This window comes from Sphaeramia orbicularis, chromosome 15, assembly GCF_902148855.1.
Source record: "Sphaeramia orbicularis chromosome 15, fSphaOr1.1, whole genome shotgun sequence".
Classification (NCBI taxonomy): domain Eukaryota; kingdom Metazoa; phylum Chordata; class Actinopteri; order Kurtiformes; family Apogonidae; genus Sphaeramia; species Sphaeramia orbicularis.
The window spans coordinates 14,925,610-15,069,788 of NC_043971.1; the positions used below are offsets into that span (position 1 = coordinate 14,925,610).

Consider the following 144,179-nt stretch of genomic DNA (forward strand, 5'->3'; position numbering starts at 1 on the left):
TATTCAGTGTGGAAGCTGTGAGGAGAGAATAGGAATGTGTGATTATACTGTATAGAGCTGGTGAGGGGAGTGTGTCAAAGCGTGCATGCCACACAATGTGCCTGGAGAGATTGATGTTTTTGTCATCCACCTGCTTCAAAGCTGTAAAAAAAAAAAGCCGGCTGATGCAAATAGAGAAACCTAGCCCAGGCAGGCTCACAAACAAAAGAAGGGGGAACCTCACTTGCTCCTCTTTTTGCACACACATCTGTTTTGGAGGAATATCTGAGGTTTCTTGTTGTGACGCACACTGCACGGGCTCAAATGAACACTGAATCTGAGTCTGGGTAAGTGTTGAATGGACTTTTTTGTTCTCTTTAGGGGAAAGGGAACAATTTAAAGCTGTTTTTTTTTTCTCTCTCTCCTTTCTCTCTTTTTTTTTTTTTTTTTTGCTGCATCGGTGAGAGAAAGAAGCAAGCAAGCAAGCAAGCAGCAGAAGCTTCCCTCCCTCTTTCTGTCTCTCTCGTTCATTTCACGGAGGGAAAATCTGCAGCACGGCTCGGCTTTAATGGCATTCCAGTTGCAAAAAAGGGCGTCAAAATGTAGCATCAGAGGATAGCAGAGGGGCATATAGGCGGTGAGCTCTCTGTTGTCTCCTCTCTTTCTCTGTCTGACCGTTCTCTGTCTCTCTCTCTCTGTCTCTCTCTCTCTCTCTCTCTCTCTCTCTGCCTTCTGCTGCCTCCAGCGCCGGTTCTCCGTCTGGGAGAGGAATGATCTATGGTGCTTTGTTTATCACTGGCCATGGTCACTTCTCTGGAATGCAATTGGCTGGAACTACACCGTGTGGGTCCTGCACCCTGCGTCTCCCTCTCTCTCTCTCTCTCTCTCTCTCTCCCTCTCTCTCTCTCTTTGAAGCAAGACATGAGCAGGGGTGCCTTGTCCGACGTGCCTTTTTATCTCTCTCTCTCTCTCTTTTTTTTTCCTTTTTTTTTTTTTTGTAGTCGTGGTATTTTGCATGTATCTGAATGATAATGGGACATATTGTTCCCTGGACCGGTGATTGATTGAACAGCTTGACAGCAAAACATGTTGGGGAATAATGTAGATTATCTTGTGTTTTGTTGTTTTGTGTTTCTTTTTTTTTTTTTTTTTTTTTTTGAGCACCATTTTGAATATGCGCTGAGTGTTTATTTTGTCATTTATTTGTTGCTGAATGTGAATAATGCATTGCGTCAGTTCTCACCTCTAGCACGTGTTGTACAGTCGACTCGGCAAGGGGTTTGGTGTTTTTATTGTGCTTTTTTAAATGGTTTCTTGGTGATTGTGCATTCAGTTTTAACGGCTTAAGGGGGAGAAAAAAAAATCAAGAATATAAGCTCATTTGTGCTCGACTTAACATCTTTCTTTCCATTCTCATTTGTCCTTTTTCTTTCTTTTTTCTGTATTTCTGTTTTGCTTTATTCATATTTTCATGTCCTTTCCTTCTTATACATTCTTTGTTTCCTTCTTTCTTATGTACTGTATTTTCCATTTCCATTATTTTTTCTTAGTCTACTATTATAATCATGCGTTATTTCTTTCTTGACTGGTACTTTCTTTCTTTTCTGTCATCAGTCTTTGTTTGCTTTGCATTTCTACTTTATCAATGTATTCCCTCCTTTTTAAAGCAGCTTTTAAAGCTTTTTAAAACATGCATTTTTCAGAGTGAGTGGAAACCATAAGGCTGCAGCACAGACACTGATGTGACAACATTAGAAATGCGTATTCCCCCTTTATTGACATGTATCACCACTGGTAAACAGACTGAGTGAGGCAGCCGCTGACTATCACTTTCCAAGTATGTCCAGGTGTGTGTGTGTTCTCAGATGAGTGGGTGTGTAGTTGTGTGGAGACTTAGCTGTGGATTACAGGCCTCACAGATAGGCTTGTGTCCAGACCGCTGTCTGACATGAGTTGATGGGATTACAGGAGCTGCCCCACTACCACCACCACCACCACACACACACACACACACACACACACACATACACACACACACACACACACACACACACACACACACACACACACACCACCACTACCAGCCCACACCACTCCTTGGGTTGTGGAGACACAAGGTGGAACTGTAGGTCAGTCTATTTGTGTGTATGTGTTTAGCCACAGTTCACTGAAGGATGACAATGGGTAATTTTATATAATTTCAACTGCAAACAACTGCAGCCTTGTTAGCAAAATTTTACTGGTTATATTTGTGCAGAAAAGCAATGAAGATTAACAGCACTTTCAAGTTGATGTTATTTACTACTTTGGGTTTTTTTTTGCAGCTACTGAAGCAGAATTTAGACACAAAGCACATGTCTGTCCTTAATTCTTCACTTTGCTGTCAGAGGCGGCTCTGCAGGTTACAGAAACCGGTGTGCAGACCTGAGATACAGCTGAATAATCAGCGACATGCCAACGAGAAAATGAATCAGCAGCATTTTCTTTGTAATTAAATGATGTCCGTTCAAGCAAAGATGGCAAATTATAGTGAACACGTCCTTCTTTTGTGTGTCTTTATTTTGTTAAATAGGTTCTGGACAAAAGTGGACATTTAAATTACGGTGGATGCGTGTGATTTTGTCAGGCCCAGCCGTTGTCATTATCTGTAACAGTCGTCAATAGGCCTGGTTATTCAGAAATGTTCAATACCAGTATCAATAGTGCCACTCTGGCGTCATAAACAATATTTTTCTTTCACAATTTGCCTTTTAACAAAAATAAAATTAGTGCAAATTAGGATACAAGACCTCATTTTAATTTTTATCCACACTACATCATAAAAATAAGCTAAATTACCTCAACTTGACTGCCTGTTAACATCACATTATCATCATAAAACACATGAAATTCAAAAAACAACATTCAATCATCAGGCAGTGAAATTTAGTATCAAACGACACTATATAGTATAAAATGACAGTAAACACATGTTGATGTTTGAAAATCTCAAAGCAAGTGTGATTGGTGCCATAAAATTATTGAATTCTGATTATACACCAATAACTGAGCTATAACAGATGAAAACCTTGGTGTTGAATTTTAGTGCAACTCCTACACAAAACTTCACTGAAATGCCTCTAAGCTGACTGTCAAAGCAAATAAAGAGAGTCCAGTATAATATTTCTTGTAAATTTAGCGCTAGTTCTCACAGTGGAAATAGTGAAAACCTAAATATTCTTTTGTTGTTTCAGTGCAAACATGTTGTTACTCATGGTAGGCAGGGCATTGTTTGAGACCACACTGTGCTGAATATAGGCAGAGATGAGACTGCAAGAGACTCAAAGTAGAATTTTTACATTTTTTATTTATCTATTTGATCATATGATAGTCCAGTATCATCCAATAATTTAAAAAATGCTGAATATGCAATGTTCGACCAGGCTGATAATTGGTCAAATCTAATGAGATCAAGTCACTTTCCTCTTTTCATCACAAGGAAGCAAATACAAATCAACAGATTCATATTAAAGGCTGTAAAAATACATTAAAATAATTATCTTAAGCAGTCTGTCTTTATCTGATGCCGCATTAAGGCTGTACAGATCTTCGTCTATTTGTCTGAGGCTGATGAATAATACAGGTGGGAGTCGAGTTTAAGTGTATGTTCATCCTCTGTGATTACTTTTAACCCCTAATTTATTTTATCTCTAAACACCACAGAAATCTTCCCTTTCACCACGCTCATTACTTTTGGCGAATCCCCGATAACCTTATCTATTGATACAACACAGATAATTTCATAATCCGGGCCTGCTCGCGCTCGTCTCCGCCGAACGCCAAAGGATGCAGATGCAAAGCAAGTCCACTCGAGCTGATTAGTGTGTGAAGTGTGCTTGTTAGGCATACTGTGAAGTGTGCTTGTTATATATCCAGCCCTCACACTTGATCACCGCTGGCGCATTCGACTGATGGCTGAGACGATGCTGGGATCATGATGTGTCCAGTGACTAATGGAAATGTAGAAATTCTCCTGTTTCATTTCTCACGCTGATGAGATTGCTTCCTTTTTTATTACTATTTTTGATCATATTATATTATGAGACAAAGGCAATTTTGACACAGATCACACCTAAAACACACACACATCCTTTCCCTTATGCTGTTGGTGTGTTCTATAACTTGTAGGCCTTATTTCTGTACAGCAACCATGATTTGTTCCATGAGTGCTTTTAATTAATGATATTTATTAGCATTTAAAGACAACAGATGTAAATGTTCCTTTTGGTCTTATGATATATGCGATAAATTTGTCTTTGAATACAATCATTTCACAAAGTAACTTTAGCACTGACTTTAGCTAGCATGGTAACAATGGATAAACAGATGAAATTCTGGTGATTTCAGTCCAATATGGGTTTCTACTGCGACACAATGATGTAGCTAATAAACATTTAGCATTTCTGTCTTATAAGGTGTTTATATATTTATGACGATACATATTAGAGGAAAGATATCAGCCCAATATGGTGGAAAATTCTGCGTGATGTTGCAATGAAATTTTGTCTACTCGGATTGTGATTTGTTTCACATATGTGCAAAAATTCTACTTCCTGTTACGTGGATTTCTATGTAATTCACTGCAGTTTTTAGAAATTAATGAAAATCAATTACATTATATTTTCTTTCTAATGCATTGGTTGCTTTCTGTAGTAAAATTAGCCAACATTAGCTCATGAGGTAATGTTAGCAAAGAGTCACCAAGATGCTAACAGCTAGCGCTATAAACAAAATGATTTGAGGAAACAAAAAGCCAAATAAATTCCTGTTACCTGGATTTTTATTGAATTCACTGCACTATTTAGAATTTACAGAAAATTTTATGTAATTAATTTTCATTAGATTAGTGCCAACATTAGCTCATGAGGTAATGTTAGCAAAGAGTCACCAACATATTGACAACTAGTGTTATAAACAAAGTGATTAGAGGAAACAGAAAAAGCCAAATAAATTCCTGTTACCTGGATTTTTATTTAATTTACTGCAGTTTTTAGAATTTAATGAAAATGAATTACATTCTATTTTCTTACTAATGCACTGGTTGTTTCCTGTAGTAAAATTAGCCAACATTAGCTCACGAGGTAACATTAGCAAAGAGTCACCAAGATGCTAACAGCTAGCACTATGAACAAAGTGATTAGAGGAAACACAAAAAGCCAAATAAATTCCTGTTACCTGGATTTCTATTTAATTCAGTGCAGTTTTTAGAATTTAATGAAAATTAATTACGTTATATTTTCTTTCTAATGCATTGGTTGCTTTCTGTAGTAAAACTGGCCAACATCAGCTCTTGAGGTTACATAAGCAAAGAGAAGAGCTAGCGCTATAAACACAGTGATTAGTGGAAACAAAAAACTGTGGTTCTTTTTTGCAAGCCAAATAAATCCACAATAGTGGAGATTTGGTTCTGTTTCAGCAAGGGCTGAGCAATTTATGTAATTAATCCAATTGTAAAATTGTGGAGACACTTCTTGCTCAACAAAATTCTAAATACAACCTGTTTGCTTTGTGAAACATGTGAAGTGTGAATATATTTCTCTTATATATGGCATTTAGTTGTAATAAAGTCAGGCTCTCATTTCCACAGAGGACAGATCCTGAAAACATCCTGAGAACGTTACGATCAATGGAGGAGTTTGTCCAGTGGGGATAAGTGTATTTTGGACTCAAGTTCTGCTTTCAGTTCATGCAGAATGCCAGAAAACAAACTATGAAAATAGTAAGTCCAACTCTAGACGATGCATATGATAGAACAATATATTAATTTTCAGTTATCCTCGATATACATTGGTTTTTGAGACTAGCCAACTTTAGCTTCATTCAGATAGAGGGGAAAAAATGACTGAACAAAGTTGAAGTTTTTGCAAAATCCAAACAAAATGGAGTCTTTCAAGAAAACATTTGAGATGATCTATTTACATAATAATAAAGTTTGCTCATTTTTGTGTTTCAACGACACCTCAACACTCATTAAAACACAAAAATATATGTTAATTTACAAAAAAATTATGTGAATCTTCTATTATATCAATCCATATACCGCTAAGCAATAGCTATTAAATAAAAACAAACAAACAAGCAAACAAAAACAAAACACACATTTCGCAATACCAGTGACAGGAAGTAAGATTTTCACACATGAACATCAGAGATTCTGTAGAAGGAGATACAATACACTTAGTCCTGTTTCAGATGTGAACATAAAATGTAATTTGATAAACATACATAATTAAATTTGGTAATTATACAGAGATATATATTTATAAAATTTTTTCAGTGGAAAAGTTGTCTAGCAGCTAAAGTTAGCATCCAACTGTATGAACGACAGGTTTGCAAAGTCTTGAATTGCATTTGACATTTGCAGGTCTAGATGCAAAGGAGAATATCATTAAAAAAAAAACCAAAAAAACAAAACCCAACATGATTCTGATAATAGCTAATAATAATAGCAGTCACTGGTAGTGTTTTTTTTATTGGCACTGGTGCAGACACTTATGCTTCATATCATTGTTTTTGGAAATTCATGTTCTCAGGTCATGTTCTCTAAAGGAATGTACTATGAAGAAATAAAATAATGCAGTGTTTGTGTTATTTAAGTGGGAGATCACTGAGCCACAAAAAGGCATTAAATGAAGTTGTAAAATAATACTCCAAAAGTCTTTGAATATATTCGAAATCGCAGGAAAACCATTACATTATTTGCTTTTATTCTCTGGAGAATGACCCTCACCTACCATTATTTTGGCACGACTCCCCTGTTAGTCAGTGAAAATAAAATCTGCTGAAATTAAATTAAAAACAACCATTAATGTGCAGTGACTTGACTATCTGTTATCTCAAAAACGATTATTATTAGATTCCATATATCCTGTGAAAAATCTGTTATCTCATGTCTTTTTATTCTCTTCCTCACAAGGTTTTCGGTCTTTTTTTTATTCGCTTTTTATCACCCTCTTTTGTACTTGGCAAAGCTTAAATGGTGCCAACTGAATATGTTATTCCATATGCTGTATTATTGGACATGCTCCTCCATAATGCATGCTTTTCAACAAGAATCCCTCAGTAATTGTGCCACTGAATCTAATACGGGTTTGAAAATACAATGTGAATAATTCGGGGGGAGTGGAGGAGGGTGGATGAAATAGCCTGCTGTGATTCTCCATCTGGCCTGTGCAGTATTGGAATGGACCATCCTCCTTTTGCCATGCCGGCCCAGAATAAGCTTCACTTTAAAGGATCAATTCTTTTATTATTGAAGTCGGTCTCGGTAGTGCAGGCTAATACATTCTGCATTGATCTCTCCCAAAACCTTTATTGCCATTCCTTCCAGTGAGGCTCGCATTTAAAAAGATATGTTCGCCAGAATAAAGATTTTACAAAGTGACTGGAGGACAAATAAGCCTATAAACTGAGGTATTCACATTTTAGTGGGAAGGAAAAGACAGGAGAGAATAAGGCGTCGGAGTTGCCAGCAGGCGTTTTGAATATCATTACCAGCTTTGCGGGGAGAAATTGAAATCATAAGCATAAGGAAAGTACCTGGTAATTAAAACTGTCTTGCTGTGCAGACGCTTTGATACCTGCTCAAAAAAGTATATGCAAGTGTGTGTCTGACTGAATATAGATATTGTGGTGGCACAAATTTTGGTTAAATACAGCAAAGGAAGTGCAGGTTTTTCCCTCCAGTAAACCTGAGTGTGCCATGCAGGAGGGTGTCTGCTACTTGTGTCTTTTTGCATTGCCTGTGGAGTGAAAGCAGACGTGGATTGCTGTGGGTTGTGGCTCTACAGTATCTCTTATTACTATGCACATCCGTCTGACTGGATGTGTTTGTGTAGTACGGTGTCTAGTTGATGTTTGCCATGAGTGTTTAGACTGAGGAGGAGTAATATGTGCTCAGATTCATTAATCATGTCACTGCGTTTTACAATCAAACGCCCCAGCAACTGTTTTGATCTGATTCATAAAGGAAAAAAATGTTGTGTTTTAACTGAACGTCTTAAGAAAAACCTGAGCCGTTCGCGGCCTGTGGAGCGTCCACAAACACTTTGATGTGGCTGTATCAAAATCAAACCCTGAAGCATGCATGCCAGACCCTTATTGAACAAATTTGCGCCAGTGAAGCCAGCAGTTGAGGACATTAATGATCTGGACCCACTGGGGTCTGGAGCTCGGCGCCCACAGGCTAGTCGCTCGATCCCCAATCAATAGCTTTTTATTAAAATTGTTTGCGAGGCAACACAAATCCATATTGTTTTGCCTCGGACAGGGGCACCCATGTGAAATATGTCGGACATATTTATATATTTTTTTCCAGATGAATGCAGAAAATAATGGCTGATATGCATGAGAAAAAAACACAGGGGCAGAGGTTTGGCATTATTGGAATATCCATTTCAACATTGATTTTCATAAGAGATGCATTTGTGATTATCTTATTTTCTCTTCCCTCAACAGGGTTGAATTACATCTCATATTATCCCAGTATTAAGGCAAAATTAATAACACAAGTAATTATAATATTTATGTCTAATGATATGCTGCGAGGGCCCTATCGATTCAGTCGAGATGCATCTAGGGGAAATGGCTTGGAGCTTTGCCTGATGACAGTTGCTGCCAGTGTGCTGTGCAGTGTGTGTGTGTGTGTGTGTGTGTGTGTGTGTGTGTGTGTGTGTGTGGAGTGGTAGTGGCTGCAGGGAAAATAAGATCAGCAGGAGAACACAATCAGTCCAGCGTCATTTCATACTTAAAATCCGATCTGTGGTCAGTGGTTTAGCTTCGTCTTCCTTATCTGTTTTCGCTGGTTCTCCTCCTCTGGTGCCACTTAGTCCAGGCGCCAAGTGTGTTTGAAGTTTAGGTTTATTTAACAAACACATCCCTCACCGTTGCACGTGCATATTCCTTTATTCCTTTAGTTTTTCTGTTCTCTTTGTGAATCGCATGACGAACAAGACAGCACTGCTATGGATTTTTCTTTTTCTTTTTTTTTTTTCTTTTCCTTTTTTGGTAAATCGCAGGTACCCGCCTCAGTCAGGTGGTGTGTTCTACAGCCGGGTATTAACCATTCTATCTTTTTCTGCAGAATCTTTATTGATATCTTTAAATCATTTTGCTGACGTAGGTGTTTCACTCTGTTTATTTAAATCACATGCATGGTACTGTATGAATCCACTTGTGAATTGGCAAGTCTTTTGCATATAAATTCATTTTAAGTGACTATACACTCATAACACTCGATGACTCTGTGATGCTATATGGGGGTGGATGTATTTAGTGCATGATGACACTTTTTTGGACTAAACTGTGACTTCTTTGGTAACATTTTTGAACAGTCAGGCCCATGTAGTCAAAAATGTTATCATGACTTTTTTTTTTTTTTTTTATGTATCAGATAATATCCATAATAGTCAGCATACATGCCAAATTAGTATTATTTTCAAGTTTATTTTTGGTTCAAAGTTAACAAAGCATTTATTTGTGCTTTAAAATGGTTATTTCTGGGCATGTCAAACAAATAAAGCATTCAAAATCTAGAGGTATAATATTCAAGACAATTACGACAAAAATCAATTTCAACTTCGACATATACATATGTAAAATAAATTTAAATAACACAGATTTTTGATAAATGAGTTTGTTTCTCAGATTTGCTCTTTTTTTCTTATCTTATGAGTTTTGAGTTCACTTTAGATTCACATTAAGTCATTTTATGTCTCGTTACTGATATTTTTTGTGACAGATGATGCATGTGCTCGGAGTAAATATAGTCAAAACCACACATTGAATGATTAACCCTTAAGGAGCTTCTCAAACACACCTATACAGCATAAATAGTTCACTTTTTTATCACTCGTTATCTCTGTTTGTGCTTTGTGCTGCTGAGTATTGCAGCTCACAGCTCTTATGTACACCTCTATGCTTGGCTTCCTGCTCACTGGTGTGAAAAAAAAAAAAAAAAAAAGTCCAAACCCACGTCACTACAATCTGAAGCGAGTCGTCTAAGTAAGACTGTAATTGGATAGGAAATATTTAAAGATATGTGGCCTTTCATGTAAAAGAAGATAAACATGGTCTTGAACATGATGGAATTGATTCAAATGAAAATATGAGAGAAATTCAGTTTTTTTTTTTTTTAAAACTTGTTTATGCACTGTCATTGTACCTTCCCTTTGTTTCGTCAGCGTTGGAAAGTGCACTTACTCACAAAAGTGCACGTAAGCACAGTTTTAGCAGCTTGAGATTTCCTTTTATGATGCTTTTTTTCCTTTTGTCTTCACTACATTTGAGAGGGAAATATACTTTTGAATGCACTCCATTTATATTACACCCTACTTAATTTACAGTAAAGCAATGATAATAAGACTGACTAATTATTTACCATTTTTCAAGCACTTTACTTGATGATTTACTATTTCTCGCTCTATGTGACACTTATCTAATATGACTGAGTCTTGTAATGTTAACTGTAAAAACCCTGCTATTTAAAGACATCATTTTGGCATTGTCTCCAGATTTTTTTTTTATATTTTTTGACAAAACAATTCATTAATCGGTGTGAAAATCAACAGATAAACTGACAATGATTACAGCAGCAGCTCCGCTATTCAGATTAAAGTGTACATTATAATCATGAACACTAATAAACATTAAAACTATGCAACGGATGTCAAAAATATTCCGATCTCCACCAAGTAATTCATTGCTAACATGTTTTTTCATCAGTAAAATTAACAAGTGAAGGTGACATCTGAAGAAGTTGGGTTTACTTTAGATGTTTTATGTATATTTTCTTGGTATGGTGTATATATATACTAGTACTTTTTTAGTAAACGCAGAGAAAGATTTGTCAGTTTTTATAGTGCACTCTTGTTACTTTCACTTAAATAAATAAAGGATATGAGTTATTATTCCTTAGATGCTTCCTGGTTGGGTCAGTTTGGAAAAAAATATTTTAATTAAGAAAAAAAATATTTAAGAAATACGGCTGAGGTTTGTAAAAGTCCATTAATTTCCGCTTCCTGTGATATTCACCTTGTCTTCATCACTGACCGGATGCCTTTGAGGTGAGAGGACAGGGAGGTGCAGTTCCAAACACCCACCAAAAGAGGGCAACATGATGTCAGAATTGTACCCCCCTCCACCACCGACACCACTGCTTTCGTCTCCCTTCCATAGGCCAGAGTAGAGGGAAGTGGATGTTGGGGTGGGTAGAAGAAGTGGAGGGGTTGGGTGGTGGTGGTGGTGGTGGTGATGATGGGGGGGTTGTAGGTGCTGGGTTAAACGTGTAAGTAACAATAATTTACATTTACGCCTGGAACGGCTTCCCCCACGCTGTCACTCTGCAGTTCAAAGCTCTCTTCCACTCTCCTGGCAACAAAGCGAGCCGTCTTGTCATGCAGGCTCCAGATAGTGCGGCGGAGTGGATGAAGTTCTTCACAGTCAAGGTGTCATTATGGAAGACCTTGCCTCGGCGCTGCGGCCTGCTTCAAAAAAACAAAAGGGTGGATGTGGTGGTGGTGGTGGTAGTGGCAGCGGTGATGGTGGTAGTGGTGGTGGGGGTGGGGGAATTAAATATGCCACTCTCCCTTCGCCTAGCTCTTTTGGAAAAGACCCCAAATGTGCTCTGGCCCTCAGCCAAGGACACTGAAATGCGGCTCGCCCTCCTGATGCAGATTTTTTGTACTTTGATTTGTCACATTTTAACCTTTTTCCCGTCTGTTTCCCCTTTGAAGTGGCCATTGCTTTACCGAAAAAGCCACAAAAGACCAAGAGGACCAACTGACACCTTTTGCCATGCCATGCCGTGTTTTTTTTGGGTTTTTTTTTTTTTTTTTGGGGGGGGGCCCATTTGTTCTACGATGTGACAGCATTGATGATAGGATGACAGATGTCTTACCAGCCCACCCCCTCGGTGCCAACAACCACCCACCGCCTCCTCCTACTCCTACGCACAAACAGTTTGCCCCCGTTCGGCCGTGGAGCACAGCTGCAGTGCTCCGGTATTGCGGCGCTCCCTTTAACCCTGCCCCCCTGGAAGCCTCCCCTCCTCTTCTTCCTCCCTCCCTCCTCCTCTCTCTGGAGGAGAGACTGATAGGCCTCTTTGGCACAGGACTACCTCTTTGTTCCCTGCCAGGTCGAACTGCAGGAAGGAAGCCACAGAGGCAGGGTCAGCTGTAATTCACCTTTTTGGCCAGTAGAGGATGCCCTGTATGGGCAGCAGGGCCACTGGGGCCTTGAAGGAGATGTAGTGTGATGCAGCGCTCACATTAGTCCCACTGCTTATATCCAATACTAGCATTTGTTACCACTTATTAATAGTCACAAGGTCTAATTACATGCATTATAATTGGTTTCACATGCAGTAATAATGTGGCAGTAATGCATAATAGTGTAGCACTGCCTGTAAAACAATTCAATTATGTCGGACATGCCGTACAATTAGACTTCGGCGGGAAATGACTTGCATATTTGCATTGGGGTGATGTGTGCATAAGTAATTTTACGTCTCTGTGCAAAGCAGATGTTTAGCGTCCACCGCCGATCATTGTGTGACTGTATAGCTTCACACACACTCACACACAATTTAGTAAAAAAAGTGATTGGTGCAGCCTGTTTGTATGATGATGTATGCTGCTGGGATATGCTGAGGTGGAGATGGTGTCTACCGATTACCATACTGCAAAGATAATACCTAATGTGACTTAATTAACACCTTATTACACTGGGTTTTTTAGGATCAGGTTTGTAACTCGTCCTAAAACCATACATTTTATAAAAACTACAAACTAATGTTGGAGAAAATCCTAAATCTTCAGTACTTAAAGGAGTTCTTGTCCGAAGACATGACCAGTCGAGCTGCTATGATGAATCGTAGATGGAAAAACAGATAAGTCTATGATAAAACTGGGTAATTATTTATCATTTTTCACACATCATGTTAAACTTTACTCCTTCCAGCTGTTCCTTTCATTCATTTCAGTCAAATCTATGGTGTAAATGATGCTATGTCTCTGTGGTTTTTGTGCCAATAATTGCGTCATAGAAGAGTTTCATGCCTCTTTAAGACATAACACTTTACACACAGGAAATAAAGAAATAAATGCTTGGTGCAGCCTTTTTGTAGATGCCTGATCTTACATGTAGGTGGAGGTGATGTCTACTGGTTAGAATTGCCTTGTTAAAAATGGAATAAGTAATGTTAGCATTTTATCTATTATTAAATGAGAACTTAATGTACCTTACAGGAAAATATGAACTGGACAATGAACTGGACAATAACACTGAAAGTCCTGAAAATATCCATCCAAACTAACACTGTGCAATAAATTTAGTCTTTTTTTTTATTATTGTAATTTTAAGATGAACTTATGGTTGAATTTTCTGAACTGACACTAACAATTTAATAGGAAACAACATTCAGATTTAACCCCTTTGTAATCACTACTATCTCGATACAGTGGGTGTAACTTACAGTAAGTAAAAAAAAAAAAAGTTGCATTCATGCACTAAACATTGAAAAAGCATTTCCTGCACATTTCACATGATATTAGAGTTGCATGTAATAGAGTTTCAACTGTTAAGTGCAAAAGTGGAAGGAGTCTGGTCAAGGTTTTATTCAATCTGCACATAAAATTAAATAAAATAATAAACATCAATTAAAAGTAAACCATAGTGCAAGGTTTGAGGTAAGTCATATGTAAAATAATACACAAAATTTTGAGATACTTAAGAAGTGTCAAAGAAATATTCACATACACCCCGTGTACATTTATGGATATAGATGTCAAAAAACATGCAAAAGTTGTTACATAGCCTGATTTTAAGGAAATAATAGATGTGAACAAGCTGTGCTGTCAATAAAGATGTGTTTTTTTGTTGATTTTTTTTCATCTGATAGCAGGAGGTTTAAGCAGTAAAAGTTGTAGGTTATTCCCAAAACACCACAATGGTATTCCCAACTTTTAATAATGAATATAAGGCTATTCAGTTACAGTGTTGGTTTTTTTTGTAGGATTTTGAGATAATGTGATTAAAATAGACTAGGATTACTCAGAAGAATACAGTAATAGTTAAAAGTTTTTGAATAATTTAATCTTATAGTTTGGGAGAGCCCCTAGTCGCTATTAAAACCAATAGCATGGGCTCTGTCTATTAACTGGTGAAGTAAAAGTACTGTTACCTTGCAAAAACAAGAACCTGTGCAAAAGTAAACGTATTCCTCTACGTAACTACTTAAGCTAGAGGCAAGTAATGTAATTGTAAAAAGTCTAACATCTGCAGCAACTCAAAGAAAACAACATGGTGATGAAATTTCACATCAGTCTGACTTAAAATAGCTGAGAAAATTGATTTTAAATGTAACACGGAGTGACAGACAAACCATAATGATGTGTGAATGCATCTCAAAGAAAACCAGTCTTTTTCTCACATATTTGTCATTTGATATGAGATTATTTCAGATAGTCCCCCCCTGAAGTAGAAGTAAAAAGAAGAAATGTTTTGTGCTTCCATCATCTGGGGAGCCACTCGTCACTGTCAAAACCTATGGCATGGGTTGGGTGTGGTTACTGGTGAAGTGATAGTACTGCTACTTTGGAGATGTAGTAGAGTAGAAGTAAAAGTATTTATCTAAGTAACGACTTGAAGCGAGACATATGATAAATGTTTTTTTTTTTTTTTTGTTAAAGCTACAGAACATACTCATTATACTACAAATTTCAGATCAGACCTAAAATAGATGAGAAATTGAATTTAAAATGTAAAAAAACCCCACTTCCTTCTCATGTTTTTTATTTGATATGGAATTATTTCCGTCATTCCTCCACTAGTAAAGGCAAAGATGTAAACATGCCACTGTATTTATATGAAGATGTGCACGGTTAGGTGGAAAAGTCATGTGATTATTGTGGACAATGCACAAATTAGAGTTCATTTTATACAGTACGTCCCTGTGTTCAGTGTCACTGAATGCAAAATATCACCATCTTTAAATTGCAGCCTTTTGTCATTATATAATTGCACAGGCTGACAGTATTTGCAATTGATTTATTTGGGCAGCTCCATTTTTTTTTTTTATGCGAAATGATAAAATGCAAAACTAGAGTGACAAATACATCTAAAGGTTCAAAAAAATACTTATGCAAGAGTGACTTATGCAAAAGTGACTTAAATTCATGTGATGGTGTAAATGTAGGGCCTCAGAGTGCAGATCTGGACCGTTTAATGTGTATTTATCGCTGTGATTCGTTGCTATTTCAATGTGTTCCTTGTGGTGGGAAAAAAAACAACAAATAAATAAATAAAAGAAGGGCCTTACTTGCAACATCTACGCTGATATGCCAGGTCTCATCCTGACATCGCTGACCCCTTCCAGTGTTGCGAACGCACCACGCTGTTTCTGCAATGCTGTCCTCCATCTGCACTATCTGCGCGTAATATCCCTAATCCCACGCAAACTACACAGGCAACAGCAGGTGCGTTTAGGCTCCCTGTATGTAAAACAAACTCTTTCTTATCGTACAAACCCTGGAAACAAACAAAGTAATTAGAAATATCTCCTACTCCTTTTTTGTTCTTTGTGATATTTTATCTGGGCTAATGCCGTACGGATATTCTGCTTGAGTCGTCATTTAGCTTCGACGTACACTCTGTGTGTGTATGTGTGTATGTGTGTGTGTGTGTGTGTGTGCATACTATTATTATTGCGTTTTTTTCTTTCTTGCCAGGTTTTTGTAGAACATTTAGCTAATTGATTATCACATGCCTCGGCCTTATCAGCAAACCGTTATTTTGTAAATGAATATTCAAGAGAGATTTTTCCTCTCTTTGCCTTTGTAGTACATTATTTGTGGACAAAATATGCAAACATAGAGAAAGGCAGCTTGCTTTTCTGCCTCACTGCCTAATTACATTTTGCGCTCGCACCTATACAGAGCCACGGCATGTATTTATAGCAGAGGAGAATGAATTCACACACTCCCCCGGCTGCAATCGTATGCCAGGCATCTGCTTATGAAGTGGCTCTTTCTCTGGGATGGTTCGACACCCCCCCCCCCCCGCTTACCGCCACCACCATCACCACTACCACCCCTCCCATCACACACCACACACCTCAACAACAGGAAAAGAGAGATGGGGAAAAAAAGAGAGAGAAAGAAGGAGAAAAAGGAGGCTTAATCGCTCCTGTATGTTTCACGCCCCCCCCACTCCACCCCCCCAACTCAAAATCCACCATCCACCGCCTGGCTCATCTTCTGTGTGATCAATTTGACTTGTTTATGTTTATGCGCCGCCGTTCTTGTCGCCCGTCGCCATCTTTGTGAGGAGCCTTGTCTGGGGAGAGGAAATGGATGGCAGCGACAGCAGAAGAAGAAGAAGAAGAAGAAGAAGAAGAAGAAGAAGAGAGAGAGAGAGAGAGAGGAAGGAGGGATGGAGTGACAGGTGGAGAAGGTGGGGATCAGAGAGAAAGTGAGGGATGGATGAGGCGCACAGGCAGAGGGAAAGGACAGGCAGAGGAGGGGGTCGTTTATCTGCGACATCCCTTGTCATCATATATGTAGATGCCTTTTGAAGTTTGCAGTGTGTTCCCGCGCCCGGTAATGTAGCGTGCATCCAGGATTGACTGAAAAACCCCGAGCACCTCACTGCGCCCAGTTAGGCTACGGCGGCTAATCGTGCTTGGCAGAACATACTCTGCTTTAATTTTAGCCATAATGACGATGAGAGGGGCGAAATGATACTTTAAAGAGCAGAGGAGAGAGGAGGCAAAAGAGGAAAAAAAAAAAAAAAGAAGAAGAAGAAGAAGAAGAAGAGGGGAATGAAAAGAGGGAAAAAAGGACAGAGAGAAAAGAGAGAGTGAGAGAAGCTGTGAAGGTGATTAGTTGTACTGGCGGATCTTGGCGGTGGAGGAGGTTGGAACACTAATCCTTGCTTTGGTTGGAGACATTTTCGCGCAGTAGGTCCCTTCTTTCCGCCCCCTCTCAATTTTAAGCCCCGTGTCAAGCTCAAGCCCTTCTTTTCCAGCGCTCACTTGCTCTCATTTCCTCTGCCTTCTGGCAAGCCCTGCTATTTATAAGAAAAATCATTTTTCTTTTCTCTCCCTCTCCCTCTCTCCCTTCTTTCTCCTTTAATTCTTTCCTGGCGTGTTTGATTTTCTGCCCTGCTTAGAGAAGGTGCCCAGATGAGTGGCAGCCAGCCAGGGCTCGTCTCCTCTCCTCTCCCTCTCCTCTTCCTCCCCTCTCCCTCCTCATCCTCATCCTCATCCTCACATGTGGCTTTTAAAGGGCTGCCGTAAACACGCGGACACGTACACTCGCATTTACATCGAAAAACACTAGCAGGCTGCCGTTGTATATTGATGACTAGCTCATGTTAGAAGCCGTTTTGCATAACCAGTGTAGCGATGTGAATTGGCCCTCTGCCCAGACAATAAGCCATAGATTTTACAGTATGACATCATTTATCCAGCACATTATTTGATTGTTTTGGCTGGTTTCTAATTTGATGGATCTCGCTGTTGTCTCTTAAAATCATCAGCATCACTTCTTCTGCTTAATCTGCTCAGCTGGAAAGGAGGGAAATATATGTATTTAGCACACCGCTAGTGCTACCAGAAGCTTTGCAGCTACTACAACTGCTTCAAATTCCCATATTGAGCCACGTTAATCAGGACAAAATAGCGTATATTGTAGCTTTGGCCTGCCTTGCTGCATATAAAGAAAACTGCACTTTTCACATTTACATTCATGCCAAATACTCCCAGGCCTGTCAATGCTCGGGGCCAGATATCATCCAAACTGCCATTGATTTGTTTGTCCTTTGGCTCTTTTCCATGTTTTGGGAAATGAATCATAGCTTTTTTTTTTGTTGTTCTTCTTCTTGGCATCATCTATTTAATCCATACACTCCTCGTTTTCCATAAATAACAGGGCAGAACTCGGCTTGGACCGGCTTGTAATGCTGAGTGCTTTTGTTCTCAAAAGGATGACAGCAGCGCTCGAGGTGCTTCACACACACAGACGAAAACACATCCTTAACGGCAGCTTTTAGAGGTAGATTAAATATAGAGAGGACCAAAAAGATACACTTTCACGTCTGCGAGTCTTCAAATTTCCCAGTGTAGCCTGTACTTGAATACTTGAATCGTGGAACTAACTCGTCAACTGTTGAATAAAAAGGTTCACGTTACACAGGATGTCTTATTGTATCCGTAACCTTTCTGCTCCTCTCCATTTCCTTTCCTCCGTCTTTCCTCTGGAACAGTGGGTAAAATTAATTTCCCTGACCTTTGCATGGCCTGCACTGCATGGGGTCAAATTCCAACATTCATTACACTTCCATTTTATTTCGCTATAAAATATGTGCAACTGGATAATGAGAGCTTGGGGAATCTAAGTATAGATTTTTATTTCATGATCCTAGGGAAAAAAATATAATTAAAAGAGAATAAACAGCCACCTGGTCAGATGGGGGATTGAAACAGGAACTTTAAAAAATGACTGAAGTGGCTGGGTTTTCTAATGAGATGAAAGATGCAACATATGGAGTTCATGTGATGGTGGAGGTTGCCTTTAAATGATGTGTATGTTTTATGCATATGTGCTTGCGTGTAAATGCAGATGCACACATGTACAGTATACAATACAAATCTCATTACCTGCAGGCTCCCGGGCTGTTTCACCAGCAGGACTTTAGTGTTTTTCTCTTTAATCTTTCTTAAATTTGGAGTTAGCTGCTATAGATCAACTGCGAAGCTAAATTGTTCCTTTTATTTTTCAGCGGAGGGGGTTGGGGCCTCGTCTGCATTTTCTAGAGCTTGGTTGGCTTATACAGTAATGCACACTAAGGCAATTGTGCCAGGTGTGTGCCATGGACTTAAACACTGTGTAAGCACGATAATTGTGCCACTTAGCAAGCCCAAGCTGTGTGGGTTTACCTCCAAATAACCTTCCCCAGCCTTGGAACCTGTGGCCAACAGCTGCCACGTACCAGTGTCAGGACTCTGAGCTCTGTATTTAATGTACTGGAGGTGGGGAGAATCAGATCTTAATGTTTAAGCCTCAAGATAAAAGAAGGCAGACCGGGCCTTTGGATGACCCTCTGCAGCGCATTGCTTTGCAGCAGAGCTACTCTTTCAACCTCAATGCACGTAATGGGTATAATATATCGGAATAACAAAGGAGGAACTATGATGTCGGTGTGTTTCTGCTCTTTCAGAAGCAACTACGTTTCTTGACAGTTATGAGCTTGTGTTGCTGCTTGGACATGGGGCGTCAATTATGCGAACTAACCATCCTGATTTGGTGTCAGCCTTTTGTAGTTAATACAAGTAAGTACTTTAAATGGTACGCGTCTTTATTACAAGTTTCAACATATTAAAAAAAAGAGTACGTTAGCTTACATTACACATTTCAGACTTTAAAACTGAACAATACTATTGCACAACTGGCACTTTTAATCTGTATTTTATTACATTTAATTACATTTTGCACTTTTTTTTTTTTTTACCTTTTGCACTGCCTATATTTCACTATGTACATATTTTACATTTTACCATCAATATTCTATATTTTCATTCTGTTATATTTAGACTGGAGTGAGCAAATGCAACGACATTTCATTATGTATATGCTTGTATATCTGAGTGACAATAAAGTCCGTCTAAGTCTAAGATTACACTGGTCTACTAGTAAAATGCTTCCATAATAAAAGTAGTTAAACTTTACCAAGTTTGAGTCACTAATGTAGAAAAATTAAGTCAAAAGTGGTAGTTGGTTGTAGTTTCTAAGATACAGTCTTGGACCAAAATGTGAAATTCTGAGAATTAATGAGAATATGGGTTTTATTCAAAAGGAATGTTTGTCTCAGAGCTGTAAGATCTACCTCAAAACAGTGTCTGCACATGAAAATACATTCACTTTTCAGGTTCTTTCTAGTGGAACATTTATAAATGCATTGTATAAATGTTCATAAACCAACATATATGTGTGTACTAGCACACCATCATATATACTGAAAACATGAGCCAACCAGCACTTTTGTAATTTGTTTTCTGATTCATCTTTATAAAGTATATAATATTTAGCGCATTTAATGTCTGAAGCAGGTATTTTCTAAGAAATTGTAGAGCAGTGTTATATGGCACACTTAGACAGAAATAGATTAATTTACCTGGTGTGTTGAGTTGTGTCTCCTTATATTACAGTTTCTGGTCAAAGAAATCAAACCGGATGGTTAAGAGAAATGTATTACCTCTCTGGGATCCATGCAGTTTTTATCAGTCACATTTAAGAAAATTGTAATGTTATGGTTTATCATTGTGATGTCAGTTGCAGAAAATTGCATTAAAACTAAAATTATGACAACAGTAAATGTAATGTAATGTGTATCAATATTGCCTGTAGCAAGTAGCATGAAATGGAAAGAGTTAATCCAAGTATGTCAAATTTACAGCATACAACTGTATACATCAATAAACAAATAAAAGAATAAGATTTCACAACATTTTTGTTAATTTGGCTCATTTTGCGACCATTTTAACAATATGTGCACTCCTTATTGGTCCAGACTCTTAAGTTTGGGAGAGTGTTTTAAGCAATCTGAGTCTGTCATAGCTGTCAAAAGGTGAGTGTCACCTGTGATGTAAATTCAATAATATTTTCTATCTAAAATAATTAGTGGCTTTTCCATTTGACATCAGTGCAAAACTTTACCAAGATTTACTAAATATAGAAAAAACAGAAGTGCGTAATGTCAGTTTTTCCATTAAATCACAAATGCGATGATTTGTTAAATCATTATCATGAGATGACACGAGAAGTCATTCCATAAACATGGTGATAAACATAAATATCATGTTGATTTACAGATATATTCATTATTATTATTATTATTATATATTACCCCTCTATCCCGTATTGAAAAAAAAAAATCATTTGGTTTCCTGGTGTGTCCACACATACTGCGCCATGTTTCTTTTAAAAACTCTTCTTCGCTTGTTGCAACGTCTGTCAACATCTGTTTTTTTTTTTTTCATTCATGTGACTCCAGTTGTGGAAAAAGGTCTTTCCATTGCAGTTTTGTGTGATATACCAATTGCGCTATGCCCAAAAACCACCTCTTGCCAGCACAAAAACTTTTCACCAAAAAACAAGAGTTTTGACGAAATTGTTGTTTTTCCATTAGGCAAATTTTTATGTGCGAGTTATATTTGCACAATTTGAGGGTCAATGGAAAAGCGACTATTGATAATTGTCAAGCTATTAGTACTACAATGAGGTCACAGTGAGCTACAACCGATTAGATTTCACAAGTAAACTTCCCACCCCCAGAAAAACCCCATGAATTTCACATGTGCACATGGGTGACATGTGGTTTTAAAATAAATTCCCACGTGAAACACGTGATGGCATATTTAGATTGAGTTCACACATGAAACCATGAAAACGTCCCCAAATCACATGAATTTCAAATATGCAAAAACATGCGGAAAACATGCAAGGGCTACATCACATAGCAGCTGCTACCAGTATGGTATGTCTGAAGTAAACCAGAAGATGGTCTTGTCAGTTTTCAGGGGTATTTAGTGACGTCTAGAGTGAAGTGAAAATCTGGTTCCAACTGAAACCTTCCCCACCCTCATCTATGGTGGCGCTAAAAACATGCCCCTTATTAGAAACAGAGATTGATGATTGAGATTGATTAAGAGGATATTAATGCAAAAACAGTAGATGAAGTAATATCCTTTGATACTGGAGAATGAACAAAGAAGAGAAAGTCTGTTCTGAGGTAGGCTACTAAAAAACAGCAAAAAACATGGCAATGCAACACTGTGGCTGTCACGGAGGTAGATAAAAAAGAGTAAATCTACAGTAACAAAAACACAATAATGCTAATTTCCAAATGATTGTACACAAATGGATGCTTCTATGAAACTGGTCCCTAAAAACAGGACATGGGGGCTAAGAATTCAAACCAGATGTAGACTAATGTTATGAAGCAAGTTTGGAAGCACTTTGGGTCTATTTTAAAAAGGAAAAAAAAGGATAAAATAATAATGAAATAATAAAAATAATAATAATAAAAAAAAAAAATAAAAGAGAAACTTTTTTTCTGATTTTTATATTATTTTTGTACAAAAATCTGTAAGTAACATGGTAAAAAGGACATGAAAATTATGAGCTACTATTATTTCAAATATCTTATTATTCTCTCACAGGTACATTTTGGGAATCGAACTAATTATCCAAGGCAGAGTGTTTCACAAAAATGACCGCTGTTGCCAAATCACTTGCGATTTATATGTGTTTAAATGGGCAGGTTCTGCATGTAACACGAGTGGACACGATGGGTTACACGTGAAACCTGGAATGAGACTATCAATTCATGAAAAACCCAAATGTCTGGATTAGAAAAACCACTAGGATTGTCAGATTTCACACAGTGTCTTTATGTATAGCACTATATAAGACCATTTCAAGTCATGTTTTCCAGATCAAATGCACTGACTAGGTAGCTTTTCCTGTCCCAATTTTGGTCCTATTTTTGGTCCCAATATTTTAATACAAATTCATTAATTTTGGGAGGGCTCTGAGCAAGAGTATAATTTTCTCACATTTATCTGAGGTCATCATTAGGTACATCCTGGGGGGAATTATGTATAAATTTCTCTTTTATTACTGGGTCTAAAAAGCTGTCAAAATACCAAAAACCAAAATAAACCCAGTTTCATAGAAGTACACATATGGAAACATACTTATAAAAGTTACTATATTTCTTCGATGAGAACTTGCTACACATCCCACTGAATCTTCCACGCTGGGCTTTTAACATGTGCTTATTTGATGTATTTTCTATGCTAGTCTTTTCATGAGAATGTATCTATTGTGGAAATTATCCACGGGGGTCCTTATAATCGACGCTGAAACAAACTGGAAGAATTCTTGAAGTGTCAAACTGTGATGAACCCATTAAACATTCTCTATATAGACCTAGCGCATTTACAACTGCGATAATTAAGCCATTGTTAAAATTTCACTCATAAAAATGGATATCAAAATTGTATTAATTAAAACATGCATTTCTTCTAATGAAGTCATCTTGGTCTTTGAGTTACGTCTGCATAAATAATGTCTTAATCTAGACAGTATGTAGGCCATTAATTTGACTTAATTGTAATTGACTAAGGATCCGGTGTGTTGTGTATATTGTATGACAACATGCAGTAATTAAGGAATGTAGACGACCAGTTTTGTGAATTACTGGAGCTGTCATGTGTTAATTATGGAAGCTCTGATAATATACAGTACACCTTACTTACTTTAATGCAAAAGAACGCACACACACATTACTAAAGTGTTAAAAGACCAGAACTAGAATCCCTTCAAATTAGTCAAAATGTCAGTCACGCCATTCGGTAATGGACTCCATAGGTGTCGGATACTGGCTGATTGATATCCTCTTCTTCACCTTCCCTGTCCAGAAACTGCAAACTGTCCCTTTCCTCAAGTAACTTTACACATAAAGAAGAGCAAATCTCTCTTAATCCTCTCACCTTTGTACACCTGGTAATGGCGCAAAGTGAATAATGTGCACTGAGAAGAAGTCATCCGATCCAGGAATTTCTTTTTTTTCCCTTTTTTTTTCTGGAGTGACCACTGGGTTCTTTAAGTCACTGTCTGGCAGTGTCCTTGCCAGCCGCCGAACTCCATCAAACTGGCCCGACAGCTGAGGCCGGAAGAGCACCGGACGATAAATGGAGTGAAACTCTTAGAGGTGTGTGTCAAAGGAGGTGAAAGAAGACCAGAGAACCGGAGAAGGAGGAGGAGGAGAGTCCGTCTTCATCTTTTAATGGCAGCGAGTGTGTGAGGACAGGACATGGAAGGAAGGATGGAGGGAGAAAGAAGGAGCGTTTAGTTCTGATAGATATTGATAGAGATTGTAATGAATGTGGTGAGGGCATGGCACCCTAAAGCGCTGCGGTGGTAATGCAGGGTGACAGTGTATTTGTACTAATAACCCTTAAAAGTGGTGATAAAATACTCCACTCCCCTACTGGAGCCCCTGATGGATGTGCTGGGAGTAATTAAACTCCATTAGGCTGCGGGTCCACTTACCATGCGTATATATGTGTGCACGAGTGTGTGTTTGAACGTCTTAAAACACCACTCCCCTCAGGGATCAGGCTATTCCAGGTAGAAGGGCAAAGTGTGTAGCCATTGTGTTCTGTGTGTATGCGAAAGCTCTGTGTTTGTGTGCACCAAAAGCATATGTAGCTTCAGAAAAGGCTGCACAATGACACACACAGTACATCATTTGGATCTCTGACGCTAAGTATACACCGGCTCTACACTTGAGTGAATTCCCAAAGGTTGGGAGTGCACAGTAGGTGCAGTGTCAGTGTCATTGTCATCCAACATGTTGCTGTGTTTTGCTGTTGACAGGAAAGCGCACTCCGCTGCCGCTGCTTTTTTTTTTTTTTTTTTTTTTTTTACCACAGGAGATGTTTTGACTCAACATTGAGCCAGGGGAGAAGCCTGCGGCAAGACCACCGTATGAGCCTCACTGGGAATAGCAGCGGTCCTGCATCCACCGTCATGTTTTCAGTTGGCACACAAACACAAACACAACCACAAATGCGTGTTAACAGATGTACATCCCGATGCTCGCGCAGTAAAGACATGCACATACACAAATTGTGACTCGGTGGTAAAATGGTTGGTAGCAAGTTTATTATCGTTAACAAAAACTAGGCCTGTTTCTCAATATTAAAAACGCAGAGTACGGTTTTGTGAACTTGGCAAGTGCGGTCTCGGTAAGAACAGTCCCAGAGAACAGACTTTCTAAGAACGTAAGTCTCTCTGTAATTGAATGGCTGGTACTTGTGAATTTTCCTCCCTGTCACTGGTGTATTTCCGCCATCAGCTCTCTAACGCACAGGTGTCAAACATGCGGCCTGGGGGCCAAAACCAGCCCCCCAAAGGTTCCAATCTGGCCTGCAAGATGAATTTACAAAGTGTAAAATGCAAAAATTACCCTGAAGATATTAACTGTCAAGGGCATCAAACTCAAAAATAATAACATAATAATCTAGAAATAATAACTCCAAATTTTCTTCTTGGTTTAATGTGAAAAAAATGATATGACATTATGCCTTTAAATAATGGCAACACCAATTTTTCTCTTTTATTTATTGCAAAGAACATTACATTCTGATATCCTTTAATAATAAAACATCAATAACCTGAACAAATATGAACAACCTGGAATGTCTAAAGAAAAATAAGTGCCGTTTTAACAATATTCTGCCTGTTTTATGCCTTGGTAGATCTGATCTGTAATGCACATGTAGAAATCATAAGTTGAGGCCTAATATTGATAAAATTGTACTTATTTTTCTTCCGAAATTTCAGTTTTTTCAGGGTTTTCACATCTTTTTTGTGTTGGATAGAAATAGTTTCATTATTTAATGTTATTTTTTGCACTAAAAAATTTGGAGTTGTCTTTATTTATAGGCTATTCTTCTGTTATTTTACTGGTCCAGCCCACTGGAGATCAAATTGGGTTGAATATGGCCCCTGAAAGAAAATGAGTTTGACACCCCTGCCTGAATGTATTTCCCTCAAATCACTATAATGTCGCTCGATTTGATTTCAATACATTTGTACTAGTATTTACATGTCATTTTATACATTTTGGATATTTTTCCAAACTGTAATACATTTTGGAGCGACATGGTGGTGCAGTGGATAGCGCTTGTGTCTCACAGCAAAAAGGTCCTGAGTTCGATTCCAACACCAGTCAATGGGGGTGGGACCTTTTTTGTATGGAGTTTGCATGTTCTCCCCATGTCTGTGTGAGTTCTCTCCAGGTACTTTGGCTTCCTCCCACCATCTAAAGACATGCACTGATAGGTTAATTAGTTAATCTAAAATTGCCCATAGGTGTGAATTTGAGAGTGATTTTTTTGTCTCTATACATGACTGGTGAAAAGTTTTAGAACACCCCAATTTTTCCAGTTTTGTATTGAAATTCAAGCAGTTCAAGTCCAATGAACAGCTTGAAATGGTACAAAGGTAAGCGGTGATCTGCCAGAGGTAAAAAAAAAGGTAAGGTTAAACAAAACTGAAAAATAATGTACATTTCAGAATTATACAAAAAGGCGAACAAGAACTGGGTTAACAACTTAAAGCAGTTCTGCAGCAATGGAGGTTGATCAAGCCTCGAAAGTTGGTGCTACCAATTCCTACAGGTGTCCCTACGTTTTTGAATTACTTACAACCCCCTCTGTCTGCATAAAAGTAGTGTTGGAACACACTTCATTGGACTTAAACTGCTTGAATTTCAATACAAAACTGGAAAAGCTGGGGTGTTCTAAAACTTTTGACCGGTAGTGTATGTCAGTGCAATGCAATGAACTGGTGACATGTCCAGGGTGAACCCCGCCATCGCCCATAAGTAGCTGGGATAGGCTCCAGTGACTCCCGTGACCCTAGTGAGGATAAAGCAGGTTCAGAAAATGAATGAATGAATGTAATACATTTTGTTGAATCCCATATAATGATAATTAAGATGTATTTCTCGCTATTCTGCCTCTTGCTTGTGTTCTAACATTATATCACATCATCTAGTTACGTTCATCTAGTCCAAGGGTGTCAAACTCATTTTAGTTCAGGGGCCACATACAGCCTGATATGATATAAAGTGGGGCGAACCAGTAAAATAATATAAATAAATGGATGAGAACTTTTGAGTGAAATAGTAAAATTCCGTGATGAAAATGTTTACATCTACGAATTGTACTTGACCATAACATGAACAAATACACTACAAGCAAAAAGTTAAGGATATTTCATTGTTTTGGGTCATTTTTTTGGTCATTTTTGCCATTTGTAAATAAAACTATGGTTATTAAAAAAATGTGTTTCAATTCAATTCACACTCAAAAAAGTAAGAAGCACTGTGCAAGAATCCCAACTGAAAGAAAACGCCCAAAAATTAAAAATATCCTTAACTTAACTTAACATTTGTAGTGTATGAACAACCTGAAAATTCCTAACAAAAATAAGTGCAATGTTAACAATACTATGCCTTAGTTTATCATTTATACATGTGAATCACAACTTAGAGATCACAGTGCATCTACAAATACACAAAACATTTAATAACAGGGAGAATATTATTAAAATTCCTCGTACTTCTCTTAAGACATTTCAGATATTCACATTTTTCATGATAGGCTACTCTATAAATGTAAATATTCTTGTGTAATGTAACTTTTTTTACACTAAAACAAAGAGAAAAATCTACAGTTTTCAGAATTTATAGGTTATTATGATAGTATTTTACTGGTCTGATCATTTTTAGATTGAAATGACCTAAAATGATTTGAACATCCTTGTTTGTTAATATCTTCAGTATAATTTTTGCATTTCACAAATTCATCCCAGGGGCCGGACTGAACCCTTTGGTGGGCCAGATTTGGCCCCTGGGCCGCATGTTTGACACCTGTGATCTAGTCAATAAACATTCCTGAATTAAGTTTTCACAGAAGCTAGCACTTAGCATTTGAGGGTACCACGAAGTACGTCTTGAGATCTTTGCGGAGTCACCAACCAGTGCATCCTTAGTTTAAGCTAGCAGACAAGAACAACATCTGGGCATTCCATGTGTTCTTGGTTTATGCGAACTTTCAATTGGAACAGTACTAGGCCACGACTGATGATGTTTCACGAGAACAGAAGAACAGACAAGAACACATATTGAGAAACGTCCTCGGTGTGAAGAAACATTTTCATTAAAGATTCAATATGCAGGATTTACAGATGCTCATGCACTTTGTTGAAGTTTATGTTGGAGTCTGTTTTGTGTGAGGAACCATTACCTAAGTCCATTTATAAGCTAACAATTGCCTCATTTGCAGTCACAGTACACTGGTTTCAATGTCGAGGTTTCGGGTCTGGTTTTCCATGAAAATGTAAAGGCTTGTTCCTGAGTTCTTCAGCGCCTCCTCTTTACAACTTCAGCTACTGTCAGCCTAGAAATACAGCCAGCAAATGTAAAATGATCAGCTCCCAGAACAACACAGAATGAAACCCAAAGTTGGACTTAGTACAGAGAATGTGCATATATTTCATATTAAACCTAACGTTCAGCATGTTTTCGATAAAAAGGTTGTTTGTTTTCATTATTGTAAAACCACTCAAAAAAAGAATTTTTGAGTTTTTAAGGACAAAATATCTAACATTTTCCAAAAAAACATAATAGGTATACTATGATAATGCATCTCAATCACTACTTCTGACCTTCTTCCAGCTTGTGATAATGCATTTACCTGCAGAGACCCTGTCCCCTGCCTGGGTTCTGTAGTTTATTTCTATTGTGCTGTGTTTGAGACTATTCTGGGTGTTGACCTTTGGGCAGGGAGTTTGTACTTTGAGCCAATCAGTAAAACCATCTTATAACATGCACAGCCCAAACAAATGTAGAAGAAGAATGACTGGTTGAGTCTGCTCTTTTTACTTACTGCACTACTCATAGTACTGGGAAGTTCTGTCTGAGAGATAAAGGAATGTATGCTTTGTTTGTTTTCCATCTAAGACTTTCTCATTCAGTTTTTTTTTTCTTATGGCATATATGTGTGTTTAAGAACATAACCACTGTAAAACAATCACAGACATAACAAATACAGGGTGGGGAAGCAAAATTTACAATATTTTGAGGCAGGGATTGAAAGACAGTGTATGACCAATTAGTTTATTGAAAGTCATGAGAATTTATTTGCCACAAGAAAATTTAGATAGTAGAAAATGTTTTTATTCTATGTGTCCTCCTTCTTTCTCAATAACTGCCTTCACACGCTTCCTGAAACTTGCGCAAGTGTTCCTCAAATATTCGGGTGACAACTTCTCCCATTCTTCTTTAATAGTATCTTCCAGACTTTCTCGTAATAGTTTTGCTCATAGTCATTCTCTTCTTTACATTATAAACAGTCTTTATGGACACTCCAACTATTTTTGAAATCTCCTTTGGTGTGACGAGTGCATTCAGCAAATCACACACTCTTTGACGTTTGCTTTCCTGATTACTCATATGGGCAAAAGTTTGTGAAAAGGTATGGATAATAGTGTTAGGTATGATTATGACATCAATATATGTTTGGTTTCAAAACAATTGACGTAGTGCCTGCTGAGAAAAAACAACTAAATGTTCATTGTAAATTTGGCTTCCTCACCCTGTATAACACATATTCTGTTTCACTGCCCCCCCCCCACTATCACTGCCCACTCCTCATTCAGTCTATTGTCCATTGTAACACTGCCATCGCTCCATCACTGAGTGGAGAGAGTTCTACTGAGTAACAAAAACATGACATTTTAAATAGGAGTTAATTCTTTTATCTGTTTTTCGTAGGTGTCATTCAGGTGTCATTACATCTGCCGTGTTTGAGTGTGTACCAGAGTTAATATACCTTTGGTCAAAAAGCCTTGAAAAGACAAAACAAGCCCTAGTTATAACAATGATCTTTTGTGTTTTTGCAGCCACCATATGTGGGACGTATGCTGTTTATTTGCAGTCTACATATTCACCACTAGATGTCAGTGAATATGACACATTGAACCTATAACTGTAATGAATAGAAGACTTAAAATGATAATCAACTGAAACTATTGCAAATAAGAGGGCTGACATCAGACTGAGAATCACTGAAAATTGACTTAATGTTTACTCTGCATGAGGACATGTGACAAAAACTGAGAGTTCAGTCAGACGCTTCCACTATATTTTCATCATATTCCATTTATAAAGTTATCAGTGACCAGCAGTTGTGGTAAAAATGTGTTTTGTGAGGTAACAACATCCTCCATCCATGAAAATTTGGACCAATTTTAGAGCCATCCTGTCAAGAAAATCCTGGAAATCCAAGAAAATTGGATGGAAAAAGTTTAAGGATCGAAAAAGTTAAAAAAAAAAAAAATCATATATATAGAGAAAAAAAGGAAATCCTGGGATATTTTATTTTACAAAAAATGGACAGACAGAGAGGCTGTAGACATAACGCTTTTAAAACCTGAATACGATCTCCATGTGTAAATCTTAATCATCAATAATCCAAAAGGAACATCTTTTTTACATGATCTGCACTACATTTATTTGAAAACAGTGTAGTATTTCCGTCCATCTATGCATCATCTACATCTGTTAGTAATGATGCAGACACCAAAGCAATATCTGCCAAAAATATTAACCAAAACGAACCTTTCTTGGTGTGATTCACAGATGTATCTCCCCTAAAGGAAAAGAGCCGCACTTCCTTTTGTTGCAGTTCAGGCCTGGCACCCGGGCAGGTCCGATCTGCTTTTTAATGACCCTCCTGGGACCCCTTACCTGATGGGTCGGGCTTAGCCAACGTGTCCAGGTGCAGCAACATAAGCATTTCATTAAAAATTGAAGCCAACGCTTTGTAGAAAAGCTCTCGAAATAAAAAGGGGAGGAAGAGAAAGAACGACGGATACAAAAAAAAAAAAAGACTTTCTGGCATGAGTCCAAAACTACACATTATGTCCGCTCCTGCTTCTTCTTCATCTTCATCGTCTTTCCACTTCTTGTCTGTCTCATTTCCTCCCTCCCCCCTCTTCCATTTCTCCCTCCTTCTCTCTCTAATCACACTCTGACTTTACTTGACCTTTCTGCGGCTAATTAGTCGGCTTGTAGAAAAGGATTGTGGGTAGTATATCTCCAGCGATGGTGTGATGATGATGGCGATGCTCTAGTCTTCCTCGCAAATGTGCCAGTGATTAATTCTTTTTTTTTTTTTTCTCACTCTCTCTCTCTCTCTCTCTCTCTCTCCCCCTCTTCGTCCTAAAACACACAAACTATAAAACACTGGGGTTGTTGTGACCTTATGTTGTTAGTGGGCGAAAGGCGGAGTTGTGGCTGAAAGCGTGGTTTCGGGCTGTTTTTAACATGTCATTATTAATACGTAAAATATGGTTTATTTTAATCTTACAGGCGGGTTATTCTACAGATATGTCCATGTCCTGTTTTTCAGATAAATTTGAGCATTTTATCAAAGAACACAGAAATACATATAAATGCTAATGTTTCAGTACATTTAGTTTTTTATCATATACCAGTGAAGATTTTAATTAAAAAGTCTTTTTTCATAATGCCCACTAGAGTTAAACAAACCACATGTTGTCAATCATGATATACTTTGATTTTCTACATATTTATATATTTATATATTATATATATATGCACTTTTTGCATTTCCCTCAGAATGAAGTAGGTAACACCAGTGACCTCAACTAATAGCTTTGTATGAAACTGAGAGATGAATTAGAACATTTCTGAGGATTAAAAAAAAAAAAAGACTGTACATTCTATAGAGCTTCAGGAAATAAGTAAAACTAACTCAAGTTGATTTTTTTTTTCTTTAAGAGATTTTTGTTCAGTGTGACTGAACATGGCTTTCACTATTTTCTGACATTTACTTAACAATTTTTAAATATGTGATTTGATTTGATAGTTATTTATACATTATTTACTTGTTAAATAGCAGTAAAACTTGTTGTTTTTTTTAACCCGAAAATACAACACTTGATGGCTGTACATGGTATATATGGAGATGTGTTTGAGAGAAAAATACATATAACCAAATTTACAGCTGATGAAGAAGTAATTGTACAAATGTCATACTTTTATTTTTGTTTTAAACATGATTACATTGTACCAGTAAAGTGTTTTTCAACAGTGGTGTTATTGCAAAGATTGGAAACTGGGAAAAAAAAAAAAAAATCCCACAAAACGACCCCAACACACAATAAATACATTTATTTTAAAGAAGTCAAATGTGTTCCCAGACCTATTTTTGCTCCTGTTCTCTGTAGGAACCTTATTCTAGGTTGACTAATTCCAGTCATTTTCAGTCCAGTAGCCGTGAACACATGCTTTATTAAAACTGAACGTATGATGGGAGTGATAAATGCTGCTGTTTAGACTTCGAAATAATTAAACTAATGCTGCTTATTTGTCTCATGGGGGAAATCACACTTTATTGTAACGAGTGGGAGGAATCGCACAAGAAAAATGTGATTTTTTTCTTTAATTTTTTTCTTTATGTGAGATGTGTATTTGTAATCACGTGGAGCCAAAACCGCTTTATGTTGCCTATATGTTTGTCTGTGCGAACAGCTGGATGTGACTCAAGAAGCCCCGGCTTGATGGCTGTTCTTGGCGTGTTGACGTGTGCCTTCAGGTGCATAGTGTTCTCCATTTCACGCATAAAATAGTTAGCGTGCATGCGTACACACAGGCGGTACACGTAACACACACACACACACATACACATACACACAGGGACAAGGTAAATGCATGCAAAACAACCGCCCACACACCCAGGCTCTGTGCAGAGGAGAAGGTAAAAGCAGGTGTGTGTATATGTGTCAGATGCTCAAAGTGAATCCTGTGTGATTGACTGTGTGTCTGATGTTTCACTGTCTGCTGCCTCATTATTACAACTTCTGCTGTTTTTTTTTTTTTTTTTTTTTTTTTAAGGTCTCCCCTTAGCTGTGAGATTTGGAGCGTTTGGTGAAACTCCAACCCACAGCGTCGGAATTTATATATTAGATGTAGTTCATTATGTATTAGATCAGTGCATTAGGATCAGGGTCAAGGTTGTATTCAAGACATGTTTTACTTTTTAAAGCCAAGGAAAATGTGTAGATGATCCAACTGCTTTAACCCTGACTACTTTTAGGCCCAGAATATAATACATATATAAAATCTTTCATATAATTTGTTGAATTTTTATCATTAGCGGTGTGAGGAATATTTCAAAACTCTATTCATGAAAAGAAACTACATTTCACACATCTTAAAAGATGAATAACTACAACTACTTTATTTCTTTTTTGTGATTTTTTTCCCCTCTAGTTAAAATAGCTTAAGTGAGTTGTACAGAATCGTGATCTTTGTGAATTCCTTGTTGAATGATTTTTAATCAATAATTTAATTTCAGTTTTGAGAATCCATGTTTTTACTTGAATAGTTTCCTCTCTCTATAATTTTCTTTTTATGTACAGCATAAACTAATGTCATTATAATTTGATGTGCAATTTTGGATTATATTTTCTAGTTTATTATATATTTTTCTGTTAATTTTCCGGTATCCTTCTAAAATGTCTGCTACATTCCCATCACTTGTATTATGTTGAAATAAAATGTGATTTGTAAGCACTTAAATTGCATGATGAGATTATCATGTGCACTATATCAGAAAATCTATTTTTATAATACATGCCATGCCTTCAGAGTAGTGTATTTTTTGTTGTAGAAATATGCTTTTAAAGGGAGCTTCAGTCATTGTTATTTAGTAATTTACTCCAGCCCTCCATCACTTTCATAGATCATTCACCAAGCAACCAGCGCCGTGCACTGCGCCTCTCATTCATACACTCCGTTATGATGCTGCTTCATCAAATCACAATCCTTGTCTCTAGAGCCTCAGACGGATCAAACGAACTGAATGTATGTGTTGTTTTTCATCGCAGCGCTCAAGAAAATACCTGCAAACCTCCATCAAACATGCATCAATTAAGTGTGATGTGAGGAGAAAGGACAATCTATAGTTTGGAGGATTTATTCAATTTGCATCCGTAATTGCGTGCAATTTACAAACTCATTATTTTACAATTTAGTGCATTTAACAGCAGCTGGAGGGCAGATAATGGTGGGGCTATAGGGGGCTAACACGGGCCCCAGATGGACCCCAGACATGATGCAAAACACTAAAATGATGATGTTCATCTGTCTGACTTTAAGAAATCACATTTCAGTGGATTCAGAGGAAGTTGCTACCAGGAAAAAAAAACAAACAAAAAAACAGCTTCTGTTAATAGATGCTGGTATTTTACAACCTGGAAGGCAAGATATCACCTGAATAATTCATCATACATGTACCATCACATAGCATTGATTGGTTTTAATTGATCAAAATATTTCTTTGAATGTTTAATGACGCATTGATTCTGACTGAATGTAATACATGATGGATAGTAGCAGCACTGGTCTGATTTATGTTCAAATGCATTTCACCACACGTTAAAAAAACACGTCCTTATTAGAAATGCATGAGAAATAATGTGGATTAATACATGGTTATTGTACGTTACAGCCAGAATATACGTGAACGTTGCACAGATGTAAGCCACGGTTAAACAGAAACACTAAAGTAGTGCGATGTTTTGTTTGCGAAAATGAGGAAGAGTCAATTTTGGCTTGACCTTTAATTTTCTGCGGCGCGAAGTCAGAGTGACAATCTGTAAACAAAGATGAAAATAAAACTCTGTGAATTTGTAGGTCCACAACAGAACATTTTGTTTTCACTTAGTTTCTGAATTGCATCTTGTTGTGTTTGTCTACAAATAAAAAATGGCAGCAGAAAAAAAAGGTGGTTTGTACCTGTTTTCACACAGCATAAAATAGCTCAAAAAGATGGAACATAACTAACTTCACTGCTCTGTTGAACATAAAACTTGACGGTCAGTTTCACCCTCTGTGTTTTGTGTAGATATCACACTATCATGAGTGCACTTTTGTTTTAAATCAGAGCTTTATGAGAATTTTGTAATGCCTTTCCATTTTCAGAGTGAATAATTCAGATATAAAATTAAATAAAAGTGTTTAAATAAGCTGTTTAGTTTAAAAATGTAAGTGTTTTCTATGCAGTTTACACTGCTAGGGGTCTTTCACTCGATAAACAATGATTAAAGTTCTGACATTTTGACCTACATGGGATGGGATTGTGGGAATTATTATTTTTATGACCATATCCGTTGAAAATCTAACATGACTCTGCAGAAAACCTCATGAAAGACAAATAAATACATTAAATATCTGGTTTATACTCACATTATGTCAGTGGTTTCCAACCCTTTTTGGCTCATGACCCCATTTTAACATCACAAATTTCTGGCAACCCCAGACATTCAAAACTGAGACATTCTTTTTTGCTAAAATTAATTTGTTTTTGATCATGTAATCATTTGCTATACTATGTTGCAAATAAAGGTCAATTTTAGATGACATTTAGTCTATATAATGTATATTATTGTGGACGGAGGCAGAAAAGCCAGGTGTAGATTACTGCAGAAAGGGAGAATTTGATTTTCCTTGGTCAGGATATGTACAGTCAGTCCAGCTTGGATTTACAAGGCTGACAATTAATACTGAACAAACAAGAACTCAAACTATGAATTATGAAAGAGCTGCAGCATCTGAAACCGACCACAATGAACATTTGAAAGATAAACAGAACCACAGTGCTTCAGTTTCAGACTCACAGTTTGTCATGTCTTTTATGGATTCGGATTGTCTCTGTCAACTCACCATATCTTTTTTATTAGTAAGTTTTTTTTTGTTTTTTTTTTATCAATTATTAAAAATTTCAGGCCATCCCATTTGAATTCTAGGCGACCCCATCTGGGGTCCCGACCCCAAGGTTGAAAAACACAGCATTATGTTGCTTCAGTGTAACATACTCAACAACATATGTAACATAGGCCTCACTGTTTTTGCATTTACACTGTTGCCGATAAAGTTGTAATAAAATATAAAACCTCTTCTCATGAAATGATGGTGACAGTGTGATTTTTTCATGATAGACTCAGTATCTAATCATTACACCAGGTCAAAGATGATTACTAATGTGTATAAATAGGAATAAAAAGTGTCTGAAAACAAAATTATTACAACTTTATGGGCAGCAGTGTATTAATACAGAAATGTTCTTTAAATCAGGCCATATAGAAAATTAATGACACCTTAGTAAACTATTTTTCCCAATTACTATCTCTCAAACAACACAAAACACATTTCTAAAGCAACATGTGATAATAGGAGTTGATTAGTTCAGACATGATGTATGAAATATCTGCAAGTAACTGAAGCAACATACGGCATCACTGAGTGGTGACCTAATACTATCCATGTCAAAAGTACATGAATCAACAAAATATGGAACACAGGCTTAGTTGTTACAACATATTGTACCTCTGTGATTTAAATAACAAGCTAAACAAATAGTTCAGATCCTCCATTGCTTTGTTAGTGCAGTGATTACTACGTTTCAGCTGTAGAAGAGAGAGCATAAAGAGTGGACTGTGTTTCAATAGAAAAAAGTCATGTGGTCTGATGAGTCCAGATTGAAGAGAAACCGACGTAGTGATTACCCATCATGCCTAGTGCCTACAGTATAAGTCTGTGGGGGCAGTGTTATGATCTGGGGTTACTTCACTTGGTCAGGTTTAGTTTCATAATGTTATGTGTCTATAATTTGAGATCAGCTGAACCTGAATGTACTGAATGACAAGGTCTGAACATCAGTGGATTTTTCTTTGCAGATGACACAGGTATATTCAAACATGAAAAACGCATATTCAAAGATGACAAAACCAGGATTCATCAGGATCAAAATTTGAAAGAATAGTTCAAAAAGCATCAGATATTTTAATATATGGATTGGACACCACATTGTACACTCCTAAACCCCAATCAGAGTCTCTGGGATATGATGACTGATGAGAAGACTTGGGCCCAATCCCAATTCACCCCTTGGCCCTACCCCTCCATTTTGCTCGTTCACATGAAGGGGTAAAGGTGTCCTGATTCTTGATGAGTTGGAGGGGAAGGGCTAAGGGGGAGTGCTGTTTGGCCCTCGAAATGGAGATTTTTCAGGACCACACTACAAATGGAGGGGTATGAGAAATCTCCCATAATTCTGTTCGAATCATTGGCAAGATGGAGGTAAACACAGCAAAAAAGTGTAGCAATGTGATGAAAGAAACACACAAATGTACGTATTTTCTTCCTAAACAACTTACCCATTTGATCGACCGTTTAATGCTGTTTCAATGTATTATAGATCGCATTTCTAAGGTTTGCGTTTGACAGCCGCACAAAGTTGCCCAAAGCCCATGTAATAGAGACAGTTACAGCTGCTGACGGCATGGTGGATTCTTTGGGAAACGAAGTTGTCGCATCTATTTATAGCGACATCGATGACTGCTGATGACGTAACAGTTCTCGAAGGGTTGTCCCAATTCATAGGGGAATATTTCAACCCCTATGCCAGTGTTTTTCAACCTTGGGGTCGGGACCCCACGTGGGATCGCCTGGAATTCAAATGGGGTCACCTGAAATTTCTAGTAATTAATGAAAATTTAAAAAAAAACAAAACAAAAAACTAAAAAAATATATGGTGAGTTATAGAGACAATCCACAATACATAAAAGACATGAGAAACTCTGAAGATGAAACTGAAGCACTGTGGTTCTGTTTATCTTTCAAATGTTCAGTGTGGTCAGTTTCAGATGCTGCAGCTCTTTCATAATTCTTAGTTTGAGTTCTTGTTTGTTCAGTATGAATTGTCAGCCTTGTAAATCCAAGCTGGACTGACTGTACATATCCTGACCAAGGAAAACAAAATTCTCATTTCGTGCATAATCTACACCTGGCTTTTCTGCCTCCGTCCATAATAATATACATTATATAGACTAAATGTCATCTAAAATTGACCTTTATTTGCAAAAACAAATTAATTTTAGTGGAAAAAAAAAGTCTCCGTTTAGAATGTCTGGGGTCGCCAGAAATTTTTGATGTTAAAATGGGGTCTCGAGGCAAAAAAGGTTGGGAAGCACTGCCCTATGCCAAGTGCAAGGGCCAAGGGGTAGGGGTAAGGAGGCATAAACTGGGATTGGGCCTTGAACTTGAACTCTTGATTCTTTAAAACAAGAAAATTGGAGGAAAATTAATGCAACTCAGGATAAAAGTAAATGTGATGTTTATTGTGACATTTCATGTGCATTGTGTCCAATCAAATATTATATGTGGGACTGTTTTTAACTGGAAACTGTCATTCACATGTGCTTACTTGTTGCCAGGATTATGTTGGAAAATTTGGTTGAAAACCTGATCTGAGTCCTCTATATAGAATCAGTGCACATGCTGTTGTCATGGATGTAGGCAAATGGGAAAGGTGGGGATGGCACTCATTTTTAAAGGTCAAGAGGCTTTGGAGGCTTTTACTGTTGAAATGGAATATCAAATTCACAATTATGTTTTTAGGAGTCGTGTTTTCGCTGCCTTAGAATGAGGTGTTTATATCTACTGAAGGAACACATGTTTCTACAGTTGCACTGTTAAGGTGCATTAACATCAGATCAGAGTTAAATCCACTTATATGAGGCCCATACTGAACAAATTCTTCTTCTTACTATTGGTTTTTGCAGCTATCATAAGGAAGGGATCAGTTATTATCATTTGGGTGCAGTCTGCAACTTCACCACTAGATGTCATTAAATCCCATACACTGAAGGTTGAATTGATTTTAAGAATGCAACTAGGGGTCTCTATGTTAAAACAGTAACACAAGATACATAGTTTGGTGACGTGTAATTGCGTGGAGTCATGGGACTTGTCTTCTGAAGTGATTTTTTTTTTTTGGGGGGTGCAGGTTTACAGGCAAGGTTTGTGTAAAAGGTCTATTCACGTTACATTTAATGACGTTTTCATAATGAAACAGCTGAAAATAATATGTTTGTGATAGTAAAGTAGAAAAAGATTATAACACAGGTGTCAAACATGCGGCCCGAGGGCCAAAACTGGCCCGCCAAAGGTTCCAATCCGGCCCACGGGATGAATTTGCAAAGTGCAAGTTAGGGCATCAAACTCAAAAATAATATAATAACCTATGAGTAATGACAACATCAATTTTTTCTCTTTGATTTAGCACAAAAAACATTAAATTATGAAAATGTTTACATTAACAAACTATCCTTTAACAATAAAATGTTAATATCCAGAACAAATATGAACATCCTGAAATGTCAAAGAAAATTAAGTGCAATTTTAACAATATTCTGCCTGTTACTAAATGTTTTGTGCCTTTGTAGATCAGATTTGTAATGCATATGTGTAAATGATAAGTTGAGGCACAATATTGATAAAACTGTACTCACATTTCTTAACAAGTTTCATTTTTTTCAGGTTATTCACATCCTTTTTGGTTGGATAGTTTGTAAGTGTAAATATTGGCATAATTGAATGTTATTTTTTGCACTAAACAATTTGGAGTTGCCATTATTTATTGGCTATCATGCTATTATTTTACTGGTCTGGCCCACTTCATATTAAATAGGGCTGAATGTGGCCCCCGGAAGAAAATGAGTTTGACACCCTTGGATTATAACATTAAATTGGCTTTTTCACTGGACATGATCGGAAAAACCTCTGATATAAGGTTAGTACACAAGTCAATGTGTAATGAGTAAAATGAAGGCTTTGTTTTGAGATGCTTAACAGCAGAAATGTACCATACTAATGTGAATATTTGTGCAAAATACATATTTTTTCCTCTACATTTGGGTTTCTTGTGCACAAATGAATTATGTTTTAGATCATGAGATTTATAAATTTGGAAAACAGTAGCGTCACAACCTCTTTTTTTTGCATGTCTGTTAAGGCTTTCTGTCATGAATGTGCACCTGAAACATCAAACCCAGATGCATAAATCAGTGTATGACCTGTAGTAGGTCAAGGTCAGTATGGATACCTTTGGTGAGATGGACCGGACCAGTGTTATGGACAAATACACTAACGTAAATGTAAAGAATACACTTCCACAACCACCACTTCAAGTAACTCAAGTTTTCAATTGCACTTGTTGCTGCCTCAACATTACGATGGATTAAAGCCTCTGTATCTGCTACGTCCAGTTTCATCTAAGGCAGGGCTCTCAAACTCATTTTCTGTCAGGTTCCACTTTCAGTCCGATTTGATCTCCAGTGGACTGGACCAGCAACATAATAACCTATAAATAATGACAACTCCAAATTTTTGTCTTTGTTTTAGTGCAAAAAAACCCCTTTAATTATGAAAATACTTACTTTTATAAACTATCCAAACAAAAAAAGATGTGAATAACCTAAAAAACCTGAAATTTCTTTCAGAAAAATAAGCACAATTTTAACAATATTCTGCCTCAACTTATCATTTCTACATGTGCATTATGAATCAGATCTACAAAGACACTAAACACTGAGGAACAGGCAGAAAATAGTTAAAATTGTGCTTAATTGTCTTTAGACATTTCAGGTTGTTCATATTTGTTCAGGTTATTCACATTTTATTGTTACAGGATAGTTTGTGAATGTAAATATTTTCATAATTTAATATTATTTTTTGCACTAAAACAAAGAAAAAATTTGAAGTTGTTATTTCAAGATTTTTTGCTAAATTTAAGATTTTTTTTTTTTTTTTTTTTTTGCTTGATTCAAAATTTTTTTGGCTTAAGTCAAGATTTTTTTTACTTAATTGATTTTTTTTTTGCTTAATTCAAATTTTTTTCTGTAATTCAAGCTAAAGTTTCTTTTTTTGTTGTTGCTTAATTCAATTCAAGACTGGAATTTTTGACTTTACAAATTCATCCCACGGGCCGGATTGAAACCTATGGCCCCCGGCCGCATGTTTGAGACCCCTGATCTAAGGTGTCCAACGGAAACTATTTGTCTGAGTGTTTGTTGTCATTTTTACATTGTTGAATGGACAGATATTTTGTAAAACTTGAGTCGCATGGACAGAATTTAAAAAGAACATATCTAGTGTTAAACATATCCCTGTTTGTACTGTATATATTCTAAGAAAGTGTCTGTATTCCATTTACCATCCATTGAAAATCAGTTACTCATAAGTTCTTCCCTTCGTATGACCATAATGGGGCAGAAAAGAAATTGGAGTCCAACTACTTCAGCTCCTTTCACGTTTTCCTGTGAAACCACTTTAGTCACTGACACTTTGAAGGTGACATAGCCTAACAGCCTTTTATGCTTTTACTACATTTGGCATGTCCACAAAAGTCCATGAAAAGAGAGTTTCAGGCCCCTTTGGTTCTGGACTTGATCTGTGGGCAAGTTGGCTTTGTTAAGCTCTTATAAAGTCCAAGGATTTCCCATGTATGATGTTGCCTCAGTGTGAATGTGTGTGTATATATATATATATGTGTGTGTGTGTGTTATGGCCTCTCCCTTCTTCCTCTCATAACTGATTGTTTACTGAGTGCTTTCCACCTTTTTTCCCTGAGCCTGTAAGTATAAAATTTTAATTAGGAACACTGACAGGCCTGGCGCATGATCCACAGCCTTGCATCCATCACAGGAAAATAAAGGGAGGGAGAAAGACAAGGAGAGAGAACGAGTGAGAGACTTTGTTCCTCATCTCTCTCCACTTCCACGTCTTTACATCACCCCCCCCCCTTCCTCCTCCCCCTCTTCCTCCTCCTCCTCCTCTTCCTCCTCCACCTCCACCTCCTCCCCTCCGCTCGGCCTCCCCTCTCCTGACGCGAGCGCCGGACTTGAGCAGCAGGTGCCATATTACTGTGTACAGAAAAGCAATTAGGCAGCATATTGGATGAATGAGGAGTGCATTAATATTAGCAAGTGCATTTGTCAGTGGCGTTTGATGCGAGTCCTTTTCTTTTCTTTCTGCAACATTAAGATTGTGGCGCTCATAAATTCACTGCTTAAACCACCATCTGCTGCGCTGTCAGCCCACACCGAGGAGAGAGGAGAGGAGAGAGGAGCCATTTATTCCCTTCTGTCTGCCTCACTGGGGAAAGAGTGAAAGACAGATAGATAAGAAGAAAATGCATTCATTCCCTCCCTTTCTTTGCCTTTCTTTTTTTTTTTTTTTTTCTCCCCCCTTTTTTTGTTCCACAGGGAATGACTGTGTATTAGGATTTATGGAGATGCTTGGCGCACACCAAGCGACAGTGCTCTTAAATCTGGCCCTTTTCCTATTGTCTGGAGTGCTACCTTCTGCTTACTGACACATGCGTAGACACATTGCTCCTCATTGCGCTCAACAAGGGGATAAATTCTACGTGTGCGCCAACTCAAACAAGCACGGAAAAGGGCTTACAATAAACAGGTGGTTTTGTGATCATAACTTAGCGCAGTGTGTGGCTTAGAGGTTGTGCTTTCCCGGTAACCTCTGTGGCATTTATTTTCCCTCTCCTGCTACAGCCTTCCACAGCAGTAGAAGATATTCCGAATGTTTTATTGTTTTAAAGGCCGTAACGGTCAATGAGCTGTTGTTACTGACCAAAGCTTAATGTATATTATCTATATTCCCCTTTGTCAAAGAGCTCCACTGTTGTCCATAAACCATCAAAAACACACATCACAGGAGGGGGTGAGGATGTGCTCCTCTTTCCCATGAAGTAGTTTATTTAGACTCGCTTCCACATGTTGTAAAAACCTCACCAATGTGTATTCAATCATAGGCTGGATATAAAAAGTGGATGACGCCTCCGTGACGTCACTCGTTGGTTTGCGGAAGGCTGCTTTGAAGCCACAGGTTTGGTCTTCTTCATCTTTGTTTTCTGAAAACAGGAGTTCCCCTTTAGAATAAGAGGATGGAGTTTTTTTTTTTTCACAATATTTTTTATTGGTATTTAAGTTTTACATAACAAACATGAATCAAAACAACATAAACACTCCTACACACACCCATTCACACCACGCAGACTTACACCAAATGATATATAAATATATATACAGGGTGGGGAAGCCAAATTTACAATGAACATTTAGTTGTTTTTTCTCAGCAGGCACTACGTCAATTGTTTTGAAACCAAACATATATTGATGTCATAATCATACCTAACACTATTATCCATACCTTTTCAGAAACTTTTGCCCATATGAGTAATCAGGAAAGCAAACGTCAAAGAGTGTGTGATTTGCTGAATGCACTCGTCACACCAAAGGAGATTTCAAAAACAGTTGGAGTGTCCATAAAGACTGTTTATAATGGAAAGAAGAGAATGACTATGAGCAAAACTATTAGGAGAAAGTCTGGAAGATACTATTAAAGAAGAATGGGAGACGTTGTCACCCGAATATTTGAGGAACACTTGCGCAAGTTTCAGGAAGCGTGTGAAGGCAGTTACTGAGAAAGAAGGAGGACACATAGAATAAAAACATTTTCTATTATGTACATTTTCTTGTGGCAAATAAATTCTCATGACTTTCAATAAAGTAATTGGTCATACACTGTCTTTCAATCCCTGCCTCAAAATATTGTAAATTTTGTTTCCCCACCCTGTATATATATATATATATATATATATATATATATATATATATATATATATATATTCTTATGAAACTGTGTAAATATATGTAGAGAAAAAAATATATATGATAAAAAAATTAAATAAAATTAACCCTTTCATGCATAGAGGTCACTACAGTAGACATTTATTCAAAGCTGTTCTTTTGTATATTCATGGATTTTATTGTTTTACTTCCAAATCAGCCAACACAGTGGATCATCTCATACACTGACATGCATACCATTACTGTAACTTTACTGTTCTTGATAAACCTCATCTTCACTAACATGTTTTAGTGTAAATTAATTGCTTGTTATTATTATTAGATTATATTTAACAGTTGTTTTTTTTTTTTTAAACTAAAAGTTGTTTTTTTTTTTTTGCGTATTATCTCCATAAAGTGATTAATAATTAGTATTAGAGTATGTTAAAATGTGACATCTGAAAACATCAGATTAGCAGCATTTTTAAAAAATCGTTCATAGTTTTCACACAGTATGCCAGTAAATACTGGTTTCTTTGATTCAAAAATTAAACGTGTGGTGTCCAGCTGAGTGGAAATTTTTGCAACTCCATGAAAAATAGGTTCATAACAAAATGTTCAATTGCATTGTTTGTTTCATGGCTAAAGAAGAATAAAAACACTCAGGAAAAAAATCTTGATTAGGTTCTCATAATTCATGCATGAAAGGGTTAAACAATGATAATTTGTATGACATGTCCCTATTTTCCAAATACCATAATGTTCATATAACTTTTCCTTTGGTAATGTAAGTCAGTTTTTCCAGTCCGATGCACTCTGATAGTTCTTTTATCCATTGCTTCATAGAAGGAGTTTCCATGCTCTTCCAGTTCAAAGCGATAACTCTCCTGGCATGTAACAGTCCAAAGTCCAACACTTTAGTTTGTTTCTTAGTGTGTGTGAAATCCTCAGGATACATTCCCAGTATACAAAGTTTAGAACAAAATGGAATCTTAATGTGAAATACCTCAGACATACAATTGATGACCTCCTTCCAGAATCTTTGTATCTTTGAACATTCCCATAGACAGTAAATAAGAGTTCCTTTATTATCTGGGCATTTAATACATGTATCAGGAATATGGCTGGACATATGATGGAGTTTTTCAGGGGTGTATTTGTAGTTGGTTTTTGGGCCTTTAAACAAGCCTCGTTCCAGTCTGGTTCATCTAAGAGGGTGGAGTTGAGGAAGAGCCAACATATTGCAAACTTTCTGAAAACCTCATGCACTGTCATGTTAACCCTTTATTGGGCAAGTAACTATTTTTTTTTTTTTTTTTTTTAGTAATTTCCATATACATTTCAAGGCAGTGACAGCAACAATTACAGTGAGGACAGTGAGTCAACAATCTCAGGTCCAAAGTGGTCTACAGGGTCTGTAAGGTCCACCTCTGCATGAACAGTGAGTGTACCTGCTTTGTTAGGTACCATGAAGTAATGGTACTAATGTAAGGAATGATGTTCAAAGGGAGAATGTGGATGTGGACAGGGGTCTGGATCAAGGTTATAATAGTTTTGGATTTTTCATTATAGTTCAGTTTTATTTAGTTTGGACTTTTTTTTCTCTAATTCAGTTAGTTTTAATAAGTTTTTAGAGCAGGTTTGCTAGTTTTTATTAGTTTTGTTATTTTCGAAATGCTTAGTTTTAGTTTAGTTTTAGTTGAGTTAATATTTTTTATCTTCTTCACTATCATATTCAAATAAATCCCAGACAGGACTCTGCTGCTTTCTCCCAACTTTAGTCTCCATGTTTCCAGGTAGAGTGGGGACCAGAAGATGACTCTAAACCACAAGTGACAAGAAGTGACAGACTGTTAACTGTTATATGGTGCCAGCAGCTAAAATTGCTCGAGGGAAATAAATCGATTTCATATCAATCCGACATTTACAAAGACAAAAACTAAGGGAATTTTATCCATAATTTTTATATGTTTTAGTTAGTTTTATAAGCACACAATACAGTTTCAGTTAGTTATCGTTTTTTTTTCTTTTAATTATAGTTTTTATTTATTTCGGTTAACGAAAATATTTTTGCAATTCTAGTTTTCGTCATTTCATTAGTTTTCATTAACAACAATAACCTTGGTCTGGATCAGCACTTATGATGTTGTAATGCTCTAATGTTCAAAAATACATATTTCCAGCACCTTATACAGTTGTGGAAAAAAATATCAGACCACCCATTGTTTTCTTCAATTTCTTGTTCATTTTAATGCCTGGTACAACTAAAGGTACATTTGTTTGGACAAATATAATGATAACAACAAAAACAGCTCATAAGAGTTTAATTTCAGAGCTGATATCTAACCATTTTCCATGTTTTCTTGATAATAACCAAAATCACTTCAGTTCTTACATCAATAGTTATGGCATTGTACTGACACAAACAGTGCTTTTAGGCATTCTGTGTTTCCTTTTCTGTCTGTTTTAGTCACGATACACACAGGAGTTAGTACTTTATTGCATAACCATTGTTTTTGATGACTTTTGATGGTCTAATAATTTTTTCCGCAACTATATGTGTTTTTCTTGTTTTGTTTTTTTTTGTTATACTTACTTTATTTTGCCAATGATAGGAAAGGAACCAAATATGGTAACTTCATTGACCTTAATTTTCTACACAACAATAATTTTTTTGTTTTTTAAATTTCACAAAAGTAATAAGTTGTTAGGTCCAATAACACACTAATGTTGACATTTTTAATTTCAGAGCATTTCTATGAGTGCCCTATAAAGTAGTGATGTGACGTTCAAGAACGAATCGAATCTTTTGAACGGCTCTTTGAAATGAACGATGGGAACCGAGTCTTCGTAAAGAGCCGTTCATTTTTTATTTTTTATTTTTTTTTAAGGAGGGAGTGTCCGATTGCCTGTCAATTTAGCGTCACTAGGGAGGCACTGGGCACATTTATTGTTCTTGTTTTGAGGAGAATAAAATGTTATTTCATAGGAAAATGTTTTATTTTCTTCTTCATTTTTAGGCTACAGACTAGTCCACATAATGTACTGGGATGTTTTGGGTCAAATTTCAGCATTTGTCTAATGTTACCTCTCATGTCATGTATTTAACCCACACATTTGAACTAACTATTCTTTTTTACGGTAAGATAATATTTACTGCCGCGCCAATTAAACACCTTTAAAACGTAATGTCAATCATCACATATAGTCTATTTAGTCATTAAAACATTGGTGTTTCAAAAGAATGCAAAAAACATAAAAGAGCCAGTCTTTTGAACGGCTCTTTTCAGTGAACGGCTCCCTTCAAAGAGCCAAAAGTTCCGTCACTACTATAAAGGGTTAAACACCACCAAGTAAATTCAACTACAAGATCTAAATGTTAACATATAATGTATTGCTCTCCTTGTGTACATGATGAAAACACTTTTACTAGTAAGCCAAACTCCATGTAATTGACTACAAGGGTCAGGATACGGCGTCCAAGATCCTGGTGCTTTCCTGGGGTTGAATAAGAATATAACTAAAGTCAAAAGAATATCGAAATACATTGCGCTATAAGCTCCACATTCATCTAAAAGCACCAAAAATGCTCATGTTGCTATGTTAACACATTTCTAACCAACATGCAAAAAAAAAACAAAAAACAAAACATGAAACATATTCACATAAATAGCATCATCATGTTGTCATGTAGTTTATGTTCACACAATACTGCGGATGATGCTGTCAAAGGAATGAATGAAACAAACAATGGCAGCACATGGACGTTCATCTCCCTTTAACAAACGTGACAGTAAAATCAGTATAATAAAAACAAAATGTCTAAGTTCCTGAGTTCCTGTAATGGGCTAAAAGACATTTTAGAATAAAAGAAAATTAACAGGTCACACTAATTCAACAAGCTAAACTGTAATGTCAGCTGTTGTAAAATGTGTAATTAGCACTAGCTGGTGATTAGCAGGCTAGCTGACAAACCATATCATGCAATACAAATGATATGAAAACGTAGCATTAGCTAATGAAGCTAAATATAGCTAACAGGCCATGCGTTTCAATTAAGCGCGTATAAAAACTTAATGGAAGAATCCTCTGTTGGTCTTGTTAGTGTAACCTCTTAACATCAACTACAGTAGGGTTGTCTCTCAGGGAAATATATGTTTTATTCAGTTAGCAGAAGCTTTGAAAGTCCTACCCAGCATCCCGCACAATAAACTCAGACAACACCCACCTATTACACTAGGAAAGGCTGTAATTATTTTAATATAATTAGCATACTTTAAACAGATGAGTTATATTAAACATTGCTTAATGTTCAGTTGTCGTGAAAAAGGAAATTAGGTTTAGAGACCAAAACTGTTATTGTAAAGATGTTTATTTATATTGACAGTATGGGATTCACTATTACAGTCCTACTTACCTCTAGTGGCTACATGTGGAATTGCATGTTTTGGTACCCCAGAGAAACAGTCCTGAATTCCATGCTTTTTTTTTTTTTCTTTTTTCTTTTTTTTTTTTCATTTTTGTAAAGACAGTCGTTGTAGTTATAAGAGTAGTAAAAACCCATGCTCTTCAAGAAGACTAATTAGCTTATTTATTAATTATTATTATTATTATTGTTATTACTGTTATTATTATTATTATTATTAGTATTAGTATTATTACGGCTATTATTATTATTATTATTATTATTATTATTATTCACCACAAATACAGAAGCACAGTTAAATGCATATAAGTCAATACACAGTAGATTTGTCTAAAATGACTACAGGTCTGTCTGCTTTTCGCCTTTAACTTAGTTTCAACAGGTTTTATATCTGCACTTACTTTGATTTCAGTTGTCTACAGATAATAACTCCTATATTTGCTCATTAAATATAAAACATTTCATTTTACACAGTGTATTTACCATGCTTCAAGTTACTGTCTTATCTTTGGAACTGTGTGAAAGAAACTCAGAAGGTCAACTTTAGAAAACAAAAGTAAATTTTCCTAAATCTAAGTTACTTTTTCTGTGTTTTGCTGGAGAGAACTACAGCTGAGTTAGCACAATTGGTCAGCATCGTAGCTTTGTAAATATAATAACAGTTCAAATGTAATTGTTGTTTACTTTGGTGAGGTCTGAGTAATGATCTTAGTGGAAGAGATGAAGCTGTATGACTGTAATAAATTTTTAAATTACTGAGACATTCAGAAACTGTCTTTTGGCAGTGGTGGATAATGAAACACAGTAGGGAAGCGGACCCCGTCTAAGAAGAATATATCTCTTATAATGGGTATCATTTTTGCATGCTGTTTTCTAAATTATGGCTAAATGCACCAAAATCATTTCAAGTATATCTACCAAATTTCATTAAAATTGTTCTATCCATTTGTGAGTTATCATGGCCACAAACACACAGGGATATGACTGAATGTGGTAACATTATTTCTACATGAAGTCAACTGTTAATAAATGTTAGTCTTTGTATTAACAGCAAATAAATGACTTTTGGAAAATAAGTTATGACATTAAAGTAGTGATAGACTTACAAAAAAAAAAAGACCTCGCAAGCCAAATATTGTAGTAAAAAAAAAAAGTCAACTTTCTTTACTAACCTTAAATAATCCTGCTGTTACTCTTAATACTGTCTTTTCACTATTTTCTTACTCAAAATTGTGATTTTGTTGTTGTGAATGACAAATAAGTTGTTTAATTATAGTTTTTGACTGTTGCTGTTGGGTGGTCCTGCCATGCGGTGATGTACTGTATATTTTACCCTGTTGGATACTTATTATTGGATTAAACAATAAATAATGTGAAAGAATACAGATCAACAGTTAAAAGCTGCGATAAATGCTGTTTAGAGTCTAAACAGTGTGCTGTCATCAAAGGGTTTATATATCTTTAACCCTTTATCGAGGAAGTGACTATTTTTGGTAATTTCTGCAAAAATATGGGGCCAATCCCGTGCCTTAGTGAGGTCAAGAAGCATGTTGGTTTTTAAAACACTATACAGTGACTCAGACTGAGGTTTTATAGAAACTTTGAAGCTGTAAATCAGGGGTGTCAAACTCATTTTAGTTCAGAGGCCACATTCAGCCCAATTTGATCTCAAGCGGGCCAGACCAGTAAAATAATAACAGTGAAAAAAGTAAAATTATATTATGATCAGGTTTAGATTTACAAAGTTTCCTTAAAAATCTGAATAACATGAACAACTTGAATTGTCTTAAGAAAAACAAGTGCAATTTTAACAATATTCTCCCGCGGTTTATCAATTTATTATTTACACATGTACACTACAATCGCACAAAACATTTAGTAACAAGCAGAATATTGGTAAAATTGCATTTGCTTTTTTTAAGACATTTCCATTTGTTCAGGTTATTCACATTTTTTGTAGATGTATAGTTTGGTAATGTAAATATTTTCATGTAATTTTACTTTTTTACACCGAAAAACAAAGACAAAATTTGGGGTTGTCATTATTTATAGGTGATAATGATAATATTTTACTGGTCTGACCCACTTAAAATCTAATTGGACTGTATGTATCTGTATGTGGAACCTGAATTAAAATGATTTTGACACCATTGATTGTAATTTTTACAATATTTTACAAATTCATACCGCGGGCCGGTTTGGAAACTTTGGTGGGCCGGATTTGGCCCCCGGGCCGCATGTTTGACACCTGTGCCGTAAATAGTGAATATGAGTGATTTTTGTCTGTTAATGACCTTGCAACAGTTGCTTTATTGCATGTGTTTACTTTTTAGCAAGTGCTGCTCGGATGTTTTACGGCAAGCGGAGGGAGCCTGTTGTCATGCCAACCGACGAGGAGGTAGATGACACAGAGGATTAAGGTTGTAATTTTTATTTTCAGAGTATTTCAATGAGTGCCTTATAAAGGGTTAATGACAAATTCTACACAAGTCCTAAAGTTTCTGTGCACTGGTTTATTGCTTCTTTTATCCAGATCGATAATAGTCTAAATCTTACAACTTCATGAAAAAACAAAAAAGTAAGTTTATACAAAGAGTTGAAACTTTTCCTGACAGTGCCATTGGATTGTAAAACTGGCTCTCTCAAAATAATTAAATGCGTGTCAAGTTGACACACTTTATTCATGCTACAATTAAACAAGAAGCCCTTTTCTGGTTTTACATTAGTAATTTTCTCCATCAGCTGAGGTGGGCGCTGTTAGGGTGGATGCATTACCATATGCCAGTGCTTCATTGCATAAACCTATTATCAGATGTATTGTGTGGAAGTATTTTTAGAGGCGAGGGAGGGAAGGCAGCTCTGTGCTCCTGGCTGGTTGTGCCGGTGCCGTTCGGCATTGTGCCGCCGTGTTGTTGCTCTTCTCCGGGGGCAATCGTGTCAGTGTCACAGCACCAGTGGGTAAGGTGGGGGTTTGTGTATCTGTGTTGAGGGTGGTGCTGCTGTGTGTGTATGTACCTATGTATATATATGTGTGTGTGTGTTGGGGGGGGTGACAATGACCCCTCCCCTTCCCCATCTCAACCCCCTTTCATTAAAAAAAAGAAAAAGAAAGAAAGAAAAAACAGAAAAGTGTCAGTGGAAGATTACTGTCACACCACTGTCACCGTGACGATGCCCCGCGGGCAGTACGGGGGCGGGTAAGGAGGGGGTCGGACGGGGAGGTGGGGGGCAGTTGAGCACCACTCCCATTCCTTCCCTTCCCTCTCTCTTACACTATCTCTGTCGCTCTCTCACCCCCTCCTCTTCCTCCCCGGCCCCTTTCTTTCCTTGGTGATTAGCTCGCCCCACGGTGAGCGCTAAGCGGCCTAATCTGCGACTGTGTGGTGGGTGTAGAGAAGCACAGAAACAGAAAGACGCATAACAAATACACACATGTACCATCAGTCATCACTATTTACAGGGATAGAGGTGGCAAATCAGTATCACTTTTACAACTAATACATGGTTTTTGTGAATGTTTTCAATAGTTTTTATAAGCTGTGCTTTGTTCCTGTTCTTAAAGGTGGTATGTGATTTAGATGGATATAACAGCGTAACGGGAATTTGATATTCAGAATTACGTTGTCACTAGTGTATAATGATATGGAAATGTGTATCCACCTCCCTGAAGTCCATCATGATTCTACAGTAGCTTTTCTGTTTTATAGCAGATGGCACCCAGCCTTAAGATGCATTACCATCACCTACCACAGTGTGTTTGAATGTGGAGTTAATGCAGATTTAACTACAAAACCCAAACACTGGCTCTAATAGGGGCCTTTCACCTTTTAGTCACTGTAGGTGGGGGTGAGGGAGGGTATTCAGCTGGTTGCAATCTGCAATTTTACCACAAGATGCCAATACATCGGGAAATGCACTTTCCCGACTGCAGCTGGTCCAAAATGCTGCAGCTCGGCTTTTAACAGGGACACGCAAACATCAACATATTTCACCGGTTTTAGCTTCACTCAGTTGGTTACCAGTGCGTTTTAGAGTTGATTTTAAAATTCTTCTATTTGTTTTTAAATGTTTGAATGGCCTTGCCCCCTCCTACCTGTCCGACCTGATCCACCCCTACACCCCCTCTCGTGCTCTCAGGTCAGCAGATCAGCTGCAGCTTGTGGTTCCAAAAACTAAAAAGAAGCTTCGTGGGGACCGTGCCTTTTCTGTTGTCACCCCAAAGTTGTGGAACCAGTTGCCCTTAGATGTTAGACAGGCTCAGTCTCTACCTGTCTATAAGTCACATTTAAAAACGCACTTTTTCTCATTAGCTTTTAATCAGTGAGTGACATGTCTGTTTTTTTTATGCTGTTTTTAACAGATTTTAACTTATCTTTGTTTTTTATGATGTTTGTATTGTGTTGTTCTTAGCCCACTTAACACCCTGTGTGTTCACTAGTTTTATTTACTTATTTAATTCTTTGTTTTATGTTTGGTGTACGGCACTTTGGCCAGCTGTAAAGTTCTTGAAGTGCGTTATAAATAAAGTTGGTATGGTATGGTATGTGTTTAGCCTATAGTAGATAGTCGAGTGATTGATGGAAACTTCCGTACTTTTACATTTTCTGATTACTACCATTATAAATGTGTGCTACTGTGGGTCTAAAAATTAAAAAATGAAACAAAATATCTAGTATGATTTAGATTTTGTAAGGTATTTGACTTACTAATTCAACACTGGTTTTCTACAAGCAATAAAACTACATGTCCTTCAGAAAATCATTTAATAAAATGTACCTCTATTATTCATCTTCAAAGGACAATACAAAATCAGATTAACTTTCATAGTTAGGTATTCACTGACCATCACTACCACCTGCTAAATAACATGTGTGCTTACTCAAAAATACAGCCAGCTCATACAAAAGTTTAAAAAAAAAAGAAAAAAAAAAGACTTTTAAATGACACTGGAAATACCAAACTGTGTACTTTGAGGTTTGTGATAAGGCTAGCATTACCCACAAACATAGAATTCACCCAAAAACCTTACAAATTTACTACTGCTACTACTACTACTACTACTACTACTGCTACTTAGCTGTCAGCAAAGAAAACAACAAATCTGCTCAAATCACTCACCTGAACCCAAAATTATTCATCTCGGACTTCAACTCACACCATCAAAATAGTCATGTTTAAGGGTACTTGTTGTAAATTTTCATTGCTAGCTATTTCAAAAGATCACATGTAACTTATCTTATAGCCCCTTGGCAAGTACACAAGTACTAAGTCAGTGCTTCGTCAGTCAGCGACATGTTGCCTCCTTCATGGGCTGTTCCAGCACCGGTAGTGATGAAGCCTCGTTGTATTGTTTGATTAGCTGGGCTGCGAAGGACTGGTCACTGACCCCGTGCAGCAGACACCAGTCTAAGATGATGCGACATTGGTCAGTGCTGGGTCGCGTCCCTAGGAGTGCAAAGTTTACAGCTGCGCAAACAATAAGCGCAAACATGTGCTTTCCACTCAATCTTGCTTACTGACTGCTGCTTGTTTACTTGCACTCAATCACCCAGAAATAACTCTGTAACGTCACTTCTGGCCAACAATAGCTGCTTCCCATAGGTTCTGCCCCCACCCATAATTCACGTAATAGAAAGGTCCAGTGTGGTGCATTTATGGCAGTTTTTTATACTGAATTTGTGTCTCTTTTGCTTATAAGTAAAACACAAAGCACAATTAATATCGTAAGGATGACCAGTGCAGGTACACTCTAAACTATGCAATGAGAAGTGACATATAGTAAAACATGAAAGCTGATACTTTCATGATGAAGTGTCGGTTTGGATGTCCAAAAAAATAGAGAAACTTGGTATCTAATCTGTGCATACAAACTATTTGTTATTGCTTTTTGATGTTTTGTTCTTCTTCCATCCGGCAGACATCATTCTATCAAATGTTCTACCTCTCGGTCTGCCAACAGTTTCTTTCCCAGTGCTGTGCATAGCCTTAACAACTCCATATCACATACTTAACAATGTATGGTGTGTGTTTTACTTTTGTAGTCATGTATAATTAACACACTTTAAATTCATGCACTTCGTCCAAGTGAGTGCTGGTTGATCAACGGGGGCACCTGTGTTTTTTAGTACTCTTATTACCTCCGCCAAGGAAGTTATGTTTTTGCCGGTGTTGGTTTGTCTGTCTGTCTGTGTGCAAGATAACTCAAAAAAGTTATGGACGGATTTGGATGAAAATTTCAGGAAATGTTGATACTGGCACAAGGAACAAAAGATTAAATAAATTTTGATGGTGATGGGGCGGGGGGGGCACTGATCTGCCTTGGCGGAGGTCTGCGCTCTCCGAGTGCTTTTGTAGTTCATGTAAATTTCCATTGTTTTTTTTTTTTTTTTTACCTTGTACTGTCTTTTATGTATTTTTATGCAGAGCTCTTGCAACTCGTTTTCCAATGCAGTTTTTCTGCAAATGCTAAATCAACTGATTCTGATTCTTGGGTTCAGACAGATTACAGCCCAATCCATCTTGACAAATGATCATTTAACTTGTGCATTGTGTCATGGTGGACCACACCTGGGACAGGCTCATGGGATCCTGATAGAACGATTAGCATGACAGAGCAGAACTTTTTTTTTTCTTTTGGCTTCTCAGTGTGTCCCACTGCTTCAGGGATGTTGACCAGCAGGAGCACATAACACTCTGATGTACATAACTGTAAACATGGTGAAGCAGTTAATAGCAGTTCTACTTTTCTCCATCCATATGATCGTCTATGTGCTGCTGAAAACAGGTCTAGAGCCACTGTGTTCTTTTTTTTCTCTTTCTTAGGCTTTTCCTGTTTTTACAGTCGATTGCTGGCACCTTCCTCCAAATGACATTGTACATGCCAACACATGATCGGTCAGGAATCAGCGTGGTATTTCATATTTCTTGGCCTAAACGAGTCAAGAATATATGACTTTATAATCGCCTCATCTGACTCCATGAACAGACAGAAATACTGTGTGGTCTGATCCTGGAATAAATGGTTTAATCAGACACAACATAGCTCCCTGCCGTGCACTTCCCTCTTTGAATCAACTCATCTGGATGCCATGATGGGCATATGGGCACCATATTGTGCCTGACAGTGGCGACTGGTGGCGTATGGTTTCACTGTGGTAAAGCGGCAGCTCTTGAAGTGTTGTAAATTCAGCACTTTGCAAATGCGGTCTGTTTGAGTCCCTATGGACCCCATACCACTGACACCTCTTATGTACACAGATTGTGTAGTCAGCCCTAAACAGCCACACATGCAGATGCATTGTACTTTCTGGACGTATACAGTATATCCACATGCAAGCACGTGCACCCTTTTATTAAACCTAACTCAGCCGTGCAAAAGCCCTACATCTGCCTTAAATCACAACTGATCAGTCTCCCCAATCAACCATTTTGGCCCAATTCAAAACGCTCCGTTTCCTGACCCAGCTCTTCGTCTCGCTCCTCGCTATTAGTCAAAGCTCCACTCTGTTCCTTTTAAACAATCCTTCCCCCCAAAAATCATCTGCTGCCAGGTTTGTCAGCCGGTGTAGATTTAGCTGCCTTGTCAGTAGCGCTGCTGTCCTAATCTCTATCACAGCCTCAACTCTGGCCTCGAGGAGCAATCACAAAGAGTATGAAAGAGGGAGAAAAAAGCAGATTTTGTGCCAAAATTGCTTCTTTTTAAAAAAAAAAATAAGCAAATGTGTAACATGGCAAAGGCCCAGTGCAGACCTACCCCCGAGATGTTTATGACTAGAAAGCTGCAGCCTTCCCCTTGGTCCTTTGAAAGAAAAATGGTTGGGGGGTGGGTGGGAGTATGGGGTTAGAGAGGGGAGGCAGACTTGGCACGATGCTCTGTCTAGTGTTCTGAATTAGCGAGGGTCCCTTTCACCCCCACCACCACCCCGCTGTACCTTCCTCTTTTTATTTTCTTTGTCTTTTTATCTTTGATAACCTTTTTTTCCCCAACTCCCTCATAATAGCTTGCGGCTTGTCATAAAGTGGGCTAATTTATAAAAGCTCCACTGTGCTGGCCTGTGATTTTAGGGATCACATTAGAAGCATGTGCTTGTTTTTGGGTAGTGTGTGTGATTATTTCCACTGCTTCAGGTCATCTTTACGCTGCACAGGACATCGATAACAATAACATCTATGAATATATTTCCACTTTTTTATGATTTGAAATTCATTTTGGTTTAACATCTGTATTTTACACCACCCATCATTCTAATTCTGGGTAAATATTTCAATGACAGCACTAAATTTATGTTAAAGATTCAAGCGATTAACAAGCCAGGATCTTAAACTTGAATAGCTTCTTGCCCGCCAAAGACATACTTAAGTTTTATTACACAGAGAAAAGCTTTTGAAACTTGGCAGACTCATCTTACATCCATAAACAATTGGACTCTGGTTCCTTTTCTCCTTTCACCCATGTTGTTCAGTCAGGTGTGAACACAGTAACTGCATTTGAGTTTGGACCCAAACAGTTGAAGAGGTGATTTCAGTCTGGTCCCATATGAACTCTTGATTCGGCCTTGATCTGACCCTGTTACCAGGTGTTGGTTTGTGAGGTCAAGGATCTCAAAATACATCACAAAAGCCTATCTGAACACATTTAAAAGTATCAAGCCAAGAGTAAAACCGACATAAGTTTGGTCATTCTAAGCAAAATAAGCAAACGGTCAAAATGTCATACTTGAGGCTTCGAAATGGTAGTCCACAAACCAAAGGGTGACGTCACTGAGGCCTTGTCCACTTTTGTGGGTTGAACTCCCAAAGCCAAGCATGATTTGCATTCTGGGATGTGACACTGCAAGACCTTCTTCTGGTTTGACTTTCTCGCTTCAACTACAAACCCATCGGTCTGATAAGAGGACATTTTCACAAGGTTTGCAGTGATGCCCTTTGGTTCACTTGAAGCATTTTACCCTTGGTTTGCAGAAAAATCCAAGTTCAAAAAGTCACCGACTGATTTGGACCACAACCAAACCAAATAGAGTGAAACGGTCCTGAAAGCAGGGCAAATCCTCCAGCTTACAACATCTTTTAGCGGGTTCAACTTCAGTAAAGGGAGCATCATGGAAAAGCAGGTAAAGTTACAAACTCTCACTAACAGAGATAACAGCAGATATAGTTGGACAGAATATGGGTTATATTATTATAATAGGCCCTGGGAACAGAATGCAGTATGTGGGTTAAATTAACTGTAAGCAGGGACTGCTGGACTGTATGTGGGTCATATTATACACTTTAACTGGGGACTGGCGAATATTATGTAGGCTGTCTGGCAGGTAAATCCATGAAATTCATCCATATTTTAGCATGTTTGTGGCTCTTTATTTCTCTTCCTGGGTAAGCTTTTTGTGTGTCTTACTTGTAAATTCATATACAACCAAACACGCATATATATATATATATAGTACTAAGATGAAAATTGTTACAGTCCACGCAGCAAGGTCACTTCTTAAAAGGTGTCTCGCATATCTCGCATCTTACTTAGACATACACACTCACTCCCAGAAGCAGCTCATTCACACCCCGGCGGCCTGTGAGCTCTCAGATATATAATTTTCTTCAAATGCACCTTTACAGACTAGTTTGCCTGTATCCTCTGTGCCCTTTTTCATTTTGTGCTGCCGACTCATCCTGTCGTATCTCGTCTTTCACAAATCACACGGCGGCGGGGGCTGTGATCGGAGAGCGACAATTTGTCAGCTGTATGCATGAGTAAGCAACAGATTCACCATCCATTACACTGACCGGACAGAGGGGGGACGACGAGAGGAGAGGGGATGGAGGGACTGGATGAGGGTTTGTGTGTGCGTTACTGGCTGTTCTTGTGAATTTTAGACCTTTGTGGGGAGGCGATTTTTGCCAAGTGAAGATGTTTCAGCTGTCTATCATTTACACAAATAGTTCGTGGTTTATGGTTTCAGGGTTAAAAGACTACATTGTCCCAAAGCTGACTCTTCAACATAATGTATTTTGAGTGATAGTATATTATAAAGGAAAAGGTCTGATCCTGCTGTAAAATGGTATGCTGTTTTTTTTTTTTTTTTGTTTTTTTTACATATTGCTTTAAAGCTCGGTAAAGTGTTTTTGCTGGCTGCTGCTTTTGTTTCACATGACCCAGTAACTTTTATTTGGGTGTTCACACCTGGCATCATTGTGCATCTTGGGTAATCCAACAGTGGACACACCTCTATGTAGGTCACATGGGAAAGCATAGTAGTAAATGTATTTTTTCACAGATGCTGATCCTTCATATGTCATCTTGAGGTATGAATATAACCTGTATTATACACTGTCCTGTCCGTATGAAGACGGTTTTGGTCGTATCTGCAAAAGTTTTGTATCGGATGGGCCAGTGTTTTTCAGCCATGGGGTCGCCTGGAATTCAAATGGGGTCGCCTGAAATTTCTAATAACTGATATTAAAAAAAAAAAAAAATACTAAGAAAAAATATTTTTTAATGATTCAATATATATTTCATTATAATTAAAACACCACACACTTTTCCTAATAAATATCCAGTTCAAATAAAATGCAGGATATAATATCTGAGAGGGCATATCTTGATTGACCCGATCATGTGACCACGTGTGCTGGCTACTACGCTTCAACCTGCCCGGACACAATCGCAGTCAGAAAACTGGACCGGACAAAGAATGGGAAGATTTCTTTGACATTTGTTTGACCTGGTCCCCCTAAGACAGTGTTTTTCAACCTTGGGGTTGGGACCCCGTGTGGGGTTGCCTGGAATTCAAATGGGGTCGCCTGAAACTTCTAGTAATTGATGAAAATTTAAAAAAACAAAAAATAAATAAATAAAAAAATAAAAAAATATATATGTTGAGTTGACAGAGACAGTCCCAATACATAAAAGACATGACAAACTGTGAAGCTGAAACTGAAGCACTGTGGTACTGTTTATCTGTCACATGTTCATTGTGGTCAGTTTCAGATGCTGCAGCTCTTTCATAATTCATAGTTTGAGTTCTTGTTTGTTCAGTATTATTTGTCAGCCTTGTAAATCCAAGCTGGACTGACTACATATCCTGACCGAGGAAAATAAAGTTCTCACTTTGTGCAGTAATCTCCACCTGGCTTTTCTGCCTCCGCCCATAATAATATACATTATATAGACTAAATGTCGTCTAAAATTAATGTTTATTTGTAAAAATAAATTAATTTTCGCAAAAAAAAAGTCTCCGTTTAGAATGTCTGGGGTCACCAGAAATTTGTGATGTTAAAATGGGGTCTCGAGCCAAAAAAGGTTGGGAACCACTGCGCTAAGACATCTCCAAGAGAAAAATGTCTCTGTTTTGAATGTCTGGGTGTCGCCAAAACTCTGTGACGTTAAAGTGGGGTCATGAGCCAAAAAAAGTTGGGAACCGGTGGGATAGGCCTTTCATCTATACAAAATCGACATTTTCAGTCACTGAAATTGCAACTCTTTAAGTGGATAAACTTGAAAATACCGGTTTCACGTCTTCATCTGTATGACCAAAATGCAACTTTTCTAAAACGATGATGTCGTAGCCTGACCTCTCTAACCTTTCACCCTGGAAGCAAAACGCCACTTCACAACAACAATGGCGGACTACAGAGTAGTGCTCATGCTACAACAGCTATTGACCTTATTGGAAATATTGAATGAAAATCTTCAGCTACTCTTTCATTACAATGAGCAACAAACAACCATAGCTAACAGTATTCACTTCATGCTCTTGGATCTACTGAGAGTTGTTGTTGTTGTTGTTCTTCTTCTTCTGTAGCCTATGGTTTGTATACAGCGCGCAAGATTTATCTGCATGCTCCACATCTTCTTCTCCATTTTTTGCGAGAGCTTTACAACACGACATGCAGGCCTAGCATTTGCACTACATCATTTTCAGTCATTTCATGTGAACACAGATATTTCCTGAAAAGAAAGAGCACACAGAGCACTTTTTTGAAAATGACAAAGAAAAAGATCAGATAGGAAAAGATATGGTTTCATGTGGACATGGCCTTAATTACTTATTTGTTTGAAAGACGTTTGTGATTTTAAGCCAAAAATTTGGAAGTATCTTAATGTGTAATACCAGTGACAACCACTAGATGCTGCTTTCAGAGCTAAAGGCTAGCTCCCACTGTCATCTATTAAACTAACCATAAATACAGTACGATGTCAAGCAGTTTTTTTCCAGGGGTCATTCTGGTGAAGATTACCCATTACCCTTTTGTAAAATATTGCTCTGAGAGTATCAGAATTCCATAAAACTAGTCAGAAGTGGTTGTTTTGATAGCTAAATACCGAACTTTATCACCTCTCATGATAAATACACAATTCAGATAATTTTGCATTTATAGTGTTAAGGTATGTTTAAAAAAATTAAATAACTTCAACAAGCACATTTTAACATTTATAATACATTTATCAACATTCATATTCTTGCATAGTAAACCTTTATGACTGCCTATATTCAAACGATATTTTTCTGCATTTTGTTATGGACGAATACTATGTTACAACTTCCACGGTGCCTGTTAACATTAGAGTTGGTAAAACGGTACTCCATTTTGTCACCAGTCACCTCTTGCGTTTCTTTATTTCTTCCCCTTTCATCCAAATTTGATCACTTCCGGATCCAAAAAAACCAAGATGATGACGGCCAAAATGCAAACAGTGGGGTTTATATTGGTTGTCCAAAACTGAATGATGCCATTTTCTTGTAAAGGGTGACACAAAAAAATGGGAACTTTTTAACAATCCAATAAAACCAAGAGTGATGGAAGAAAAATATTTTATTCATCATAATTGAAACCTTAAAACTTGCCATTTAAGAAACAATGATGGAATTTTCATATTTTTAAAATTACAGGGTGACCCAAAAAAACGGGAATTTTTGAAGTGCGTATTGGCAGACATGAGCAAGTGGCAGCACTGCGAGACAGTGACCTTGAGCAAGTAAACACACCCCCATTTTAGTAACCACTGGCGGCTGTGCGAGAATTGTTCGGTAACCGTGTGTTCTAAAGATTCGGTAACGTTCCCTGGCCCCCTAGATTGCCAGATTTGTCCATTTGTGATTTTTTCTTGTGGGGCTATCTCAAGAGTAAAGTGTACACGACTCGACCAAGAACTCTGGATGAGTTAAAACAGAGAATTCAGGATGAAATTCACAGTATCCCAGCTGAGATGTTGCAGCGGTCAACGAGGAATCTCAACAGCAGATTTCAAGAATGCATTCGTACAGGAGGACGCCATCTACAGGAAGTAATTTAAAAAAAATTAAAATTCCATTATTATTTCTTAAATGGCATGTTTTAAGGTTTCAATTACTATGAATAAAATATTTTTCTTCCATCAATCTTGGTTTTATTGGATTGTTAAAAAGTTCCCGTTTTTTTGTGTCACCCTGTACATGCAAAATATTTTCACTATTTAGGAGGGTTACTTTTGCAACCTTGTGTATTTTTCTAACTTATTGTCTGATATTTAACTCTGTCATTGGGTAAGTTGCTAGCAATGAATGCTTTCTCTTAGTATGTGTAGAAGAAAACTGATTACAGGCCACTCCAATTTAAAGACCGGCTTCTCATTTTCATAAATCATTTACCTAAACAGATAATATGTGTGACCGGACTATTCCCTCTGCGTTGTATTATTGTGAGGACAGAAACTCGGGACACAGTGATCTCTTGCGGAGACAGTCTCTATTTATTCACCCTGGACAACAGGATCACAACAGACAGTTAGCTGGGATGCTAAGCTAGGTCCCGCACCCAGATCTACAATGATGAAAACATCATATTAACACCGCGCGGCACAGACAACAAAATCAACAAGTCCAACATCAAAGCAAATACAACTCAACAAACATGGATAGCACAATTAATAAGAAACATCAGCAAATGAATGTACAAATACACGGGATACGACGATATGAACACTGACCTCCCGCCAGAGACAACATGAAAAAGGGGAGAGCTACGGGCACACAGGGAATTTATATACGAACACTACGGGGGGACACATGAAGAAGAAGTGGGTGTGGCTGGAGGACTAACACCCCAAACAAACTGTACAATAAAGGAAGACACCAGGTATGCATGAACTATAATTGAAAATGACAATTTAATCCAATTTTTGTGTAATTATAATAACATATATTGAACGGGTTACATATGCCTTTATCAGTCCCACAAGAGGAAATTCCAGACAACATTCATGGTTCCACTGGGACTTGAACCCAGGACCTTCTGTGTGTAAAGCAGACATGATAACCACTACACTATGGAACCAGCTACTTATGTTAAAGTATTATGCGTAACGCAACGTTGGAATGCTGTTAGTCTGCAATTTTCACGCAACTGTTGGTGACCTGAGCAACTAAAGCGAGATTTGTGCATTTTCCCCATGTGTATTTCAGTTAATCATGTTTGCATTTCTTCAGTTAAACATCTTGAAAACACAGACATCATATAAAACAAACTCACAACAAATTGGGCTCTAAAGGAGATGGATGTAAATGCTGCACCAAGTCTTAAATGCATATGTTACATCTGGTCTCAATGTGTTATATGATCCAAAAAAAAATTTTAGTTGACAAAATCAGAAAAATCTGTTGCTGTTGACTTTGTACCTAAAGGCAGATCCCTGAAGATTTTTTGGATTTTGGATAAAACAAAGTGAATGAATGGGCAATTGTACCAGAAAAGAAACACTTTGCTTTGGTGCTTTGACATTACTATGTGTTGTTTTTTTTTTTTGCTGAGAAATTTCTGCAGCCCACATGTATACAGTATATGCCTTTGTGTGAAGGCAGTGCATTCATGAAGTTCTGTGTGTGTACTCTGATGGACCCAAAGAAGACCTTATCAGCATGTGTGGTAAACTTTTAACACTTTTTTTTGACTGCATGTGTGAGATTATGCTTCAACAACTCCCTCTGTTTCTCACAGTTATGTATAAAGGTGTATGCGCCTTGAATCTCCATATGAGGGTTGTTTGATGCCAGGCCTCTGAGGCTCTGAATAGAGGAACAGACACATTTTATGCTTCTGCTTTTGTCAGTGTTAAAGAAAAGTCAACACGTGTTTATGTATACGAGTATTTCTGTATGTGTGCAGTATGTCAGAGAGATTAAGAGAGTATCAGCCAAGTTTTGTAGTTTTACAGAACATGAAAAAAACTGTGAGTAGTCCCACACCACCAGTGAAGGAGAAGCTCTCTGCTCGTAAAGCTCACATCTGAACTCTGGAGTCAGCTAACAGCTCTGAAAGACTTCCATGAGACTTGTTATGGCACCGAGAGTTCATGATTGAAAGGCAAACCAAAATTTACTTTTTTGTCTCTAATTCAGTGATCTTTCTTTTTGCATTGTGATATATAGACAGTGTCACAATAAAATAATATATATTTATGATTGTTTTATATTATTTTTAATTATAACAGGTGTGTTTAATATAACACACCTGTTTAAACAATATTAAGTCATAATGTTACATATAATACGGGATGTAAAATGACAGGTGAATGCATCTGTTTTAGCTCGGCTACATTCATGTCTGACTATGTCTGAGTTAGCCATAAATCAGACATGTAAAGCTTCTTATTGAACAAAATATTGAGATATTTTTCTGACAGACAGCAGTACTGTTGATGCCGTTGAGAAGTTACAATAAAAAGTCTATCAGGGAAATTAAGTGTACTGGAACTTAAATACAAATGCACCTTAGCTATATTAGCTAAAGTTAACATTACTTTATATTGTATTATATGGTCTGTTTATTAGCCTGCTGAGTAGGACAGATAGCACTAAGTAGTGTATTTATACTTAATACAAAGCTGGTATTACTTTGATCAAACACCTGCATGTGTTAATATTTAATAGCTTGACTTATTTTGTGGTGTTAAACAAGCATGACTATGTTTAACACCACGCTCAGTGTGGTCTGTGTTTTCATTAAGTTAGCATTAGTTTAGTGAGGTTTGTAGAAGCCAATAATGTAATAACAACCGATATCGTAATAATGGCCGATAATGCAATAAATTTGCTATTTTTAAAATGTAATTGGCCAATAATGTAATATCTGGCCAATAACGTAATAAAAGTCCTGGACCGATAACATAATAGCTTTTGGGCAATAATGTTCTAACTTTTTACGTTATTGGCTAAGTTATTACATTTGTAAAGAATTTTGTTTTTTTTATCAGGCAAATAACGTAATAACCAGCCAATAAGTTATAATGTTGTTGGCGAAAAGTTATTACGTCATCGGTTCAGGACTTTTATGACATTATTGGCCAGATATTATGTTAGTGGCTTATTACATTTTAAAAATGGCAAATTTATTACATTATCGGCTGTTATTACATCATTGGCTTCTACAAGGTTCATTCCCAGTTTCGCTCATTAGGATGGTGACAGCCAAGATGCTGAGCTCGAGTCCTCAAAATGTCAGAAAGTTCACTAACCAAAAGGTGAAACCATGCAGTCTTTGCTCCTTTTCGTCAACAGACTGTTAAACTAAATTACATATATCTCAGGAATTTATTTCAACACAACAACAGGTTGATGGATATCACAGGAAACACTAATGTACATGTGCATCACATTAACGTGCAACTATTTACATACATTTTAAACTGTGTACGTATGTGTATATTTTATATGTAACTGTTCATTTCACCTGTCATTTCCATCAAGCTTCACAGTCTTCATGCTTTATCATTGAGGAGATTCTCTCATCAGGTTTGTCCTTGAATTTCTAACCATGCAGCTGCACCGTTCAATGCAACACTGCATCAAGTTGTCTTTTAATAAACTTTTAAAGAATGCAGAAATGCACTCAAACACTCACACATGCACCTCTACACTTTCCCACACTGGTGTATGTTCTTGTGTCCACACACAAAGACTTGTCTACACACACACTTACACACACACCTCTGGTGTGAATGGCCCTTGGCCACAGGCAGAGCTTTCACAGTAAACTAACCTTGATCAATAACCTGCTATGGACCTCAGCAAAACTCACTGTTCTCCTTACTGCTGGATTTCAATATCACGCCTGTTTGAACACTCTAGCCACAGGCCAACTGTGTGTGTCTGTGTGTGTGCATGTACAACTGCTGCCGCTGCATGAATTTACGAGAGCCTGTAAGCATGTGTGGACGTGTTTGTGGTCTCGCGTACAGTGTGTGTGGTTATAAAAATCTTTGTGCATGAATATCTGTTTGTGTTTGCGTGTTGTCAGTGTGTGTGTGCATGCGTGTGTGTTTGTGAAGCCTCGGGGTCCGCTGTGAACGGTGCTAACTGGCCCTCTGAACTCTTCCCTGTGAAGAGAAAGAGAAAGCCACCGGGCATGTGCAGAGGACAGCATGCCATTTACCTGGGCTACGGATGGTTTTTAAAAACTGGCAAGAGGGACTTCCACACACACACACACACACACACACACACACACACACACACACACACACACACACACACACACACTCAGACACACACACACACACTCAGACATGCACACACACAAAAACATACTGAAGATCCTCCTGCCTTTTGCCTCAAACGCAAAAGCACACCTTTGCTCCTTTCGCCTCAAACACAAACACACTTCAAAAGTTTTTTTTTTCTTCATTCCCTCTTTTTTTTTTTTTTATTTTTGGAAGCGATACAGGCAGTAGTACCCTGGCGTTTAAAGAGCCTAACTGCTCTCTTTATGTGCCCTTTTCTTGCTTCCTGCCTCTGCAAAAAGGGCCCCGCCGCGGCAAAAACTTGCTAGTTTACATCCAGCGTTACAACTAGCGAGACAACCTTTTGGCTCTGCTAGGTGTTCCTCTCACTGTGCTCTTTATGTACGGTGAGGAGGGGCCGTGTGTTCGGCCTCTGCTCGAAGAGTCTGACGATAAACGCTTAAAAAACAACAGCTGGTGAACTCTAGACGTGATGACTGTCGAACGTCGATGCGTTTTATCACATAACAGGTTCTTTTGTCAGTAATGAGCAGTGGAAGACTGTATTTTTACACAATTCTGTGTTCATATGTCTTATTGTACCTGGTTGTATGTGTGTGTGTGTGTGTGTGTGTGTGTGTGTGTATGTGTGTGTGTATGTGTGTGTGTTAGCTGGTGGTTGAATACAGCTGACCCAGATGTTTTAAGTGGGTCATGGGAACACCACCACCCACACACTGGGGGTTATGGGTAGGCAGAAGCGTTGTGCTGTGTGTGTAGATGGGGTTAGGACACTGGGGCAGTGCCCTGATTATACTCAGATTAGTTTTGGGAATTCATCGCCCCTCCTCCTGAGCTTTAGCCCCCCCTCAACACTGTCTCCTTCTTCTTTCTCTTTTCCCTCTGTTCCTTGTTCTCCTTCTATCCTTATTTTCTTTTTGTTTCACCTTAAGTAACTCAGCTCAAGACTGTTGAAAACAAACCATTTCACCCTGTTTGTCTTGTTCCAACCTTTAACAAATTAGATTCAGTCAAATTTATCATTAATTTTGCATCAAACTAAAATATTGAAGTTGTTTTATTTGTACTTTTATGTACATTTCTCCAATTAGATGTTTTTGATATGTTTGGATCTTGACTGAAATTTGGAATAAGTTTTGTTTGGTGGCTTTGAACACTTTTTTTTTTTTTTTTTTTTTTTACCACAAATCTAAAAATAACTGGCAAAAAAACAAACAAATACAAAGTGCAGCTATGATTAAACCACTTTCAAAATGTATGTCCTGTACAATTCAGTCATTAATATGTCACATATTAGGAACCAAACTGTAAATCCACTTTTTGAATTAATATCAGTAGCTTAGTATTTTTAAAGTTTGCACTTTTTTGGTCTCGTTTTGCATTCTGTTTTCTTACGCTGTAATCTAAAACTTTAACTTTTATTGAAGATCCTCTAAAATTATGTATTTTCTTAATTGATATTGCTTCATAACAGTTTCAGGTTACTTAATAATAAAAAATAAGTCTCATAGGATGATCAGCCCCCCTCAACACTGTCCCCTTCTTCGTTTTCTCTTTTCCCTTTGTTCCTTGTTCTCCTTCTATCCTTATTTTCTTTTTGTTTCACCTTAAGTAACTCAGCTCAAGACTGTTGAAAACAAACCGTTTCACCCTATTTGTCTTGTTCCAACCTTTAACAATTTAGATTCAACTAAATTTATCAATAATTTTGCATCAAACTAAAATATTAAAGTTGTCTTGTTTGTACTTTTATGTACATTTCTCCAATTAGATGTTTTTGATATGTTTGGATCTTGACTGAAATTTGGAATAAGTTTTGTTTGGTGGCTTTGAACACTTTTTTTTTTTTTTTTTTTTTTTTACCACAAATCTAAAAATAACTGGCAAAAAAACAAACAAATACAAAGTGCAGCTATGATTAAACCACTTTCAAAATGTATGTCCTGTACAATTCAGTCATTAATATGTCACATATTAGGAACCAAAATGTAAATACACTTTTTGAATTAATATCAGTAGCCTAGAATTTTTAAAGTTTGCACTTTTTTGGTCTCGTTTTGCATTCTGTTTTCTTACGCTGTAATCTAAAACTTTAACTTTTATTGAAGATCCTCTAAAATTATGTATTTTCTTAATTGATATTGCTTCATAACAGTTTCAGGTTACTTAATAATAAAAAATAAGTCTCATAGGATGATCAGCCCCCCTCAACACTGTCCCCTTCTTCGTTTTCTCTTTTCCCTTTGTTCCTTGTTCTCCTTCTATCCTTATTTTCTTTTTGTTTCACCTTAAGTAACTCAGCTCAAGACTGTTGAAAACAAACCGTTTCACCCTATTTGTCTTGTTCCAACCTTTAACAATTTAGATTCAACTAAATTTATCAATAATTTTGCATCAAACTAAAATATTAAAGTTGTCTTGTTTGTACTTTTATGTACATTTCTCCAATTAGATGTTTTTGATATGTTTGGATCTTGACTGAAATTTGGAATAAGTTTTGTTTGGTGGCTTTGAACACATTTTTTTTTTTTTTTTTTTTACCACAAATCTAAAAATAACTGGCACAAAAACAAAAAAATAGAAAGTGCAACTGTGATTAAACCACTTTCAAAATGTATGTCCTTTACAATTCAGTCATTAATATGTCACATATTAGGAACCAAAATGTAAATACACTTTTTGAATTAATATCAATAGCTTAGTATTTTTAATGTTTGCCCTTTTTTTGTCTTGTTTTGCACTCTGTTTTCTTACACTGTAATCTAAAACTTTAACTTTTATTGAAGATCCTCTAAAATTATGTATTTTTTTCCTAATACAGTTCATTAGAGACACACTGATGTTGCTTCATAACAGTTTCAGGTTACTTAATAATAAAAAATAAGTCTCATAGAGTGATCTACTAACTGGGTTTATTATTACTTGTCAAAAAAAGGCAAAGGCAAGCGCAGACCAAATGCAAAACCACAAATTATGTTCATATTTCACTGAATTGCAGTCGTTTTTACACGTCAAAAATGTAATACTATCAGCATTTATACGTCAACATTATAATTAAAGTTTTTTTTTTTTTTTTTTAAGTAGTAGTATAATTTACTTTTTTATTATGTTTTTAGTTGACTTCTGATTTGTGGTAGAAACAGATGTAATTCAAGTTAAATCTAATGATATCCAAGACACGTTGTTATTAGTACTTGTCGTAATGTTGTCTTCACCTCTTCCTGATTAGTGGTTGGTCCTGCTTTTAGTGTCTCTTCCTGGTGCTTTTCTGGTTTTGTCCACAATGATGTACAAAAAAAAAAAAAAAAAAAAAAAAAAATTAATGGTAAGAATGTGTAACCATGCCTTCTGCAGTTCAGCCTTTAAACGACAAATAGCCACTGGAATTACACATTGTGTTGTGTAATTTCATCATGTTCCAAGATGTAGAATTGTCTCTGAATGCAGTGGACTGACATCATTGGAACACGGAAAACTTTTTTAAATTAACAATGTTATTTTGCTAGAAAATGCAACTTGGATTATGCATTTCCTTTTACAATTCTGTCATTAATAAGTCTCATTTTAGGAAACAAAATGCAAATACACATTGTGAATTACTATCAGTAGCATATTAATTTTTTTTTTTTTTTAACTTGACTTTTTTAGTTTAAAGTTTTTATTATGGTTTCAGTGAACTTTTGATTTGAAATGGATAAAATTCAGGTTAAATCTGACAATATACAAGACATGTTGTTCGTACTTATAGTGATGTTTTCTCCATCTCTTCCTGATTAGTGATTGGTCTCGCTTCTTGTCTCTTTCTGGTGCTAGTTAAAGAAAATAAATAAATGATGGTACGAATGTGTAACCATGCCTTCTGATGTTTAACCTTTACATGCCACTGGAATTACATATTGTCTAGTGCAGTTTCATCATATTCCAAGATGTAGAATTGTCTCTGAATGCAGTGGATTGACATCATTGGAACATAGAAACTTTTTTCAGATAACAATGTTATTTTGCTGATTGAAAATACAACTGGGATTAAACCACTTTCATAATGTATTTTCTTTACAATCCAGACATTTTAGAAAACAACATGCAAATATACTTTAGTAGTTTACTCATTTCAATGTCAGGCCTTTTGTTTTTGTTTTTGGCTTCAACGTTATGATAAAAGTTTTTTTTTTTTTTTTTAAGTATAGTTTAAAGTTTTTATTATGCTTTCAATCAACTTTTGATTTGAAACGGATGCAATTCAGGTTAAATCTGAAGATATCCAAGATATGTTAATACTTGTAGTGATGTTTTCTCCATCTCTTTCTGATTAGTGACTGGTCCTGCTTTTTGTCTCTTTCTAGTACTTTTCTGGTTCTGGTAATAAAAACGATGATGATGTTCAGAATGTGTAACCATGCCTTCTGATGTTTAGCCTTTACATGCCACTAGAATTGCACATTGTCTAGTGCAGTTTCATCATGTTCCAAGATGTAGAATTGTCTGTGAATGCAGTGGACTGACATCATTGGAACATGGAAACTTTTTCAATTAACAATGTTATTTTGCTGATTGAAAATACAACTGCGATTAAACCACTTTCATAATGTATTTTCTTTACAATTCAGACATTTTAGGAAACAAAATGCAAATATTCTTTAGTAGCTTACTGAGTTCAATGTCAGGCCTTTTGCTTTTTTTTGCTTCAACATTATTATTATTATTATTATTATTATTATTATTATTATTATTATTATTTTTTTTTTTTTTTTTTTTTTTTTTTAAGTATAGTTTAAAGTTTTTATATGCTTTCAATCAACTTTTGATTTGAAACGGATGCAATTCAGGTTAAATCTGAAGATATCCAAGATATGTTAATACTTGTAGTGATGTTTTCTCCATCTCTTTCTGATTAGTGACTGGTCCTGCTTTTTGTCTCTTTCTAGTACTTTTCTGGTTCTGGTAATAAAAACGATGATGATGTTTAGAATGTGTAACCATGCCTTCTGATGTTTAGCCTTTACATGCCACTTGAATTGCACATTGTCTAGTGCAGTTTCATCATGTTCCAAGATGTAGAATTGTCTGTGAATGCAGTGGACTGACATCATTGGAACATGGAAACTTTTTTCAATTAACAATGTTATTTTGCTGATTGAAAATACAACTGCGATTAAACCACTTTCATAATGTATTTTCTTTACAATTCAGACATTTTAGGAAACAAAATGCAAATATTCTTTAGTAGCTTACTGAGTTCAATGTCAGGCCTTTTGCTTTTTTTTGCTTCAACATTATTATTATTATTATTATTATTATTATTATTATTATTATTATTATTATTATTATTATTTTTTTTTTTTTTTAAGTATAGTTTAAAGTTTTTATATGCTTTCAATCAACTTTTGATTTGAAACGGATGCAATTCAGGTTAAATCTGAAGATATCCAAGATATGTTAATACTTGTAGTGATGTTTTCTCCATCTCTTTCTGATTAGTGACTGGTCCTGCTTTTTGTCTCTTTCTAGTACTTTTCTGGTTCTGGTAATAAAAACGATGATGATGTTTAGAATGTGTAACCATGCCTTCTGATGTTTAGCCTTTACATGCCACTGGAATTACATATTGTCTAGTGCAGTTTCATCATGTTCCAAGATGTAGAATTGTCTGTGAATGCAGTGGACTGACATCATTGGAACATGGAAACTTTTTTCAATTAACAATGTTATTTTGCTGATTGAAAATACAACTGGGATTAAACCACTTTCATAATGTATTTTCTTTACAATCCAGACATTTTAGGAAACAAAATGCATATATATTAACTAATTTCAATGTCAGGCCTTTTGTTTTTGTTTTTTGCTTCAATATTATAATTATTATTATCATTTTTTTAAAGCATAGTTTAACAATTATGCAAAGCTAAATTGGCAAAATATTTTCCTGGTACTAATGAAGCATGTAATAGATTTGCCTCTGTCCCACTCCATCTTGCTCGTACCTTTTGGTCCTGCTGAAGGTTGTCTGGTTTCTTGAAGAATTTTTTTAAGCTTATGTCGACAGTTCTAGACACTTTGCCCACTTATTGCCATCTTTGGAGTTCCCCCTGAATTATCCTAAGTTCACCACACAGAAACTAAATGTGTTAGCATTTGCTTCTTTGATTGCACGTAGATGTATCCTCCTTCTTTGGAAGTCGCCTAAACTTCCAGCAGAACATGCCTGGATAACGGACGTAACCTTCTCTCAGAGTATCAGCTGAGAAATTTTACATTACATAGAAGCCTTTCCTCTCTTACTTTGCTAAAACATCTATAGAAAATATGACAGAACAGAATAGAATAACTGTAACACTGGTAATTAAGTAAATGTGGATCAATGTGTGTGTGTGAGGGGCTACTTTTCCCTTTTTTTTTGTGTGTGTAAGTTTTTGTTCTTAGTTGGTTTTTGGAAAACTGGACATTAGTTTAAAGTTTTTATTATGCTTTCAATCAACTTTTGATTTGAAACGGATGTAATTCAGGTTAAATCTGATGATATCTAGATATCCAAAACACGTTGTTAGTAAGTCATTTTAGGGAAACAACATGCAAATATACTATAGTAGCTTACTAATTTCAACATTAGGCCTTTTTTTTTTCTTTAACATTATAGTTTAAAAAAATTTTAAGTATAGTTTAAGTAAATAAAGTTTATTTATAAAGCGCTTTTCACAGATAAAAATCACAAAGTGCTGTATTTTAAATGGGTGCAATAAAACAACATAAGAATAATTTCATAAAATAAATAAAAAGGATAAATCCATCAACCAAAAGCTTTTGTAAATAACAATGTCTTGAGTTGCTTTTTAAAAGAGTCCACGGAGGGAAAAGTTTTTATTATGCTTTCAATCAACTTTGATTTGAAACGGATGTAATTCAGGTTAAATATGACGATATCCAAGACACATTATTAGTACTTGTAGTGATGTTTTCTCCATGTCTTTCTAATTAGTGACTGGTCCTGCTTCTTGTCTCTTTCCGGTGCTTTTCTGGTTCATAATAATGTAATGTTCAGAATAATGTAAAAAAAAAAAAAAAAAAAAGATGATTAGAATGTGTAACCATGCCCTCTGATGTTTAACCTTTACATGCCACTGGAATTACATGTTATCTAGTACAATTTCATCATGTTCCAAGACACAGAATTGTCTCTAAATGCAGTGGACTGACATCATTGGAACATGGAAACTTTTTTTCAAATAATAATGTTATTTTGCTGATAGAAAATACAACTGGGATTAAACCACTTTCATGATGTATTTCCTTTAAAATTCAGACATTTTAGGAAACAACATGCAAACATACTTTAGTAGCTTACTAATTTCAATGTCAGGCCTTTTGTTTTTTTTTTTTGTTTTTTGTTTTTACTTCAACATTATAGTTTAGTACATTTAAAAAAAAAAATAGTTTAACCCTTTCATGCATGAATTATGAGAACCTTAATCAAGATTTTTTTTTTCCTGAGTGTTTTTATTCATCTGTAGGCATGAAAAAATAATGTGACTTTTTTTTTTTTTAATGAACCTATTTTTCATAGCACTACAAAAATGTCCACTCAGCTGAACACCACGTGTTTAATTTTTGAAGCTCAGAAACATGTATTTACTGACATACTGCGTGAAAAGTATGAAATAAAAGCATTTTTATCCGCCTGAGACCCAGCAATGCATTTTTGTCCTCTGTAGGGGACAAAAGTTTGACAGTTTTACTTAAATGCTGTCCATTGCAACAGACATTCCATTAAAAAAATAGATAAATAAAAATAATTTTAAAAAATGTATCTAAAAAAAAAAAAAAAGAAAAAACTTTTGCATTATGCAGTTTCCAATCAAGACAATTGTTTATTGGAAAAAAGCTAAAAATTTCACTTCCCTGGGTCTCAGGAGGTTAATGCTGCTAATCTCATGTTTTCTCACATTTGAACATACTATAATACTACTTATTACTCACTCAGATAATATGCAAAAGAAGAAAAAAAAAACATTTTTGTTAAAAAACAAACAAAAAAAAACCTCTGTTAATTACAGTCTAAGAACAATTAACATGAATGAATGTCAGTGTATGGGATGATGCATGTGCGTCCACTGTGTTGGTTGATATGGAATTAAAACAATATCCATGAATATACAAGAGATCAGCTGTAGAATAACTGTCCACCGGAGTGACCACTATGCATGAAAGGGTTAAAAATGCTGTGCATTGCAAAGGACATTCCATTAAAAAAAATTAATCAATAAATAAAAATAATTAAAAAATATATCTGAAAAAAACTGTTGCATTATGCAGTTTCCAATCAAGACAGTTTTTTAATGTAAAAAACTGTCAAATTCCTGGGTCTGAGGAGGATATTATCTCCATGAAATGAGTAATAACTAACATTAGAGTATGATAAAATGTGAGAAAACATTAGCGATTTAGCAATTAGTGGCATTAAAAATGTTTTTATTTCATTGTTTTCACACAGTATATCACTTTCTGATGATGATTTTTAAAAATAAATGTTTCTTTGCTTCAAAACTTAAATGCATTGTGTCCAGCTGAGTGGAAATTTTTGTAACTCCACAAAAAACAGGTTCATAAAAAAAAAAAAAAAAAAAAAAATTAATTGCATTGTTTTTTTCATGACTAAAGAGGAATAAAAACACTCAAGAAAAAAATATTGACTAAGGTTCTCATAATTCATGCATGAAAGGGCTAAAGGGAAACTGTCAAACTTTTGTCCCCTACAGAGGACAAAATGCATTGCTGGGTTTCAGGAGGATATGCAAAAAAAAAAAAAAAAAACTTTTTTTTTTTAATTTTTTTTACAGAAAACTGTTAATTACAGTCTAATAACAATTCGCAATTGATTTACACTAAAACATGTTACTGCAGATCAGGTTTATCAAGAGCAGCAAAGTTACAATAATTCTATGAACTGCAGTGTATGGGATGATGCATAAGCCTCCACTGTGTTGGCTGATATGGAACTAAAACAACAAAACCCATAAATATACAAGAGAACAGCTGGAGAATGACTGTCCACTATAGTGACCAATATGCATGAAAGGGTTAAAACAAACTGAATTAGAGAAAAAAAAAAGTCAAAACTAAATGAAACTAAACTAAAATGAAAAATTCAAAACTTTTATAACCTTGAAAACAACTGGGATTAAACCACTTTCATAATGTATTTCCAGACATTTTAGGAAACAACATGCAAATATACTTTAGTAGAAAAGTTTTTATTATGCTTTCAATCAGCTTTTGATTTGAAACGCATGTAATTCAGGTTAAATATGACGATATCCAAGACACGTTGTTAGTACTTGTAGTGATGTTTTCTCCGTGTCTTTCTGATTAGTGACTGGTCCTGCTTCTTGTCTCTTTCTGGTGCTTTTCTGGTTCTGTCCCCAGTGGGAGTGGAAATGGGGCACCGAGCCTGGGCGAGACGGCTGGGAGGAGGAGGAGGAGGAGGAGGAGGAGACATGGCAGGCAGGGTGTCACACTGACTGGAGGAGCGCCAACTGCTCTCAGCCAGGTAGGGATCCACGCCAACTCTGCCTCTGTCTTCTGAACCAGTGGCCGTCATGCTCGCTGACATTCAAAGTTTGTAACCTGCAGTAAAGACTCACTACTTTTATCTGTCACTTCTCTGTGCATATTCCAGCCCCATTGATGAAGCATCTCCCCAGTGTTAGTCAAGCACCATCGCGGCTCTCATTTACGATCAGTCGCATACTTCGCATCAATAGCCGAGTGAGTTTTCAAAGAGACAAAAACACGAAACAACTTATCTGCACAAAAAGTTCGTCAAAGAAACCCAAGTGACAGACTAATGAATGCAAGAGGAGGCATGAAAAGATATTTGGGTAAAGGTGCATTCCGGGAATTCTATTCAAATATTTCATATTTCATCTGTTCACAAGTTTTTTTTATTTTTATTTTTTATTTTTGCTATTCAGACTTTTTCATATCTCTTGACAGTTGACAGGTTTTCTTTTTTCTTTTTGGCTTGTATTTATGCATTACTTCAGATGCGAACATTAGCTTTAAACCCATTAATACTGCCTCTGCCTTGAAATTTTCTTAACTTCTTTGAAAGTCATTTATAATTACTATTCATCAAGGACTAAATTAACCTTCCTAAGAGCTATAGTGTTAAAAAAGTAAATGAATAATCTTAAGAGTCCCCTCTGATGAAAACTGAAGTGTCTAGATCTGTGTGTTGATGGTGGTAACGATGATAATATGTTATATATTAAAACTGGATGAGTTATATATTAAAACTGACTTCATACTGCATCACAACTCAACCTGAATCCAGAAAACACAGGACTCACATTTTAAGGCAATGAGAATAAATCTGTTGTGTATTATTGTTATGGCAAATTAATATTAACCCTTTCATGCATGAATTATGATAACTTTAATCAAAAATTTTTTCCTGAGTGTTTTTATTCCTCTTTAGGCATGAAAAAAAACAATGTGATTGATTTTTCTTCTTTTTTTTTTTTTTTTTTTTTTTTAATGAACCTATTTTTCATGGAGTTACAAAAATGTCCATCAGCTGGACACCATACGTTTCATTTTTGAAGCTCAGAAACAGGCATTTACTGACATACTGTGTGAAAACTATTAAATAAAAGCATGTTTAACCTCCTGAGACCCAACAATGCATTTTGTCCTCTGTAGGGGACAAAAGTTTGACGGTTTTACTTAAAAAATGCTGTCCATTGTGAAGGACATTCCATTAAAAAAATAAATAAAAAATAATAATTTTAAAAAATGTCTCAGAAACAAAAAACAAAAAAACAAAACAAAAAAAAAACTCAAGACGATTTTTTTTAAATTTTTTTTTTTAATTTCAAACATGCAAAGAAAATAAGACAAAACAAAGCAAATTAAGACATTAACAAAATAACATTTAAATGGACAGAATCTATCTTCAAGCACATACAAGTCTGAATTTTGCATGGTCAAAAAGGAGTAGGAAGAAGTATAAACTTAATGGAAAAAAGCTAAAAATTTCACTCTCCTGGGTCTCAGGAGGTTAATGCTGCTAATCTCATGTTTTCTCACATTTGAACATACTATAATACTAGTTATTACTCACTCAGATAATATGTGAAAAAAAAAAAAAGTAAAAAAAAAAAAAATCTCTGTTAATTACAGTCTAATAACAGTTAACAATTGATTTAGATAAAAGAACAGGAAAGTTACAGTAATGGTGTGAATGTCAGTGTATGGGATGATGCATAAGCGTCCACTGTGTTGGTTGATATGGAACTAAAACAACAAAACCCATGAATATACAAGAGAACAGCTGGAGAATAACTGTCCACTGGAGTGACCACTATGCATGAAAGGGTTAATACGCAGCGTAATGTGCATTTATTTTAAGTTTAACATACATATTGAAGCCACTGGATAAAAACTTCCACATTTTGCTTTGATTGCAGCACATGTTCTCATTTTGTAAACAATTATGCAGTTTCACAATATTTATTTCCATCACTTTTTGGGCACATAACAGTGCCAAAGTTTGACCCAACCAACTGAATCAATCCCAGATCATTACACTGCTCAGACAGACTTGTACTTTAGGCACTAGGCATTATGGGTAATCACTTTATCCACATCTCTTCATCCTTCTGGAGCAGGGTCAATCTGGACCACATCAGACCACATGACTTTTTTTTCATGGAAACACAGTCTGATCTTTATGCTTTCTACAAACTGATGATTGTTTAACCCTTAATTGCACCCTTATAGACGGTGACAGTTACAGTGAGGCAACAATTTCAGGTCCAATGTGGTCTACAGGGTCTGTAAGGTCAATTCCAATTACAATGTAGCTAAAGTTGTGTTTCATTACTACCATAGTTTACATAATTTAATATATGTATTCCTAATGACAGAAAACTTATATTTATTTAATAAGAAATTATTTGAATCTAACTGTATGTTTGATCGCTATTAACCCATAAAGACCCAGCGTTACTTTTATGTCAGTTCCCAAATGAATTTTTCTTTCTATTTAACCTTTCTTAAGTGATTTACCACCATTTATTATAATATCATCTTTTGTATTTTGCATTTTTCACTGTAAATATTTTTTTTATATATATATATATTAAATGTCCTATGTTTTATTTAGATATTTATGAAAACTCAGAGTAAATTCAATGCTATTACATCAAAACAGAGAAAACTGAAGAAAAACTGACTTTTTCATCAAATATATCAATAACTGAACGCAAAAACAAGTGTCTCTATTCACTGTCATTGGGTTTTACTGGTGAGTCAATGTTGTAGAAGATGACGGTGTTTCTACGTTCACTACAGAGCCGCTGAACGTCCAAATGGGTCTTATCTGATGACCATGAAAAGATGACAAACTGCATTTTACACCAATTATTTAAATGTATTGATAGGATTAGTGGATCAACAGGTGTTAACCCTTTCATGCTTGAATTATGAGAGCCTTAATCAGATTTCTTTTCTGAGTGTTTTATTCCTCTTTAGGTGTGAAAAAACAAACAAACAAACAAACAAAAAAAAAACACAATGCAATTGATTTTTTACTAACCTATTTTTCATGGAGTTACAAAAATGTCCTCTCAGCTGGACACCATGTGTTTAATTTTAGAACCAAGAAAACATGCATTTACTGATATACTGAGAGAAAACTATGAAATAAAAACATTTTTAACGCTGCTAATCTGAGGTTTTCTCACATTTTAACATACCTGCTTGGAGATTTATATATATACATATATATATTTATATATATATATATATATATATATATATATATATATATATATATATATATATATATATATATATATATATAAATATATATATATATATATATACAGTACAGGCCAAAAGTTTGGACACACCTTCTCATTCTTCGCATTTTCTTTATTTTCATGACTATTTACATTATTACATTATTTAAATATCCCTCACACAGCCTGGAGGTGTGTTTGGGGTCATTGTCCTGTTGAAAAATAAATGATGGTCCAACTAAATGCAAACCGGATGGAATGGCATGTCACTTCAGGATGCTGTGGTAGCCATGCTGCTTCAGGTTGCCTTCAATCTTGAATAAATCCCCAACAGCGTCACCAGCAAAGCACCCCCACACCATCACACCTCCTCCTCCATGCTTCACGGTGGGAACCAGGCATGTAGCATCCATCCGTTCACCTTTTCTGCGTCGCACAAAGACACGGCGGTTGGATCCAAAGATCTCAAATTTGGACTCATCAGACCAAAGCACAGATTTCCACTGGTCTAATGTCCATTCCTTGTGTTTCTTGGCCCAAATAAATCTCTTGTGTTTGTTGCCTCTCCTGAGCAGTGGTTTCCTAGCAGCTATTTGACCATGAAGGCCTGATTCACGCAGTCTCCTCTTAACAGTTGTTGTAGAGATGTGTCTGCTGCTAGAGCTCTGTGTGGTATTCATCTGGTCTCTAATCTGAGCTGTTGTTAATTTGCGATTTCTGAGGCTGGTGACTCAGATGAACTTATCTTCAGCATCAGAGGTGACTCTTGGTCTTCCTTTCCTGGGGCGGTCCTCATGTGAGCCAGTTTCGTTGGAGCGCTTGATGGTTTTTGCGACTGCACTTGGAGACACATTCAAAGTTTTTGAAATTTTCCGGAATGACTGACCTTCATTTCTTAAAGTAATGATGGCCACTTGTTTGTCTTTACTTAGCTGATTGGTTCTCGCCATAATATGTATTCTAACAGTTGTCCAGTAGGGCTGTCAGCTGTGCATCAACCTGACTTCTGCACAACACAACTGATGGTCCCAACCCCATCAATAAGGCAAGAAATTCCACGAAGTAACCCTGACAAGGCACAGCTATGAAGTGAAAACCATTTCAGGTGACTACCTCTGGAAGCTCATCAAGAGAATGCCAAGAGTGTGCAAAGCAGTCATCAGAGCTAACGGTGGCTACTTTGAAGAAACTAGAATATAAGAGATATTGTCAGTTATTTCACACTTTTTTGTTAAGTACATAATTCCGCATGTGTTCATTCATAGTTTTGATGCCTTCAGTGAGGCTCTACAATGAAAATAGTCATGAAAATAAAGAAAATGCGAAGAATGAGAAGGTGTGTCCAAACTTTTGGCCTGTACTGTATATATATATATATATATATATATATATATATATATATATATATATATATACACATATATATATATACACATATATATATATATATATATATATATATATATGTATATATGTATACAGGGTGGGGAAGCAAAATTTACAATGAACATTTACTTGTTTTTTCTCAGCAGGCACTACGTCAATTGTTTTGAAACCAAACATATATTGATGTCATAATCATACCTAACACTATTATCCATACCTTTTCACAAACTTTTGCCCATATGAGTAATCAGGAAAGCAAACGTCAAAGAGTGTGTGATTTGCTGAATGCACTCGTCACACCAAAGGAGATTTCAAAAATAGTTGGAGTGTCCATAAAGACTGTTTATAATGTAAAGAAGAGAATGACTATGAGCAAAACTATTATGAGAAAGTCTGGAAGATACTATTAAAGAAGAATGGGAGAAGTTGTCACCCGAATATTTGAGGAACACTTGCGCAAGTTTCAGGAAGCGTGTGAAGGCAGTTGTTGAGAAAGAAGGAGGACACATAGAATAAAAACATTTTTTATTATGTAAATTTTCTTGTGGCAAATAAATTCTCATGACTTTCAATAAACTAATTGGTCATACACTGTCTTTCAATCCCTGTCTCAAAATATTGTAAATTTTGCTTCCCCACCCTGTATATATACATAAACATTTAAAAACAAAAACTTTTAATCACAGTCTGATAACAATAAGCATTTTTTTTACACTCAAGCTTGTTAGTGCAGAACAGGTTTATCTAGAACAGTAAAGTTACAGTAATGGTATGAGTGTCAGAGTATGAGATGATACATGAGTGTCCATTGTGTTGGCTGATATGGAACTAAACAACAAAACCCATGAATACACAAGAGAACACCTCTGACCAGCTGTCCACTGTGGTGACCACTATGCGTGAAAGGGTTAAACATTTTAGATTAGTAGATGCTGTTGGTTGCCAGGACTTGTTTGGGTTTTTATGGGTTAAAACTGGGGATTAAAGTGGTAAATCAACACCATTACCCTGTAAATCAGGTAAAAAATAAAAATTAAATGAGGAAAACATAAGTCACTATTAGTGGTTTATAATATTATAGAACCAGAGGATGAGTGGACTGTTGCCTTGGTGCCTTAGAGTGACCTTCTACTTTTCCAAGTTTATTTCCTGTGGTTTTATTTGGTTGATGGTTCGGTTGACTCCAACGTGGTTTATATTTACACTTGTTTGATGGAGTCATTTTGAGTCTTTCGACCCTAGAGGGGTTCAATAAACATAAAATCCTGTAAGAAAGCAGTTGTATCAGCCACAGACCAGTTGTGTTTTTCTACCTCCGTGTTTGCGTCCCCTCGGGAAACTCATCATGCCAACCCTTGCCAGACAAACATGCACAGATCAGACCAGTTTCTTCTAATTGAGGCTTTTACATGAGGCATTTGCAGTCTGCCTGGGCTATTATTCAGATTATTAGTGGAATATTAGCGTGTATGTAAACGGTGCATTAGTGTGGATTGAAGAACATCATTTCCTCCACTCCACTTTGGGCAGCGTTTGCTTTTTCATAAATGCTCTCAGCACGTAAAAATCTAACTTTAACTAAATATCCACTTATTGCATGCTGTCTAACTGGCTCTCAGACAGATTGAGAACATCAGGTGTTTTAATTCAACCGGTGTCAGCCTGTTAAACATGGCGGCTCAGGCCAAACTGGCCCTCGGCTACAGACTCTAATGTTTATATGTGTAAGTATGAGCCAAACTCGTCCCCTCAGCACGCAGGTCATAAGCTATGAACTCAGAGTGGACATGTGCCAGAGATGTGCCCACACACACACACACACACACACACACACACACACACACACACACACACACACACTGGCCTCGTCTGCCAAATGCAACAGGCCTGTGGCCAGACGGTAAGTATTCAGGGGTCAGGCACAGCCAAGTGGTGTCCAGTGAGGGATACCCTGCTTTAGTGCTGGCCAAATAACGCCCCCAGGCTGGCTGGACTCACTCAACATGACTGCAGTGTGTGTTGACAGAATGAGAAGGAGGATGATACACTCAGTCTATCCTCTGTGGGTTTGCTTTGCTGTTTACCGGCCAAAGTGGGTGAGGATGACAGGTCTGAGTTGGATTACATCCCTTCCCTAGTCATACATGTTGTTTTTCTTTTTACTGGATCAGAACAGTCTATAGAAGGACAGTTTCGCTCGCTGATGGTCTGTGAGTGGAGTTTCTGTCCATTCTGTAAAGAGTTTGGTTAAAAGATGACAACAACTTTGTCTGTTTGTGGTTGTACACAAAATTCATGGGAAGGAATGCTTCTCGGACCAAACAAAAAAAAAAAAAAGAGTTTGTTCGAGGTGCTCTTTGGAAAAAGGGATTCAAAAAGTAGATATCACCTGAAAGAAAAATCCAAGGCACTCTCTTTAAACATTCCAATGCCTTTATTGACATGGCATGGTCATATCTAGACCCAAAAACACATCAATGCGTTTCGGCTTCAAGCCTTCATCAGGAAGTCAAAACCATCAGGAAGTTTTTGACTTCCTGATGAAGGCTTGAAGCTGAGACGCGTTGAGGTGTTTTTGGGTCTAGATATGACCATGCCATGTCAATAAAGGCATTAGAATGTTTAAAGAGAGTGCCTTGGATTTTTCTTTCAGTTGATATTTGTGATTTGTGGCTGTAGTTGACCTTTTGTTGACATTAGACAGTTCTTTTCTTGCCTAATGGCTGTTTGTTGTCTACATCCAGGGAGATCAACCCCCCCGCTGGTTTTTACATCCCTACTTCTGTTCAATGACTTTCATCCTCGGGGGGGGGGCAACCAATTGAAATAACAGGCAGGTTGTGACAATTTTGTGACACCTATATCCCACATTACTGGCACTAATGTTCACCTGAACCAAACTGTCGGCAGTCTCAGAATTTGCAAACGTCCCCTTGCACGGGGGAGCCGTAAAGGAGGGGGTAAATGTGATGAATTCATGGGGCCCAGCATTTGTCGGGTCGGGGGGGGGGGGCAAAGAGCACTGGAGGAGGTCCAGTGGATACAGGGCAGAAGTTGTGAAAATTTTGTGTAAGACAAGGTTCAAGGTTTGAGTTGTATTTTAGTGATATTAAGGGCAAAAATTCAAGTTCTTGGTTATTGACTGAAAATATATCAGTTTAGGATCAAATTTTCTCAGGAATCTGAAATCATTTAAGCAAAATCTTTTGTGGTTTTCAAATCACTGAGCCTTTATTGACACAAGGTTGAAACAAAAAAACACGAAATTTGGCCTATGCACGACTGGATTTAACCATTTAATTTCTGTCAAAAATCAAACAAAACATGCTTTCTTCTCTTCCTCTGTGAGCTTTGAATACTCCCCAGGAGGCCTTCCTTCCTCCACCCCTGGATGGCTTTGGTCTTTGCATCTTAGCCCTATTCAGTCAGTCTGAAATTAAAAAAAATATATATATATCAATTAGACATTACTCCATGACATGTGTAAGAGCTGTTTTATTAGTTTAACTATAAATTGATATATAGAAGTCCTCCTAAAGTGATTCTGGCTGGTTAAATTGGCTTCATCATTGACAGAGCAAGTCAAAATCTAACAAATTGGTGGGCAGTTTCAGAAATGAATATGAAAATTTGGTTGTAAAAAAAACTTGATCTCACTTTAGGAAAGTAAATGGGCCTAAATAATATAAACTAATTGTAGCCCATGCAGGTGGACATAATTGATTAAATTTTGGAGGCTAGATATTGAAAATTGAGTGAATGCCAGTTTTTTTTGTTTTTTTTTTACAATAGTATGTATTTTTTTCACAAACTAAAAACTGATAGGGGTAAGGTTAGTAAAAGTAATGATTTTACTTATCTAATATCCCTAACCCTAACCCACGCTCCACCCAGAATAAAAAACATCCCCCCCTCTGTTTTTCTGACAAATCACACCCTGTCTACATCCATGATAACATTGTGCTGGGGTGCCGTAAAGGGGGAGTAAACGTGACGAATTCATGGGGCCCAGCATTTCTGGGGGGCCCATAGAGCAGTAGAGAAAGTCCAGTGGATACAGGTTAGAAGTTGCAAAAATTTTGTGTAAGGTCCGCTGAATAAGAGAGGCATAGAAGCCAGGAGTTGGACATTGAAAGCATGTTAAGCTTCACTTTTGCTTCATGTCAGTGTTAGCTACTGCTGCCCCACATCCCCCCTGACAGATCGACAATATACTGAATTTTATGAAGGGCCCACAATGTTTACCTTTCATGACGCCCACAATTGCTTGCGCCACCCTTGACACTGTGTACTAATTTTTATGCAAAAATATATGATTTCGATTTTTCATGGCCCTCAATGCCTCTTTTCTGCTCTTTGATACTCTCATGCTATGTTCAGACTGCAGGTAAAATAGGCCCAAATCTGACTTTTAGCCCATATTTGACTTGAAAGTTTGAACACCACAAATCTGAATCTCAAATCAGACCCAGGCCTCTTTCATATGTGGTCTTAAATCAAATCCATATCTGATGTTTGACAATGTGGCTTCAGTCTGAATGCATTTCATTTGACTTTTATGAAATGCAACAGACATCACCATTCTGCACTGGTCTGATGTCTGATGGTATTATATTTAAATTATAATGTGAACAACCATTCCCCAAAAGAAGGATTTCAACAAAAAGTCAGAACTAAGCATTAAAACCTGCAGTGTGAATGTAGCATTAGATGAAGTCGGCGTGGTATTGGTGTCATTTTTCATTTTTAGGCTGAAGACACAAGCATATCTTCTATATTGAACCTTTCATTTTTACATTTCCATGTTCTAAAAGGATGTCATAAACTGTGATACTAGGCTTTTTTGGCAGTTGTGTCAATTTTTTTCATCTCTTATCATTAGGAATTTTTTTTTTCTTCACTACAGTGGACATTGGGGGAATTGGTAACGGCCGTTGATAACACTGCTCTACAATTTCTTACAAACTATCTGCTTCAGACACTAAATGTGCTAAATCTTACATATTTTAATAGGATGAATCAGAAAACAAATGACAGAAGTGCTGGTTAGCTCATGTTTTCATTATATATGATGGTGTGTTATTATACATATGCTGTTGGTTTATATACATTTATACAATGGATTTATAAATGTTGCGCTAGAAAGAACCTGAAAAGTGAATGTATTATAATGTACAGACAGTGTTTTTAAGTAGATCTGGTTGCTCTGAGACAAATATTCCTTTTGAATAAAACCCATTCTCGCATTAATCCTCAGAATTTCCCATTTTGGCCCAAGACTGTATCTGTGAAACTACAACCAACTACCACTTTTGACTAAATTTGTCTTTATTAGTGACTCAAATTTGGTAAAGTTGGACTATTTTTGTTCTGGAAGCATTTTACTTGTAGACCAGTGTAACCGAACCTCTCCACACTTACATACATAGATACTTATAATATGTCCCAGTTTATGGTTTATTTCCTGCTTTACTTTGTAAGTTTTGTCCTTGTGTGTCTTTGTCTTTTTACTTCCTGTCTTCGTGTCTCTTCCCCCTTTGTTAGTTTCACCTGTGTCTTATATGTTCATCATCCCTGTTGCATTTCACCTGTGTTCCTGCTCCACACCTCAGTAGATTTCCATCCTCGTAGCTAACGTTTCCACCCATACTCACCTGATCTCCATTCAGTAATCACACAGTTTAGATATGCTACACACCTTCCCCTATGCTCCTCATCAGTTGGTTTCATCCTGTCACCCTGGTTTGTGTATGTTCTCACATGTCCTTGTGCGACTAATGTGGTTTTGGAGTTTTCCTGGTGGAGTTTCTGGCTGACATTGTAAGTTTTGTTGAATAAATACCCTTCTATCATCCAGGATGTGCATCTGGGCCCTTTCACCATAAACCTGATATATATAACTATTTTGATGAGAACATTTGCCAGCTTTCCATGTTTCATTTACCCAGTGTTTTTGTCCAAGTTCTGTATGAGCAGATAGCGTGAGAATGAAGAGGTCTGCTGCCCAGCTTTCAAAATTATTTATTTTCATGATTGTGATACAAGTTGTCATACAGACAATATTTCTGGGTTGATATGAGACTATGGTGTGCCATCGCAGAGCATAACGTCACCAGGCCACTTTATTAGGTACATCTGTTATGTCGTTAATGTCTATATCTAAAAAAAAACAACAAAATAACTTGGCAGCAACTTAAAGAATTAAGGTATGGTCAAGAGGATCTATTAAGGTTTAAACAGGATCAAAATGGAGTTGGAACATGATTTAAGTGACTTTGAATGTACAGGGTGTCCCATAAGTCTCCATACATAGGAAAAATAAACGTTTCTTGACATAAACCATTTTTATTTATATAATATGCTCTATATGACTGCCATTTTGTTGGGAACACATTTCAATGCGTGTCCTCCACTGCTGAAGAACTATAAAGAAGAAATAAAAAGAATTACATGTTAGAACCATATATGTATGGAATGTATTATGTCTCCTATGTATGGAGACTTATGGGACACCCTGTAGAATGGTTGTTGGTTTGAATGTTTCAGAAACTGCTGATCTACGGGGGTTTACACAAATGACTATCTGAAGAGTTTACAAAAAATAGAATGTCAGAGAATGCCAGAGGTCAGAAGAGAATGGCTAGACTAGTTCAAGCTGATGAAAGTAGAAACAAATCAAAGGTTTTGGTACAACTTTACATACTTTCTAAGCGCATAGAGGTGGCAGCGTGATATCATGACCCATGTAAATATACACGTCACTTTTGATTTGTGTGTTATCTGTACGCAGTATAAGCTTGCTGTGTGTATGATCATGCCACGACAAATACCACGCATTGAGGGTTAGGGTTACCGTTATGGTTAGGTGAACGGGAGATCTTAGCGTTAAGTGACACGCCATCAAATGACATGAAATAACACCCAAAAGGTCAAAAATGGTGTGACGTACGACACAATTTCATGATCTCAGTCTCGAGATGGAAAAAAGTCTTGTAGCTGGTCAAGAACTCCAGCAGCACTTGCAGTAGTGTAAAGTTACACCGACACATTGCTGCTCGTGGGCTTCATCAGGGTCATTATGAAGGCCTCAACCTGAATCATGTTGGTCTATATTCCAAGGACTGCTTCACACGCATCTCAAAAATCCAGTCATTGAGGCTGAGGTATGCAGAAGGGCAAACTTTCTGAATACACAGGATGTAAAACCTTGAAGCAGATGAGCTACAGCAGCAGCAAATGCACTCATGGCCACTTTGTTAGGTACACCAGATACTGGCAAGGTGTACCTAATAAAGTGGCCAGTGAGTTTAGTAGGGAAATTTGTGATTTTTTTTTTTTTTTTTTAAGATGGAAAAAACAAACCTAATTCATTCTTTCTGTTTTCATAGAGACATGTCGTATGTAATGGAAAGTGCTGACCACCCCTGTGGGAAGTCCACATCTCCCCTTGGCACGTCCCTGCTTGGTGCAAGTCCAGAGTCCTTGAGGTAAGATGGCACAGTCCTGCAATTGGCACACCATTGGCTTGTGTATCTTAGAAGAAAATAAAACAGTACAGGTGCCACTATGCTAAACACACAAACACAGTCAGTACGGCCAACACAGTTCCTACAGCCAAGTCCACTACAGACCATGGGAGGATAAACACATACACACACACACACGCAGCCAAAACCAACCTCGACCACTCTGTGGCCAAAGGCATTTGCAGCTCAGTCCCACTCAGCAGGGAATCCCAGCATTTGGCTCTCCATCACTTGGGAAAATCCATCAGAGAGGGAAAAGAGGAGGGAGGGGAGGCATGTGTGTGACTGTGAACGGGGAGGGGGGGGGGGTTGTGGTAAGAAAAGCTGGACAATCAAATATTACACAGTGTTTAACACTTCATTTTCAATCCCCGCCGATTCCATTCCGCATGGATGTTAATTGCCGCTGTGCTACCTGCCACCAGTGGTCCTTTATGAAATGACTTCTGAATTGAAGCATATGGACGAGAAGCCGCGACGGGAGCTCGGAACGACTTGAGGAAGGGTCCCATTAAATAAGAGCTGGCTAATTACTTTGTCCTCCCTTTTGTCCTGCGCTATCCGGGCTCTCGCCGCCGTTCATATATCTTACTGTAATGAGTAAAGCCAGGGCCCGGCACCTGCGCTCGGTAATTAAACATATAAATTCTCCCCACACGGAAATATGTGTACTCACCAGGATTGATTTATAAGGCTCTCTAAATTGCACTGTTGAGCTTATTTTCATTTGCTGTTTTTTTTTCAGAGGGACTGGCAAAGGGAGAGCCGTTCATCAGCCCAAAGCTGGAAAAGTCACTTTTTTAAAACGCTTGTCTTCTTTGAGTCGAGTTTCCTTCTTTCCATTGTTACTGTTTTTGTTGTGAAGGCGGTCCTGGAGCTCGGTCTTGAGCGGTTACACCTTTGCAGCCAAGAACCCGATGAAAAATGTACTCATAAAACCATACCGTGATCAAGCAGTGATCCAAACGAAACAGGTCTGTGACTCATTTATGGCCGGTCCTGCTCATAACTTACTCACACTGGACCTCAGGAAAGCAGTGGGGGGATCAGTTTTGGTCTGCTGCAGTTTTCGGCTCGTATTTCCTCACGCTGATACAGATGTGAATATGAATAGCAGGACCATCTTATACAACAGTTTTCGTGACAAGCCGTCTCATTTATGTGTGTTTTTAACGGGTGGATGTCCCGAGTTTGAGTGCAGCTTAATCTGTTTTAACTGCACAAGATATTTTGTTTCACTTGTAGATTTATACAGCTTACTCTCATCCTTGGACAGCTGAAGTGTTTTCAGTCATGACATGAATTAATTTCAGCTGGACACTATTTGTCTGTATTAACCGTTTATAGTCCTGGTTTTGGTGAAAGTGACTAAAGATGCAACACAAATACGATCCACCAGTGACCAAATTAAGCTAATTTCAACATGGGCCAACCTTTTCTCCCTTGTTTCTAGCTTAAGCACCTTACATTATTACATTATGGACAATAATATACCGTTCCACACCAACACATACATGCTATCCCTTTGATAATTTGATTCTGGATGATTTACCTACAATAAGTGTCTCAAATGGAGTGCTTTGGTTAGAATACTTGCATGCAGTACCCAACATTATTATACATAGTGTCCTTATATGCCCAGTGTGCAGAAACCTACAATGTGGTGTAGAACTGCAACCGATTAATCGATTAGGTGCTTGAAGCGAAAGCAAAAATTCACGATTCGATTTATCGACTCAAATTGATTGAAGGGAAATATTCTATTGCAGTTTTCCTGAATTGGAGCTTCTTTGTGCGTCACAATAAGCGTCCGTGTGAAACACAACAGTGGAACCAATGTTTAACAGCAGAGGAATGAAGGAAACAAAGCTTTGATTCAGGAGAATTATGGTTGAATGATTTTTTTTTTTTTTTTTTTTTCACTTTGAGTCGATTAATCGTCTCATCTCTAATGTGGTGTTATTTGCCATTGTGCAGTCACCACAAGCACAAATAACACTCTTCTTGCTGCTTGTTAATAGTTAATCAGTAGAGCATTACCACCTACCTGAATATCTGCTTTTAAAATGTGTTTGTTGTAACTTATACTTATATTTGCACTATGACAAAGGTTTTTTTTTGTTTTTTTTTTTAATAACCATGATTTTGTAGTAGTCGCTGTTGCAATCACTGCCTCTTTTGCTGTCATTTCTGGTTCCTCTCCTTCAGCAAGGTGGGAAATATTCAGCTTTCCACACAGCATTTGTTTGGTTAGGGTATTGTTTTTGGTTGGTTTGTTTAACATTCTAGCAGCAAAACTATTGGTTGAATTCATACCAGATTCAGTTTATAGATTGCCAGTGACCCAGAATAGATGTCACTGCATTTTGGGAACAGAAGGTCAAAGTTCAAATTTTTATGAATTTTTTAAATATTATTTTTTCCCCATTTACTTATAAAGGGCGAAAGTTTAAATGTCTGTAGCAGCAAAACTGTTGGTTGAATTCATACCAAATTGGGTTTATAGATTGCCAGTGACCCAAAATAGATGTTATTACATTTTAGGAAAAGTAGGTCAAAGTTTAAATTTTTTTTTTTATGAATTTTTAAAAACCTTTTTTGCCCCATTTACTTATAATGGGAGAAATTTCAAATGTCTATAAAAACGTCAATTTTGTTTCAATTTACCTCAAAATTGGCACATGTATAGAGGCAATTGGTATGCTGACATCAGCACACACATAGACATTATGAATCGATGCCAAAATAAACTACAATACGTGCGAGGGGCGGGGTTTGTTGTGCCTGGCACCACTTTTTTTTGTATGTTTTTTACATTGAGGTGCATCTAAAGTCATTTCCATGCAGACATATACTGTTTGAATCAGTAAGCTTGTGTCTGGGTACATAACAGATAGTTGTTACATTTGCCTCTAATGGATTTTAACAAGACTTTTTTTTTTTTTTTTTTTTTGTCCTCAGACTCAAAATAATTATTTGCTAATCATTTAAGTTATGTCAGTGTTTGGTTTGTTTAATTACCTCATGTTACAGCGAATAACAGTTGCATAATTTTGCAATGACTGCAAAAAAATTACCAGATCATTCATCCATTTTCTAAACCGTTTAGTCCTCTTGAGAGTCTAGGTGGTGCTAGGAGTAAAAAAAGAAAAAAGTTGTCATTATTTATGGGTTATTATGCTGTTTTTTTTACTTGTCTGATCCACTTTAGATCAAATCGGTTTGTATGTAGCCCCTGAACTAAAATGAGTTTGACACCCTTGACTGTTAATAACCTCAGTGTAATTTCTGCATGTGGCAAATTCATTCCACAGGCCAGGCTGGACCTTTTGGCTGGCTGGTTTTGGTCCGCGGGCCACATGTTAAACTCCCCTGATTGCTATGTGAGTAAGTAACATGCAATATAGGCACCTATTAGCCTTTTTCATTCCAGACTGATCTCATGAAATCATGGTATATGTCACACCAGTTCTTATGGCATTTGGTGTGCTATACGTACGCATTTTCATCCTTTTGCATGTTATTCAACGCCATTTGATCGCATCTCAATGTACGCCAAGATCTCCGGTTAACATACCCCTAACCCTAACCCCTACCTGCTAATTGCGTGGTATTTGACGTAGCGTGAACATACACGCAGAAAGCTTATAATGCGTGCAGATAACATGCCAAATAAAGTGGCGTGATATCTGTATGCAATTCATGATATCACATTGCTCATTCTATTAAATTAGTTCTTAAAGGAAAAAAAAAGGTTGGATCTGAGACAAATGATGATTGTATTACTTTAAATAGAGCTAAAGATAAAACAGATCACTAAATCATATATACCGTCTGTACATTCCACTTTATGCTAATTACCAGATTGAGACTAAATTAAGGATAAAATGGTCGTTAAGGATCCCCTTCAAGCAAATCATGTTAAAGCCAATATTCTTGAAATAGTGCAACCATTTAGAAGACAAGTAACAAAAAAAAAAACACAAAAAACTCCTGGATTTACAAAAAATAGATAAGATTGTAGGTAATCAAAACCAGTTGGGGGGGGGGGGGGGCAGGACATCTTGTTACACTCTAGGTGAATAGTAGTTCTATGTAAATACTCTAAGAAGGGCTGCCAGGATTTGTTAAAAACATTACTAGAGGAAAATTTTCTGTTATCATGGTTGGGGTCTCAGTGGCACTTAGGATTATTGTTAAAAACTGGAGAACCCCTAAAGCCCCACAGTTTAAAGAATGGGTAAACATGACGATAAAGACTGCTTCATATGAATGTGTGCTTCCTAAGTTTAACAATAGGGATGGGACCACAGCACCAGTTTGGGAGCCATTCTGGGCTTACATAAGTATGACTGCTCTAGTCTTTATTTATTTGTGTATTTATTTATCTATTTTATTTTATTTTATTTCATTTTATTTTTTCTTCTTGGGAACTTCCACGCTTTGTAGCATTTTTGATACTTGTCATGTATGTATAGAAGCCTTCTTTGTTAACATTAAGCAACACTATATGATTGTCGTGTACCAAGTGAAAACTCTAATAAAAACTTGAATTATCAAAAAAAAACAAAACATTACTAGAACCCACAGTAGACAACCTAACTTTCTCAAGTTTGATATGAGTTAAGACTTCTCTCTTTTTGTTGTTGTTTTGTTTTTCTGTTTCTTTCCCTTCTGTTTGGGTTTTGTTCTGTCTTTTCTTTCGGGGGGGGTGGGAAGGGATGGTGACTTCTTATGGTTCATTCATAGAAGCCATTTGGCTTAGATTGAAATTGCTGCTTTCAGGTTACATTGTATAGAGACAACTGTCTATTACCGAGGGATGGGAATCGAGAATCGGTTCTTTTTGAGAACCGGATCCCAGTAGCTCGATTCCTTGGAATTGTTTGTCTGCCTGCTTAACAAATCTGCTTATTGATTCCGCCTTCATTGCGCATGCGCGATGACGTCACGTGTACTCTGCATTGTTTTGGTCAGAACATAGCCAACATGGCGTTGAGGCAGAAACGGTCTAAAAAGACGACACCGGGTCCACTTGTAACACTGTCAAAGCTTCCATTTCTTCAAAAGGGTGGAATCCCTCCAATATGTTCCAACATTTGTCCACAGCATGTGATTCATTTACAGGAATGTCACATATTTGATACGCTACATAGCGGTGCTTGTGAATGTAGCGGCAGAGCAAACACCAGGTCATCATCCAGGCCCGGTTCCGGTGCAGGCAACAAATGTCTTACCCCCTCAAATACAAGTTTCCGAAGGTAGGGGAAAGGAAATGAGGTGCACAACAACGTGAGATGGGCAGAGTCAAACTGGTTCCACGTGGTGGAAATACGGAGTAGAGGAATTAGTAAAGGGTCTTTACTTTCACTGTACCCCCCCCCAAACTGGGCTTGGCATCATCTGTTATTATTATTTGTGCATACTGTATATGTTACATTTTCTCTTGCAGAGATGGAAATATAAAAGACAGTTCATGCAAACACACCCGTTTGTACTCTTTTATTCCCTCACCCAATGAGAATCGATAAGGAATCGGATCGATAAGCAAAATCAATAATGGAATCAGAATCGTTAAATTCTTATCGATTCCCATCCTTACTATTACCTTCAACTACAACACATGGAAATATTGCACATGTTAGATATTGCCATTTGTGTACAAAAATCCAGTAAAAAGATTTTAAAAAAAGAAGAGAAGTTGCCAAAGTGAATTTTTTTTTTTTTTTTTTTAATCGGGAAAACTCTCCAGTAGGCTAAAGGGTCAGTCTATTCTATACATGCAGCGCTCTTTTTCCATTTCATCCAGTTCAGTGTTCAGACAGTTGGAGGCAGCGTAGAAAACCACATGAGCCTAAATATCCTCCATGGCTGATGGAGTTCCCCATTAGCTGACAGGAGAACGTTTCCCAGCTGGGAGTCTCAGAATGTGCTGTGTTAAAACCTAATGAATGTCATAATTAACTGGATATACTTTACATTTAGAATGGGATCTGCTATTATAAAACTGTCTACCTTTTAACCCCTTATTCACCCGCTTACCCTCTCTATTAGTCTCTGCTTTGCGCTCTCATTATTCATTTGCTAAGATGACATTTCTTTATTTGGTTTGCATTATTTTTTCCCTCCATTTCTTGTTTAATTTCTTTTTTTTTTCCAGTTTTGGCCAAGGCCTGCAGCTTTCACAGCATTCCTGACACTTTTGTTAATAAATCATCGGGAAGTTAATGAAAACGGCATTCAGGCATATCCAAAATGATTGTGTTCTTTGTCATGCTAATAAAGTGAAAGATGTTCGTCCAATGGGTGAATGCCTGCACATTACCAGCAAACTTCTGATTATATGTGCGCCTGTTGCACCTCTTTTCTTTTACACCATGTCCTTGTTTTCCTGCGTTCCCTACTAGTCAGAACCGAATGTTTTAGCCTGTTTATCTATAGGTTATCAACAGGAATCCAATAGAGGCATGAGCAGACATTTGTGTTGCTGAAATTGCTTGGAAGTGGAATGAAAAGGAGAAGATCACCTTGACTTGTCATTGACTGCCACTTTTTTCTCTTTTCACCTTCTTTATTGTCATTTTACTTGAGGCCTTGCACTCAATACTTTAGACCTAATGTACCTGCAAATAATTCAAGTCGCCACATTTTTTTTTTCGCCAAAGCTTTTTATTTCATCTTGAATACATACAAATACATTGTGGAATTCCAAAACATGTATTTTTGTCTCACATATGATCATTTAATTAACCAATTAAAAGTATTGCTGAAATTTGAAGGGTTAATTTTTGCCTAAACCCACTTTTATTATTCTAACCCTAATAGTTTAAAAAGTTTGAATTTCAAAACAAAAATAAACTCTGTCCATTTCATAACAATAATACCCATGTCAAAAACAAAAATAAACTCCTATACACTCTAAAAAATGATTCATGGGGTTAGTAAGTTAAGCTTAAAATCAAGAGCTTTCTCTGCTTAAAAAATTAAGTTTGTTACATGTACATATTTGAATCGGTTAAGTTATTAAATTGGTCTAAATGAAAAACAAGGAAAACAGTCTTAACTTAATAACATTGATGTGCCTGCTTCTATTTATAACTGATTAATAAGATGTTTTTTTTAGTTAATAAATGTGTATATTGGTTGATAATTTATTTGAAAAGACAATAATATTCATTGGAAGATTCTTGTGTCACAGTATTAACCCTGATATTCCATATATTTATCAGCAAATTCACAGAAACGTAAATGTTTTAGGGTTTGATACTAAAACCTGGCCTTAATGACACACATTTAACAGAATAAAAATACAATTATAATTGGCTTTCTACAAGTGATACTGACATTTTTATAAACAGTTCCAGAAAATAGAGTGCTTAAGCTAAAAAAAAAATGATAGATGAAACTTTTAATTTTTGACACTGATGTTCACTTCGGCTTGATCAAGTACAATGTACAATTACAATTCCAATTTTCTTATTGCACTGTCCGATAATTTTACTTGAAACAATACATTTTAACCCAATAATGAGTTAAAGGTGTCATATTTTGCTAAACCCACTTTTATTAGTCTTTGGTACATTTTTTTGTGTATTTGGGGACCTTAACAGTTCAAAAAGTTTGAATTTGAACCCCCCAGGTGCTGCAAAGCTACACTGTAAAAAAAAAAAAAAAAAACAGTATTATTCCGGCAGCAGGGGTGCCGAAAAAATACTGTTAAATAACAGAAAATAACCATCTCATACAAATACGGCAATTTTCCTTTTTTTTTTTTTTTTTTTACTTTTTAATGTTTAATAAAGAATATTATATATGTATTAAAACAATCAAATTACCTATAAATATATATGTAAATAATTTTCAATGAGACTAAGTTGTAAAATCCACTGATAAAAGCTGTATTTTGACAATTTATCAGTGCTTTGTTTTGATTTGACAGTACCTAAAATGTGCAGGATACCAAACCTCAAGGACTGGATTTGAACACCCCTGCTGTAGAGCAGGGGCCGAACTCCTTTTAGTTCAGGGGCCACATTCAGCCCAATTGGACCTCAAGTGGCCATACACTAAATTTCAGGAAAACGCTGCACTGGGGAAAAAAAAAAAAAAAAAGTAAAAAAAAACAAAACAGTAATATTCTGGCAGCAGGGGTGCCAAAAAAATACTGTTAAATAACAGAAAATAACCATGTCATAAAAATATGGTAATTTTCCATAATTCAAATGCAGTTTTTTGCCCTAGCTTTACATGAGATTTTTGCATATTTTTTTGACTTTTTAATGTTTAATAAGGAATATTTTCATGTATTAAAATGATCAAATTACCTATATATATATATATATATATATATATATATAATTTTCAATGAGACTAAGTTGTACAATCCACTGATAAAAACTGTATTTGGACAGTTTATCAGTGCTTATACATGTTATACATTCACAAAAATACATTTATTCAACATTTTTGTGGTGAAACCTCCTGTAATTACATAAGATATTTGTCAATTAACAAACAAGTCTTGTTAAACTTGCAGAACAAATGCTTCTTTAATGGTTAATTGTCAGTAATTTTATCTGGTTTTAATATTTTTTTACAGTATTAAACTTTAAATTAACAGTTTAATCCCATAAATAGAAAAGAAATATTTGTGAAATTCCGAAACATTTGCAAATATATTTTAACTGTATTTTTTGGTGAAAAAAGAAAAAAAAATCTTTTAAAAAATGGAAATTTTATGGTTATTCACAGTGACAGTTTTTTCATGTTATTTTACATTTGGCATGTAAAATCACAGTCTGTTTTTGTCATTTCATTGATATTGTCCTGTATCTTAAAAATACAGGAAAAATCTGTAAAATAAACGGTAAAAATTCTGTTAAATTACAGATTTTTTTTAATTTTTTTACAGTGTATCTTTATATACATTTTGGCAAAAATCGAATGGAATTCTACAACCTATTTTAATTCCTTCTTAATTTGTTCCGTCTATAACTTGTTACGTCCCGACATTTGTACATATAAAGTCAAGACTTCTGACGAACATTTCTCAGAGTATGACATAATTGTTTATCAGCAAGAGCGGTTATAGTCCAAACTGAAAATATGTCCAAACTTTGAGCCAATTACCTAAAATGTTCAGTTGGTTTAACGGGACAGAGCAGCACAGCCAACAACCTGGAGGGGGCGGGGCGTGAAGTGGTTCATGTGCATTTAAAGGGCCAGTGCTCAAAACAACCTTTCTGGTGTCATTACTCAGAAATAGGGTTGAAGATGGACCTGTGGAGATGAATTAATGAAGAATTCAGACCCAAGCAGAGCATTTACAGTTTATGTAGACCACAGGGAAATGTTTTAAAATGCATAATTCTGTTAAAAAAAGCAAAATATCACTCCTTTAAGTCTGTTTCTGGAGAATAACATCAACAGTATCATAAAATCAATAAATACAAACCCTTCAAATAAGCAGATTTAAGTAGAATTACTACAATATGCAGTTAGGTCGAAAAAAATACCAAGGAGAAAACAAGTAATAAGACAATTTAGGAGCAGGAGTTCTATTTTTTTGATCCTTTAAATGGACTTAAATTCCCCCAAAGTAACCATCTCTGACAGTTTCAGGTCTTTCTGTGAATTATTACAGGAAGAAGGGGCAGCAGATTTAAACGCTTTTTTTTTTTTTTTTTGCTTCCAATGCACATATAAAGGAACCAGACATAAGGTGAGCTTTATACATTAAAAAAGCCAACCAGTGTGAAATGTCTGTGTATATGTACAGATATGGAATTAGCAGCAAGAAATGGAGGAAAAAATGTAAAGTTCAACTAATTCCCAAACCTCCAAAATCAAGTTGTTTACCTGGTGGAATAAACAAGACAGAACCAAGATTGAATATTAATGTTTTTCCATTTAAAAATAGAATAAAAAGTGAATTAAATCAGAATAAACATTAAAGGTTTGTGTTTATTTTTTAATTTACAGTAATTTCAGATCCATTTAATATTTTGACCACTTTGTCAGATCTGTGTTTTAACCCAACCCACTCTCACAGGTCTACAGACAGTTCTCTGGTCCTCAATCTGACAAACACCACTGCCGGTGAGGCCTCATATAGACAGGTGTGTGATGGGGGTGCATGTTTTATCATTAGGTCTAATCAATTCACTTAATGAAAGACTCCAATCGAGTTACGAAAGCTTCTCAGGACTGTTAGATGGAGGATGCAGTAGAGCTTGGTTGTGAGTGTCTTAACCAAGGACTTAAATACTCTTACAAATGGGATATTTAAATATTTCAAAATTTAACCCTTTCATGCATGAATTATGAGAACCTTAATGGGTCAAAATGCAGTAATGTCCCATCAGAGAGTGAAATTTAATTGATTGCCATTCCAACATTTATTGCAATATAAAGTAGATCCTTGTTTTGGATAATACCTCATGGACCAACTAAAGCAAAAATGAATTTAAAAGTAAAAATGTGGGTCAAATTGTCTCTAAAAATTCCCTTTAGAGATTTTGAATATCGTTTTTTGACCCTAATCAAGATATTTTTCCTGAGTGTTTTTATTTCTCTTTAGGCAAAAAAAAGATATTTTTCCTGAGTGTTTTTATTCCTCTTTAGGCCAAAAAAAACCCAAAACAATGCGATTGACAATTTTTTTTATGAACCTACTTTTCAGAGAGATTTTGAATATCATTTTTTGACCCTAATCAAGATATTTTTCCTGAGTGTTTTTATTCCTCTTTAGGCAAAAAAAACAAAACAATGCGATTGAAAAATTTTTTATGAACCTATTTTTCATGGAGTTGCAAAAATATTCACTGAGCTGGACATCATGCATTTAATTTTTGAAGCAAAGAAACATGTATTTACTGATACACTGTGTGAAAAGTATGACAAATTTTTTTTTTAATGCTGTTAAAATGGTGTTTGGTCACATTTTAACATACTCTAATATTAGTTATTACTGACTTTATGGAGATAATATGCAAAAAAAAACAAAACTTTTTGTTTAAGAAAAATGGTTAATCACAATCTATTAACAATAACAAGCAATTGATTTACACTCAAACATGTTGCTGTAGATCAGATTTATCAAGAACAGCAAAGTTACAGTAATGGTATGAATGTCAGTGTATGGGATGATGCATAAGTGTGCACTGGGTTGGCTGGTATGGAGCTAAAACAATAAAATCCAGGAATATACAAGAGAACAGCTGTAGAATAGCTGTCCACCGTAGTGACCTCTATGCATGAAAGGGTTAAAAAAAAAAAGTAACTTAAAACATCTTCAGGTTTTATTTTGTCAGTTTGCAGTGATGTGTTGAAATAGTAAATCATGGAAAATATGACAGGATCTTAAAGCTTAAGTACATTTACAAATTAGTGTTAAAATACTTATTGTGCCATAGGATCAAATGTGCATTTCTTACTTTCCTATGAAATGTTTGATTTATATGTAAGACAAAAGTAAATACTTTGAACACTGCATATTTTAATTGTACACATGAAAAATATAGTATGATCTTAAAGCTAGGAACATTGATACTGAGACCACCGAGTCATATTTTACATTTAATCTTTTGACATTTTTCGTCTTTTGAAACCCGGAAATTCTATTACATAATATTATATAAATAAGAGTTTATTAGATACTTCTTTAACCTCCAGAGACCCAGTAAGTAAACATTTTTGCCATTTTACAGGAAATAATTGCCTTAATTGGAAACAGCATGATGCAACAGTTTTTTCTGATACATTTTTATTTGATATATATGTAATTTAAAAAAATATTGGTGCTACCTTGTTTTCTTCAGTTTCTTGGTCATTTTAATGCCTGGTACAACTAAAGGTACATTTGTTTGGATGAATATAATGATAAAAAAAACTGCTCATAAGAGTTTAATGTAAGGACTGATACTTTCCATGTTTTCTTGATAATAACCAAAATCACTTCAGGTCTTACATCAATAGCTATGGCATTGTACTGACAAAAACAATGCTTTTAGGCGTTCCATGTTTTCTTTTCTGTCTGTTTTAGTCACATGATACACACGAGTTAGTACTGATTGCATTGATGATGGTCTAATAATTTTTTCCGCGAATGTGTTGTCCTTTTCAGTGTACTTTTCTCCTAGAGGACAAAAATGCATTGCTGGGTCTCAGGAGGTTAAGGGCAAGTAGCCATACAACTAAGCCCTTATACCATAAGTTAATGTGCAAACTTAAAATTAAACAGAGCATTGTGTATATTAACCCTTTCATGCATGAATTATGAGAACCTTAGTCAATATTTTTTCTTGAGTGTTTTTATTCCTCTTTAGGCATGATAAAAACAATGCAAATGAATTTTTTTATGAACCTATTTTTCGTGGAGTTACAAAAATGTCCACTCAGCTGGACACCATGCATTTAATTTCTGAAGCAAAGAAACATGTATTTAAAACTCATCATCAGAAAGTGATAAACTGTGTAAAAACTATGAAATAAAAACATTTTTAATGCCGCCAATTGCTAAATCGCTAATGTTTTCTCACATTTGATCACATTCTAATATTAGTTATTACTCATTTCATGGAGATAAAATCCCTCTGAGACCCAGGAATTTGACAGTTTTAGCTTTTTAACATTAAAAAATTGTCTTGATTGGAAACTGCATAATGCAACAGTTTCTTCAGATACATTTTTAAAATAATTTTTATTTATAAATAGATTTTTTTAATGGAATGTCCTTTGTAATGCACAGCATTTTTTAAGTAAAACTGTCAAACTTTTGTCCCCTACAGAGGACAAAATGCATTGCTGGGTCTCAGGAGGATATGCAAAAAAACAAAAACAAAACTTTTTGTTTTGGAAAACTGTTAATTACAGTCTAACAACAATTAGCAGCTGATTTACACCAAAACATGTTACTGCAGATCAGGTTTATCATGAACAGCAAAGTTTCAATAATTGTATGAATGTCAGTGTTTGGGATGGTGCAGAAGTGTCCACTGTGTTGGCTGATATGGAACTAAAACAACAAAACTCATGAATATACAAGAGAACAGCTGAGAATAACTGTCCACTGGAGTGACCAGTATGCATGAAAGGGTTAAAGTACAAAATGCAAACAAAATAATGAATATATTTTAAGAAAACTTAAATTACAGACACACCCTGATTTACTGGTGTTCACATGGATTTTGAGGCTTGGCTGTGATACTAGAAGCTGAATATATTTATCCACTGTATACAGTCTCATTCTCTCTCTCACACATGCACATGTATATAAAGCCTTCTGTGATGGCAAATCACAATTGAGGGGCGTGGGGGGCTGAATAAGTATCGTTCTGTCTGAGAGAGACAGATAGGACACTAAAATGTGTGTATTTGAGAGGAGGCAAGTTGTTTTTTTCCCACAGTTTTCCCACCAAAAGCATATTAATATTTATCCTTTGTCTTTTCTACTCTCGAGTCTATTCTAGGATGTAACCTTTGCCTTGTATTACTGTGATGTGACAGTGATGTTGAGAAGACACATGTGCATGGAGTAAAAATATCACACTTTGAAGTTCTGTCTGATTTTGACTGAGGCGATCGCTGCAAAATCTGCAAAATTTCCACCAGGCTGTCGTTGTTTTGTCCATGCTAATGGTGACGGGTGTACAGCTGCATGTCAGATCTAGTTATGGTACAAATTTTGGAATCAAGTAAAGGTAAATAAAATTTGACCTTGTAGAGTAACCGCATATTGCAACTGCACCTCTATGAATGGCAGAGTAGAGGATTCTGTGGCTGATCAATGAATGTGAATGTTTTTGTCGTATTTGCAACTGGCCAGGAGGTATAAGCAAAGATAGAACCTTTAGAACACCTCCCACAGCTAACCAAAATGATGTTTTTACATACTTCACTTCACAATCCCAAATCTTGAAAGAAAAAAATGGGAATGATGTGGAAAGTTTAAATTAAAATAGAAGGTGGAGATATTACAATGGTCTTTGACTTGTATTTCATTGCTGACAGTACGACCAAAATAGCAACTTCCAGAAAAGGTTCTGTCCTTGAGGAGCAACCACAGACTGAGGATCATCATTAAATCATTTCTCAAGCAAAAATGATTTAAATGTTTAAAATACGTTCCTAAAAGCAACATAGGGCTGACATTTGCATGCATAATTCTTCCTTCGTGGGACAGAACAGAATAAAATGACCCAAGAAATCTGTGTAAAGGGTTCACATCTTTTCTGAACAGCTATGATCCTGGATCCCTCAGCTGACACCATACCCAGAATCATTCATCTATAGTTGGTAGAATTATGTGGACTCCGGACTACTGTGGCAAACCCTCCTCTAGCACTTCAATATGGAGATGCATTCACAAATGCCATAAATTTTACTATGCTATAAAGCTACGTTTCCACTACGTGGTTTAGTTTAGTTTATTAGTTTGATCCCCATTAGCTGCTGCATACCTCAGCAGCTACTCTTCCTGGGGTCATCAACAACACAAAAACAAAGCACCACAATTTCCCACAACTCACTCAACAAACAGGATGTACATACACTCAACACAACAACACAAAAATCAAAAATCAACCACAGCATACAATACAAAACAATTACAATAATAATACCAACAACAACAGAAAAAAGAATAAATAAACCAAAAATCAGAAACAAAAAATAAAAACATAAAATAAAAATAAAAAGGTGGTACTGACTTGACTTGGCCTTTTTGCGTTTCCATTACATAAAAGTACCTGGAATCTGGTACTATTTTTTTAATGCCGCGTCTCCACTACGTGGAACCAGCTCGACTCGGCTCGGCTTGGTATTCCTGGAGACCGTTTCCATTACAGGATACTACTGACTTTACAGTACCTGGACGTCATAGCGTGCAGCGCGTTACTTCTGTGTCATCTGCTCAGAGAGTTGCTGAAAACTCGCTTGCTGCATGTTCTCTCGTCTGAATTTTTACGTCGGCCACCAAAGACTGAATCTCCTCAACCGACCATGGTGTAGTTTTGGGCTTTTATCATGTGGATTAATGTACTGCTATATTTACTGTCAACTTCTGCATCTGTTTTTTTGTAAAACAGCAGGTCACAGAGAAAACTGTCTGACCAATCAGTGGTCTGCAGTGTTTATACGTCACGGTTTAGTATCACTTGGAACCTTGGCGGAGGTGATACCAAAAAACTAGTACTGGGTACCAGATTTCAGGTCCTTTTTCGTAATGGAAACGCAAAAAGGTCGAGTCGAGCCGAGCCGGTACCACTTAGTGGAAGCGCGGCATTAGTGTCTGCTTGGGCAAGGTTCCAGAACGTGTGAAGAGATATTAAAATGTGACGTGTGAACACTGCAGACCACTGATTGGTCAGAGAGTAGTCACTGCATCATCAATGTGCAGCCCGCCATTTTTAACAAACCAGATTCAGAAGTTGACAATTAATACACTGGTAGGCTAAATACATCCATGATGACAGCCCGCTAAGTGACATTGTGGTCGGTTGAGGATTTTCAGACGTTTCTATCCTTGGTGACCGATGAAAAGATTCAGCATGAGATTGATGGGCAACAAGCAATGATTGAGTTTATCAGCAACTCTCAGAGCAGATGACAGCACACGGTTACCAAAGGACCTTCTTGCAATGCTGGGAACAGCTGTTTTTAAATCAAATCAAATCAAAATCAAATTTTATTTATATAGCGCCAAATCATCAGAAAAGTTATTTAATGACACTTTACATATAGGGTTGGTCAAAACTAGACTCTAAGCCAATTTACAGAAACCCAACAGAATCCTCCAGGAGCAAACACTTGTGACTGGTGACAGTGGAAGGAAAAACTTCCCTTTAACAGCAGAAACCTGGAGCAGACCCAGACTCCTGGAAGATGGCCGTCTGCCTTGACCAGTTGGGGTTTAAGAGAGAACGATAGAGATAGAGAGAGACTGGGGGAGAGGAGGAGAAGGAGGTAAGTAGGGAGGAGACACATGGATGCAGTTGATGCACAGATAACTGAACTAGAACATCTATGGAACTATATAATAAACATTATCATAACTATATGGATAAGTGAGTGATGATGATGGAGGCAGGAGAGAGGCAGGACCACAGCAGCAGGTCCAGAGATGATCCAGGGAAAACCTGTGATGATCTAGGGAAAACCTGGGGGGCGATAAAGCACAGAGACTCCAGGGAAAAAGTCAAGTCAGTAACATGTATTTACTGGGGCGTAAATAGAAGAGAAAATTAGGAGAGAAAAGGTCAGGGAGAAAGAGGAGCAGAGAGGAGGTCAGCTGTGTCGCGTTGAAGAAGTCCCGGAAGATACGCACAGTGTCACTATGACGACCAAGTACTCAAAAGTCGGTACTATCCTGTAATGGAAATCGCCTCCAGGAATAGTACCTAGTACTCGAGTCTAGTCAAGCTGGTACCACGTAGTGGAAACACAGCTTAAGAATGCCTTATGTCAACTGTGTCAACTTGAGGGCATCTGGGATGGACCATCACTCAGTGGAAACATGGATGGTGGTCAGATCAATCAGTATCTACGTATGTTTTGAAAGACATGGAAGAAAAAGACCATCCAGACTGTAAGCAGCAGTCCAGGGGTCAAAGTTTTCCATGGTTTGAAACTGTGTTACAGTCTTTGGCAAAGGTCATTTGCTCTTCTGTGATACACAATTAATACTGAAAACTACATTGTGATCCATGCATATTTCAACAGACACGGCAAAAACACATTCTGCACACATTAAAAAAAGGCATGGCTGAGGAAAAAGGTATGGATGCTGGACTGACCTGATGTCCCAACTCATCCCTACCAGAGAATTTAAAATAAATAAATAAATAAATAAATAAATAAATAAAAAATTCAAACTTGTTTACAGAAGGAATGGGACAAAATTTCACCTCATTTTCAACATTAGAGGTAAATGGTTTACTGGCCCAACAGTTTGAAATGTCTTCCAAGAATCATTTAAATTAGCATTTACTTGAAACAAAAAATAATGAATTTCATGAGATGGATGTCAAATAATGTTCATTTGCTCTTCTGTGATTCACAATTAATACTGAAAACTACATTGCAATTTTAGAGCAACACTATATGCAATCCATGCATATTTCAACAAAACATGGCAAAAACACATTCTCCACACTATAAAATGCATGGCTGAGGAAAAATGTATGGATGCTGGACTGACCTGATGACCCAACCCATCCCTAACAGAGAATTAAACCAAAAAAATAAAAAACAAAATAAAATAAAACTTGTTTACAGAAGGAATGGGACAATATTTCACCTCATTTTCAACATTACGCAGGTAAATGCTTTACAGGGCCAACAGTGTGGAATGTCTTCCAAGAGTCATTATAGAAATTAGCATTTACTTGGAACAAAAAAGCAATGACATTCATCAGATGGATGTCAAATAATGTTCTTTTGTACTGTTTTAGCATAATTCATTTGAATGATAATTTAACGTTTCCAGTTTCAATATAATATTCTTTCTCAATTGTCTTTAATTTAGGTTTATAAAAGTGATATCATGAATGATAAAGGGATAACAGAAGCAAAACTATGTTCTAAATAAACTTTGTGGCATTTCAGTTATAACTATGAGTTTACAAAATGCACCTGAATGCACCATGAAGTCCCTGCAATGAGTCCAAAATGCAGTAGAACACTGGTTCCCAGACTTTTTCAACTGGAGACTGTATAAAATCATCTTGAAGTCTCCTTGGACCCACCAACGAACATGTCAAACAACCAACTTAAATGCATCTTTTACACAATTTTTGTTTTGTTGCATATTTTACATCATTTCACAACCTAGTCCTCTTTTCAACATTTCACAGTGCTTTAGTGAGGTTAATATTTCTAAACTCTTCTAGAGAACACAATTCTTGTATTTTAATTTGGGAAATGAATTTGCATATCATATTATTCTCTTATTAGTATTTTACTCTGACAACTTGTGACCCAGTAAAAACAGCTCATTGACCCTCAGTTTGGGAAAGACAGCGGTAGAGAATCAAAATATTTTCTGTTTAATACGAACAGTTACCCCCTCTGCAACTTACTTGCCAAATGGAAAATCTACCCCTGTTTACTACTTGGTGGGTGTAAATATCAAACTCTCCCTGGTCTGAACTGTTCAAGTGAATAATTAATGGTGAATTCTGTGAAACTGCGATAGAAAATCATAGTATCTGGTATCCTTCATGATGTCAGATTTTCCTCCACACTGATGAATTCCTCTCAAATACATGGAAATTAAAGAGTCTCTCCTGACCCTCAAAGACCTGAACAGTCACAACCAAGTGCATCTACTGATCTAAGATGTTAAATAACTTTTCAACCATGAATCCTATCAATGCAATGATATAATTCAGGTAGGCTGCAGCTTCTCAGCTTTTCATTGTCATCACATATGAACCATTTGGACGTTCAGAGGCTCTGTTGTGAACAAGGAAACACCATCTTCTGCAACATTGATTCAACAGTAAAAACCATGTAGTTTTTGATGAATTGATGTATTTATTTCAAATTCGAATGTCAAAAAAGAAGAGAAATAAACAGACAAAACATTTAAATATGAGACATAAAATATATATTTGAAACGAAGTGAGAAGAAGTACAACTTAACTCCCACCCCTTCTCTTTAAATAATGGTGTTTGACAAATGACAGTCATTGTAGACGCTCGTTTTTATGTTCAGTTAATATATTTTGCTGAAAAAGTCTCTTTTGCTTCAGTTTACAGAGTTTTCTTTTTTTCTCATATATTAATCTTTGAATTTTCTCTGAGCTTTTATGAACGTCTACATGATCATTGAATTAAACATAGGAAAATACCGGAAGATATAAAGATGAAGATAGTTTTAGTTGCCATTTGTACACATTTGGATACATAGGAATTCTTATGCAGAGGTCTCTGAGTGCATGTATAAAAGATTAATAGATACAATCAGAATAAAAGTCAAAGATGAAAGCAGTATAAAAGCAGTGTAAAAACAATTAAAACACAATAGCACAATGACGTGTAATAAATATCTAAAAATAAATACAATCCACAAATTGAACTTAAAGGTCCCGTATTATGCTATTTTTCAGTCATGTCATATAGGTCTCAGAAGCCCAAAAACATAGTATTTAAGTTTGTTCGCCCCAAAATCATCCTTTTTTCTGAGTTTCAGCGGTCGAAAAAGTCACTCTCACCAGCCCTCCTCAGAACAGGCTGTTTCTGGGCCTGCTTCCGGGTATGCAAATGAACGCATCTGTCCACGCCCACTCCCCCTCCCCTCTCTGGGAGAGGACGTGGCTTACGCTAGCGGTACTACTTATCTGTTCTGAATACACAAGTCACCTGTCTGAAATGCCCCTCTCTCGTCTACAATACACAAGTCTCAGACAGAACGTCTTTCCAAACACTGGCTTTCTTTGCCTTGAGGCGTGATTGAGCCCCGACGGAAAACGGCGGTGTTGTGTCGGGTTCGTGGACCTGACACGGAAAGACGCATGCCGCCACTAATGCAGGCAGCTACTAACAAGCTTGATGCTAACTATACTGATGCCAACCACAAAAGGCCCGTGTTCACAGTAGTTATGTTGAATGTCTCTTGATATTATCAGCTCTTGCATGTTAACGGGGACGCAAACGTTAACAGCGGTAACCGAGCTATGTTAGCTGCCATGCTAACGTTAGACGTACACATCAACCACCACCAGCTTATCCGTAATGTAGGGTTATGCAGTAAAGATACAAAAAAATGATAAGAACTTACATCTCCCACACTTGTACTTGGGTCACGAAGCGTTGGTACTGCGTCTGTCTTGATTCAGAGTCTTTGTGCTAAGCCGGAGCTGTATGGGCCCATGTTAAAAAAACAGTCGTCCGTGAAATGCCGGGCACACACATACAAGCGTTTGGGAATTTTGTTTGGTACATGACCATCAAAGATATAATCCAGCCACGTTTTTCTGAGAGGCTCGGAAGTGGGGAGCAAAAATAAACTATTGTGTTGGTGTGTGCAGCCAACAACACCACAACTTGCGTGTCTCGCCTTCGCCGTGTTTGTTGTCCAAGAGGTACTTTGCCAGGGTGGGGCTTACCTTTTCATGCAGGGTGGGGGCACAGTCAGGGGGAGGAGTTAAATTCGCTTATGTCGTCATAAGCGGACCCAACTCAAACTCGGCCGTTTGAGCAGGCATTTTCACTAAATGTGGTGTAGCAAGGCAGGGAGGAAACAGACAGTTTTCAAATTCGAACCTCATAATGAGGCTACTGCAACACACACTACTATAAGAAAACTTTCACAAAGTGAGATTTGCATAATACGGGACCTTTAAGGATATTGCACATGAGAACATTGCACACTCTCTTTCCTTTTAGTGTCCATAAACAGAGGTAGGTAGGACAAACTAACAGCAGGGGAAGAAATAAATGTAAAAAAAAATAGGGAAGTGGATTGAAAATACAAAATGCAGGGGATAATATTATAATACATAGGGAGAAAGCTCGATTAGCTAGGTTAGATTTTCAGAAAAATTCAACTGGGTGTTGCCACAAAATTAGATTCTGGGTCTGTAAGGGTTAAAATGTAGGGAGTAAAAGGAAAAAAGTTGTTGAGCAGTTTTCAGGTATCAGTACTTTACTTGAGTATCTATTTGCCTAAGTCATAGATGTCAAACATATGGCCCGTGGACGAAAACCGACCCGTCAAAGGGTCCAATCCGGCCTGTGGCATGTCAGAATTATTTTAGTTCCACATACAGAACAATTTGATCTCAAATGGGTCAGACCAGTAAAATAATGACATAATCTTTTTTTTTTGGCCCGTCCCCCCCCCCCCCCCCCCCCCCTTCGTCGGAGGACAACTTTATTTTAAATGTAAATTATTTACAAACAGTGATTACTCCCAACTGACCCACATCCACCCTGTCCCTTATACTGTGATAGCCTTAATATTGTGAAGTAAACAGTGAACAGATAATATCATGAACAAAAACTGATTGGACAAATTAGATAAAATTGGACCGATGGTACAGACGGAAGTGGACGAATGGGCGGGTGGACAGACAGATAAACAGGCTGGCAGATCAACAGAGTGATGCAGACGGGTGGGTGGACAGACGAAAAGACAGACAGGCAGACAAACAAACACAAGCAGACATACAGACTTAAGTAGAGATGTCTACAGAGAGGACATAATAATCTATAAATAATGACAACCACACATTTTTCTCTTTATTTTAGTGTAAATAAGTAAAATTACATGAAAATATTTGTATTAACAAGCTATTCTCTAACAAAAAAATGTGAATAACCTGAACAAATATGAAAAACAAAATGTCTTGAGAGAAGTCGGTTTAATTTTAACAATATTCTGCCTGTTACTAAAGGTTTTGTGTATTTGTTGATCCACTGTGATCTGTAAGTTGTAATGCACATGTGTAAATGATAAACTGAGGCATAATATTATTAAAATGACACTTGTTTTTGTTAAGATATTTCAGGCCGTTGACGTTATTCAGATTTTTTTTACGAGACTATGTCGATGTAAATATTTTCATAATGTAATTTTACTTTTTTCACTGTTATTATTTCACTGGTTTGGCACACTTTAGATCACAGGTGCCAAACCTGCGGCCCGGGGGCCAAATCCGGCCCGCCAAAGGGTCCAATCTGGCCCCAGGGATGAATTTGTGAAATACAGAAATTACACTGATGATATTAACAATCAAGGATGTTCGAATCATTTGAGGTCAATTCAATCTCAAATGGGTCAGACCAGTAACATACTATCAGAATAACCTATACAAAATGAAAACTACATTTTTTTTCTCTTTGTTGAAGCGAAAAAAAAAAAAAAAAAAAAAGAAATTACACAAATGTTTACATTTACGAACTAGCCTTTTGCAAAAACATGTGAATAACCTGAAATGTCTTAAGAGAAGTATGTGGAACTGTACCAATATTCTGCCTCTTACTAAATGTTTTGTGTATTTGTAGATCCACTGTGATCTGTAAGTTGTGATGCATATGTATAAATGATAAACTAAGGCGTAATATCGTTAAAATTGCACTGATTTGTCTTAAGAATTTTCAGGTTCATATTTGTTCATGTATTGTTCAAGTACGGTTCGTAGATGTAAACATTTTCATTATGAATTTGACTTTTTTTCACTCAAAAACAGAGAAAAAAACTTCGGAGTTGACATTATTTATAAGTTCTTATCCTATTATTCATATTTTACTGGTCCGGCCCACTTTATATCATTAGGCTGAATGTGTCCCCTGAACTAAACTGAGTCTGACACCCCTGGTCTAAGTCCAGTAATAAAGGATTAGTACTTATTATTACTGATTACCTTTGTGTCAAAATAGAATTCCGAGCCCCCAGGTTTGAGTCATATATATGATGGAAATAATCACCAGTATTCGAGCAGCAGTGTGAACAGATCCAGGCAGAGGACTTCATTTCTGAGTGTTTAGTGAACATGCAGTTGTGCGTGTTTGTGTGGACATGCTAGCTAAGGGGGACATCTGTTTGCCTGGAGGTGGGGGCACGTTCTCTTATCGTGTTTGTGTGTGTACGGAGGGCCACATGGGAGCGCCGAGGCAGACACAAACACAACCAGAGCCCAAATGGCAGCGCTGGCAGCCTGGGCTTCTTCTTCTGGAGTCCACAGTCGGAGCAGGTAACTGCAGGCGAGGGCAAGGGGGCTCAAAGACAACAACAACACTTCACTTAGGCCTAATTAGGAAGGTGGTCAGGTCAGCATCTGAGCAATATGGTGCACATACGCCTCTGTGGTAGCACGCACTGAATTATGGGAAAAGGAACAAAAAAAAAAAAACTCCGGTACTGAAGTAGAGAAAGACACAGGTGCACACTGGAGAATCAGACACTGAATTACTTTTACAGCCTACACATAACGTTCTGAAATGAATAGTGCAGATTTAATATTTTTTTAAAAATACATGTACACATCTATCAAATGTCAGATAATCAACTGACTTATACACCTAGATGAGCTAAATGTGATGTTTGTGGTGTGTTAATTACACTAAACAAGAATAGGCATGCGTTATCATTTATGCTAATTTTTGTCTATGGCTTTCCTTAAATAAATAACACCTGACTTAGCACAAAGTTACAAGAATTAGAGCGGCATATAAAATACTGTAAAAGAAAGAGAAGAAAAATGAAGACTTAACCCTATAATGCCCAACGTATTATATTTGATACATTTGAAGCCCTCTACATGATCAGTGATATTTTTTTTCTCTTGAATAACCTGATGTATACAATTAGATACATGTAATACACAGATAATCCACCAGGGGGGAGGAATTCATTCACCAGAGGCCTTTCCAGTGACACTACAAGACTGTCATTAATGAGGAAGGAGGCAGAACTTTGCCAATTTTGAAAAGGAATTTCCAATTTGTTAGACATGTTTGTGTTATGTTTTTGTTTGTTCAAAAGTAATCATATTTGAGCATTGAGACCCGACGTATGATATGATACATAATTGAAACTCATACATGGAAACAAAATTTTGGGTTGTTTAGAAGGACCAATAAAGGCTATGGTTTCAAAGAACTGGAATTTTATGTCAATGATTTAGTGGTTTGGGCTTTACAAGGTTAAGATGGCTTCTCATTTTCACTATTCATTTCCCTAAACAGGTAAGATAAGCCTTTGTTAGTCCTACAAGGGGAAATTCCAGAACACATTCATGGTTCCACTGGGGCTTGAACCCAGGACTTTTTGCGCGTGAAGCAAATGTGATAACCACTTCACTATAGAACCAGCAACATGGGGTAAAGTATTGTCCAGAATGGAACTTTGGAATGTTTTTAGTCTGCAATTTTCAAGCAGTTGTTGGTGACTTGAAACCCGAAAGTGAGATTTCTGAGATGTGAATGAAAGTGAATGAATGGGCAATTGTAACAGTTTGTGTCATTTTATGTTTTTGTTTGTTCAAGAATAATAATATTTGAACATAGAGACCTGATGTATCAAATATGATGCAAAATTGAAACTCATACATGGAAACAAAATTTTGGGTTGTTCAGAAGGACCAATAAAGGCTATGGTTTCAAAGAACTGGAATTTTCTGTCAATAGTTTAATGGTTCAGGCTTTACAGGGTTAAATTACCCAAGATACTACCTAGCAAACTTTTTTGTAGGTCCAGTGCAGTGTCCGCCACAATAATAATAATAATAATAATGGTTACTGAAAAAATGATTATCATAAATGAACAAAAACTACACTGAAATCCTCCAAATAAAACCAAATCTGTCCCCATACCTGTGAGACTAAATCTAAATTGAACTCAGTAACCAAACTGAATTAAAGTACAAATGTATAAAACTGACAAAATTATAACTTTAGTTGGTTTCACCAAATTCCCAGCAAACACTTTCACTGATAATCTTGATATCACAGGCTCCTTGTTTTTGTCTAAGCATGAAAAATCAAAAGAAATAAAAAAACAAAAAAAAAAAAACAAAGAAAAACATCAAACAGAAGTCATGTGAACAGACTGTAGTACTCCTGTCCCGGGGCAGGATTTCCTGTGAGCACCTTGGACCACACTCTCAAAGTTGCGTGCCAAGCCCCCCTCGCCCCTCACCTCGACCACCACCTCACCCACCCTCCCTCACCCTCCATCCCTCCCCACCTCCCCACGAGATGAGGTCAGGGTGCTGGAGATGGAGGTTGGGGCTGCCCCTGAGCGCTGCGATTCAGGCCAGTTTTCTTCACTTCTTGCTCCCCCGCCCCCCCTGTGCTGCCTTTAAGGTTTCAGCCGGGGTTAGGTTGGTGGTAGTGGGGGGGCGGGGATGCGAACGCTGGGAAAGCTGCTACCGAGGGCATCGCCACGCACCTCCAAAGGCGTTTAAAAAGGCATTCTTCCTCCGCGAGACACCTCCATAGTCAGACGCGAGGGCAGGAAACGCGCTAGCTGGCCAACATTTAGCACCACGCCGCCGAGCAGGAAGTGAGAAAAGGTCTTCGAAAAGTTCCACCAACTGACTACAAAGAAGGTAGACATCGCCCCGAACCACTCATCAGAGGTCGGCTCATTTTTATTTTTCCCTACCCGTCATTTCCTTTCGTCCTCCTTTCCTTCCTTTCCTCCCTCCCTGCCTCCACGCGGCTGAGGTTACGGCGCAGAAAGGTGAGGCTGAGCTGATCCCAGAGCTGCTGCAGCTGCTACCTCCAGCGCCTCCAACATCCACAAACCTCCAGTGTGGCCAGGATGAAAGGCAGTTGGAGGGGAGTGAACTGTACCGGGCTCCGCAGTATTGATGTCGGAGAAAATGAACTGACTCCTCCATCGATCCGCAGAGGGAAAATGTAGAAATAGAAACGGTAAATCTGGCTCTCTTGTCTAACAGCTTAACGGCGGCCATCTTTTTTTTTTTTCTCTCTCTCATCCTTTGCTCTCTCTTCTATGTAAACCAGACCAATATTCCTGCATTGACGTTTTCTAGAGGGCAGTAAAGCATTTGAAAGCTCTATTGGCTTGTTTTGTTCCCTTTTTACATGAGGGATGCTGTGTTTTTTGTGATCAATAGAAGCAGGCCTGGGTTACTGTTCAAGTTATTGTTATTAGGGACAGCAGAGCGGTCGCACCAGTTCAGCATGTGTTCCTGTCATCTCATCAGACGTCGCGGAAAAAGGATATTTTACCCGACCCAGCAGCGGTGCCTATGGAAACATATGGCAAGATGAGATGTTTTAAACATGCTTGATGCCTCCATATGCTTATTATTGTGGATCAGTGATGTGGTGGTAAATAAAAACTGTGACCTCATGAATCATCCAAGAAAAAGACAAAAAGGAAGCATCTTTCCATGTTTTTGAGAGAGACATTATGAGGTTAACCCATAAAGACCAAAGACAAACATCCACTGTCGACCAGAACCATCTACTGATTGAAAATGTTTAACCCTCCAGTATCTGGGTGCGCCTTTTAAGCACACTTTGCACTTTGTGTTAAAAAACTTCATATTATTTTTCACAATTTAGATAAGGTTAGAATTCAAAAGTGGTTCATTTTTGCATGATCTTTAAAATTTTCATTTATTTATGCATTTGGCAGACGCTTTTTTCCAAAGCGACTTACAGGGGAAAACCAATCAAATCAATCAATCAAAATTTTATTTATATAGCGCCAGATCGCAACAAAAGTTATCTCATGGCACTTTATATATAGAGTTGGTCAAAACCAGACTCTAAGCCAATTTACAGAAACCCAACAGAATCCTGGCCAACAACTAAAATTAGCACATTGTAAGCAAAAGAAAATTACAAGACTAGCATCTGTCTCCCAATTGTGCCTAAAACGCACTATTTCTTCTATTTGATATGTATGATCAGGGCTGACCTTGATTAACAAAAATAAAATCAAATTAGAGCAGAAAAATAAATAAAAATTTTAAATATATTTAATAAAACTATTAAATAAATTTAATAGTTTGATTTATAGGTTTGCCTTTTTGACACACTTGGTGACAGATGCTAGTATTTTTTGAACATTTGACCTCGCGCCAAAAATAATAATGCAAATTAACCAGTGTTGCTGTTAATCATTGACATATGCCAGGCTGCAAAAATCAAATAATATGTGATCCACTTTTTATGTGGTATATTGAAAACAATACATTTTTTGTGTTTTTTGCTTCCAAAAAAATGGTTTGTTTACTTTACAAACACGGCATTTAAAGGGTTAAAAAATGTGACAATTATTGAGTATTTGGTATTTTTATTTATGGCTCAAGTTGATGAAATAGAAAAAAAGTGTAAAAGCGTTAAAAACAAACTGTATGAAATTTTTTTTTGACATTATTCCACAAGTGGGCCAAAAAGATACAATTGGTTGATACTGGAGGGTTAATAACTGTTGATCCATTAATCCTATCAATCCATGTAAATAATTGGTGTAAAATGCAGTTTTTCATCTTTTCATGGTCATCAGATATGACCCATTTGGACGTTCAGAGGCTCTGTAGTGAACATGGAAACACTGTCATCTTCTACAACATTGATTCACCAGTGAAACCCATGGAGTTTGATAAATAATAGTGGATGGAAACACTTATTTTTGCATGCAGTCATTGATATTTTTGTTTTGAAAAAGTCAGTTTTTCTTCAGTTTTTCTCTATTTTGATGTAATAACCCATAAATTTACTGAGTTTTTATTGAACATCTACATGATCAATGAATTAACCCTTTCATGGATGAATTATGCGAACCTTAAGATATTTTTTCCTGAGTGTTTTTATTCCTCTTAAGGCATGAAAAAAAAGGAAAAAAAAAAAAAAAATTATAAACCTATTTTTCATGGAGTTACAAAAATGACCACTCAGCTAAAGAAGCAAAGAAACATGTATCTACTGATATACTACATGAAAATCATGACATAAAAACATGTTTAAATGCTGATAATCGGATGTTTTCTCACATTTTAACATACCTGCATGGAGATAATATGCAAAAAAAAGAGAAAAAAAACGAAAAAAACTTTTTGTTAAAAAGGAAAAAAAAACAGTTAATTGCAGTCCAATAACAAATACCAATTTTTTTTTTTTTTTTTTTTTTTTTACATTCAAACATGTTAGTGCAGATCAGGTTTATCTAGAAGAGCAAATTTACAGAAATGGTGTAAATTACAGTGTATGGGATGATGCATAAATGTATCCACTATGTTGGCTGATATGGAAATAAAAACAACAAAACCCATAAATATACAAGAGAACAGCTTTGTACAGCTGTCCACTGTAGTGACCACTATTCATGAAAGTGTTAAATATAGACTATACACTTAAAAAATGGTTGAATATAAAGAAGTAAAGTTTTCTCTGTTTCTAATACAATAACCACCAACTTAAATCTGAGGGTTTTTTTATATCTGCATGATCAGTCAATTAAGTATAGGAAAATACCTGATTTTCACTGAAACATGCAAAAAACAGAAGATGATATAGTAAGAAGTAGAGATAAATCTATTTGATGCGATAACCTTAACCATGAACATCTAAATTAAAAGGCCCCTGCCTGTCGTGAACTTCTATTTCCAGGAATTTATTTACGTGGGCAAAAGAATTCCTGATGATCTGTGTGGAAAATGTATTCAAATTAAGCTCAAATCAGGCAGGAAAAAAGTGCACTACACCTCCAGTCCAGTAGGTGGCGCCAAACAAGTATGATAACGTTGTAAAAGGCAACAAACAAACCCACGTACAGTGAAACTTATGACGCTTTATTCATTCTGCTATATCTCCTCATTTTGTGCACCTCATTTTCCTTTTCCTTACCTTCGGAAAGTTTTATTCAAGGGGGCAGGATGTTTGTTGCCCCCGCCCAGGATCAGGCCCGGATGATGGCCTGGTGTTTGCTCTGCTGCTAGATTCACAAGTTAAGTAGCATATCAAACATGTGACATTCCTGCAAATGAATTACATGCTGCGTGGACGAACATTCGAGCATATTGAAGGAATTCCCCCCATTTGAAGAAATGGAAGCTTTGTAAGTGTTACAAGTAGGGGTGTGTACTGGCAAGAATCTGACAATACAAATCACAATACTGGGATCACGATACGATATATCACAATATGTCATGATACTGTTAAAAGGCAATTTTTTTGTTTGTTTCTTTTTTTTTTCCAAATGATTATTTCCTTGAAGAATTGAATTACACCCAAAATATGCACAAATACTAAACCCATTTTTATTTGATCACAACAGGATCTAATGCTTTATCACCAAATGTTCCTCTGTTAAAACTTAAATTATGTTTTACAGACTTTACACTTTAAGATCCTGTTCAAATGTTCATATTCTATTAGTTCATAACTAACGTCATAACATTATTTTTGTGAAATCCCAACAAAGGAACTAACATCTGCCTCTCAGACAATAAAAAGTGCTTTTAGGGTACTTCAAATAACTATTATTTAATAAAATAGTGTTAAACAATAATAAATAAAATATAAACAAAAAAGAAAAACAAAAATGAACCTCCACAATATCTGCATTTGAATAAACACTTAAAAATATCGATACAATACTTTTTAATATCGATACAGTAGTGTGAAATGAAATATCGCTATATTTTCTTACACCCCTAGTTACAAGTGGCCCTGGTGTAATTTTTTTGCGTGAAATATAGCCATACTTTGGAGCATTTCTGCCTCGACGCCATGTTGGCTATGTTCTAAACCACAGGTGTCAAACATGCGGCCCGGGGGCCAAATCCGGCCCGCCAAAGGGTCCAATCCGGCCCGCGAGATGAATTTGTAAAATGCAAAAATTACACTGAAGATATTATCAATCAATGGTGTCAAAATCATTTTAATACAGGTTCCACATACAGTCACATCCAGTCCAATTAGATTTCAAGTGGGTCAGAACCAGTAAAATATTATCATAATAACCTATAAATAATGACAACCTCAAATTTTCTCTGTTTTTTTGGTGTAAAAAAATAAAATTACATGAAAATGTTTACATTACCAATCTATACTTTTATAAAAACGTGAATAACCTGAACAAATAGGAACCACCGGGAATGTCTTAAGAGAAGTAATTGCAATTTTACCAATATACTGCCTGTTACTAAATGTTTTGTGCGATTTTAATGCACATGTGTAGATGAAAAACTGATAAACTGAGGCATAATATTGGTAAAATGTTAAAATTGCACTTGTTTTTTTTTTTTAAAGACAATTCAAGTTGTTCATGTTATTCAGATTTTTAAGGAAACTTTGCAGATGTAAGCCTGATAATAATATCATTTTACTGTTTTTTTTACTGTTATTATTTTCTGGTTCGGCCCACTTGAGCTCATATTGGGCTGAATTTGGCCCCTGAAGTGAAATGAGTTTGACACCCCTGATATAAAAGATTAAAACACAAGTTAACTCAAGTGTTTTTTGTTTTTTTTGTTTTTTTTTTCATCTGTTCATTGTGGAAACTACAGAAATATTGTATCTATTTTCAATACAGAAATGCACACACTTTACTCATTGTTTTTCTGTCTTACCTATGTTTGCTTATTTTAACAGGAATTATATGATGTTTAATACTGAGTTGACATTCCCTCTAAATGCCTGTAGGGGGGTTTTAATCTCAGTTGTAAAGCTCACTCTTTTTTCTGGCTTCTTTTTCTGCTCCGTTTTTATATGTGCAAATAAATAAATATCGTATGTATGTATGTATGGATGTGTGTATGTGTGTGTATAGTTTTGTCAGACTAATATGCCCTGACAGATAAGTGATATCCTTGAGCAGGAGTTTGTACACAGATTGAATCTGTTTTGTTCCACTCCTCTGTTGATTTTAGGTAAGGGGGGAAAAAAAAGCTGAATCTTTATTTTCTTTTTGCTGCAGCGGGCTCTGAGAGAATAGAGAGTTGGAGTGCCCTTAGTATTTTCATCTCGCACATCATGCTTTTTAATTATGGGACATATTGAGCAGCGTGTCCAATGCACAGTGGCTCCGCTGGAATATTCATGTCCAAAGTTGGAGGAAAGTGGAAAGGGGAGGGAAGTGAGATGTAATTGTAATTAGTGAAGGACCTGGTGCTGCCAATTCTCTACGGAGTGTCTGAGTCACCTGCTGTGTGTGTGTGTGTGTGTGTGTGTGTGTGTGTGTGTGTGTGTGTGCGCACTTGTGCATCTGTCCTCCTGGCTTAGCGTACCTGGACACACCAGGGAGTTTGAGGAGCTCTCCTGGCTTAACTGGAAGACGTACCTGTCTGTCTCCTCGCTCCGGGCTGAAGTGGCTAGTTAGCATATGTGCTGCCGTGCGTGCATGTTTACCCTATAAGGCGATGTGTGTATGTGTGCATGTGTGTGTGTGCACGTGCATGGGCCTCATCTCAAGTCTCACCGGAGACTTGTTGTCTAAGATTAATGAAGGTCACCGGAATCCTCCAAAGTATTCCGATAATTAAGGCTTTGTTTATCAAAAACAAGTTATATTAAGAGCAAAAAGATTCATGGTAATTATTCATAATCTTAACAATTCAAGTGTAGCCACCTCATTTGTGCCTTTAATTCTTCTTGTTAATGTTTTGCATAAATCTGCATAATTACTTGAGATGCCTGTTGTATTTTTGACAGCTACTCAGTTCGTGTGCACTAAAGGGTATCGAATGTGCCGCGCACTGCATACTTAAAGAGAGGCTGTATGGCTGGAGCCCGCAAAGCATATTTCAGCCATCAAGCTGGCTGCGTGGGGCAGTAATGCACACACAGAATGGGGTGTTTTCTATCAAACCCACTAAATGAATGCATCTGCTTCTGGTGGTTAGAATGAAGGCTTTTATGAGCGAGATGTCCCCCAAATCAGACGGCAAAATGGGGGCATCTGTGAATAAATCCTCGCTCTAAACAACTAACAGGGCTGCACACAGTCACTGCTGTGAGTTTGCTTTTATTTTAGAGATCAGCCCTACATAATACACTCACAACTTCATTTAGAGTGTGTGTGCTCCTGTCCTCTGTGTTTGCAACCACGGCGCCAGAGTACAGTGTTGCCGTTGTATATTTCTGCAAAGCACGGAGGTGAATACTGTCAGCATTTGTGAAACAAGGAAATACATCTCATATGTACATTTCTACATGTGGACCACATTCTGTATTTCACCTGCTGCTTTACAGTACTCCTGGTTTGGTTCTCCTCAGCGGGCAGGATGAGGTTCAGGGTTGTGAATATAAGGAGTCTGGTATGATGGATACTGGAGTTTACGTCCTGATTCCAGCATGAGTTTAAGTTAAGCTTTGGTGATGGTTTGGAAATGAATGTGTTTTGAGTTAAGGTTAGAATTACAGAATAGAGGAGATTGTTGATCATTATTTTTAAACATTAGTGATTTTTTTTTTTTTTTTTCCCTGTTTCCTATGATACATCAATTTTTCAAATGTATATTGGATATTTGCAATATAATTATGTGTAATTGCAACATAATCATATGCAATAGCAACAATGGGTTATTTGCAATATAATCATGTGCAATAGCAACATAATCATATGTAATAGCAGCAACATAATCATGTGTAATAGCAACAATGGGATATTTGCAACATAATCGTGTAATAGCAACATAATCATGTGTAATAGCAACAATGGGACATTTGCAACGTAATCATGTGTAATGGCAACAATGAGATATTTGCAACATAATCATGTAGAGTAGCAACATAATAATGTGTAATAACATAATCATGTGTAATAGCAACAATAGGATATTTGCAACATAATCACATGTAATAACAACATAATCATGTGTAATAACAATAGGATATTTGCAACATAATCACGTGTAATAACAACGTAATCATGTGTAATAACAATAGGATATTTGCAACATAATCATGTGTAATAACAATGTAATCATGTGTAATAACAACAATATGATATTTGCAACATAATCATGTGTAATAGCAACATAATCATGTGTAATAACAACAATAGGATATTTACAACATAATCGTGTAATAGCAACATAATCATGTGTAATAGCAACAATAGGATATTTGCAACATAATCGTGTAATAGCAACATAATCATGTGTAATAGCAACAATAGGATATTTGCAACATAATCATGTGTAATAGCAACATAATCATGTGTAATAGCAACAATAGGATATTTGCAACATAATCATGTGTAATAGCAACATAATCATGTGTAATAGCAATAACAGGATATTTGCAACATAATCATGTGTAACAGCAACATAATCATGTGTTATAGCAACATCATCATGTGTAATAGCAATAACAGGATATTTGCAAAAATAATCATGTGTAATGACGACAATGGGGTATTTATAATAATGTGCAAACCTTAATCAGTTTTTGCTTGGTGATTTGCCATGGTCCCTCTGTTTTTGTCTGTTTGTGCACACTATGTGTTTTTGCTTGTTTTTCTTTTTGTATGTCTCAGTTCAGTTATGGTATTATGTTATCTGTAAATTGTTGTTTTTTGTTTTTCTTTTTTACCTGCCAATGGGACTCGAGAAGGAACTTAGCTGTGTGGTTATAATCTCTCATATTTATGTGTGAATGTTCATTAATATGAACTGTCCCATTTTAGAAGTGAATAAATCATTCATTCATTCATCATATTTATGAGTTTATATTTAGCTCATATGTAGTGGATTATGATGTAGAATTATTTATATATATATATATATATATATATATATATATATATATATATATATATATATATATATATATCTGATAATTATTATATTGATTGACACAGACAGAATACATGTTGTATCAATATAGATTGATATAGTTTTTGTGTTTTATTGTAATAAAGGGGGTGGAATTAAGCAAGAATTTATGGTTTCCCACTTATTTTTGGATGTGTAAATAACACTAAAATTGCATTAAGTATTTCTTAAGTAATAGTATATATTTCTTTTCTTTTTGTCTTGGTTTTATATTGATAATTTGCCTCGGGGTTTACTGTTGTTGGTTGTGTTGTGCTTTTTAAATATCCAAAATAAAACATTTATTCATTCTTTTTTTCCTCTTGCTCCATCTTTGCCTATTTGTAGTTTGGATAAGTTAAGGTACCTCCATAACCCTCACGAGGACAAAATGGTTTCGAAAAAGAATGGATGGATTCGCTCTTCATGTTAATATGATGTTCTGATAACAATATAAAGATGAGTTGGTCATTTTGATGTGAGCTAACTCAAATACACTGGTCACATGTGTAGCCTAATACATGGGTTACTGTTTTTGAGCAAGGTTTAAAAAAAAATACACTGAAAAAAAAAAAAAAAAAACGTAAAAAAAATGGTATTATTCCGGCAGCAGGGGTGCCGAAAAAATACTGTTAAATAACAGAAAATAACCATCTCATAAAAATACAGTAATTTAAAAATATTTTTTCCCCCCTAACTTCACATTAGATTTTGCTTTTTTTTTTTTTTTTTACTTTTTAATGTTTAATAAATAATATTTACATGTATTAAAACAATCGAAAAGAAATATTTGTGAAATTATGATACATTTGTATATGTATTTTAACTGTATCTTTCTGTGAAAAAAGAAAACAATTTCTTTTAAAAAACTGAAATTTTTTGGTTATTCACAGTTACAGTTTTTTCATGTTATTTTACATTTGACATGTAAAATCACAGTCTGTTTTTGTCATTTCATTGATATTTTCCTGAATCTTAAAAATACAGGAAAAATCTTGTTCTGGAAAAATATTACTCTACTAATTCGTCTATAATATAGAAGGATAAGATCAAACATTCAGTGTCAAAGAAATCACTTTATTTGGAGCTCCATAGAAAGAGATATCACTCAGACAAAAGACTGAGACGGTCTGAACCCGAAAATACAAAACCCCATGTAGTCTTATGTCTCCCATGAGAAAATTATGATGTGTAGAAAGTGTTTTGGCTAGTGTCAGGAACTTAGAGATAATACCCCTGTGAGAAATTGTCTCTATTCTACTCAGGTGTTGGCCTGGCCTTCTACTCTGGACACAACACAGAACAAGTCACACTATCTGAAATAAAGTTACAAACCCATATGATATATGAAATACATGAATATATGTATATAAGTAATATTGCCATTACAATCTGTAAAATAAACAGTAAAAATTCCGTTGAATTAGATTTTCTTTTTACAGTGTAAATTACAAAAAAAAAAAATTCGGCTTCGAAGTACTTCCTGCTGACGTGGAAGGTAGTGCTGGTCACATGCCCATTTTCATCCAATCAGCTTGTTCTGCCGTGATGTCATCTACTGTTGCTATTCTACCATTTCTACTCATTCATCTGTATTCATTTTGCTGCAGGACTCTGTTCCTAAGTCCATGAAACACATTCAGTTGTCATTCTGTTACTTTACATATGATGATAAATAGCAGAGGAAGTGAAGTTGATGAGTTAAGTTACAAGTCTTAAACAAATGAGTATTAAAATGAAGTTTGGTACGAGCTAACGATAATTCCCACTGCATTTTCTTATTCAGATCTTTATGGATGCAGGTTTTTATGAGGTGTTTCACATCTTTATTCTTTGTGTTTTGTTTGTCAGCTCTTTATCTATGCTATCCATTTCAGGGGAAGGTAAATAAAGTAAGTATTTATGTAAATGCACAGCTGAGCATGAAGTGAAGCGATACACTGATGTAAACAGACCAAGACCTGGAACAGTCTTTGAGACTCTTAAAATCACAATCTATGGTGAGGACAGTAAGAATCACTGTCTTTCAAGTTAACCCTGTAATGCCAAATGCATCATATTTGATACATAAGTTTTGAAGCCCTCTACATGATCAGTGTGATATTTTTTTTTCTTTCACACGGATAATCCACCAGTGGGGAGGAATTCATTCACCAGAGGCCTTTCCAGTGACACCACAAGACTGTCATTAATGAGGAAGGAGGCAGAACTTTGCCAGTTTTGAAAAGGAATTACCAGTTTGTCAGACATGTTTAACACAAACATGTCTAACAAACTGGTAGTTCCTTATCTTTATTTCTTTGCCTGTCATCCAAGTTTGATCACTTCCGGATCCAAAAAACCAAGATGGCGATGGCCTAAATACAAATGTAGGGATTCATATTGGTCATCCAAAACTGAGTGACACCATGGTCATCTTGTACATGCAAAATGTTATTGTTACTATGCAGGAGGGTTACTTTTGCAGCCTTGTGTATTTTTCTTACTTATTGTCTGATATTTAATTCTGTCATTGGGTAAATCGATAGCAATGCTTTCTCTTAGTATGTGTGGAAGAAAATTGATTTCAGGCCACTCCCTTTTTAACCCTATAACGCCAAATGTATCATATTTGATATATGACTTTTGAAGCCCTCTACATGATCAGTGTGATATTTTTTTCTTGAAAAACCTGATATATACAATTAGATACATGCAATACACAGATAATCCACCAGTGGGAGGAATTCTTTAACCAGAGGCCTTTCTAGTGACACTACAAGACTGTCATTAATGAGGAAGGAGGCAGAACTTTGACAATTTTGAAAAGGAATTACCACTTTGTTAGACATGTTTGTGTTAAGTTATGTTTTTCTTTGTTCAAAAATAATATTTTAGCATTGAGACCTGATGTATCAAATATGATACAAAATTGAAACTCATACATGGAAATTTACATTTGAGAAAATGATTTTTTGATTATTCAGAATGACCAATAAAGGCACCAGTTTCAAAGAACTGATTTAATGGTTTGGGCTTTACAGGGTTAAATAAGATCTAGATTCAGCCCCCTCTGAACCCCAACTTGTTTCGTGCTACAGGTTCTGATTCTGACTGTTTTTACCATTCTTGCCTCTTTAAATTAATCAGCATCACATGTGTATTTGATGGTATAAGACTATAGAAACATGCAAAGAGTAAGACACACACCAAGAGTCACCATGTCATCTGAGTGTTGTCTCCTCCCAGAGCCGCTGAAGACATGTAAAGGGTTAAACCTGACAGAAACAACTGGCCTGGAATGGATTTTGATGTAGTTTAATGCAGGCATTTGATTTTCCATTTGACAACTTCAGAGCAGACAAAGCCACGCACTCCCACCTGTGATCTGACTCAGAGTTTCAAAAGGTTGCGAGTCATTTTATCACGTCTTTCTTTTAATCAGTGAAAATTAGCATCTGAACATATCTCATTTTCCATCACATCTCTAAAGGCTTTTTCTGTACTAAATTGAACACTGGTATTTTTCCTAAATCCAACCATAAAATCCATTACTATTATTATTATTATGAGCAGTTTTGGAGAAAAATTGAGCCAAAAACTATGACATATTTTGATATACACACATTACACATTACATTTTATCCTTAAAACTGATGATTAACCCTTAAACCTGACACTCAAAGATCTTATAAAAATATATGATATTGCTATATTTGCTTTGGAAATCTTCGCAAAGTATTTGCATGAACCAAGGTTATTATCGTTAATGAAAACTAACAAAATGACGAAAACTAGAAATGAAAAAACATTTTCGTTAACTGGAATAAATAAAAATTATAATTAAAAGAAAAAACGATAACTAACTGAAATTGTATTGTGTGCTTACAAAACTAACTAAAACGTATAAAAATTATGGATAAAATTCCCTTCGTTTTCGTCCTTGTCAATGTCGGATTGATACGAAATCCATTTATTTCACTCTAGCAATTTTAGCTAATGACACCACACAGTGCTTCACAGTCCGTCACTTCTCGTCACTTGTGGTTTAGAGTCGTCTTCTCGTCCTCACTCTACCTGGAAACATGGAGACTAAAGCTGGGAGAAATCAGCCAAGTCCTGTCTGGGATTTATTTGAATACGACAGTGAAGAAGATAAAAGATACGACAAAACTAAAATTAATACTAAAACTAAGCCAAAACTAAGCATTTAGAAAAAAAAAAAGAAAACTAAAAAAAAAACTAGCAAACCTGCTCTAAAAACAAATTCAAACTAACTGAATTACAGAAAAAAAAAAAAAAGTCAAAACTAAATAAAACTAAACTATAATGAAAAATCCAAAACATTATAACCTTGGCATGAACATATATTTGTAACATTGCTTTTTTAACTAGCGGTTGTGCTTCTCTACTGCTTGAAATGTCTGAGATGCCTCCTATATAATCACTGCATAACTCTTATACAATAATCACATGTAAATGACCAGTGCATGGAAATGCAGCTCTCTTGGTTCATATAATCTTGTAATGACCTCTTGTAACACACTCTCTCTGATATTGGCCCTAATAGATTGTTCTTGCTCTACTTTTTTTTTTTCTCTCTTTTTTTTTTAACCCAACTTATATTTTGCAGCGCCGGCCTTTGGAATTACACAGAGAGTGAAGCTGGCCTATTAGCACCATGACACGAGTGATTTAATTTACCCTCAGTCTCTCTGTGTGTTACTCTGTCTCTCCTCTTATTTAGCATGCGACTGGCGTGGACAGTAATGCCTGTGTGATTGGGCCGCGCAGGGCGATGATTTTAATAAACACACACATGCTGAGGAGGCCAACAGGTCAACGGTGTTTGGATTCATCAGCCGCACAGGTAGGATGGAGCTGTGAATGATTCAACAGCATGCTACACACACGGACACACGCACACACACCTCCATCGCTTTAACAACATGTGCTACAGCGACAACACTGACTTCAACTTCTTGCCTTTTCTGTCGTCTTTTCTCTTTTTTTCCTCGTTTTTTTTTTTGCTAATGTTTGGGTGTGTTGTGTTTTTCTGCACAGCCTTTGCATATTTCCATGTTAAGTGCAGGTTAAAGCATCTGTGTGTTGTGTGTGTTTGCTATCGCGGTCCATGGAGTCACACTTCTTTGCGTACCCAGAGCTCCGTGCAGGCCTTGTGCTCCTGCTCTGAGAAACATGTGGTTCTGATGTTAATTGAAATTTGTGTAATGGAGTAAAGTTAAGAAACAGAGAAGCTCGTAGGAGGAGATGTAGGGAGACAAAGAGAGGGCAAGGAAGAGGAGAAGGAAGAAAAAAAAAAAGAAAGCCTAAACTTTCTTTAATTATGTTTACCCAACAGGCTTTGCTTCCTCATTTAAATAGCATAAACATCTGGCCGTGGCGCGCCACTAGCATGGCGGCAGTAGTCAAGCAAATCTTGTGGAAAATAATGAAATTAGATCCCCGGTGCTGTGACAGTGGAAGGGCAGAAGACATCCGCTCCATGTTAATAAAATTGCCATGAATGAGTGAATACAATTAGGAAATTGTCAGTGGCGGCAGTGAACTTTTGTATCTCACCGATGTTTGCATCATTCGATTAAGGCAGCAATTTGGACTTGTTTATTTGCGGCTGTTGTGGCTTTTATTAATTGTGACCCGGCAGTGATTGGCCTGCGATTAAACCAGTCACATATGATGTGGCTGAGGGTGAGGGATGGCTTGGTGGGCAGGCTGATGGAGGACAGTTTTTTATTAGTGTTATTTATAGGCCGAGGACAATAGAACCTGTGGAGTTGTGTGCACGCTGAGTATACACTTGTCATTTTGACCAAAGAAGACAACACACCTTTAATAATGGCTTTATCTTCCACCTTTTTATTTCAGATTAGTTTACGCTGCTACAAAAATAAGAGAATTAACTCATTACTGGGTTAAAATGCATTATTTCAAGTAAAATTATCTGCCAGTGCGGTAAGAAAATTGCACTTGGGACAGATCAAGAGAAAGTGAACATCAGTTTCAAAAATTAAAGGGGTCATATTTTGCTAAAGCACAGATGTCAAACATGTGGCCTGGGGGCCAAATCCGGCCTGCCAAAGGGTTGAATTTGTGAAATTCAAAAATTACAGTGACAATATTAACAATCCTTTTAGTTCAGGTTCCACATTCAGACCAATTCAATCTCAAATGGGCAGGACCAATAAAATACTATCATAATAACATATAAATAATGACAACTCTAAACTTTTCCCTTTGTAAATGTAAATATTTTCATGTATTTACACAAAAACGAAGTGTAATTTCACAAAAAAATGTGAATAACCTGAACAAATATGAACAACCTGAAATGTCTTAAGAGAAGTCAGTATAATTTTAACAATATTCTGTCTGTTATTAAATGTTTTGTGTATTTGTAGATCCACTGTGATCTGTAAGTTATAATGTACATGTGTAAATGATAAACTGAGGCAGAGTATTGTTAAAATTACACTTATTTTTTCCGTTTCTTCATGTTATTCACATCTTCTGAAAAGATAGTTTGCAGATGTAAACCTTTTCATAATGTAAATCAACTTGTTTTTGGTCTAAAACATAGTTTGGAGTTGACATTATATATATAATTATGTTATTATTTACTGGTTCGGCCCACTGCAGATCAAATTTAGCTGAATGTGGCCCCTGAACTAAAATGAGTTTGACACTCCTGAGCTAACCTCACTTTTATTGGTCTTATGTTCATTTATTTGTGTATTTGGACCCTAATAGTTAATACAGTTTGAATTTGAACCCTCCAGGTGCTGCAAAACTATCTTTATATTCATTTCAGCAAAAATCGAGTGGATTTCTACAACCTGTTTTAATTCCTGCTTAATTTGTTACGTTTTGTAACTAGTTACATCATGACATTTGTGCATACAGTATAAGGTCAAGACTTTCAACAAACATTTCTCCGAGTACGACGTAACTGTTTATCAACAGCAGGGGTTGTAGTAAAAACTGAAAATATGTCCAAACTTTGAGTTGATTACCTAAAATATCCAGTTGTTGGTTGTATTAATGAATACAAGTGGCTGAACGGGACAGAGCAGCACGGTAAACAACCTGGAGGGGGCGGGGCATGTGCATTTAAAGGGCCAGTGCTCAAAACGACCTTTCTGGTGTCATTACTCAGAAATAGGGTTGAAGATGGACCTGTGGAGTTGAACTAATGAAGAATTCAGACCCAAGCATAGCATTTACAGTTTATGTAGACCACAGGGAAATGTTTTAAAATGCATAATTCCATTTAAAAAATGCAAAATATTACTCCTTTAAAGTTTCACCAATCATTTCTCAAATAGGCTCTTTTTTTTAAGCTTAAGAACTCAATTTTATGGAACTGTTTACAAAATTTCAGTATCACTTGTAGAAAGCCAATTATAATTATATTTTTATTCTGTTAAATTTATGTCATAAAGGCTAGGTTTTAGTACCTAGCACCAAAACATTAAAGTTTTTGAAAATTAGATGATGAAAATATGGAATATCAAGGTAAATACTGTGACATAAGAAACTTCCAATGAATATTATTGTCCTAAATCATCAACCAATATACACGTTTATTAACTAAAAAAACTCTTATTAATCAGTTATAAATCAAAGTATAGGAGTTTATTTTTGTTTTTGATATGAGTATTATTATTATGAAATGGACAGAGTTTATTTTTGTTTTGATATATGTATTATTACTGCTACGACATAATTTCTTTTGATGTGAATGCTGTTGCAAACTGGACAGAGTCTATCCTTGATATGTACAGCATTTTTGTGTTTTGTGCGTCAAATTTAGTCTGATGTGTGTAGGATTTTTTAATTACTTATAGGATCTGACATAGGAATTTAAGATGGGTAGAAGGATGGGGTAAGGGGGTGGGAGATTATAAATTAAACCTCATCCTGCTCCTATTCAAATATTTTCCTTTCTTTTTATATAAATCTTTTTGTTGTTTGGTTTTAATGTTATATTCTAAATAAACAAAAAGTATGGGATACAACTATAAATACAATCTACAAAATGATTGAAGAGATCGTTATTTTACTGTTAAATATGTAGAATCCAACACAAGCAATGCCAAAATATCCACCGATTTAAAGTGTTGTATAAACATATGGTCTGGTCCCAGTATAATATACTAATACTGATGTTACATCAATATTCTGTCTTAAATGTTAATGTGTGCTTGTTGTTCCTCATTAGTTGGTATGTGTTGTCCCTTACCTTCTGGTATTGTGCTTTCCATTGCTGGTTTGTGCTGCCCTTTACCATTAGTGGTATTATAGTTTTTTGTTTTTTTGTTTTTTTCTTACCATTGTTGGTGTGTAATTACACTGGTCTACAATTTTTTTTTAGAAATGATTTGCTTCAGAGATTAAATGTGCTAAATGTTACATATTTTAATGAGATTAATTGGAAAATAAATGACAAAAGTGCCGGTTTGCTGATATTTTCAAGGTATATGATTAAGTGCTATTACACATAAATATTGGTTTATGTGCATTTATATAATAGTTTTATAAATCTTCCACTAAATAGAACCTGTAAAGTGAATGTATTCTAATGTGCAGACAGTGTTTTGAAGTAGATCTTGTAGCTCTGAGACAAATATTCCTTTTGAGTCAAACCCATTCTCTCGTTAATTCTTGAATTTCACATTTTGACCCAAGGCTGTATCTTGGAAAGTTCAGCCAACCAGCATTTTTGACTTGATTTTTCTTTATCAGTGACTCTCATGTGGTAAAATTTCATTACTTTTATTCTGGAAGCATTTTCCTTGTAGACCAGTGTTATTGCTGTTCTTTACCACTTGTGGTATTGTACTTTTTTTTTTTTTTTTTTTAACCATTGTTGGTATGTAATTATTATATATAAGTTGACGGTTAACTGTTACTTATGGTAACACCACCAGGAATGTACTTTGTTTCTATTTTTCACACACATTTTGGTTAAATAATGTAAATACTGTCAAATGAGTTCATTGTAATTTGGTATCGGCCTATTTTGTTCATTGTTCTGGCTTGAAGTCAAAGGACAGGAGTGAGTATTTAAGATGTTAGTATGTTAAGTTATTTGATGATGAGAATGGGGGTGGGATTAAAGAAGTTTTTCTTCTTCTCACTCCTTTTCGAGTGTAGATGAATGATTTTGAAGTTTTGAATTTGCATGTATTCTGTAAATGCTCAAAATAGAAAACCAAATGAATGAAAAATGAATGAGAATAATACACTATTAAATGTAGAAATCTGTGTCAGATGTAAGTAGAAGTACACTATCATGTGATTTGTTTGCTTTACCGGTGGAACTCCGTGTTAAGATGGATACTTTGAACTAGAGGAAGCTTTGCACATCATTACATCAGGCCCTACATTTTCATCCCAGAAGATATAGTGTATTTATTATACTATATATCTAGTCCATACAGGCTGTGGTGCTTTGGAATAAATCCCTTCAAATGCTCTCAGTCTTTATCTTCCTCGCTCCTCAGGCCTGGCGTTCACCACTCCGAGTTCCCTTTGCAAATTTGAAGAAGTGCGTCCCTACCCTCCTTGCTCGGCGCTTTCTAGAGAGAGGACTGTGTTTACTTTACAGCCTCATGCAGGCAAGGGAAGGGATTACATTTGTGGAAATGAGTTGTCATTTCAGGAGGTAATAATGGATTTGGGCCTGAGAGCTCGACAAACACAACACGGGGAGAGCGGAGGGGATGAAACATGGGAGCAGAGGTAGAGAATGTATGTGTGTGTGTGTGCATTGTGGGATGGTGTGCGTTCACAGGAAGGATGGGACAGCCGCACACGCTATTTGGCCGGACATCTGTACAAATGAGAGAGTAGTGGTGGATTCTGCTGGGGTTCCTGGTTGGGGGGGTGGATATCCCACCACAAGATTCCTCCAATCTTCAAAGCTCCAGTCCAGTTGGAAGTAATGGTTTCCATCCCGGTTGCCAGATTGGGTTCGTCCTGTCATCACCGCTGTATTTACTGACAACCGTGTTTTATCTTTTGTCTTGGCCGCCCTCGGAATTGCCTCCGTAGTATCGTTTTTTTTCTTTCTTTTTTTTTTTTTTTTTTTTTTTTTTTTTTTTTTTTTTTTTTACAATGACTTGAAATGTCTGTTTTGTCTTTGGCTGGAGTTTTGGAAGTTCCATTCTTGCCTGCCAAAGAAAACAGGCCCTCTTGGTTTTACCCTCCTGTCTACAACTGTGATCTCTGAACTGCACAGTAGTATGCCAGTTACATTAAGTCCATCAGCATCACAAAAGGCCTTCTTTTCCCTTCCCACATCCCACATGCAGTTGTGCATAATGTGTCTGGCCGCTGCAGTAGACTCAAGAACTGCTGATCTTTAAATTCACATAAAACTAGTCAGGATTGTATCGGCAGCAGTGAGCGTTTCAACAACCAATTCCACTTAGTTTAAGGGATGAATTCTTTCCTAGAAATGAGGTCGAGTCTAGGATTAACTCTTTATAGGGCACTCATAGAAATACTCTGAAATTCCAACTTTAGTGTGTTATCGGAGGACCAAACAAGACTTTATTATTTTTGTGAAATTTTTGAAAAAAATGTTTTATTGATATGTCAAAAATGAAGGATAATGAAGTTACCATATGTGGTTCCTTACCCATAAGTGGCAAAAAAAAGAAAAAAAAAAAGAAAAAAATATATAAAAATGCAAGAAAAACACATGTAAGGTGTGAGGAACAAAGGAACATTGTGACCTGGCAGGGATCGGCCTGTGATTAAACCAGTAGAGTTGCAGAGTTTAAACCCGTAGAGTTGTGTGCACGATGAGTATACACTTGTCATTTTGACCAAAGAAGACAGCCCACCTTTAATAATGGCTTCATCTTCCACCTTTCTATTCCAGATAAGTTCACACAGTAAAAAAAAACAACAAACTAACAAAAAAAAACCCAACAATTTAAAGTAGTGATATTTTGCTTTTTTAAAAGGACTTATGCATTTATGCAATTATGCAAAAAGAAAAAAAAAATACAAGAAATATATAAAAATACAAGAAAAACACATGTAAGGTGTTAGGAACATGTATTTTATAACATTAGAGCAACATAAGTGCTGATCTAAATACCTGTCCACATCCACATTATCCCTTTGAACATCATTCCTTACATTAGTACCATTACTTCACGGTACCGAACAAAGCAGGTACACGCACTGTTCATGCAGAGGTGGACCTTACAGACCCTGTAGACCACATTGGACCTGAGATTGTTACCTCATTGTCCTCACTGTAACTGATGCTGTCACTGTCTTGTAATGTATGTGGAAATTACCAAAAAGTCATTTGTCTGATGAAGGGTTAAGTATCAATGGGTCTCCAAGGAACATATTCTGTAAAAGATGTGGACACAGACACCATCACATCACTCATTGGTTTGTGAACTAATGTTTGTAACCGTTGAGTTTGGGATTTTGTCCATAATCGTCTTGGATCTTTGCATTTGGGATACCAGTCCAGTTGTAAGGTCTGAGTTCAGGGTCCCATAAGACTCATCCAAACAGTCTATAACGGTAAAGACTGTCTGCTAAAATAAATGTATTTAAACCTGCCGATGTTAACTAGAAATATCAACTTACTCTGCTCTTTGTAAAATATTCAAAAGACAACTGGATGTGTTTTATGGACACAGTACTGCAGCAGATTGAATACAGATGAATGAACAGACTTGGACCCATAAGAAGGAATCAACGTCACAGCTTAACGACTGGACACTTTAATAAGAGAGTGGAAATGGGAAATATCAGTGGATGAAAATAGCTAAGCTACTGTTAACTTACTGAAAACAATGAACTCACTGATAAAATAAGCATTTAATATGCATACTGAACTGGAATATGTTTATGGAAACAACCACATTTGGGAAAATGTCACAAACAGCTTTTCCACTCACTTGAGCTATTGAGCTTTTTTGCCTACGAGTAAAGAAAAGAGGAAATGGAAACTCCTCTGAATAAAATCTGACAATGAAAATTTGACTCAGCTGTTTGCTGCATCTTCAATGTTATCCTGAAAAAGTGTCAGAACATGTTTGGTCCAACAGGACATGGACTGATGGATTTTCTTATCCGTGAGAAAAAGCTTCATAATCATTTTAGATGGTAATCAACTACAGCGCCACCTGTAGGTGACACGTGCAGCCTGGTTTATTCACTGCAAACTACTTTATGGAAATGCACATAATTACCTCCACCAAGAAGGTTATATTTCATCATTGTTGGTTTGTCTGTTAGCAAGATGACTCAAAAAGTTATGGACAGATTTTGATGAAATTTTCAGGAAATGCTGATACTGGCACAAGGAACAAATGATTAAATTTTGGTGGTGATCGGGGATGGGACAGATTTTTTTGTATGTTCGTCTGACTGATCTGCCTTGGTGGAGGTCTGCTCTCTCTGAATGCTTTTCTAGATAGCATTTTTGTTCTTCAGATTTTCCAAAGTTCCAATATGATATGAAATCGCGTGAATATACAGGGTGGGGAAGCAAAATGTACAATATTTTGAGGCAGGGATTGAAAGACAGTGTATGACCAATTAGTTTATTGAAAGTCATGAGAATTTAAATCTTCAAATCATATTTTACTGCATTTCTAACCGTCTTGTTGTCTACCTCAAGTTCAATTCCCATTTTTCTCGTGGATTTGGTTGGATCCTTGAGGATTTTGGATTTGAGAGCTTGAATAAAAGCTTTGGTACATTTTTTGTTGCTTCCTCCACTTCCAGACTTTCTCATAATAGTTTTGCTCATAGTCATTCTCTTCTTTCCATTATAAACAGTCTTTATGGACACTCCAACTATTTTTGAAATCTCCTTTGGTGTGACGAGTGCATTCAGCAAATCACACACTCTTTGACGTTTGCTTTCCTGATTACTCATATGGGCAAAAGTTTCCGAAAAGGTATGGATAATAGTGTTAGGTATGATTATGACATCGATATATGTTTGGTTTCAAAACAATTGACGTAGTGCCTGCTGAGAAAAAACAACTAAATGTTCATTGTAAATTTTGCTTCCCCACCCTGTACATGCCACTTTTAATTGCCGTGTTATCTGTACGCATTGTTAGCTTTCCACGTGTTTGTTGACACCACCTCAAATATTGCACACTGAGGGTTATGTGAACCGGAGATGTTGGTGTAAATTGACACACAATCCAATGACGCTGAATAACACGTGTAAGGATGAAAATGCATACTTTTAGCACGCCAAATCCCATAAGAACTGGTGTGACATGCAAATTGATTTCATGAGATCAGTCTCTGAAGTTTGCTTAAAATTTCTGAGAAATAACTACTGTATAGCTCACCTAGATATCAGCTACTTTTTTCCATTATGCTACAACGAGCCTTGGATTTCCCTCTAGTTTATTTCAACTGGGCAAACAACATATTAGCTATTGTTATCCTGATGTCATTATATGTCAAGTTTTGGGTAGGTTTTCTTTGGCTCCATTGTGGATTTTTTCTTTTTTATCTTAATTTTTTTGCTTACAGATTCTTGGATTTAATCTTCTTTTTTTTTTTTTTTTTTTTTTTGCAGTTGCTTTCTTGCAGTGGACAGTCACATCAATACTTTAGACAAGTTATTGATTTCATTAAGGAGAATAACACATTGCTCGCCAGTCGTAATTGGGGGGAAAAAAAAACCCCAGACAAGGTGATCTTGAGTCACCATCTTAAACATGCTATATAAATAAAGTTTGATTGATCGATTGAAGTCCAAGTCTCAGCTACATTAAAAATATAAAAAACACATTCTTGACTATGGGTCATAAAGGGGCCCCAGGCAGATTTTTTTTAAAGGCTTTGCATGTACTTGATAGTTAACGATGGAACCATATGCCTGAGTTGTTGAGAATGTACAGTACGAGCCTTGATGTGTGTGAAATTATCATTCTTGGGGTGAGGGACAAGGGGGTTTCAGTTATAATTTGACCGGCTTTGTTAAATAAGACATTTGATCACATACAGCTTTGAAAATACAGATCTTTTTTTCTATCAGATCTATGAGGTAAGAAGATTCCCTTATGGGATTTATGGGCTTACGGGTCCTATTCATGTCATCGAGAACATCATTAGCCCGAGTGTCTTAGATGGTGATTTTCTATAGGAGATTGTTTATAGTAGAAGAATGTGCACATGCGTGTTTGTGTAGACATTTGCATCTGCAGAGAATTTGTGTACAAGTATCTTCTCGTGCATTTTTTTGTGTTTGCACGCTTGCACAAATACACATCCCGGTGTGTGCACGCATATGTGTGTGTCATGAGACAGATGGGTAATAGCCCCTGTGCTGAAAGCGGGGCCCTGTGTAACGTGCAGCCCTGATTGCAGACCTGATTACCTGCCATATGCTAGCTGAAGGGTTGAGGGCCGGACCAAATGAGAACAGTATGCAAACGTTAAAGCAGCATTTTTATAGCGCAGTCATTATGCCTCCGCTCTGGCAAATGAAAACGAGCGTGGCAGGGAGGGAAAATAATGAAGTCGTAAAAAAACGGACGGGTCATGGTGCGTGGTCTCTGCCAGCAACCTCCCTAGCTGTAATCCCATTGGCTAAGAAGGGAGGGGAAAGGCGCAGGTAAAAGCGTAAGATCGACCGCGGGGTGGCCCTGTCCGATTGAGGAGCCATCGGTAGAGGCAAGATGGCAGCTGAAGATCAAAAGCGTACCACGATGTGAACAACAGCGCCTTCAGTCGAGTACAAAAACCGCAAGCGTGTGTGTGTGTGATGTGATTATCTTCCTATTAGCCTTTGCATTCTCCATTATGCATGCAGCGTACAGGGCTAAACTGACCTTGTAAGATGATCATTGACTCTCCTTGGAAAACACTTGTTATCCCTGGATTAACACACACACCAATTACTACCTGCTCGCCACATGAGCTCAGGAAATAAAACATTTCCTATCTGTGTCTGGAACAAAAGGGGAACTCCCAGCTCTCTGAGAATGAGAGCGTATACAAATACATGTACAGTTTTTCTCAGAGTTCATATACTTTGATTTAGGTTCAAGACTGCATAATTTAAAAGCGGAATATACAGGATTATCTCGACTGAATAAACAAGATGATCATTTGGATTGGAATTGATAGAAAAAAGGCAGTGTATGCTATGGATAAAACCTCAGAACAGCTGATGAGAAGACCAGACAGTGTGTTCTAAGAATCAATCATGATGCGTTATATCACTTATTCCTCAGTAATTAGTGGATGTTCTTAAAAGGAAAACAAAACAATAGGCTACAACACTGACACTGATTAGAATCAACTCTTCAGTATATGTTTAATTGTTTTATTTGTTTAAAACTCTCATTTTTTTGTAAAACAAGTTGCACTTTTAAGCAATGGCAGGAGGGTTTGAAAACTATAAACCTGATGGAGAAAATTACAGCTCAACTTTATTTGAAATCTGATGAGTTTAGTGATATTTGGGCCCTGGTAATCAATCATTTTGGTTGGACAAAATAATAATTTATGTCTGTGAATGAAAGTTAGGCTGCTGTGTTTAATTGTAATTCTCACAGTCTGTTTTCTTTATTTTTTTTTTCCCTTTATTTTTTGGGATGTGTAGACTGAAAATTAAGGATTTCATAGGATTGCATAATAGTCACTTTGGCTACTGCAGGCAAATGTGGCCCAAATCTGTTTTTTTTTTTTTTTTGCCCATATGTGACCTGGATCCCATCTGTTAAAGACAAATCCAATTTTTTTTTTTTTTTCAAATCTGACCCAGGCCATTTTCATATGTGGTCCTAAAACCAATATATGACTGATATTTTGCAGTGCGGCTTCAGTCTGAATAGCCAAATGTGACCTTTATGTCATTGAAATGTGACAAACATCACAATTCTGCATTCCACTGTGTTTACGAAAGTAAATACAGTGTGTACCTGCATGGTTACACATTACATCATGACCTCTTTTGCGCATGTGGGTCACTTCAGGGTCGCATTCAGTTCATACTCAAAACTGATAGACGTCGCATTTAATGTGTAATGTGAACGAGCACACACACACACACGCACACACGCAAAATCAGATTTCGCCAAAAAATCTGAATTGTGCATTAAGACCTGCTGTCTGAACATAGCCTTAGCTTCAGTTTATTTCAAAGATGGAACAAAACACAGTAATCCTGCTTTAGTTCTTAGAAATAGAACAGATTGCAAAAAAAAAAAAAAAAAAAAAAAGAAAAACTGATATATATACATGCTACATGAAAACAAAATATGTCTTTATATGCATATTTGAAAAGGAGTGGGAGGAAGTATAACTTATAACACCTATAAAGCATGTCAGAAGCTTTGTATTTTCGCTAACCACTCGGTACTGGAATGATTCTAATGAAACTTGTTTATGTGATATTCATGCATTTTTGTGATTTACATGTTTTGAAAACCTTTCTGTCAGTAAAACATAATTTACTGCGAATTATGCACTCATTCGTTCATACATTTATTTAACCCTTTCATGCATGCTGGTCATTACAGTGGACAGCTGTTCAAAGGTGTTCTCTTGTATATTCATGGGTTTTTGTTGTTTTAGTTCCATGTCAGCCAACACAGTGGACGTTTATGTATCATCCCATACCCTGTAATTCATACCATTACTGTAATGTTGCTGTTGTAGATAAACCTGATCTGCAGTAACATGTTTGAGGGTAAAAAAAAATTCCTATTAGTTATTAGACTGTAATTAACAGGTTTTTTTGTTTTTCTAAACAAAATGTTTTGTTTTTTTTTTTTTTGGCATATTATCTCCATGAAGTGAGTAATAACTAGTCTTAGAGTATGTTAAAATGTGAGAAAACATCAGATTAGCAGTATTAAAAATGTTTGTATTTCATAGTTTTCACACAGTATATCAGTAAATACATATTTCTTTGCTTCTAAAATTAAACCTATGGTGTCCAGCTGAGTGGACATTTTTGTAACTTCATGAAAAATAGCTTCATGAAAAAAATCAGTTGCATTGTTTTTTTTATGGAGGAATAAAAACATTCAGGAAAAAAATCTTGATTACAGTTCTAATAATTCATGCATGAAAGGGTTGAATGAAGTTTTCTACAACACACAAGTACAATCTCAACCAAAAAAGTTGGTACGCAAGTATAAAAGTACATAACGTCAAGGTGTTGGGGAAAAAAATAACTGTTTTGAAAATATCTGAAATTTGTGTTTGGATAAAGACCAAGCACCCTGTTTCTCCTCTTTCTTCAACCTTTTTCTAACCTTAACCATCCTTGACACAGCACCATTTCAGTCTAAACACAACGGTTATGTAGAATTTATATAACGGTCTGCAAATTTCCTTCATACATGTTGTTTTGGGGATGACTGTCGATCACAGGTGTCAAACATGCGGCCCATGGGCCAAAACTGGCCCTCCAGAGGTTCCAATCCAGCCCGCGGCATGATTTTATGGAGTGCAAAAATTACACTGAAGATATGAACAGTCAAAGATGTTGAACTGGTTTTACCCCAATGTGATCTAAAGTAAAATAATAGTCTAATAACCCTTACAATAAAATGAGTACAATTTTAACAATATTCTGTCTGTTACTAAATGTTTTGTGGATTTATAGATCTGATTTGTAAGATGTGTTAATAAGTTGACACATAATGTTGTAGACATTTTAGTTACGTCATTCCAAACTTCAAAATTTCAACAATATTATGTTTATGTAACATTGTGTGTCATGCACATGTACAAGTGATAAGTTGAGGCATAATGTTAAAACTTAGCTTATTTTTCTAAAGAATTTTTTTTTTTTCTGGTTATTCACATCTTTTTGGTGAAAAGATAGTTTGTAAATGTAAATTTTTTTTTATAATTTAATGTTTTTATTGCACTAAAATGAAGAGAAACACTTGGAGTTGTCATTATTCATAGGTTGTTATGCTATTATTTTAACCCTTTCATACATGAATTATGAGAACCTTAGTCAAGATTTTTTTTCTTGAGCGTTTTTATTCCTCCTTATGCAAGAAAAAACAATGCAATCAAGTTTTTTTTTATTTTTATCTTTATGGAGTTACAAAAATGTCCATGCATTTAATTTTTGAAGTAAAGAAACATGTTTAAAACCCAATATCAGAAAGTGATATAAAAACATTGAAATAACACTTTTAATGCTGCTAATCTGATGTTTTCTCTCATTTTAACATATTCTAATGCTAGTTATTACTCACTTCATGGAGATAATATGCAAAAAAACAAAAAAAACAAAACTGATTTTGTCTAACAAATGACAATTAATTTACACTCAAACATGTTTCTGCAGATCAGGTTGATCAAAAACAGCAAAGTTTCAGTAATGGTCTGAATGTCAGTGTATGGGATGATGCATAAGCGTCCACTGTGTTGGCTAATATGGAACTAAAACAATAAAACCCATGAATATACAATAGAACAGCTGTAAAATAACTGTCCACTGTAGTGACCAGCATGCATGAAAGGGTTAATGGTTTGGCCCACTTGAGATCGAATTAAGCTGAATGTGGCCCTTGAACTAAAATGAGTTTGACACCCCTGCTGTAGATCATCTATGCTACCATTTTAGTAAAATCATGTTTTGTAATTTGACCAAACACACTTAGAAAAGTCAAATATTCAACAATAGCTAATTAAGTCTTAATACTGCATTAGGATTTGTCTATTCTGTTTGATGTGATTCCATCTGTTCTGCTTGTATCGATGGAACTCCAGTCTGTATAAACCCAGAACTGTAGAACTGTATCGTATCCATTTGTGTACATCTGTGCCGTGCTGTATTTGGTGAAGAAAACCAGCTCCCGTTTAACAAGCTGTGACTCCCACCTTACTTGAAACCTGTTAGCATTGTGTAAGGGATGACTCTTGTTGCCAGGGGCTCCCCATCACTTTTCCCATTTCCATCCATCAGGAGAAAAGGGGAACTTGTGCATAATCCTGAAACCCATTGTGGCCTACTTAGTGGGAAGGGAACATGCCTTTCCGACTGGTCGTGCCTTTGTATGTGGGTCAGCTTCATTCAAATTCTCTTTCATTGCAGCTCTTCTTCCGACACTGTGGCCCATCATTAGCTGTAATATAGGTCACCCCAGGCTTTGTGAGGCTCCAGCCCCATTTGCATTCTTGATTCAGATGTAGCAGCCGTAGAGTGACTGTAGGTAGGGAGGTGGGACGTTGGGTAAGGCGGAAGGGGGGGAATCAGAAGTAAAGGCGAAGCTTTTATCACTTTTGATGAAAGGATGGGGTCAGTCTACATACGTGCTTAAAAGGATCAGGGTGTTTTCCCAGCGGTGGGAAGATGAAACTCCTATAGACGCAGGTTGAGACGTACAGTAGCTACCCTGAATCTCAGAAAAGAAAAAAAAAAGAAAAAAAAAAAAAGAGATGAACTGATTTTTTTTTTTTTTTTTTTGCACTCAGTCTTCTGCTTCTTACATTTGTCATTTTCCAGGAGACAATCATAAAAAGTAAACACCAACCCTCCATGCCTGCATTTGCTTCAACTCTTTGTTAAAGCTTTTAATTGAGGAACATGTATGTAGTCGCCCTATACACCCTATGCAGCTACACCTGGGTAAAAATTTCCCTTTTACAAGAATTAAAATGAAAATAAACATGATCTAGAGGGTTATGACAATGACCCGAGAACAAATAAACCTATTCTGGTGTTTTTTTGTTGGAATATATACTGGAATTTTACAATAACACAGGTCAGATTTGGGCTGTAAGGATTTTTTTTTTTTTTTTTTTCAAGATAGGTTTTGACCTGCAACACAAAAAAAAAAAAATCTTTGCCTTTTTAATTAAAACTCAGTAGCATACCAGAAGTTTGTAAGATGTAGAGATTTATTCTTACATCCATGTCTTGTAATGTAGAAGTGAAATAGTGAGGTTATGGAACCGCTGCATAAATCACTAACCAAAAAAAAAAAAAAGTTTTAACTGGAAATGTGTCCACAATTATCTTCAGTTGAGAGAGGTCGCTGCAGCATTCTGCCTTTCATATTTGTGTGTTATTTTTAGGAATAACATGCAGAGTATTTTAAGTATAGTCAAACAAACATTATTAAAGCCGTATAAGGAGGGAGGAAATTTCTAAGAAGCCGAAATTTAGAAATTACATTAAAATGAAAGATGAAAGATACTGTGCTCAGTTAATAACTAGTACTTTAACACCGGCAGGAATAAAAGTGTTCCTTAAAAGCAACCTTTTTTTTGTGTGTTTTGTGTAATTTCAGTGTTACCGATTCCATTTCCATCACCCTTTGTCCAGCGACATGAGGAATTATTTTTGTGAAAAGATCCATGTGAAGAGTCCTGATTTGTTTTGTAATGTGGAGACTTTTGTTTTGATTTTTAGAAGTTAGAAATGCACACAAATGTAATTCTTTTTAAAGGTTCAATGTGCAGATTTTGATGTATTTTATTTTTATTTTTATTATTATTATTATTATTATTATTATTATTATTATTATTATTATTATTATTATTATTATTATAACCTTTATTTAACCAGGAAAAAAAGCTCATTGAGATTAAAAATCTGTCGTGGCCTAGACAGCAGCAGCAGAAGTTACACAAAATGGAAATCAGTCATACATCCACACTAAAAATACACATAACACAATAAAAATCAGTCCTATAAACAAACTTAAAACTGATAAAAACATACAGTACATATAAAACTTCATTACTTTAAAAGGTACTAAAAGTATAACATCAATGTTCCTTAAAAGCATCTCAAAGCCAAACCCAATTCAATGAGAAAAACCTCTACATCCACATTTGTCCTTTTCCAATTCATTTAAAATGACTTTGAAAGTATTAAAAGAGACCAATTCCTTTTAATTTAATGTCCGCCTGTAGGTTGTTCCAGGGAGTGAGAGCTGAAAACCTAACCTTAAAGACCTAAACATAACACTAGCGTCAATAGCTTGTAAAATGGTTCATAACTTTTAAACCACTAACCTTATCAGTTAGTTAAATAATTCAGGAAAAATGCCGTTTCTCAGCTTTTCAGTCGCATCAAATGTGTCTTATTTTGGACATTGAAAGACTCCATAGTGATTCATCAATTAAACCCATGTAGTTTGACAAATGACAGTGGATGTAGATACTTGTTTTTATATTCAGTTAATGATATACGTAGCTGAAAAAGTCACATTTTCTGCCATTTTCTTTGTTTTGATATGATAACCTTTGTTTTTCTATGAACGTCAATGTGATCAGTGAATTAAACACAGGAAAAGACCTGATTTTCACTGAGAAATTTACAATACAGAGGATAATATTAGAACAAGTGTAAAGAAAGGTTGAATGTACAGTAAAAAAAAAAAAAAAAATCTAAATGTTGCCGCAAAAGGTCTTGAAGTAAGTGTTAAGAGAATGTAATTACTGAAATGCAGTATTTAATATAATAATAGTGTGTTCGAAGAGCTGTTGAATTTTTTTCATTCCCTTATAAGAGCTAGAGACGGAGAAGGTCCTTTCCACACTGTCCAACATGTTGCATTGTCATCTATATTATAAAAGGGAAGTGTGACTGTGTTGTGTGTGTGTCTCAGGCATCACACAAAATCTAGAAAGAGCTGATGACTGCAGTTTGGCATACTTACATATTTTTGGTCAAGGAACAAACTAGCAAAAACGGCAAGTTGATAGGTCCAATATTTTGGGCGATATTAGTAATTTTCGAATACAATGACCTCCCAATGGCCAATCACGTTGCTATGTCCAGAATGAAAGAATCATCATTGAAGTGGGTTACCTAGCAACAGATAAACAGTAGTGCCACATTGCCATGGTGTCAGATTTCATGTGTAGAAACAGACATGCCAGCTGAGAGGTTATTGAACTGAAAATACCAGTGGAATTTACCAAGAAAGTAAAGGAATGAACTGGATCAGAGGATCTAGACCCCGTGGTTCCCCATGGGTCAACGCATTAGTGTTTCTATATTAATTCTGAGTGGAATTTCCCCATTATCTGTTTTGTAGGAAGTGGCATCCAGTATTAATGTGCCTTACCCTCACTGTGTTTGTTGATTGGAAGTTCCAAAGATGAGTTCAGGATTCGTCTTATTCCGCGTTTCCACTACGTGGTACTGGCTTGACTTGACTCGACTCTGCCTCTTTGTATTTCCATTACGCAAAAGGGACCTGGAATCTGGTACATGGTACTAGTTTTTTGATATCACCTCCACTGAGGTTCCAAGACTAGGGAACAGATACTAAACACTGCAGACCACTGATTGGTCAGAGAGTTGTCTCTGTGACCCACGTTTTTACAACAAACAGATGTGGAAGTTTACAGTAAACAGAGGGAATGCACATACGTCACTTCCCCCCTGGGCCACGCCCCTCTAGGTCAGACTGAGTGGCAAAAACAAATGGGCTTAACATGGCGGAGCATAACAGAAACTACAGCGAGACCTGTATAAATGTAGAATATAACATGAAATTAAAGACAGTTGGACTGGACATGAATCCATACAAGCTACCAAACAAGTGGTCTACGAACGCTGATATGTGGCTGGAAATCATGTATCCTGACATTTATATGAACCTGATTTCAATGCCGGGAAAATACCCAATGCAAAGGCTGAAAGCATACAAAAGCCAAGGAGTTGTTGACATCCTCGTCATTGTTAGAGGATTACAGCTGGTGACCACATACTATTCAACATACTATTGTTTTTGAGGTTTTATGTCACTGAAAACGTATTTTCTTGGCGGTGATTTCCAAGGTAAAGGCCCAGGAGTAGTGCTCACAGTTCACTACTGATTTACTGGAGTTGAACCCTTAGTATTGACCCAAGTGAGTGGATGATCTACTGGTACTGTGGAGATTTAAGTAGAGTTAACATCAAATACTTGATACAACACAGCTACAACAGCTTTGTGCTAGAGTACCCCCTTATTTGGGAAACTAGGTTAGCCTCAGTTTAAGCTAGTTTACAAATCATGTAGAGCACAAGGTTCAGAATCACACAACTGAAGACAAAAATGTTTCAGTTATCAAATATAGAACTCAATGACAGATGCTAACATTAAGAGCTTTACTAAGAAGTAACGTTAGCCAAAAAGATATGTAATTTCAGGTATGATTTTACGCAAGAATACAGCATAAATTAACGTTACCTGACACAAAATGGCAACCACAAATCCAGGTTTCGTTGCCTGGATTCCAGTTATTTCTACGAATTGCAGCGATCCATCTGCTTCTTCTGTCTTTGGCTTTAGGTAGCCGCTAAAACGATAGCTCAGAGTGCTTTTTAAACCTATTTGTGCAATCAGTGGCACAACAGCTCTGCCCCATTTTTTAGATTGTTCTAAAGTTTTTGCAGTATTCAAGCCAAAGCCGCTACTCATCTCCCTCTTTCTGCCACTCAGTGGATGTAACCGCGGTGACTTCCGCTAGCGGTGACGTCACGTGCATACCCTCTATATAGTGGTAAATATAGCGGACATATTTCCACCTGTATCCTCCACAGACGTCCACAGTTCTGTTCTGTATCATGCTTTTGGATGTACACAGGGCATTCCATTCAGTATATAAATACAAATATCACCAATCCTCAGGTGTGTTTTTTTTTTTTTTTTTTTTTTTTTTTTGCCATGAATCGATTATAGCGAGTGTAATTCAGTTACAAATTACCTTTGCAGAGTAATTTTCAGCAGCTCCGGCCTCTGTGTGTTTAGTATGCAAAGGCAACAGAGTCTATTGACAGTTTTTTTTTTTTTTTTCTCCTTGGCAAATTACATGTTTCCACCTTAATTGTTATTGGAGATGTTATCATGAAGCGGATGCAGCCCTCGCTTCTGAACCTGCTAAAGGCTGACAGTAGTGTGAAGGGGGCAGAGGAGAGGGTAGTTATGCAAAATACAGCCTATGTATAATTAATGACCCCCTGTTCTTCCCCTCGTCCCTCCTCTTCCTCCTTCACACATATCCCTCGGTCCTCTTTAGGATGGACAGCTGGCGCCATCGTGTCTTTTTGACCTCTAAGGGCTGCGTTGCTAAATTGAGATACCGAGGTTGAGGGAGGGAATGGGTAAAAAGGTGCACACAGAAGATGCTCACATGTAGCATTAAC

At 36.5% G+C, this 144,179-nt stretch overlaps 1 long non-coding RNA gene and 2 other non-coding genes across 3 annotated transcripts; 1 reads left to right on the forward strand and 2 right to left on the reverse strand.

The window, feature by feature from the left end:
* Positions 1-537: 537 nt before the first annotated feature.
* Positions 538-86,759, forward strand: LOC115434398 (uncharacterized). Its single transcript, XR_003937514.1, has 3 exons — positions 538-616; positions 74,507-74,630; positions 86,661-86,759. It is a non-coding gene; the product is annotated as an uncharacterized LOC115434398 (long non-coding RNA).
* trnav-uac (transfer RNA valine (anticodon UAC)) lies at positions 61,836-61,908 on the reverse strand. Its single transcript has one exon. It is a non-coding gene; the product is annotated as a tRNA-Val (tRNA).
* Positions 86,760-110,540: 23,781 nt separating the features above from the next.
* Positions 110,541-110,613, reverse strand: trnav-cac (transfer RNA valine (anticodon CAC)). The gene has a single exon. It is a non-coding gene; the product is annotated as a tRNA-Val (tRNA).
* Between the last annotated feature and the right edge of the window lie 33,566 nt (positions 110,614-144,179).